General features: G+C 34.6%; 1 protein-coding gene and 1 long non-coding RNA gene across 2 annotated transcripts; both read right to left on the bottom strand.

Moving 5' to 3' along the window:
- Window positions 1-394: 394 nt before the first annotated feature.
- On the bottom strand, window positions 395-82,532 carry LOC127850871 (uncharacterized). Its single transcript, XM_052384239.1, has 12 exons — window positions 82,390-82,532; window positions 70,405-71,643; window positions 62,489-62,650; window positions 58,542-58,623; window positions 57,745-57,777; window positions 56,920-57,094; window positions 53,125-53,267; window positions 52,624-52,749; window positions 52,247-52,346; window positions 51,237-51,358; window positions 43,335-43,410; window positions 395-9,776 (listed from the first exon to the last, which is right to left on the bottom strand). Exons 2-12 carry the CDS (start codon window positions 71,094-71,096, stop codon window positions 7,570-7,572), a joined length of 3,918 nt encoding a protein of 1,305 aa, XP_052240199.1. The 5' UTR covers window positions 71,097-71,643; window positions 82,390-82,532; the 3' UTR covers window positions 395-7,569.
- An 11,748-nt stretch (window positions 82,533-94,280) lies between these two features.
- Window positions 94,281-98,340, bottom strand: LOC127850901 (uncharacterized). The gene is made up of 4 exons (XR_008035553.1): window positions 98,197-98,340; window positions 95,714-95,856; window positions 95,352-95,491; window positions 94,281-94,498 (listed from the first exon to the last, which is right to left on the bottom strand). It is a non-coding gene; the product is annotated as an uncharacterized LOC127850901 (long non-coding RNA).
- Between the last annotated feature and the right edge of the window lie 45,839 nt (window positions 98,341-144,179).

Below are 144,179 nucleotides of genomic sequence, written 5' to 3' on the forward strand. Positions count from 1 at the left end.
AACTTTCCACATGATGTAGTTGGTTAAAATGTAACAAATAGTTTCTAATTATTCATAATTAATGGATATGTTTTTATAGAGACTAATAATTATATAAGTTATATAAACACATAAAACACAGATACCAAGTTATACCCAGTATTGTCCATAAGACCATTAAATTGAATTTCATTTATGTAAAAATAAGAAAGTATTATTAGGATTCCAAACTTTCCACATGATGTAGTTGGTTAATATGTAACAAATAGTTTCTAATTATTAATAGTTAATGGATATGTTTTTATAGAGACTAATAATTATATAAGTTATATAATTGTGTAGGTTAAAGTTCATAAATGAGTATTTACAAAAATAAATTGGTCAAGAATGGCGCAGCTAGTAAGCTAAAACCAAGTTGGTGTTTTAAATTATTTATCAGTTACAAGACCATTTGATAACAACGGAAAATGCCCTAAGGTCCAAAATCGCATGATGTCATGGAGCTCAAATTATATAGATCTACAATGTTAATAATAGGAAGAAGAAAATGACTTACCGGTATCACCACATCTAATATGCTGCCATAATCCACAATTATCACATGTAACAGCAAAATCATAACTATTAACACACTTTTTTTTACAATTTGAATCAATTCACCAAAATATTTGTTTTGGGGGCATTTTGACAGAGTTTCAATGTATACCTATAGTATGATATTCTCTCAAATTGTTCTGGTATATATGGGGACAATGAGTAAAAACAATTTGCATTGAGTATTTTTCTTATTAACTTTGTTACCTTTGATGTTTTGATATTTTTTTGCCATGACATAAAGATGCAATATTCTTTAGAATTCATAAAATCAAACAACAACATCTTCAAATGAATTTTGATAATAATGGTGTGAACAAACTCCTTTAATTTTAGATGTTATTATTACACTTTGATAATTAACAAATTATTTGAAAAGATCAAAGAACAATGTTTTTCACACCAAAAAATTGTTATTTCCTAATTAACACTGCACATCAATAAGACAGACATACAGACAAACAAACAATAAAAAACACTTGGACAGACCCCCATTGGACACACATTAAAGCAGGAACATCATTAATCAAGTGAAGTGTGCCCCATGGTAGGTGTGATCACACCTTAGTAATCTAATCAATTATGTTTACATCTTGGTGGGTGTAATGTCCAGGCTTAGAGGGTGTAATGACTAGGGGTGTAACGTCCAGGGGGTGTAACAACTGGAAATCCCCACACATGCTGCATTGACACAGAATATTTTGCATACTGTCTTCACAAAGCAAGAGAAGCTAATTTATGGCGATTTTTTAAGAATTATTATGCCATTATCATTTGTGGACATTTTGACCTTTGAACTCTTGAATTCCTTCGCATGACACGCAGTCCAATGACTGTAAATAAAACTAATGTACATGGTCATTTTCAAATCTCACAATGAATGACATGGTTATTGCCCCCACAAGCTCATTGATGTCCATTTTTGACTTTTGAACTCCAGGTGTGACCTTGACCATGGAGATATCAACGTAATGCTTTTGCATGACACACCGTCCAATGATTGTGAACAAATGTAATTTGTAAACGAGTAATTTTAAAATCGCACAATGAATGGCATAGTTATGGCCCTGACAAGATCATTTACGGCCATTTTTGACCTTTGAACTCAAAGTGTGACCTTTACCTTGGTGGTATCGACGTAATTCTTTCGGATGACACGCTGTCCAATGATTTTGAACAAATGTACCGAGTAATTTTTAAATCACACAATGAATGACATAGTTATGGCCCGGACAATATCATTTATGGCCATTTTAGACCTTTGAACACAACGTGTGACCTTGACCTTGGAGATATATACTTAATTCTTTCGCATGACACACCGTCCAATGATGGTTAACAAATGTGCTTAATGATTTTAAAGTCTCACAATAAATGACAAAGTTATGGCCCGGACAAGATCATTATGTGCATTTTGATCTTTGAACTCCAAGTCAGACCTCGACCTTAGAGATATTGACGTACTTCTTTCGCATGACACACCGTCCTAGGATGGTGAACAATTGAACCAAGTAATTTGTTGTGTATGTGGGTTTAAGACAACGCTAGAACACCGGTAAGTTTGGTGGCTATTTTAATACTACACTGATACAATGATAGGCATGCAGCAATTCAACATTGTAGGCGGGGCTTATCATGACTGACGTGATCATTATACATAACATCATTTTAAAATCCATAACTAAATCAAATAAATGACATAGTTATGGTCCGGACAAACTTTTGGTTTAAAACGCACTAAGTGACCTCGTGACATAGTTTTTGACCCGGCATGACCCATATTCCAACTTGACCTAGACATCATCTAGATACAACTTCTGACCAAGCTTGGTGAAGATCGGCCGACCGACATATTGACCAACCGACAAAGTGACTCCTATATAGTCCCGAGTACCAATGGTAATAGGGGTATAATTAATGACACATGAAAATGAACATTGTGTAGTTCATATAACTGCTTTTAACTTAAATGCTTACACGCATGAAAAATAGATACAAAATAAAGCATACATCTACGAAATTATTAAAATTAATGTTATAACTGTGTTAATGTGTTAACTTTTTTTAAAAAGAAAATGATAAGTTATCAACGCAAGCTATCTCAAATTACTTTCGTACATGTACCTGCCGTATGACATGTTTAACATAAACTTAAACTTTTTACTAGTAAAGGTGTTTCGGTTAACCGGTAAATTACTGGTTACAGCAAAAGCTTAAATGGTTAATGTTTTTTTTGTAACCTTTTGCATCCTAGTTTGGACCTGAAAAGTACTTCACAATAATCATCTGCCAAATCTTCATTCATATAATATTAGGGCGAAACACTAACACTCTGTCTGATTATAATATTTGACTTGAAAACAAATATGGGTAATAATTATAGTTATTAAAATAAACAAAAGCTGTCACCATAGGATGACTTATGCCCCCTATAAACGCCTGATAGAAGTTATGAGCTTTTTCCGAAACCTATACGCAGATTTCAAAACCTAAACGCGGACCCTAAGTTCAAGGTCAAGGTCACAGGGGTCAAAATTTGTGTGCGTATGGAAAAGCCTTGTCCGTATACACATGCATACCAAATATGAAGGTTATATCTCAAGGGACATAGAAGTGAGGAGCATTTTTCAAAACCTTAACACAGATTTCGAATCCTAAACGCGGACCCTAACTTCAAGGTCAAGGTCACAGGGGTCAAAATTTTTGTGCGTATGGAAAGGCCTTGTCCATATACACATGCATACCAAGTATGAAGGTTATATCTCAAGGAACATAGAAGTTATGAGCATTTCTCGAAACCTAAACGCAGATTTTGAAACCTTAACGCGGACCCCAAGTTCAAGGTCAAGGTCACAGGGGTAAAAATTATATGCATACCAAATATGAAGGTTATATCTCAAGGGAGATATAAGTTATGAGCATATTTCGAAACCTAAACGCAAAGTGTGACGGAAAGACGGACCGACAGACAGATGAACAGACAGACAGACAGATCACTATACGCCCCCTTTACTTCGAAAGAGGGCATAAAAATATTTAACATTATAAATAAAAAATATATTTATTAAATATAGTAATGTTAAATAATAATACTTATTACACAAAAAGTATTTATCTATAAAAAAAAATATGTTGGAAAATAAGTAAACAGATTTTTCAACAAACAAATAAATAAAAAATATTGTCAAGGCTATCATTACGTTTTTTAAAACGTAATGTTAAAAATAACCTGTCATATTTTGCTTTTTTAGTGATTACAACAATATGCAATGTTCCCTTTTTGTATATCTTCCGCAAACTGAACCAAAATTTAGTTTGTACTTAGTGAAATGTGATGAATAACATTGCAACCTAAGAGGAGTAACTATATAAAATCTAAAATTCACTTTTAATGCAAGTATTTTTGAAAGTTCAATAGCTTAATTAAAACAAATGAAACAAGAGGGCATGAAAGGCCCACAGTCGCTCAACTGAGATTCAAAGTAACTGACATGTTATGTGCAGCCCAAGATGTCATTAAAAAAATGTTCTAACCAACTTTCATGAAAAGTGAACACCCTGGCGGCCACGTATTTCAACAGATTGGGACCATTTTCGTACACATTACAAAGTAAAATTTTGACCAAGTTTCATGAAGATTCGACACTAAATGCGCATTTTAAGAGTGTTAACAAGTTTTTACAAAAGCCAAATAAGGAAAAATGAACCGCCCCCTGGTGGCCATGTTTTTCAACCAACTAGAACATTTTTTGAACTCGGCCAAGATATCATTGGGACAAATCTTCTGACCAAGTTTCATGAAGATCGGACAATAAATGTGGCCTCTAGAGTGTAAACAAGGTTTTACTATAGCCATATAAGTAACAAGAGGGACTGAAAGGCCCAAAGTCGCTGACCTGAGATAAAAATAAATGACCTGTTCTTTGCAGCCCAAGATATCAATAAAACAAATGTTCTAACCAAGTTTCATGAAGAATGAACAACATATGGCCCCTTTGCGGCTATGTTTTTCAACAGACCTGAAGCATTTTTGAACTCGTCCAAGATATCATTGGGACAAATCATCTGACAAAGTTTCATGAAGATCTGACAATAAATGTGGCCTCTAGAGTGTTAACAAGGCAAATATTCATGACGCACAATGGAAGAAAGACAATTGACAAAACGTGATCTCATAAGTTCACCATGAGCAAAAAATATTATGCTCATTAAGATTGTCACCATGTTTAAAGATGATATTAATAAAACTAATGGAGTAAACTAAATCAAGATATGATAACAACAATTGTACTCAGCAAGTGTCATTCAGATTGAACTAAAATGTGACTTAAAGAATTCACAATATTTAACTATAAACAACTGTAGACATACAAAAAACTACCACCCCCTGAGAGCCTTGTTTTTAAAACAAAAAGAACTATTTTCAGACTCACCTTGCAATAATATTTCCAATTAAAAAATCAATAAATCCGTTTTAAAACACACATCTTTGATAATCACACACAAAAAATCAGACCTCATCAATAAACTGTATGCCTCAAACATGATATCTTCTCTTATCTATGGTACCACACATCAAAGAAATAGCACAACAAGGTTAAAAGTTGCTGATCTAAAAATAGAACAACAAGGTTCACTCCGAGATGTGTATTAATATGTGCTCAGCTGATAAGGGTCAGTTGGAGTAATTAAGAGTGCATTCATGATTGGAATTAAAACAATTCAAGCTATGAACAGTTTCTTCTCCCTTAAGTATTTTTTTGCGAAATAAATATTAGTACATTAAACTTTGAGAATATTTAACTAGAGTGTAAACAATATTTAACTATAGCCATATAAGGAAAAATGCCCCGCCCCCTGGTGAACATGTTTTTCAACCAATACAAACCATTTTCGAACTTGTCCAAGATATAATTAGGATGAATCTTTTGACAAAGTTTCAAGATGATCGAACAATAAATGTGGCCTCTAGAGTGTTAACAAGGTTTTACAAAAGCCATACATAGCCATATAAGGAAAAATGCCCCGCCCCCTGGTGGCCATGTTTTTCAAGCAACCGGATCCAATTTCAAACATGTCCAAGATATCACTCGGACATGGGACAAATCTTCCGACCAAGTTTCATCATGATCGGACAATAAATGTGGCCTCTAAAGTGTGAACAAGGTTTTATTAAAGCTATATAAGGAAAAATGCCCCGCCTCCTTGGCGGCCATGTGTTTCAACCAACCGGAACCATTTTAGAATCCATCCAATATATAATTGGGACTAATCTTCTGACCAAGATTCATGAAGATCAAACAATAAATGTGGCCTCTAGAGTGTTAACAAGGTTTAACTAAAAAGCCATATAAGAAAAATGTCCCGCCCCCTGGTGGCCATGTTTTTAAAGCAGCCAGTACTATTTTCTAACTCATCCAAGATATCATAAGGACAAATCTTAAGACCATGTTTCATGATGATTGGAAAATAAATGTGACCTCTAGATTGTTAACAATGTTTTACAATAGCCATATACGGAAAAATGCCCCGCCCCCCTGGCGGCCATGTTTTTCAACCAACTGGCATCATATTCGGACTAGTCCAATATATTATAAGGATGAATCTTCTGACCAAGTTTCATTACCATTGGACAATAAATATGGCCTCGAGAGTGCAAAACAAGGTTTTACTGTAGCCATATATAGCCATATTTGGAAAAATGCCCCGCCCCTTGGAAGCCATTTTTTTCAAGCAAACGTTACCATTTTCCAACTCATCCAAGATATCATTAAAACCAATCTTCTGACCAAATTTCATGAAGATTGGATAATAAATATGGCCTCTTGAGTGTTAACAAAGTTTGACTATAGCCATATAAGAAAAAATGTCCCGCCCCCTGGCGGCCATGTTTTTCTACCAAATGACATCATTTTCGAACTCGTCCAACATATTATTCAACTAAATTTTCTTACCAAGTTTCATGAAGATTGGAAAATAAATGTGGCCTCTAGAGTGTTAACAAGGTTTTGTATAGCCATTTATAGCCATATAAGGAAAAATGCCCCGCCCCTTGGCAGCCATGTTTTTCAAGCAAACGTAACCATTTTCAAACTCGTCCAAAATATCATTGAGACCAATCTTCTGACCAAATTTCATGAAGATTGGAAATAAATGTGGCCTCAAGAGTATTAACAATGCAAATGTTGACGCAGCACGACGCACGACAGACAACGGTCAAAAGGCGTTCATACAAGCTCACCATGAGCACATTGTGCTCAGGTGAGCTAAAAAGTGCAGATACAAAACAGAAATGTTGTAAATTTATATACATTGTAAACATATTTACCTCATGCACAAACAAAACATTTGATACAATACAAATATGGTTATCATATCATTTGAATGAAACACTCCCATAATGATATACATTTTTATTTTAATGAAACAGACACATGCAAATAGTTAAGGTGCCTTGTTCGATATAAGTAACACAATTTGTGTAACATATTTATAGTATATGAAACATATATGACAATGTATTGTTTTATTTGGAATTTTTATCATTTGTCCTTAAACAAAGTAGACATTGCTCTGTTAACATGTTAGCAAGGAACCCAACATAAAATTGTAACAGAGAAATTACAATTTATTTATTTAAGAACATAAAATTATTGTATATTCTGTATTTGTCTTGACAGTGTTTATTTGACCATGGTGACAAGCATGACGTTAATTTGTACTCAATGCAAAAATGTACAATGTCACAAATAGTGAATTTACAATTACAAACACATTTTTTAGCAAAACTGGAATGTGTGGGTTACTTGCAACCATATGATTTTGAATGAAGAAATATAGGTACATTAACCAAATTACTCTGCAACTTCAACAATTTTTTAATTGCATAAATGGTCTGGTGTTCGATATTTGGCGTACCCTCAAGCTGCAGCCATTCTCAGTAGGCAAGCAAAAATGTGACATTCTTACAATTTAGGATTGCAATCATCTATTCCACTAGTTTATTTCCACATCCGTTTCATTTTGATCCAACATCTCGTTGAACCAATGTTGCATAGCGTCTGATCGTTTCACAGTATGTGGAATACTACATACTGGACAAGATATCTCAGTTTCATAATTAAACTGTTTCACTCTGAACAATCCTTTATTATGCAAAGACACCTTCATTTCTGGGCACTGAATGTACTCATCAAATACGGGAGAAGATTGATGAACAAAGTCTTGTAAACTGTTCTCAAGTGTGTGCCGAACTTCTTGAATCCGCAAGACAAAATTGTCTAGCTTAGCATTTTCTGAACAACAAACTATCCTGGCATAAATTATGTAATCCATATACCATATTCTCAACGTATATATCGGATTGAGATCAAATATAGCCAAGCCGTTAAATAAACAATATTGGTCACGCTCCTGGCTGATAGGCCAAGCACGAATGCAAACAGCTACAAGCCTGTGGAAGAAAGAGGGGGGCATAAACTTTCCGCAAAACACAAAAGCTAGAACTGGTGTTCGTGGTTTATCAGGTGAAGTAAAGCTGTCTATTGGTGACGGTGCCCTGCTTAGGAGACAAGGGACGATGTGGCAATTAAACATTTTAGGATTGTAATCATATAAGCCACTGGTTTCTTCCCGTACCCTTACATGTTGATTTGGGATTCCAGTTATAGCATCTGCATTTGGCAAAGGCTGTGCTATAACATTTAGATATTCCATGTATCTTATAACAGCATCCTCGTATTCATGTATGTAGGGAGGACTGTTTTTCATAACTTCGCGGAGAACATTGGGTTTCAGAATTGCATGTTTTTTATATTCTTCCCAATCTTTCAAAACAGTGGCTTCTATTTTCTGATTATGAGGTATGAAACATTTGAAAGCTTCAATGATCCATTGAGGAGCAAGAACAACAAAATCCTTAAGTTTGCCTGAGTTGAAAAAAATGATATTGCCTTGTTTGTGCTGCAATTCCAGGAACAAGGTTAGTTCTTTTTTACCCAATTGGTGTACATTTTTAAGATCTTCTTCTTCCACATCTTTCATTTTAACTATCTGCAGCTTTTCAGCTCTCATTTTGTCCAACGTTTGTTCCATGTGAATCCATCGAACTGGATATTCTTCGTCCCAGTAATCTTGCTGCGCAGCCAAGCTTATAATTTCTTTTTGCAACTCTCGAAAAGCAGAATCATTTGGAGACAAATTATTTACAAGAAATCTGTTCCTATAAATATGTTCAAAGATTGGCGAATTATCATCAAAGCTACATAAAGCGTTGTCAAAATACGAATTCATATTCTTCTCTATTTCTTCAGCACTCCCCTTCATTTTGTCTTTCCGCGTGCCAACTAAAATAATAGTTGGCTTTATTGTCCTTTTTCCAGATTGATAATCACTGTTCATGTGAATTGCATTAAGCCAAAATTTAAATATATCCAAATAGGTGCAATCATGCACCAAACCACACCAAATTCCAATTCCATCCGATTTACTTACAACATCTTCCAAACTTTTTGTCATGTCCATCACCACTACGTATATCGACCTCTTATTCAAGAAGAACTGATGAGTTGAATAGTACAGTGTCTGACCGGCAAAATCCCAAACTGAAACAGTGATCTCACTTTTAGATTCATCAAGCAAAGCTTTGTCCTTTTCTAAATTATCGCTAGAAGTTTCAATCATCTTCTTGGCAAACTTAATTCCATGTTGCAAAATTTTATCATCTTTTTCCAAGGCTATTCTTTTTTTGAAAGTTTGTAATGGCTCAGTTTGTGTTTGAGTTTCATGATCCTCAGTAGATGTGATCCTTGCATAGAGCGTAACATGACTGTTAGTAGTTTTATCATTAGACGCAGTTGCTGAATGCGTGTCCTTTGACATCTGGTTGTTACAAACAAGTTTTTGAATGCGCCCTTCATATTTTACCTCTTTTAATTCTTTATCTAAACACCAATCACCATCTGTCATCAACTTACACCTATGTATATCGATACCTTCTGTGCTAAGAGTTTGTTTTGTGTGTGTTTTGTAACGACATTCCCAAATCAAATTGTTCACCAAAGATGTTTTTCCCACGCCATTCATGCCTACGACCATCAGGCGAATATTATTGACCTTTTCTTTTCCATCTTTAAGAGCTTTGTAAAAGAGTGAAATTGCTTTCGGATCCAATTGTTGAACATCTTCAGGGGTTTTGCTTGATTCTGAAAGCATAAACAGTGCATACTAATCACACTTACGAGTTTTCACGTTTGCAAAGAAAGGCATATTACAAATAAAACGTCAGACAGGCTAATTTAGTTGTGAGAGGGATAGAAAATATAAGGGAGGATCGCGTTTTCGGTATCCGGCCCGGCAACATAACTTGTATGGGCATTGGCCATACAATATTTTGTACAACATTCTTCCCTTACCCAGGATTCAAACAAGGAAGTTATTAGTTACTGACATACGTATATGTACTGAGTACTGGTAAATCAGCTTATCCAGGAAATATGTGAGTTGTTTAAAGCGAGTATGCACGATTTTTATATGTGTTAAATTGTGACATATTGATAAAAATATGTTACAATCATACAAAATAAGCAAGAAAAGATATACATTGAAGACGAAGTTCATAAAATGCAGCGAAGACAAATTAGCGCTCCGAGCCGATTGTGACGAAGATATTATGTACATATTAACCTACAATAACCGAAGCATTCGTCTTTTTATTAGGATCGACGTTAGAGTTCGTGTGTCGCATGAATAGATATCGTTGCAGGAAATTAAAATGATCCGTAAAACTAAATTTAAATTCACATCGTACATGCATGATATGCATGCTGGCGATTTTGACTGTACATACATTTTTAATAAAGGAATTAAATATCTGGCTTATTTCGCATTTTAGACACATGTTCTTCTTAACATTTATTTTAATTTATATTGAAATACATGTATAATAAGTGTTTTACAAATTTTATATACATTCATAAATATTTGACAAAATTGTGCATACTCGCTTTAACAGAACATTTCCTTAACATCCAAATAAAACACAATTGATTTAAAGGCTTGATACAAGCTGCATGGAAAACAGCACAATGCTTACTTGCGTACGAAGAACCTAAGGGTTATATTTTTTATGGTTAGTTAATAACTTGAACTGATTTCATGTGGGTTGGTGTATAAAAGATCTTTGAAGTTATTTTTCTATCCAGGCAGCATGATCCATAAAAAATGGCCATTTTTTACCCCTTGTATATATAATTGATTTGTTATCAAGGACCACTGTAGGTTGTTACAAATCCTTGTTCCTTCAGGTGAGTTGATTATGCACAATTCCCACTGGGTCAAAACGTTGTCGCCATTAAGTTTCGGCATTTTAAAAAAGTGTCGCCATTTTGTGTCGATCATATTACGCACAATTCATAGTCTATTTAGACAAAGTTGTCATAATCAAATGGCATACACTGCATTCATTTGATTGAAAATTATTATTACACTTATTCTAAATTAGGAACTACATGTATACATTTTATACCACTTAAATTTCAACATGTTGAATAATGTTTTAAACATCGATGATCGTTTTGCAGGGTTGCAAAAATGTATGACAATATCTAGATAACAATTTACTTGCATATTGCTAAATCCACCTTCCAATTTATTTATAGTGGGATTTTCTATTTAATACTACATGGATATGTTCCGATCGACATCATACATTTGTTTAAAGGGGCCTTTTCACAGATTTTGGCATGTTCTGAAGTTATTCATTAAATGCTTTCTATTGATAAATGTAAACATTTGATCGTAAAAGCTGCAGTAAAAAATAAAGAATACAATTTAAAAAAGGAAAAAAACTTTGCCTGGAGCAGGTTTCGAACCAGTGACCCCAGGAGTCATGCCGATGTCCTGAAGTAAAAAAGCTTCTACCCTCTCGGCTATTGTGCCAAGTATACTAAGTGACGTATTTTATACCTTATAAAAGCAATCTTCGTAGTGTCACAAAATTTAACGACAACAACAGAACTATCCAAATTTTTCAATCGTTTCGCGTTGCAACGCTTTATAATTTTTAGGTTTTAAAATCGTTAAAAGATGCATATAATGGCTATATTAGACCATAGTAAATGTTCAGTAATACTGTTTCCTCACAAATATCATAACTAAAACGAAAATTTGCGAATCTGAAACAACTTTTTTCAATTTTGTCAATTTACCAAAACGTGAAAAGATCCCTTTAACCTTTTATCACAGACGTTAACAAATAAAGAATGCTTTATACAATGACGCGGCATGTAGACTATGACATATACATATGCTGTGAAATAATTATTTGAAATTAAAAAATAACAACAGGTAACAGACTCTTGACCGTGGAATAATGTGTAGTGTTTATTTTGCCTTTTGTACAATTATTGGGAAACATAGACCATTTTCCAAGAATGTAAATTAAAAAAGAAACCCCTCAGGGGATGAAAATGCCTGTCCCCAGTATATTTTTTTAATTAAACTCTTCATTTGTATATAGATTAAGTTAATAACTATTGACATTGAAAAGGAGAAAAACAGCTGAAAGAAAAAAACACACACCTTCTTCCACAGCAGCGGGCACAGATTCAAACCCTAATAGAAGAAACATTTTGTCATTGCCTTTAATTGTCATTTCCCTACATTATAGTTTATTAGTTTTTAGAGTAATATGTGTCTCTAGTAAAGGTAAACTTCACGAAAAACGTCTGATAAGACCCTTTTTATCTAGGGGCCAACTTTATCTCGGAACAATTTGAATAAAAAACACTAATAGGATGTTACCATTCATAATTGAAAACAAACTTTGATCCCACAATTTCAGAGGAGTTACATATCATATAGCTTAATAGTGTAATACGGTTCATGTAAATAGTAATATTAAAGCGCTGAAGGCACTGAAGTTGTTAGCTATTGCATAATTTAAGACGCAACTCATTTGTCAAAATTAATCACCACAAGCCATTCAAATTAATAAAAAGTGTGTCTTTACGCACAGGTCGAGATCTGTGTGCACTTTTTATCATCCTATTTTTTTATAGAGATAACCTAGACAAAATAACAACAATATGGCCCTTTTTTGACGTTCAGAAAGTATAGTTAGTATGATGAAAATGGTAATGAAAACTTAATATTAAGACAATTTGCAATCACCATCATATTAAATGAATATTGTTTGAATATCGAATACCTATTATACTAAGAATATAAGTTCAGTATGGAAATTCCCTGAACAAAACTTTATATTTTTGACACCATCTACAAATTCAAAGTATACAATAAGATAATTGATGATAATAAATAAAAAAAAATCTGCGAGCAATACTTTTTACTCACGAATTAGGTAGTCATAAAGACAGCCTTGTTGACCCGTACTTTGTTGTTTATGCATTACTTGTTTCCCTAGCAGTTCACACGGTGTCAACAACTGTGACCTAAACCTGGCTAAAGAGCACATATTTTTCGGCACAGCTGTTTTACCCAGCTTTTCACATTAAATAACTTTAACATAACGCCAGCAGACACGCAGAATATATTCGAATATTTCAAAGGCTGATTCGAGATAAAAACCTCTGAATTTTGGCTACAGCACTGTGTCTGTACTCATCACTATTCATTGCTAAGAATATAGGACTACTATCTGTATGTTCAAATTACACAGATTGTGGCCCAGTTACAATTACGCGTTAAAATCCATCTCGCAGAATTTCTGGGTCAGTACTCGTTCACTAAATCGCCCGAGAATATATAATTAACTAGCGATAAACACAGTTTATCTTTCAAGATGAGAAAACAAACAAAGAGTATAGTGTTACGATAAGAGAAAAATCGTTTTATTATCTATAATTAACTATAAATATTTGCCGTACTCGGTCAGCACGTCTAGAAATCGTGCCTAAACGCCTGGATAGGCTGCCGTTATTTACAAGTTTGCTATTTTGAATACAATTTTATTTCGAAAAGCATTGTGCTAAAATGTGCCATTGAGAAATCGCAATGAACTTTTTAATGACCCTCGTCATGCGAAAATGGGTCTTATTCCATATGCGCCCATCATTTGTATAGCCCACTCAGCTTGCGCATCCCTCAGTCTGGTCAGGAGATACATAATGAGACCATAACACCGTGCGTGATTTTATAGCAAATAGCATTGCCTCTGACCAGACTGCGCAAATGCACAGGTTGGGCTTAAGATACACCGATCGAAACGCATAAGACCCATTTTCGCATGAGGCGGCTATGAAAGTGTGATTTAAATGCGTGGAAAGAAAACTGCGTGTAAATCAAATATTCACATACGATATATATCCATGGTGGAGAAATACACTCATAACTAGATTCAACTTCTGACCAAGTTTGGTGAAGATCGGATGAAAACTACTTTAATTAGAGAGCGGACACCATGCTCAATGTTTAAAACGCACTAAGTGACCCCCTTGGCCTAGTTGTTGACCTGCCATGACCCATGTTCGAACTTGGCCTAGACATTATCTAGATACAACTGTTGACTAAGTTTTGTGAAGCTATGATGAAAACTACTTGAATTAGAGAGCGGACAACATGCTGAATGTTTAAAACGCACTAAGTGACCCCGTGACCTAGTTTTTGACCCGGAGAGGCCCATGGTCCAATTTGGCCTAGACATCATGTAGATACAACTGCTGACCAAGATTGGTGAAGATCGGATCAAAACTACTCGAATTAGAGAGCGGATACGGACGGACCGACCGACCGACAGACCGACCGACCGACCGACAGACAAGCTCACTCGTCTATACCCCCCTAAACTTCGTTTAGTGGGGGTATAATAAGGCATTGGAGGACACATATGATGTGCACTCCCGTTGTATACTTTTTTTCTCTACTTGCACTTATACGTGGTACTCTCGTAGTATAATATGTATACTTACACTAATGTAAGGTTTGACAATGATAAGTTCATAACACACATTTCATGCGGTGAATATGTGATTAACAAGTTAACAAACACAATGGTTAAACTTTTGTTTTCAACTTATTTATTTAGAAACGTAAATTGCAAACTTTATTTCAAAGTCAGCATTTACGCCGACCAGCTTTTAACAAGATATTTCTTGTTATATTTAGTTGTTTTTTATATTCGGTTTTAGCGGTTATAAAGCATTTTTGTTGTTGTCTATAATATACCTGTAGTAATTGGTGAACTCATGTTCAACATTTTATAAATTGAGAACTGTGAATGTAAACAAACTTAACCTTCTACAATTGCGTTGTAAGCACCTGTGAATACAAAAGATCGCCGCTATCTGTTGAGAGCAAAAGAATGTTTCCCAGAAACAGCAAGAATAGCATGCACTATGAACGAGGTTACACAACATCCCACTATACTTGTTTATCAGCATCTATTAATAGCCTCTGATGCGGTGGTTATCGTTCTTAGAGTAGTTAAGTGCAGACCGACTTGCAACGCATTGAACTTACCATAGTTGTTCGCAAGCGAACAACAAATAAACCAATTTTGGTCAATAAAAAACTCCTTAGAAGTTATTGATAAAATTAAAAAGAAAAAATATAAGATGTCACAAGTAAGCCCTCACTTATGATTTTTCTACACTATATACAACACTTCCTCACACTTTAATAAAATCCAAACTTGGTTCTTTCATTGAAAAAAATATTTGCAATTGAGAAGTGGTCTTATCTTGCTTTTAACACTAAAACAGCTTTTTTACTAATCAGATATTAGATAAATACAACATTTGGACTTGTCTTGACTTTTGTGCAGCACTTACTTTTCTTCTGGATAACTTGTTTGTTGAATTTAATTGTAAAATATTTAAACAAATTATCTGGGTTCCTATGGGTTCTAATTGTGCGCCACTTATAGCAGATCTTTTGTATTGTTATGAAAGGGATTTTATGTTAGAATTATCGAAAACTGAACAACTAGATTTGATTGATTCAACGTTTTAACCTGACTAGTAGGTACATTGATGATGTAATAAATTTAGATAACCCATACTTCAAACAATATATTCACATTGCGCATGCGACAGCGCCAGTCGTCTCTATATCTCGCTCGTCAACATTTATAGTTTTGTAATTCGCAGCTTGGTCCAACTGCTCCGAACTTACCGGAAAACCGAAGCTAAGTGTTTTTGTATTGTTTACAACAAGCAAGGCTTAATTATCCACTATTTTTACGTAATTGTAGGTAGTTAGAGGTGCTGTTTACGAGGGAAACTTATAAAAAAAATACCAACAAAACCACAAGAGTGATGTCCCTTGATAGCATTGTTTTGATAAAGAAAGAAATCCCTGCTATAATCTTCTTAATATTTTCTTCTCTGTCCCCACATAAACAAATTAAATGGAAAGAATACTCAAAATTCTCGTTAAACTTTTTCTTCTCAACTAGTTAAAATCTCCCAACAAAGTTATCAAAAATGATTTCAACTCCCATCTTCTCATAAAATACACTCCCCTGATAAAAAGTCTACTGACATAAGTAAACAAGTAAGTAAACAAGTACTAATGACTCTTCCTTCATAAAAAGCTTTTCCTACAAACAAAATGCATCTTATCTCCAAACCAACAAAAACTCATCTTATCATTAAAATTTTACTCTCAAACCACGTAGAGCTCAACTCTGGTCCTCGAACTCCGAGATGGCCATGTGGTTCCTGTGGAAAAAGTGTCACATGGAAGAACAAAGCGCTGGAATGTGACACCTGCAAAACCTGGTACCCCCTTCCATGCCAGGGTGGCAAGTCGGACACAAAGTATATCATTATGGATAGTAGCAATATTTATTGGCACTGGCTTAAATGTGGTCTTCCAAATTTCTCTATTTCTTTCTCTAACCATAGTGACAGCCTCACACTCTCTGATTATTTCTCGGAACTAAGCCACCCAAATAGCCCTGGTAAACCCTTTTCACATCTGCACCTAAACCAAAAGCAAAACAACAAGAAAAACAACAGCATCAATCTAAAAACATTAACAATACTCTTAAAATTACTAGCCTAAATTTCCAATCACTTAAAATTAAAAATCGAACTAGACCTCATTATAGAATCTTCAATCTGATGTAGTTATAGGAACTGAAACCTGGCTTGATCCAACTGTCTCATCGTATGAATTATTAACCCCTTATAGATTCACAGTATACAGGAGAGACCGAGAGCAAAACAGGAAAGGCCATTGCCATGGTGGGTCCTTGTTTCTGTGAATAATCAGTTTCTGACTTCATAGGCGAGGGAACTGCAGACAGACAGTCTGGGATGAAATTACAATAAAAAACTCAAGGAAAATCATAATTGGCTCATTTTTAAGACCACAACCAAACGATGATACATCACTTAAACAACTAAACATATCCTTAAGCAAAATAATTGCAAACTAAAAATCTATTATTATCCTAAGTGGAGACTTCAACTTTAGTTACATCGACTGGAAATCTTCAAGCTGCCCCCGGGAAAACCAAATATGAAACAAAGCCAAAAACTTCTTAATTTAGTAGCTGACCATTCTCTCACTCAAATTGTAAACATACCATTATGTTGTGGTAAAATACTTCGGGGGCATAACAAAACTTAACACATATAATCGCAAATATCGCAACAGAACCGAAAAAGCAATAACATAAAAAAACAAAAAAACAAGTCCAAAAGCAGCGCCAGGCATATTGGCAATTCATCGAAAACCTTATCTTTGACATCCCAATCTCAGAACAAGATAACCCATCACACTCTAAAATTCCCCAAAAAATATTCTCATATATCAAAACTAAAAAAACCTGAAAGCCAGAGCAAACCTCCTCTTAGAGAAAATGGTGTCCTTAAATTTGGACCACAAAATAAAGCTAATATCCTCAACAGACAATTCCAAGATGCCTTCACACCTATTACCTGTGAAGCCACTCCTGACAAAGGTCACAGCCCTCATCCATCCATGCCAGACATAAACATCACAGAAAATGGACTAACTAAACATTTACAAAACCTTAAAATCCATAAAGCCTTAGGTCCAGAAATTTACTCTGCAGAGTACTAAAGGAATGAAGTACAGAAATATCCCCAATCCTGACTCTAATCTTTAAAAAGTCCCTGTTCCTTGGAAAAATACCATCTGATTGGAAGCAAGCAAATGTATTCCCAGTCTTTAAAAAGGAGAAAAACATAATGCTATAAATTACAGACCAATATCACTTACATTTGCTGTAAAATACTTGAACATGTCATCGCTAGCTCTATCATGTCCCTATTGGATAAAAAATATCTTATATGACCTCCAACACGGATTTAGACCTTCCTGTTCTTGTGAAACACAACTGATATCATTCCTCCAAAACCTAACACAAGCAATAATCAAGGTATACAAACTGACATCATTATTATGGATTTTGCTAAAGTATTTCATAAATTACCCCACCAGCACCTCTTATACAAACTAAAATACTATGGAATTAATTCAAATGCTTTCTTCTGGATATCTGACTTCCTAACAAATAGAGCCCATGCTGTTGTCCTGGAAGGAACCATGACAGACAAGGTACCTGTAACCTCCGGAGTCCCAAAGGGCACTGTCTTGGGGCCCATCTTATTTTTGATCTATATAAATGACTTTGCTGATTATATAAAACATAGCACCCTTAGAATTTTTGCAGACGAAAGCATCATCTCCAAAAATATCAACAACCTCTCCGACGCCCAGAACCTCCAACTAGATATCGACGCTGCTGGACGATGGGAGCAGGACTGTTTGATGAAATTCCACTGAGAAAAATGCTACATTCTGAGCATTACTCCAAAAAGAAACCCCATAATCTTCTCATATAAATTACATGATCACATCCTTGAACAATTTCGCCCACCTTTTTTTACAAGGCCATGTTCATTGCTTAGTTGAAAATTCAGTACTCTAGAGCACTGTTAGTGTGAACACATGATTAATTCTGATTGAGTACTGTCCATTTGCATGGATTTTTGGCAATGCAAACATCTGCAAGTAATGCTAATTCTACATGTGTTTACAAGGTTTTTGTAAGATTTTGACCTCGTGACCTAAATTTTGACCCCACATGACCCAATGTCAAACTTTGCCTAGATATGATTAGGAAAAGCATCCTGGTAAAGTATCATCATTAGTGGACCAAAACTATGGCCTCTAGTGTATTTACAAGGTTTTTGTAAGATTGGCCCCCATGACCTAGATTTTTTTCCCACATTACCAAACGTCAAACTTGACCTAGATGTTGTCCAGACAAACATCCTGGTCAAGTTTCACCAGTATTGAACCAAAACTCTGGTGTATGGAGTGTTTACGAGGTTTTTGTAAGATTTGACCTGGTGACCTATATTTTGACCCCTCATGACCAAACGTCAAACTTTGCTTACAAAAATAAATTTTATGATCAAGATTTATAAAATCTGAAACAAAATTGTGACCTGTAGAGTGTTTACAAGGGTTTTGCATAATATAATGAACATTTTGACAATCTTAGGGCAATAATTCTGGCATTTATTATGCGATTTTGTTCATTATCAAACTTGACTAAGATCTTGTGGCCATATAGCATCTCAGCAACTTAAATAGAGAATGCTTGATAAATGTTAATGCTAGTGTGTTTGCACACCAAATGTGGACGGACGGACGACGGACAAACCGATCTTAAAACCTCACCTGAGCAATCTGGTGAGCTAAAAAGTGTGTTTTTTTCACCGATCTGAGCCATTTTTCCACTTGTCCGAGATATCAATAAAAGCAATATTTTGACTAAGTTTCACAATGATTAGGCAAAAAGTGTGACTTCTAGAGTGTTCACAAGATTTCTTATTAGTTATATAAGGAAAACTGCTCTCCCCCCGCTGGCGCCCGTGTTTTTAGACCGATCGGGACCATTTTCAAACTCATCTGAGATATAAATAAAACCAATGTTTTCACTAAGTTTCATGATTTTTGGGCAAAACATGTGAATTTTTTTAAATAAATGAATATAAGAAAAATGCGCCACCCACCCCCTGGAAGCCATGTTTTTCAACGGACCGGAACCATTTTCGAACTTAACTCTCGTATCTAGGAAACAAACGTTCCGACCAAATTTAATGAAAATTGGGCCAAAAATGAGACTTCTTTTCACTATATTCCAATGGCGGCCATGTTTTTTCACCGATCTGGACCATTTTCGAACTGGTCCGAGATATCAATAAAACCAATATTTTTACAAAGTTGCATGATGATTTGGCAAAAAATGTAACTTCTTAACTGTTCACAAGCCTTTGTTTACTATATAAATATAAGGAAAACTGCCCCGTCCCACTGGCAGCCATGTTTTTCAACGGACCGGAACACTTTTCGAACTTAACTCACGTATTAAGATAACAAATGTTCTTACCGATTTTCATGAAGATTGGACCAAAAATGTGACTTCTAGAGTATTCATATGTTTTCACTATAAACATATAAAGAAAACTTCTCGCCCCCCTGGTGGCTATGTTTTTTAACCGATATGGACCATTTTCGAATCGTCTTAGATATCAATAAAACCAATGTTTTGACCAAGTTTCATGATGATTGGGCAAAAATTGTGACTTCTAGATTGTTCACAAGGTTTCTCTATAGCCAAATAAGGAAAAATGCCCCGCCCACTAGCGGCCATGTTTTTCAACGGAACGGAACCACTTTTGAACTCAACCAACATATCGTTATGACAAACATTTTAACAAAGTTACATGAAGATTGGGCATGAAATGTTACTTCTACAGTGTTTACAATGTTTTTCTTGTTTTTGACCTAGTGATCTAGTTTTTGACCCAGCATGACCCATTTTCGTACTCGATCGAGGTATTATTGGGACATATTTTCTGACCAAGTTTCATGATGATTAAACAATAAATGTAGCCTCTAGAATGTTTACAAGGATTCTCTATAGTTTAATAAGGAAAACTGCCCCGGCCACTGGCGGCCATGTTTTTCAACGGAACGGAACCAGTTTTGAACTCAACCAACACATAATTAAGGCAAACATTTCGACAAAGTTACTAGAAGTTTGGGCATGAAATGTGAATTCTACAGTGTTTACAAGTATTTTCTTTTTTTGACATAGTGACCAAGTTTTTGACCCAGCATGACCAAGTTTCGGACTTGATCTAGGTATCATTGGGACAAATCTTCTGACATAGTTTTATGAAGATCGGACAAGAAATGTGGCCTATATAGTGTTTACAAGGTTTCTCTATAGCCAAATAAGGAAAACTGCCCCGCCCACTGGTGGCCATGTTTTTCAACTGACCGGAACCACTTTTGAACTCAACCAATATATCATACAAAACATTTTGACAAAGTTACATGAAGATCTGATATGAAATGTGACTTCTACAGAGTTAACAAGGTTTTTCTTTTTTTGACCCAGGGACCTAGTTTTTGACCCAACGTGATCCAGTTTCGAACTAGATCGAGGTATTATTGGTGCAAATCTTCTGACCACGTGGCATGAAGATTCGACGAGAAATGTGGCCTCAAGAGTGTTTACAAAAAATGACGACGGACGAACGGACAGACGACGGACAAAGACCGATCACAAAAGCTCACCTGAGCAATCAGGTGAGCTAAAAAATAAATAATGCCAAAAATCTAGGTCTCACACTACAAAGTAACCTCAAATGGGATAACCATATTAACTCAATCACTAAAAATGCAAACCGATCACTAGGATTTCTTCGCCGCAACCTAAAGTAAGCTCATCAAAAGTCAACGATCATGCTTACAAAGCAACAGTTACGCCTAAACTAGAATATTCCTCCAGTGTCTGAGACCCACATACAAAAGCTCAAATCCCATCTGTAGGTTCGCCCCCGATTTCCACCAAATGCCACCGTTTTCCATGTAAAAGTTCGGCAAACGGTGAAAATAAGATGGAAAACGATGGAAAATGGCGGAAGTCCATCCTTATCGATGGAAATCAACAGTCGCATTCGATGTAAAACGGTGGAAATTTGATGGCAAACGGTGAAAATAGGACTTTGTCATTTTTGAAGTGGAAAATGTACATTTTGAATAGGAGACAATAGCTCTCAGAAAATTTAGCATGCAAATCTGAGTGGCAAACGGTGGAAAAAGACTTAGAACATTTTCAAACAAAATGCTCTCTGACAGAACAGAAAGTGAAAACAGTTCTTTATTCAAATTGAATGTTCATATAATAAAATGACATAAAAGTCGTTTATCGCTAATGCAGTGTCTCGTACCACCAAATAATTATCAGTGTATCTTACATTTGCATTGAGTGCTATTAGATATCATATAGCTAAATACTGTAATAAAGTTTATGAAAATAGTAATATTAACATATTTTGGTCAATAAAAAACTCCTGAGAAGTAATTGATAAAATTTAAAAATAAAAATATAAGGTGTCACAAGTAAGCACTTATGATTTTTCTACACTGTATACAACGCTTCTTCACGCTTAAATAAAATCCAAACTTGTTTCTTTGATTGAAAAAAACTTTTGCCTGAGAGAAGTATTCATATCTAGCTTTAAACACTAAAACAGCTTTTTTTTTACTAATCAGATATTTGATAATTACATCATTTGGACTTGTTTTGACTTTTGTGCAGCACTTACTTTTTTCTGGATAACGTGTTCGTTTGTAAAATATTTAAACAAAATTATCGGCGTTTCTATGGGTACTAATTGTGCGCCACTTATAGCTGATCTTTTTTTATATTGTTATGAAAGCGATTTTATGTTAGGATTATCTTAAACTAAACAATTAGATTTAATTCAATGTTTTAACCTGTCTAGTAGGGACATTGATGACATATTTAATTTAGATAACCCATTGTTTGAACAATATATTCACAAAATCTACCCGCACGAACTAGTCTTAAATAGATCGTGTCGATCCAATACAGACGCTGCGTATTTGGACTTACATCTTACTATTAATAATAATATGATTAAACAAGTTTATACGACAAACGGGACGACTTTAACTTTGAAATTGTGAATTTTCCGTTCCTAGATGGCAACATCCCTAACGGTCCATCTTATGGTATTTACATTTCGCAGTTGGTACGTTATTCCAGAGCATGTTCATGCATTAAAGACTTGAATGATCGTAATCGTATATTAACGAAAAAATTGATATACCAAGGATTTTTTTTATCATAACCTTAGAAGTAAATTCGCTAAATTTCTCTCAAAGTATGGTGATTTAATTTCTAAATATAATATCTCTTTAAAATGTCATTTTACTAATGGAATTTCCCACCCATCATTTAATGGAGATGTTTTGAAGCGTGTTCGCAAATTAAAATATCTTAAAGAAAATGTTTATATAAAACTTTTCAATTTAATAAACTCATTTTTATCAAAAGGATATGATGTTAACGCACTTAAAAACACGTGCTTGTTGGTTTCCGATTCACTATATCTTTCTTCTCTTAAAATTTGGAATCATTAATGGAATTACCATTTTATACGTTTGATTCTTAAATATTTAATCACCTAAGCTGGTTTTATTGGTAATTCAATTTTACAGTACCGCTCTTCTAATATTTTAAAGTACTGCCCCTGGATTTTGTTCACGTTATCGTGTCTTCGCTTATCTATAACGTCATACGATACTCTTTTCCTGTTCCTGGCTACATTGACTTTTGTGATGTAATCGCTTCTATATTGCTTCATACCACATTCTTTCACTGTTTTTATCTATGCCAAGGTCATTGGGTTTAAAGCATTCAATTTTTATCATATTTTCTCTCTGACAGGCGTTCCTTGTTTGATTTAATTTTTAGCAGTCACATAAACATCCAAGCTATGTAATATGGATCTTTTACACCCATAATTGCTGTTTCTTCCTGTATTTGCGCGATGATGATCTGAAATATTAACTTCGTGACGCTATATTCTTAATTTTTTTTCTATAAAGAAAGAATATAGTTGACACTTGTTCGTAGTTTTATTTCATCGTTCCTCAAAAAGTTGTAACTCTGATGCTCTGGTATCTTTCCTACCGTTGAGTAATTAAATGGTAAGTAAATTGAATGCGTTTTAATTCCCTTTTATTATTGTTTAATTTGAGTTACAATGCTATGAGGTTAATTTTTAATTACTCTTAAATGTATCATGAATATTGCTGGGCCAAGTGTGAGGTTGAGCGCTCTTTTACCGGTTTAAACCCCCAATGCTTTGCATTGACCGTTCCAAGGCGGTGACCAAAGCTTTGTTCTTATATGTAATTATGTTGTTTTGTATCGTGCTGTTTTGTGCTGTTTTTTTCTGTTTGGGCAATCGGTCACTCGCCTTAAATAAAGGACCAACTAATTGTATATAATAAGAATTCAATACTGCTCCAGCAGCTGGAGTTTCACTTCTTTATATTGAATATGTGAAATTGACAAATATACATTTTTGTATTTCTATTATGTAAAACATACATGATACATAAATTATATACATAATTGATTACAATGAAAAGATAGTAAAATAGGTTATGGCATAACATAATCAGCTCCCACAAGATGTCTTTTAATAGAGGTATACATTCACCACACAAGGTTCAGTTAAATAAGAATTATAATTATAACAACTCTCAATATAGACCAGATACAACTTATCCTCTGCCACTGAGTTTGGAAAGTCTGCAATTACTTTACTGCCTTCTACTTCAAAACTCACCAGTACTTGTTGAATGTAAATTGCCCTTTCCACTGTTTGTTCAGCACTGAAACAAATCAATTTGAAGACATTTATAGACAGAATATAATTTTTGTTTTTATATAAAATGTCCGCTTTAAGGTATTCTTACTGCTAAAGTACCTTTAAATGAAACATTTTGGTAAATTGTAATTGGGAAATTGTTTAACTAAAGTATTAACAAATCAAGCATTATCATATTTTTTCAATAAGCGTTCCTTACCTAGAGTATTCAACAATCTGCAGATGTGGAACGTTGTTTTGAAGAAGCTTTTTTTCACTTTGAGTTGTCTCCCTACTGCTAGAACATGAGACGTTTCAGTGTTTTGAAGAAAATAAATCAACTTCCAGAAACCGTTTGTTGGCCCTGGTTTTGCTAGCAAGGACAGTATGTGAATTTCTCTTCTTGACATTCGTACAACTTTTGCTTGACACTTTAATACCATTTACAACTATTTTCTTTACAAGTTTGTAGTGTGTCAATTCCATGCCCATCGCCATTGTATTGATTTGTATTTTCAAGTTTTCAGATAAATGTCCTTCAAGCTTGTATTGTCTTTTGACTATACATGGTTTGTTTGTGCCTTTTGTGTTCTCTTTAAATTGAAATTTAATGAAGTCTTGCACTTGGTGATTATGAATTGCTGGTGCAGTTTTCAACATGTTTTTGAGCCATGAGTATCCAATATAAAGAAAAGGAAACATTTCCAGTTCCATGTTTTGGCTTTTTTATTTCACCATTAAAAGATTTAAAACTTAAATATGACCACATTGGCCCCCAATTAGCAACACATTTACTAATGTGCAACAAATTGTGCATGTTTAGACCCATAATATTGTTAACATATAAAGAGTCTGAAGTTTTTTCAAATGTCCCCAACAACATTTCTGCCATTTAAATGTCTGCTGATGTCATTCCGTCGGTAAGAAGGATAGAATAAGTTCCTATCCATCCAAAACAGCAGCACACGTTGTGCCTGAAAACCATTGACAGTCGTGCAACTTTCTTGAGCCTGTTTACCACTCTTAACTTAACACATTTGTCAAATCAAAACACACACGGAAACTCTCCGTTAAATTGGATCATTTTGAGAACTGATGATCGGGCCTGAAGATCCATTGTTGCAATTATAAGCATTGCTCTGCTTTTAATTTCTTTCTTATCTATTGTTAATGTAAATCCTTCTGTCTGTAAATGTTCCAAATCGCTCACGAATTCTTTCAAATAAATTGTCATTGAAGGCTTGCCAGTACCCTGCCACATCCCCCAAAGAAACTAGGTATTTCATTTATTAATAGGTACACTGGCCACATTTACACCCTAGAACTTTTGAAGAGCGGTACACCATTTGAAAAAGTGTAAAGGTTATATTATTATTATTTCTAAGAAAATTGCCATATTGTTTAAGCAGATTTTAATTATCTCTGTCAGTCAAATCAGTAATATTTGGCGTACCCACACGATAGTATGTTTCTTGTATTGAGTCCCACACTCCAGGTTTGGTAAGACTGTCCTGTAACTCTCCAGTCATGAACAAGATGTTGTTCTTCACAGAAGTGTTTTTCCAGGGCAAGCAGGTGTTGTGCATGTTTCGCTGCCTTTAACTAGTGTATTCTTAGATACATAACAGAATGTAAATGATTTCAGGACATATTTGTTAAAGCCACATTTCTGTTTAAGCAAAGAAATTTTGCAATCGATAAGGCTACTATGTGGTAGATAAAGCTTCAAAAGAGATAGCAAATCTTGTAAAGCTGTGTTTGATAAATTGTGGCGACTAGCAAATGCTAGTACAACCAACTCATGTTCTAGTTTACTTATTTTAGAACTGTAATGACTCTGTGTGCAATCAGGGCATTGAACAACATAAAACGGTGCATCACACAGTGTACTGGTAAATGCATCTTTTGGCAAAACATCTTCATCGTCTGTGCCTGATTCAATGTCCATATCCGAATCGAAACTTGAGCAAGTAAATGTTGAATCATAATCTTGTGAATTTCCAGCTTCAGACATGTTGTCTATTATTGATTCCCCATCAATGTTACGGTGGGATTCTACATTTTTCTGATAGTCACAGGATTCGTCTTGAACCAGACTAGCGGTTTCGATTTCATATCTTCTTCTGAAACGTTACAACAAATTTAAATAGTCGCATCACATTACGCAAGTTTAATGCTAAGCTGGTCTGAGTAGTCAGTCAGAAAATAAACAATCACCATATTGTATAATCGGTCAAATGCATGTGTTCAAGTGCCTTTGCTACAGCGTTTGTTGCTCTGTCATCGCCCATATACAGTATTCCAACCGCCGCGCAAAGATTTGACTGGTTCCGAGCATAGCTCGATATCAAATCCCTGCCATCATAACCGAAGTGTGCCGATGATCAATTCAAATATTATATTTAAAAGTTATAGTTTAAATTGTTATTGTTAAGTATTGTTGCATTTTTTTAAAGACAAATCATATATAAAACGTCTATTCATGTATATTTTTTTTATTAAATTACAATAGATAAGAAAAAGTTCAAAATAAAAAATCCTTCCAGACATGCAAAAGGTGATAACAGCTGCGTAGATTTTGACAGTATTTGTATTTTCATAATTGAGCATCGTTTAACCATGCACAAATCAAAACAAGCCACATTTTTTAATGTATACAACCAACAAAATGAAAATTATTATAAAGGCGTTAGGTGGTTGGTAATTATTATCATTACTGTATTTTAATATCAAATGGCTTAATGATTAATTTAATGTCGTTAAGTGGTTGGTAATTATTATCATTACTGTATTTTAATATCAAAAGGCCTAATGATTAATTTAATACTTAGCAAACCCTGCTTACATTGGCAACAACATTGGCGCTTACTTTTTTAAACGCCAGGCAGTTATTCACAGTCTTTTTCATACTGCTTGTATTGTCGTTTCTGTAAATTTACTGAAATGTAATTAAATGCAACACTCAATGATAATTTTTAAATAAAATTGTATAATCTTGTTAATCAGAAAATAAACAAAATCAACAACAACAGAAATGAAAAGAACACCGTGTAAAAGTAATGATACTTCAAGAAACTAAACCGACTACTCTTTGTTCTGCATCTTAATCAGCGAGTATTATAAGTATTATAATGCCAGGATGCAAGAAAATCCGCAGTTGAGATAAACTTGAGATTTTTCGCCTTAGTGAAATTTAGAACACGCCTCATTTTGGCAAAATCATGCTGAGTTAAAAAATAATCTAAACGTTTGACCAGAATTGAGCAGGTAGTTTACATGTTACACCATACTGATGGAAATGTTTATTATAGTTTCAAAGTTGGATTGAACTGTACGCGTCTTTATTGTTTGTGCATGAAAAGCCCACGATATGAAACAGAGTATATGGAAATTGTTTATTGTTTTCATTTGACACGTTCTCGCATGAGAGGTTTGCGCCGTCTATTGAAATGCAAGTTAAAAATCACAATCACATAGCACGAGTATGTTGCATATAATTTTAAATATACAAGTAAACAACGGTGAAACGAGTGGGTATTTAGCCACATATAATATTAAAACAACTCCCAGGAACAAAAGGCCGTCATCATAGCGATTGTTATAAATTGTATTAGGTCTTTCCGGTACCGTAGAAACCATAACTTACATTCACTCACCTACGGAAACGTTGTGTATTGGGGCCAGGTGTGTAACGAGAGTTTGCTAATCTTCGCGCACTCTTCGATTGGACACGCCCATTGTTTTTCTGATAGCTGACAGTTTTGTATTGTTTCTTCTTCCAAACTAAAACAATCATGTTTATTTATGACGTGTATTGGCAATAATAAATTACTCATTAAAAAGATCAACATTAATAATAATGATGCAATTAAGGATATCTGTTATATTTACAGTCGTTTGTCATTTCAAATGGGGATGGTTTTATAACTGTGCATCAACATGGCGATTCGCCTTTTCCCCAGACATAGGTGACGAATGTTTGAGTCATACTAAACTGCATTTTTTAAGCTAACAGAGAACGTATGTTAATATAAGTTAAAAGTAACAACCTCTAAGCACATTGAATTTTCTTTATTATAAGTACTTATGCTGCTTACTTGTGAGTTTGCTCTGCATTGTTTCCAGAACCACTTGCCATTTTACATCAAAATCTAGGTGCAGTTAAATAGATACACATTTGCTTCTTTTTAAGTCAGCGTTAGTATTAATAATGTCAGTATTTTTTATTAATAATTATTAGGCTAGTTGACCTCGAATATCCGTCAGTCTCCGGTGATAAAGAGTCGATGCGGCTAATTCCGTACGGGCGTCTAATTTCGAAATGCTGTTCAAAGACAAACAAACGGATACACAAGACTTCTTGAGAAATTAAACATTTAGGCTTAACAACCTAATGATGGTGGTGACAGGAGCGAAGAGTCAGTCGACCATGCTGATAGTGATACAAATTCAAATGTAAGTTGTTCAGTGTAACGTGTGCTGCGAGTGATTTTCATAAATAACATGTTCGCAAAAAGCATTTAATGCATAAGTAGACCTATATTGTTCAAAGAGTTACAAATTTATGTCGATCATGATGACTGTATTTTGTAATCAACAACGGTCACGTCACAAGATCAGTCTTTTTTTAGATCCAAAGGTTGACAGTACGCTTTGGTTTAATTGGTTGATATTGTATGACTGACCAATCGGCGAATGTTTAACAGATTGATATTGATATCTTAAGCAGTATGGCGACTGTCTTTCATTTAGAATATGTTAACAAAGGTTTAAATAGTTAGTGTATCATATTATTTAAAGACAACATGAACAGTGTATTGTAAAATGTTGTTTAAATAGTTGGAGTAAAACAGAAAGTAATCATTCATACGTCGGCACGGTTAGAAAAAGATAAATTATTTCCTTGACACTTCAGAAAATTTGCGACCGCTTGTGTTTTGTTTTCAATTCTTCAACAAAATTTCGGTAATTATCGGACATAATTTGCTTCCAAATATCGAAGTTCTTGATTATTTTATTGTCAAGGACTATCAAGTAATGTATACATCGTGTGAAATTTGTTTGCGTGTAGTAAATGTTGCATTTTTATTGTATTTTGGTTGAGAATCGATGTCGATGTTTTGCAACTTTGGGGCAGGAAGTTTCGTTTCAAACTTTCAGATTTACGTTGTATTCATATACAAATTAAAACTCCTGACAAAATGTGTGAAAATATGTGTATTAGTACGATTATGACTTAAACCCTAGATCTGGTTATCTCTGTAATGTACGTAACATTTATGTAATTTATTTGTGTTTTTTCTATTTGTTCAAAACAAATCAAACAAAATGTATTTATTGTCGGTATGAGATTACATGGCAAAAACACATTGTAAAGCAACATGTTCTTAACTAATTAAAATTGTATGGACTAAAAAACTGGATTTAAACACTTGCCTCTAGCTAGGTTTAACAATTATTGGGACAATACGAAAACACCAATTAACCCAATTAACCCAATTAACAAGGGTCTTTTTAAGTGTGCGTTTTTTTGCTTGTTTTTCAGAATGCATCATGGAGGGTTTCCCTTCATGTTCGAAAGACTCGATCAACATCGTGTTGAGACACCTCCTGAAGCCACCGAGAAACATTTTCAATAATAATTAATATGTATATTTCTGTATTTTTATAGTTGCATTCATGTATACAAGAAACAAATATACACTTATTATGATAGACTTAACAATTGTTCTGTAAAAAGAATAAAGTCAGTGCATATATCTTAGTTTATAAAGCATAAGTCACATTTATATTATTCGATAGTACTACTCCTTCAACTAATAAAATGTTATACATTATTTCTTTACCTAATTTGTATTTTATTTATTCTTTTTTCATTTAGGTGACAGTCAAACTGAGGATGCAATGTGCCATCAGTATCCATAAAACAATGACTAATTGTAAATTATTTTCCACCATTTGCCATCGTCTGTGGCAAACGGTGTAAAATATGACACCGTTTTCCAATAGATGGCAAACGGTGGCATTTTGTCCAAATAATCCACCGTTTGCCATCGTCTGTTGCAAACGATGTAACATTTCACATCGTTTTCCACTGGATGGCTAACGATGGCATTTTGTTTCATTACTCCACCTTTTGCCATAAAATGGCACCAAATGCCAACGATGATGTAAATTCTTCCACTGTCCTCTTTTTTTCACTGTTTGCCATCGATTTTCATCGAATTTGATGTTCCAATACTCCACCGTTTGCCACTCTTTTTTCCATGTAAAACGATGAAAATCGGTGTTAAATCTACAGATGGGAAGTGACCTAGTTTTTGACCCAGCATGACCCAGTTTCGAACTCGACCAAGATATCATTGGGACAAATCTTCTTACCAAGTTTCATGCAGATCAGACAATAAATGTTTCCACTAGAGTGTTCACAGTGCAAAATGTTGACGACGAAAGACGGACGACGGACCAAAGGTGATCACAAAAGCTCACCATAAGCACGTTGTGCTCAGGTGAGTCAAAAATAGGTAAATATCTGAAAAAGTTAAGAAACAAAACTCCGGAAACGAACACCGGACGGACAGACGGACAGACAGTGCGACTGCTATATGCTACCCTATCGGGGGCATAAGAAAGAAAATGTAATAAGATCGATTAGACAGAATGAGATCAGTTGTGAAACGTTGTAAATGGATTGGTAATTTCCAGTTAAACAAGTGACCCCGTGACCTTGTTTTTTGCCCGGCATGGCCCATGTTCATACTTGGCCTTAAGATCATCTAGATACAACTTCTGACCAAGTTTGGTGAAGATCCGATGAAAACTACTTGCATTAGAGAGCGGACAACATGTTGAATGTTTAAATTGCACCAAGTGACCCCTTTACTTAGTTTTTGACCCGGCATATCCCATATTCAAACCTGATCTAGACATAATCTTGGTACAACTTCTGACCAAGTTTGGTGAAGATCGCATGAAAACTACTTGAATTAGAGAGCGGACACCATGCTCAAAGTTTAAAACGTACTAAGTGACCCCGTGACCTAGTTTTTGACCTACCATGACCCATATTTGAACTTGGCCTAGACATCATCTAGATACAACTTCTGACCAAGTTTGGATGAAGATCGGAGGAAAACTACTTGAATTAGAAAGCGGACACCATGCTCAATGTTTAAAATACACTAAGTGACCTAATTAACTAGTTTTTGACCCGGCATGACCCATATTCGAAATTTACCTAGACATCATCTAGATACAACATCTGACCAAGTTTGGTGAAGATCGGATGAAAACAACTTGAATTAGAGAGCGGACACTTAAAACGGACCGACAGACCGGCAGACCGACTGTCCGATCGACCGACCGACAGACAAGCTCACTCTTATAACCCCCCCCCTCAACTGTTCAATATTGTGATGAATGAGATGCAAACTAAACAAAATTGAGTTGCGAAATGTGTCAAATTGTGGAAGGCTGAGTTGCGAACATCTAAATGTTGTAAAACAAGTGGGTCATGGACCCTAAGGCGCTCACCTGAGACCCGAAGGAGTTCAAAATTATAAAAGTACTTCATGAAACATAAATATCATCATAAGGTTCACAAGAAGAAATTTGCTCGCCCCTGAAACCATTCTCTTCAGAGCACCGGAACCATTTTCAAACTAAATCAAGATATTATAGGAACATAGGTTCTCAGCATGTTTCATTAGGATTGAACTAAAATGTGAATAATAGAGAGTTCACAAAGTTTTACTATAGCAATAATAAGAAATCTGCCACCCACCTCAGGGACTTGCTTTTAAACCAACTTGAACTATTTTCAGACTCACCTTGCAAAGATATTTCCAATTAAAACAACAATCAACCCTAATTAAAACACAAATCTTTGATAATCACACCAAAACTACCGACTTCATCGATAAACTGTGTGCCATAACAATTTGTATTCCACTCTTATCAGTCTGAAGTTCTTTGATGTGAGTTCCCAGCTGGGGCCTATTTCTAGAGACTAAGGGCATTTAAGCTGCAAGCCTGTTAGACAGTCACCACATTACCATTTCAAAAGGCATCAATGAATACTACTGTACCCGAACGATTCAGGCAAAATCAATACAGAATTAATTATTTGCTGATAAGCAGGTGGCTGAATGGGATCAATTCGAGAGGTAAGATTGCATTCCTGACAAGCCATGCATTCATAATTGGAGGTCAAACACTATTCAAATTTATATACAGTAGTTTCTCCCCGAAGTAATTTTCTGTCAAATCAATATTAATACTTGACATTTTGTGAATATTTAATAAAGGGTTTTCCGACGGCATAAATATGTTTGTTGCACTTCATCCCTACCAATCATCATCATAATAATACTCTTCAGAAAGGAATTTGTATATGAAAACTGTATTACTAATAAGGTTTTACTGCGCTGAAAGCAGAAATGATATGTTTGTCAAACGTCTCCTTTATCGCATATTTCTCATGAACAACTGGGAATTTCTTGAATTACCATCACAACACAGGGCTCTCTTTTCTATTTTTGTAAAGTAAAAGTTAGACGCTCAATTTATTTGGAAAAAATTCCATAACTTTAAACATTGTGAGAAATTTAGTCACAAACTTCTCAACATTTTACAAACGATTATAGTCATATACTTGTAGAAATTATGAAATAATGTTTTTGTACGTATAAACATAGTAAAATGTCATCATATTTTCATTGGCTAACATCATACATCATCTGATCAACAAAATTCTGACAGGTTAGCTGTTTGTCAATCATAGCAAAGTCCATTGTCAATATCTTTGACAAACATTAAAAAGTTTGTATATGATTGTGTTGTCTGTTGTTTGGCTGGATACATTATTATGCATTGATTTGTTTTCTCTTGTAAGCCATATATTTTTACCAAGTTTGAAACCTTTGTCAATAACAATTGTGCCATGTCACATGCAAATAGGATTCCCTTTAAATAACAAATATTTACGATGTTTGAACTTGTAATGCATTTCATGCAATTCAACAAATCTGCAACTCCGCCCCATGCGGACTGTTTTAACAAAGGATCTCAAGTTTTTCTATACAATTTACTTATGTTTTAATGCACTGGTGTGGTTTATTAGCCGAGCTTAAGTTACAAAACTGTTTCATACGTTTAATTCCTTAACAAAGCCCTAAAAAAGTTTGTGACAGACAGACGGATGACTGGACTGATGGGCGGACTGATACAAAAGTATATCCGTCCGCCGTTAGCAGGGATAATTATAATCCATTACAACAAGTATTACCGTTACCTGAGTAGGAAACCAAATTTGCGAATCAGAAATAAAAACAAAACACAGCAACACAAATTGTACTTTTGAATATAAAATGTCTGTTCAATGTCAAACAGTTTGCAAATGCTGTTTTTGTAAAATATGTTGGATATATTAGATCTGTAAAATGCTTGCGTCGAAATTGTGAGATGGCTGACCCGGGCCACATGTAAAGAAGGAAAAAAGGCCTGCAACATTTACAGGTTTTGATTGCAGAATAACTCCAGGATTTACTGCAGATCATCACATGATTTATCCCCAAATAACCTTTAATTTTTATACTCTGTCTACAAAAAATAGGTAAGGGTGTTGGTAGAATGATAATTAATTAAAGCAAATTTGAACCAAAATGTTTGCTCAAGCCATTCTAATTAGGCACGGGGAAATTATTGCTTATATTGAGGTATGAAAATGATTGAAAAACAAATGATTACAATTTTATATGCAGTAATATGCAAGTACTTTACTGCTATATATGGTCTAGGAGATAACATAGCACATTGATTAATTCTAAGTGAATTAACAATGCATTTCAGTCATTTACAAATAGTTTGCAAAGTATCTTGTGGAGCTTGTTTAAAATTGCTTCATAAGTGTACGAATTGAATCTTCTGAAAATAAACCTCTTTAACCATTGATGGGTTTTCATACTCAAAATATTTTTTCCAATTCGTTCGAACAAAGAGTAAAACAAAGGCTCATTAGCGATAACTTAGAATAATAACATAAATCATGTCTATTTAATAATAAAGAATTATGTATAACATGTATAATTTGATTTAATTTCATAACTATTTTAACTAAATTAATGACCCTATCAACAAGAGAATTGTTGTTTACTCATGCATCTCGTTTATTCAGTAAATTGGACAGTTCGTTTTACCTTCACTGGACTGTATTTTTAAATAAAGATTGTCACGTATCATTGACGTCATGTCACAACAATTATAAACGCGTTTTCACTGTCAAATACCGAAAGTACGGTGTAATTGTACCCTTCTAATTCAAAGAAAATGACGCCAATATCTTGTTAACAAATATTTATATTGTTATTAAGGTTGCACGACCGCCTCGATAGCCTAGTGTTAGAACGTCCGCTTCGAGTGCGGGAGGTCGTTGGTTCGATCCCCGGCCGCGACATACCAAAGTCGTGAAAAATGGTACTAATGGCTTCCATGCTTGACGCTTAGCATTAAATGGATGGAACTAGGAAGATAAATCGAAGCAGCCAGGTAAGTATTCGTTAGTGGATACCTTGTTTGTCGCACAATAGCTGTATAGCTAATGTTACTTGTTGATTGTATGCGACGTTAAATAAAGCTTCTTTATCTGTATCTTTATAATGTTTATTTTTCCTGAATAGACGATCACTTATCCTTTTATCGTCTTCTTATAATAATACACGATTGCTAAGTATTGTTTTTAAAACCTTATCGGCAATAAAGATCTGTTGACTTTATCACGCACTCGTGTTTTGTCGCTGTGAATGTTTATTTTTCCTGAATAGACGATCACTTATCCTTTTATCGTCTTCTTATAATAATACACGATTGCTAAGTATTGTTTTTAAAACCTTATCGGCAATAAAGATCTGTTGACTTTATCACGCACTCGTGCTTTGCCGCTGTGAATGCAGCGGAATATTGCTACTTATAAATTTTTTTATTGTTACGTGCACCTGTTTCGTTTCAATCTCCACGCAGAGTTGTCTGTGAAGGCCTCAGCATGCCGTTTTGCCTAAAATTTGGGTAAAACTGAACAAACGCATTCAATGTATATTTGATTGGATATTTAAAATCGCATGCATTAAATTAAGAGATATGACTTTTAAATTTAAGATTCATCGGGCAAAAACTTGGTAGTATTAATGCATCTTCTTGGAACTATTTTTTTCTCATTTACGCAGATGGAATCATTCCGCGCACTTCACAAATGTAAAAAAAATGAACAAATTGAGTGACGTTAGGCAAAACTTCGACGGCAAACGTGTATTTACAGAGAGGAGACAGTCAGTTCTGTTGTATTTATCGAACAAATAAGGAGACCTAGTTGTACAGTATACGGGAAAATAATTTTTTTTAACATTTTACATTTTTAAATTCATGTTTAGAATGCGAATTTGTGATCAAATTTCATAGTAATTTTAGTATGGTCTAAGTTCTAACATTATGATTAGAAGTAGAAGGCTCTTGAACATTATTCATACGGACCAGTTGGTTTGTGTTAAAAATCAACATATTTCAGCATGTAGTCTTTATAATTATTACCGTATTACCCATGCATAGTTTTGTCCACCCTTTAAACTTAAAGATGACATCCATACACAGTTACACACCTGATTTTACCTCTTACAAAATAAATGTGAACCAAATGGACAAAAAGCAAATAGTGCTCTCAGGCTAGTGATTTAAATATATGACAGTTAAGACTGCCTGTGAAGAACGGCATATTTTAGATGATCAAATATCCTCCTTAGTACAATATGATCAGGCTCTGGTCGTTGTCGGTTCAGGTGCTACATGCACATGTACTTCACTTGAAAGTACCCAGGGTACTCTGAAGTATACTACAGTTTACCCGGCTTAGTAAAATACACTTAAATGCAACTTGCCATTCTCGGGGGTACTTTTTAGTATATTTTCCATACCCCGGGTACTTTGTAGTATACTTAAGTGTACACGGGGTACTAAAATGTTGTACCTGAGCCGACAATTACCAAATGGGCATTAAAAGTTACTGTCCTTTCTCAACACTCCAGTTTCAGATGAGCATAACTGAAATTACAAAGACGAGTTCAAACATTACCACCACCTGTAATTGTAGCGAACGGTCAACCTTTGACCCCTTAATTTATAGTCATCTGATCTACATGTATATACAGGAAATTCCACACTTCAACTATTTAATTATGTTGTACTTGTACTGAATGGTTTGATACTAGCAAATGTATATTTTTAAACATAACTGTTCGCAGACTTTGAGAAAAAAACTATTTCTTTTTCTATTAGATTCCTGTAATTATATTGGTGTTTTAGTACTTAGATATTTCAGTTGTGGTAGTAAAACAAAATTGGCATTCTTAAAAAAACAAAAACATGAGAACAAGTCCCTTAAAATGGTGGCATATTTCTGGTATATTAACAGAAAATAGCAAAACCATACTATCTTTTTTTTGGTGAACAGGTTATATCCACATAGGCGGTTCCAAGGGGATGGGGCGGACGCGGCGTGCGCCCCCTCCCATAAAATCGCCAAAGTAAAGTAAATTTATTTGATGTTTCATACTTAACTAGATCTAAATCACCTATTAAAACTCATTTTTCTTCTTTTTTGTAAGCAACATTTACCACTAATCACAATCGCTATGTATTTCGAAGGGAAATTTAGTAAATGAAAAAAGTATGTGGAGTTTATAGCAAAGTTTTTGTTTTATTGTGAAAAATCGACCGAAAATCGCCTTCATTCATTACTGACAGCTGGACGACCGGAATTACACACTTTGATTTTGGGGTCATATTTGTGAAACTTCAATCATTTGACTGCGGGAAATGAAAAACAGTAACCTATCAAATACGTTATTGATATATAATTTGGTTAACATATTGCTTTAAAATATGCTATTGCAGTCCTTTACTTTGCTAACAGATCACTTAAAATGCCTAGATGGCGGACATTTACAACATTTCGTAGACTTGAAAGATTTTCAGATCAGTTACCATTCATGTCCGTGCCAGCCGCATACTAATCAGAAATCCAAAAATAAAAGACGGGCAAAATCGGTACCGAAAGCAAACATCAGAATGTTTAGAAAGCTTTAACAATATCCATTCTCAAATGATTGTACATTCGAACGAACAAACGAATTTGTCCCCCCCTCAAACAACTCATTGGATTAACATTGATCTCAAAATCGAACCTGGAAGGAAAAATCCGGACAAGTGACACCTATGATAATTATGTCTATTGGACGCCTATTATAGAAATGTCAAAGTTAGCTGGTAGATTGTTTGGTAGTGAAATTATTCTGATGCAGGACTTTGTGAAGCATGGATATATTTTAAATGATTTTTTTAAGTTAACAACTTGATGAAACAGCATGCTTTGCACAAGAAACATCATTTAATATAAGATGCATTTTTCAGTAATGTAAAGTAAGAAATTGGTCACAAGCCTTAAATAAAAGACAAAAGGATGGTAACAAGAATTTCTCTTCTACTAATGTGGAGTTTCATTATACTTTTATTTTTGATACAATGTCTATTTTTAAATGTTGTGAGGAAAACTTGACATAGACCATGTGATCATACATATATATATATATATATATATATATATATATATATATATATATATATATATATATATATATATATATATATGATGTTGTTGTGTGTATTTTAATCATAAGTAGCAGACATGATAAGCGGTGATAGGCTGCTTTTGTAAAGGTAAATGCCAAGGCAAATTTAATTTACGACATACAAATCGTCATGTTTGAAAATTAGCCATGGGAAGTTGTGTTAAACTAAAAACCAGGCCTCGTTGTGGAAATGTTTTTCAACAAACACGAACCATATTTCAATCAGCCGAGAACTATGATATACCATCTTGATTATCTTACAACACTCTACTTCAGTTTTGAGTGTCACTGCAATCCTGGTGTTGGTGGTACTTTCAGTCCGGACTTAAAGTTAAAAATATTATACATAACGTTTGTGGGAATTTTTTAATACAATATTTGTGCAGCCATTTTTCCCATACCTCTTAGTCAAGAAGAACAGTTGTCACTTATTAGCTTAAGTATGCGCACTTGATAATGGCTTACAATGCATACTTGCTTGACAATTGTATGATTTCAAAAGAAAAAGAAAAAGTAAAACCTTTTAAAGGGCATATTATACGCTTCAATGCCACATAGAGCATATATTTAGTCCCTATATTATTTAAAACTCTTAATAAAAAAATGCATTTTTCCTTGTTTCACTGAGCCACCACAGGCATCTACAATAATTCCAGGGGAATTGTAATTAATATTATTATATTTGAACATTATTTCAGCAGTCAAATGGTAATATTACATTAAAAAATAGTTAAGAAGCCCCGTGTGTGTTTTTTGTCAAATTTGGGGCTGAAATTTCCCCCCATTCAACCTAAAAAAGTATATATTTTTCCCGCAAGACTGCCTAAACATCCCAATTAAAGGTTTCCCAAAAACGAATAAATACATAAATTTCAGCATTTAGTTTATTCCCCTATCAATGCTATAAGTTGAACTAAGAAAAAAGAAAAAAGAATACAAAACATTATTTATTCTCAATTTTTAAGTATTTGTAAGCAAGAAAAACAACATCAATTTCACAATTTTTGTCAAAACAACGTGTTTTTCCCCAGTCCAAAGCGACCATGCCCCATTACCAATGTTGAGAACACTGTCGGTATAGCAATGAAGTGTGTTGGATTTTAAAACATGGTATTGATTCGTTTTTGTAAAGCTCATTGTAATTAAATATAATTATTTCTATAAACATTAAATTTGTTTACATTTTTAGAGCAACTTGGTGTCGCTGATATGTATATTCGAACAGAGCATTTGAAACACTTTTGTCATTCTAAAGTATCTTGCCTGTGTGGACAATAAGTATTCTTCAAATAAGGATTACAGTTTTTACACTATATATGAGAACACATTTTGATTGAAAAACAGGTTGCTTTCTGGCTCATTTAATACAAATGCAATTTACGGATTTGGAATTTGCGCTCGGTTTTGGACAAAAATTATTTTTATACAAGTCTTTATAAAAATTCAAATACAAAACAACATCATATAACTTATAGTTAAATACTTTATTTGATATAATTGAAATTAAGTTGGGATATATAAATAATCATTAGATACGTCTTCCAAAAAAGAAAAAAAAAGAAAATTTTGAATGTTTTACCATTTCGCTTCGGGATGTGTTCATTTAACAGACTTGTAGATGGCCGTAAGTAGCAGTTTGCTTACCTCAGAAATGTGTTGAAAAATGGATTAAGAGCAGATCATTTATATTTTGCATATAAAGTTTAAATTCACCTTTGAGAATTGACCAGTTTTGGCGACTGGGGAACATAATTTGCTGAGGAACACTATCTGATGTCACATACCAAATATCAAAGCTCTGATCCATGTGCTTTAAGAGATTTTTGAAGTTATTTTGCTGTACTGATTGTTATTTTCGCTTTTTTAGTCCATATAGCCAAAGTGACTTTTCAGTGTGACCAGTATTGACCACAGGGCATGACTTGAATAAATCTGGTACAGGTCTATGATGTTGAATACCAAATATCAAGGCCCGAAACACATAAGGGCAACATGTAATGTTTTCTATGTATACCTATAACAAAAGTAGACCCGCCCCTTGACAGTCATGTTAATTGGTGAATCAAATAATTTGAACAAATTTGGTAGAGGATTTCTCAAGAAACATTTGTTCCAAATTAGAATATTGGTTTTTGACAAGATTGTACAAGTTTTTTCTATATATCAGGAAAACTATACCTTTCCAGTTTCCATTGCAACAACAGTTCTGCATGGAATAAAATAATTGCACAACTTTATGAAGGCTTCATACAAACACATATCGCTGCCAAGTTTCATACAGTCAATTTGGCCTGGCTGTCCTGGAGGAGATGTTGTTGGAATTGAAATTCTATGCAATAACGTAGGAATGATGACGGACATCATGGTATGCTAAAAGCCGGGTCTATTGAAGCAAACCTGGTTTGGTCTGAGGAAGATTGCTACACAGAACCTGACGCTTACAGTCCATATTTAGACAGTGAATCAATGAAAAACATTGATAAAGACTTAGTGAGAGATGCACTTTGATTGGCTTGATTATGCAGTAGTTAAAATCTGAAAATCTGTGCAAAATATACAAAATAACTATTTGCTACCTCAACAAGTTAAGAAACTCCTTTTATTTGTGGCACTTGTCTGGTGGAACACATTTGTACATGCTTTGTGAAGTTTTCTGCATGCGCGCCTCAGTCAGCCTATTGTTTTCCTGAACACTTGTTATTACTATGCACAAGTTATTTCCGACTAAAAAAATTAAACTACAGAATTCTTCCCAATATGTTTGCAATATAAACTTTCTTCCAATGTTTAACATTAATTAAGCAACTTATTACAATCAAAATGTAACAAAAGCTAGAGCTCATCACAATAATGATGAAGAATACCTCCTACAGACAACATATGTTGTAATATGTGAACTTGAATGAGAACTTTACCTAAAAATGTTATCCCCAGGTCATGATTGCCATTTTGACCAAAGGTGCATGATTAAACAAGATTTGTTTGTGAAACACTATGTCGTCCTTAAATTTGACCTTTGACCTTGAAGGATGACCTTAACCTTGACCTTTCACCACTCAAAATGTTCAACTCTATGAGATACGCATGCATGCCAAATATCAAGTTGCTATCTTCAATATTGCAAAAGTTATGACCAATCTTAAAGTTTGACGCAAACAAACCAACAACCAATAAACAGACAGGGCAAAAAAATGTCCTCCAGTATAGACTGGGGGACATAACAAAATATATACTGTGTAAAGGACTTCAATATAATGTTATTTTAAAATAATGATTATTCGGGTTCTTCGATGTGTACTGTGCAGGGTATTTTTTGGATCTTTAAATTTTCGGGTCGTATGTACAGCGTCTGACAGACATGCTCATGATACAAATAAAAGCCAAAAGTTTTACGTATATAAATAATAACCCTCCTCCGTCACAAACCCACATACATTGCAATTCTATAGTACATAAATACCCTAATGTTCACGAGCTGTTTGCATCTTGAAAATGTATTTCTTAGAAAAAGAGGCAGATGTTCCATGATTCAGATACACAGGTACAGGCTATTGCTTATGCTTATCTCCCGTATGTATTTCTTGTAGTAACATCACTGTTAGTAGTAGTAGAGTAAATCTTCACTGGAATGCTATTAAATATATAACCTCTAACTTGTGTTATTATTTGTCATTTGACTATATAGTTTACATTGTATAGCATTCCTTTCCACTACAACAATACAACACTAGAACAACTCAGCATCATTCAGGACTCTGATCCCAAAAGTTAAGTTCCAAAGTCAAAGGAAAACCATACAAGTGACTTATATTGTTTATATTTAGCCTTGTTCAGAGTTATCTGTCAGAAACGAAATCAGTTTCTTCACTTGACCTGTACTGTCACTAAGACCTTTTTATACTTGCTGTGTGTGTCATGAGAAGTTATCATCCCCTTAAAGGCCCATCATTGTATGACATCAGCCATATATGTTGGTCTTTGCCACATAGTGCATTAGATATATTACTCAGGATAGTATTAATTTATGTTTGTTTTGCATCAAGTTCAATATTGTTTCTACGTTAATGGATATACAAAGAGACACCATATGTTAACGTCAAACTGGACGAGGAGAACGCACAAAATAATTAACAATTGCTTGTTTCACTAATTAGTTATGTATAGGGTAAAATGCAGCCCATTAATTGTTGTATATTCACATGTAGATGAAAGAATAACGTCCATATAGGTTCGTTGCATGCGTTATATTAAGTTGTTACCTCTGGGCACGTGAGTTTGCACACGTATTTAAATATTTTGATATATTAACGAAGCAGATCTCTTAATTTGTTAGGTCTACAGACTATTGTATTGTTATACTAACTATATGAATTTAGTATATTAAGAATTGCTTACAAGTTTTTTAATATTTAGAAATCCAAGTTAATGCACTTAATGTTATGGCCTGACAGAATTACTCAACAAACTTTCTGGGCCGTTTTATACTCGAGTGATCAAAAACATCACTTTAAACGAGAATAATACAGAGTCTTTTTCGTGCTGTGTTGAGTCCGTGCCTGAAATAGCTTAAACTTGACCACAATGCAACGCAACAAAATGGCAGGGACTGGATCAGAAATGTTAGTGATCTGATGATAACATACGAAAAATGTACTGTTCTATGCATATTAAAACTGATATGCAGCGAACATTGAAAAGTACAGTCACTCAAATTAAGGCCCTTTAGTTTTCCTTTATGCAGGGCATATCAATACATGTAAAAGGAAAACTGCGCTGCCCTCTGGTAGCAATGTTATCCAAGGAACCGGAACCATTTTTGAACTCAGATATAATTAGAGCAAATGTTCTGTTTCAAATTTCATGAAGATTTGACAATATATTTGACTTATTGAGTGTTAAAAAGGTTTCACAATAACCAGCAACGGAAAACTGCCCCGCCCTCTTGCGGCCATGTTTTTCAACGAACTTAAATCCTTTTCGGACACAGCCGAGATATTTTTAGAAAAAATGTTCTGGCCAGGTTTCATGAAGATTGGACTATAAATAAGAATTCTAGAGTTTTGATAAGGATTAACGATAGCCATATATAAGGAAAACTGCCCCGACCTCTGGTGGCCATGTTTTTCAACGGACTGGAACCCTTTTCGAAATCAGTTGAGATATTATTGGAACAAATGTTCTGACAAATGTATTACGTTAGCTCCCAAATTGCCATTTTATGAACAGCCAGTTTATTTTAAAAATCTTCAGTACATTCTAACAAATTGCACGATTGATGGGCATATTAAAACGTAAAATTAACTAATAATTATTACAAAATATAGTATTATTTTCCACTATGACATAAAAGATATGTATTCAATATTAAAAATAATTGAATACTCACTCAATATGTCAGCATTGTTTTCGAAGTTCTCCGCCGTAGCAATGTTCGTTGTTGACACTATCTTCATTTCATTTTGCTGAAACACATTTCAAAAAATTATAATACGGTGAAGCTATCAGATGTATTTTTGATCACAAAAGTGTTATAATTGAATATATTATACACATATTTTAAGGTTTAATAAGGAATATTCTGTACATTCCTTATTTTTTAAGGCGCTACATGCGTTTGCTCTATAATAGGTGGCATTGAGGTTTGAAAATATGACAATTCACGCGTGATATTGGAGAACGATAACATGTTATCCTCATCAAGGCGCGAGAAGAAATATGATATTGACCGGAATTCGACAATGACTTAAGCTTAAATTCCGGCACTTTTCAAAAACTAGCGTTTAAAGTATTTTGTAATATCTGTGTATACTTTTAGTATAATAAGCTCTTTCCATTACTTTTTCAAAGTGATGGCATGTTTTGAAATTATGATTGCATTTGTAAACTTTGTTCATAAACACATTGACATGGTTCCTTTTGTAGAGGATTTAAAAAATCCAATTAATCACCCAGTGTTAGTGTTAAATCAATTCGTATATGCTAGTGTCTTTTTATGCCCCCGGATCGAATGATAGGGGGTATATTGTTTTTGGCCTGTCTGTCTGTCTGCCATTGTCTGTGTCTGTCTAAACACTTAACCTTGCTCATAACTTTTGCAATATTGAAGATAGCAACTTGATAGTAGTCATGCAATAGTATCACATGGAGCTGCACATTTTGAGTGGTGAAAGGTGAAGGTCATCCTTCAAGGTCAAATGTCAAATATATGGCTTCAAAGCGGCGCAGTAGGGGGCATTGTGTTTCACAAACACAGCTCATTTTACTTATAATTTGTCTAAATGTATATATAAACAAAGTAAAACAGCATATTACTAGTTTAAATTGTGGACAAGATTACTCCAAAATTTATGTCTCATAACATATTGTGGTTAATTTTACATGATATTTATCTGTATAGGTACCTATATTTCGAAGTTATACCAACACCAATACCAATAATATTATGCCAAATGCTCATAAATACCGGAAGGCATTGATATGCCTACAAAACTGTATTTAATGTGGTAATTAATTGTTTTGTACTTTTTTCTTTATTTTCTTCTTTTAAAAAGGGCATTAACGGTAATGATTTCGAAAAAATACTTAAAACACTTTTTAAATGGAACTAATCGTACTTGTTATCTGGTAATGTGCATTTTTCAACAGGTGAATACACTTTAAAGTATATCAGATATTGTAATACAATACTTTGGTTATACATAACCATACCCTTTTAAATAATGTCTTTTTTAACAAATAATACCCTTTTAAATAATCTTTTCATTCAACGGTGACACTTAAATAACATGAGCAACAAGAATATGACATATAATTTGTGCTCATGTGCTTTTAAGATTACAGTATTTTATTCATATGAATCATGAGTTCTGCTCAAAAAAGTGCATAAGCCACATATGTTTTCTGGTATAAAATTTACTGGTACAATTCAATGAAAGATCATGAGCAAATTAACTGGTTGCTTCACCCTGCTGCTTTTTAACTCCAACTTGATTTCGTTCTGGTCAACACACATATATGTTAATGTGACTTCACTTGCATTCATTATGACCAAAATATATATGGCCAAAGTCAGTTTTGCAGATGTGCCATTAAATCTGAACTGTGCCTAGTTTAAACCCTTATCTGATTTAATATTCCTGATTTGATTTACTCTTTGGTAAATCTTAGTTTGATACAGTAATCGTATGATATTCAAGTTGTGTTTAATTTTTTTAATAATTTATCTCTGTTAACAAGTGTTAATTGTTTCATGAATTCAGATACAAGACCATAAAAATAGAAAAAATGGCAGTAGAAATAAGATGATTATATGAGTTGATATGGTGGCGATCGGCAGAGAAACCCCAGCCCAGGTCGCGACGTAAACAAACCTTAACATATCTGTATATCGGGAGCTTTTATTTAAGTAAATTGTATTGATATTATTTTTGAATGATCATATACTAAAATGCAGAAGTTGTTTCATATTACAATTGAAAGTCTATATTTATTAATCAAATCAATAATCAATCTCATGGCTGTTTTTCTTGATTTGGGGAATGGGCATGGCCTTCCATTTGGAGGAAAAAAATATCGACAAAAATGAAACATGAGAAGACATTTTCAAAAGTAAGCTTGACATATTGGGAAAATTGCATCATTTTAACGAAATTCTCTTTGGGGTATTTCTGAAGGGGCTTTCTCTTGACGGAAGGGGTCTAAAGAAGGAAAAAAAATCCCCGAATCTTATTTTAAAAAAAGAGATCTTTTTGTGTTGGAAGGTTTGAATTAAACAAAGTTACTGTACTTTAATGACAGTTGTTGAGTAAGTTGGATTGGCATGGACTGGACATGCATATACATAATGTTTATGTAGCGGAGAGAATCAGACAAGTTACACATATTAATGTCGTATAAAAGATATTACCGGTAAGTTAATATAAAATAATTATTAATTATTACATTTATTGACTGTAAAAAAGGCTGTCAAATTTGATATGGAGTCTGCATTAAGCGATTAGAAGTCCCTTGACAATGAAGTGAGTTATCAGGATATTCTCTGAAGACACCTAGTATTGGTTCTACCCAGGAAATGGACTCAAGTTTCTCAATAGGCCTCACACTTTCAGTGCAATCAAGATAAAGAAAACGGTTTACAATTAAAAAATATGTGTGATAGAATGACAAACATGTCATTAAATCCAACATTCTGCACAATCTTGGTGGTTAGTCGACCGTAAGTGAACTGTCAATAGCACCAAAAAATGAAAATGAAACACTAGTCTTATGCATATAAATTATGCTGATGATAATTCAGCATGATGATACATAATTAGATATTTCTCAATTCCATTTTAAGCATTTTCTACCAAAAAATCTATTAATTATCGATAACAGCCACGTGTTAGTCGCTTCAGTCTTGACCACTCATGTATTAATGTATTCATACGCTAGTTTATAAAACAGCTGATTCGCGCGCTTTGGGTCACAGTATTGTTTGACACGATCGATCTTTCATTGATCAGAACATTTGAGATAATTTCCACTAACAATTCCACTTCCAGTTCAATGACTTCGAACGCTGTTGGAAATTACACTATTCCACAGTCGAACTGTAGCTAATAAAAGTAAAGTTACCTACTTTGTGTTATAAACATCTTATTCCGCTGTAATTAAAGAGCTTCATATTTTTTTTTACATTTTCTCCAGTATTTTAATTGTATTGCTCATGAGCGCGGCCATATTGGAAGTAGTTCATTTAAAATTGCGACCTCTACAGCAGAGACGGATCTATGTAATAAGTCTTCTACTGATCAAGAGTGTCATTCGATAAGCAGTTTTTTTGCCATTTTAGTTGTTCTCAAGAAAGACATAATGGACAATTGATTAACGTTGACAACACGGTATTGCTTGCAAATGAGGAAACAAACAACGAACTACTATAGTATCATGATAAGACGGAAATCGTTATCTTACCACAAATGTTTGCCTTCTCCGTAAGTTGGTATGGACATCGTTCTTGAAAGACTTAATAGGCTACCGAAATTCGCCAGTTTACTATAAATAACACAATTTGTCTTAACTTTAACATCGAAAAGTATTGTGCTTATATGTTTCATGTTTAAGAAACAATGAGATTTGTTAAGATCCGCGTCATGAGTAAATAAAGTGTGATTTGAATGTGTGGAAAGAAAACTGCGTGATAATCAAATTTTATAATACCATATTTTTCGATGGTGAAAAAATGAACTCATTATAAGCAATATCAGGACACATATGATGATCTCCCGTATTACAATTTTTGTTTACGAATATGTACGTGTGGTCTGAATATACGTGCTCATCATAATACTCATTTCATGCGGTGAATATGCGACTAAAATGTGACAAAAGCACAACAAAAATTTGATTTTTTTAAATTTAATTATTTTAAAAACATACTTTTTCTAACTTTATTTGAATGTCAGGATATTATATGATAGCGTTTCCGATCGTCAACATCTTTTAGCTGACGATTAAAGTTGTGAATGTAAACAAATCCAAGGTGTTTCTCTATAAAATTTAAAAGAGCTCGTTCAGCAGCTGTAGTGTGCACGTCGCGACTGGGGGAAGAATCAACCACAGAAGATTTTCTTGCAGAATTCTCCGAAGACTCGACAAGCAGAATGGTAATTGTTCGTAGGTGGATAGTGGTTTCACTGCATCGTCTGATGAGGGTCGGATAGGGGAACTTCTGCGGGCGGCTCTGCTAATCCAGAGAGTACCGTAATCACTCGAGCCGGACGTTTTACCCGGCTGAATTCGCTGACTCTCAGAACTTGGAAGGATCGCAAAGCGGACTGGTAATTTCCGTAGGTGGATAATGGTTTAATTACATCGCCGGAACAGGGACGGGAGCAGCGGCGCAGCGAAGGTGGCAGCGTAGAGGACGGACGGGGCGGACCTGGGGCAGAGATGCAAACCAGGACTTCGAAGGGTTGGCCCTATGCAAATAATGTAATTGTCCCAGGACGGCGGTACCAAGTACACTCAACGTGCTGGGGAAACCGTATTGGTGTTCGGGTCGAATTTGTTAAAGTCTAGAACGGCAATTACGGCGGCGCAGTGCGCGAGGTGCAGAAAGAAGGTCTTTTATAATTGTCAGCACTCCAGGCAACCAGGCATGAGTTACCTTTAAATGGGCTCACAGTGCACATTAAGGTCTCATTGGCCACCGTGCACTGGTCTATTTGGACCCAAATTATTTCTTTGGCGAATACACGGACAGCCGGGGTAAATTTCACCTAATTTGGCTCAACATGAAATATTTTCCCCTGAAAGATTACAGGGGCAGGTCTGCACAAGATGTAGTCGAGAAGACTCAGCGATGAACTATAAATGAACTCTGAATTAAAAACTCACTTTAAAGGATTACTATGTACATTCTTTAATGCGTAATCTTCATAAACATTCCATCGGGTAATAGATAAGAGATAGCATGACCTGCGTATAGAATATTCGAGTCACATTACACTGTCATGTGTGCTGACACAGATGCGTCACGAGAAATTCTCAGGTTACCGTCTAGTCGCTAACCTGTGATGTTCGCCGTCTAATCGTTAAGGAGAATGCATATGAGGAAGGGGTTAACTGGTGACTATTGACCTCGGCCAATGAAGTAAGTGTATACCGCAGATAGATAAACAAATAATTAGAGTTGTACCATTTTCGTAATTTAAAACGGTAATTAATACATTACATGTAAGGCAATGTCGGGCATCATCATCACAACTTTTAACTGTAAGCAATAAGTACTTGTTTAAAGTCAAAAGCAAATGGTGAGCACTTGAATCCTTATTGCGAGTAAGTTGTGAAAGCAATCATCTTTAAACAATTTACTAGGAAGCAATTTAAGTCCATTCGTACGCATCTTAAAGGTACACCATTCACTATACATGAAGACCATGTAAAACATGTGTTTTAATAAGAGCGACACATTGTTGTTGTTGTCTGTCAATGTTCCACGCATGAAATCGTGCGTATTGCAACAGACTAGATGCTGTTACTAAATGTTACGTGCAACTCAGTACATGAAGAATTTTATGATGCAAATTTTCAATCTGAATAAATGCACACTATTAGAAAGTACTGATCCAGTGAAACTATTGAACATATACGTCAATTAAAGGCTTGGGGGAGTAGAGGAGTTACAGGTTACTGCCAGTACACGAACATGAATTGAAATGAAATGGAAATAAATAAAATTGACCATTTAATTTCAGGTGACACATATTATATATATTTAATGTGGTATGCTTGAGAATTTAATACAATGCTCGCTGATACCGATACATTTAGTATTATAATCATGTTGTGGTTCATTCTTCGTTAAACTCACACCAAGCGACACATGTACACTCATGCATAGAGCAAATTAGCTTATGAACTGGGTCGTCATCGTAACGCTGAAAAATGGCTACTACTTTTTTTCTTAGCACCAACGTTGATATACGTTGAATATCTTTTTTTCATCTTTGTAATCAAAAGTGGATTTTCTTTGAATCCTGTATAAAATAATAAGAGATTGTTAATCGATATCATTTTCCATCATGATGGTTTTGTTAAATCTCACCACTGTAGACAATTAAAAGTAAATGACATTAGTGTTTGCATTTTTCTTGGCCTACTTTAAAAAGTTGAACTTCATGTCCCGTGACTGTAATTAATATTAAATACCTTCAAAGAGCGAATACCTGTAGTGCCTTCACCGATTTGATTAGTTTTGTAAACTTACTTTTGTATGTTTTTTTCTATAGTTGTGTACCCATTGTTTTTTTATAATACATTCTTAGGCTACTTGTAAAGCTTTTTAATCTTAAGTAATCAATCGATATACATTAGTGAATGTTTTTGGGAATGGTATATAATAATGTATACAATATATATGATAATTAATTGAAGCTTTAAGAATATGCTTTCTTAACTTCAAAGCAAATTTTAAGTTTTTCTCGTTATTCTGTATATCAAGACACAGCATAATACAGCGTTCACCGTGTTTTTACTGGATGAAATAAAGCCGTTAACTTTCGACCGGTCCATAGGACTGGAGTTGCGACAGTCTGCATGTTTGTATTGGAACAGCAGCAATGTTAGAGAAATTGTGAAGTCCGAGGACAGTAACATCGCCAAAAATGAATGGACCGGAACGAAATTCAAACTTTATCTGTCAGTCATGTAGGTTACAGACTTACACACCAGAAATAAGATATTTCAGTATCCGAAAGCGTTTCGAAAAAACAAAACATGGAAAAGTGTTATTTTTAAGAAAATATCTTATTCCAAGGCCCGTTACATCGCCAAAAAAAAAATTGAATGGAACAAAACTAAAACTTTATCCGTTAGTCATGCAGGTAGGCTAACACCAAAAAATAGGTAAATATCTGAAAAAGTTTAGAAAACAAACTCCAGAAACGAACATCGGACAGACAGACAGACGGACAGTGCGACTGCTATATGCTTCCCTATCGGGGGCATAAGAAAGAAAATGTAATACGATCGATTAGACAGAATGAGATCAGTTGTGATACGCTAGTGAATCATTTCATTATGCAGGATATTAGTAAATACGGCCAATTTCTTGCGTTCGTGCGCGTTCAACTGATCAGTGCCATACATTTGCAAATGGACTGATAATTTCCAGTTAAATAACCATGATACATGTATGATCTCGAGGCGTTTTCCCCATCTTTGTGAATCAGCCTTGGCCCCCTTATTTTGTTACAAAAATGAGTCGCGAACTATTCAGATTGTGAAAATAATAGTCATGAACTGTTCAAAATTGTGAAAAGGAATCGCGAACGTTTGAAAATTGAGTTGCGAAATGTTTTAAATTGTGAAAATTTAAGTCACGAACATCTAAAAGTTGTAAAACAAACGCCCATTTCTTAGACGGAAAAAAGCCCTGGATCATGTTTGGCAAACGTTTATGCTTCAAATAAGGAATCACATTATTTAATCTAGACATAATGCGTTGATTTTGATATGTTTGTTCATGGATAAAAACCATGCTATACAGTATTGGTCATTCTATAAGCAAGACAGTTTGGGAAGTTATATATGTGTTTCTTTTAATGCAAACTATTCCTAGTTCTGTTCTGTTTTGTCTTCGCTTAAATCTTGGTGATTCTGTCTGTATCGAAATGTTGTAGCAATCTTCAGTGTAGTTAACTTTAAAAGTCAATGACTGAGAAATTTAAAAAAATCAAATCCTATATCATGTGTACAGCAATGAAATTATTTAATTAAACAACAGTCTGATGTTCTTTTGTACCTCTAAAATAGCTTCTTTGAGATCTTCGACAAACTTCTGTCGATCAGCATCGTTGCGAGCGTTAAATGCGATGAGGACATTGTTATCCAGGTTGTTCACTAAGCGTATGCCAAACCTATAATCTGAAATGGACATTTGCAAACTGCTTTTACCTGATAAACACAATGTATCAAGCTTTGAAATGCTAACATCAATGTTCATATGGTTTCTTTCATTAGGGGAATTATTTGTGAAATGAATCACTTTTATTTTATAAATGCTCATTTGAAAACCTATTCAAGGGCTCTTAAAAGTAAACAAAGCTAAAAATGTTACTGAATATGACTGTAACAATTCGCCATAGGGAAATTAAAATAATGTGTGTATCTTTTGATCATAGCATATCACCTGTCAATAATATATTAATTATGATAATAGTACTTAAGTCTATAAGTGCCTCAAACATATTCTATATGCAAGTTCTTAGAAATGGTTTGAATATATCATAAAAACCACTTATGACTAGCATAATAGTTTTCTTGTGCAGATCATTCTTTATTGCATTACAGCCTCGCCGTTATATTATTCTAAGTTTTGCCTGATATATTACAAACATATCAGACAGTAACCTGTTATTCTCTATATATTAAGTACCTCCGCTTATAACCCTATTAAAACGCACTTCTATGACTCTCTTTCATGATATGAACACTCTATAACAATTAACAGTGTGCATTACAGGAAATAAATTGCCAAGTAGCCGTTGGCAATATAAACTGTTGTTATCCTTGAAAGAGTAGAATGCTTACTAAAGAAGACAAATTGGTAATTTTTCAGACACAAGTACTTATACCAACTGGTACTTGCCACATTTCCAATTAAAGTAATAACAATGTAAAGGTATTCATGATTTAATTTTCGAATAATTCTCACTGACGCCATGATCAATAGGTTCAATAACATTTTTTTTTTAATTTCAACAAAGTGTAACAAAATTGTATGTATGCAACAGCTGAGACAGCCATACTTACGACGTATTTCAAAGAGGTACACTTGCATATCACACAGAGAGTATGACTGCTTGAAGGAATACGTGATCCCACTCTTCTGTTTGCTGAATATCTTGGTCACCTGACAACACAACAATAACACTTGGTTAATATTTCATTTTACTAGCCACATATGTAACGTCAAAATAAATTTGTTAGCTTAGTAGATAATATCATTTTGATACCAAATGTTAAAGGCATCACTTGATTTCGTATCGCAATTATGCTACAGAATGAGATTTATGTAATTAAAGGGTTGTAATGACAACAATTGTTTTATCAAATACGTGTACAGTCTACATAACTGTACCTCTTATATCAATACAAATACCTTTTGCACAAAAAATCACGACCCTTACCATCAACAAATCGTTGAAGAGGAAGACCTCTCTCTGATGTAGGCCGATCTTCTCTTTCTTGTTTGGGTCGTGGACCTGGTACAGTCTACAGTAGCACACCAGCCGCCGGTGGGGTAGGGCAAGGGCCTTTAAGAAGATTACAGGACATTTTATGATATGCACATAAGCAATTATATGCATGCAACTACTAAGCTCTTATAATTTCCTTACCATCATGAGGTTAATTGGTTTGCAATATATAATTTGCAAAATCATTGCAAATGCATAGACTTGAAACTGACATCTATTTTTTTTTTTAATTTAAATTAATAAAAACTGAATTTAAGCATTACTTTCAGGTACTTTCGTCTTCAAATATCATCTTCTTCAAGTATAATTGTAAGTTTTGACACATCGCAAATATGGTTGTGCGCAATAATGTAGAACTTACAAGAATGCAGTAATTCTATGTGAACAGTTTCAGTATGTGCTGTTGGGGCTAGAAGATCCATGATAACTTACGGGTTTTCTTTTCCCAACAATAGTCTGTTCCACTTTCATGACTTGGGTCACATGATCCGCTCCTGGGCGGAATTCCTGGGCCTTCACGCGCTCATAAATCCCCACCAACAAGTCTCTGTCAACATCATCATCATCAGGAATACCTGAGACAGAGAGAGCGAAACTGAACAATACTAAAATACAATTTGTTTGGTATTTGCTAATTATTGGTCTACATACATAACTTTAAAAATCAATGTACTAGTATACCTGAAGTTTTAAGAATATAGTATGTGTAGAGGTTAATGCTCTAGTGCAACTTAATTATAAGAGCTTTTAATTTATTTTTGTGTACAAAAATACAAAACTAAAAATGATTTATTTGTATTGAGGACACTCATTTCATGCTTAAAAAAATCTGTGCTAAAAGACGATTGTTAACATTCATGTTTGGTTGCATCATCTTGCAAACTAAAAGGTCTATTTTGAGCATTAAAGCAGTTATCAGAAACCAAGCTCTAAATCAAGTGAGATGAATTCAACTGTTACAAGCCCTGCATTGATCCAGAATCATCCATGGAAACACCTGGCCGTCCCAAGGTAGCAGACATAGATGATGGATGTTTTATGCACTCCATTTGCTTACGAATCTCACAATATTAAGTATAATTAGCAGGTGTGCACTATGTACTGTTTTGTTTAGGATTTGGGCTTTTAACGTGAAACGCACGTATACCAGCAGACAAAAAAAAAGAATATTATGTTCTCGCTAGCTGTGTTATGTGATGCATCTAACAGCTGGTGTTGTGTTTAGAATAAGGCTACCGGTAGGGAAAAAACGTAAGAACTATAAACCTTATTATATTAAATAAAAATAAATATATATTAATAAAAAGAAAAATGACATGTCACTTAACACCAATTATTTTGTTTGCCAAGTTTGAAGTATCTTGACAAGGAAGGTTGTGTTCACAACTTCCTTGATCAGAGGTCAAGAGACTAGCAATCACAACCATACAATGTTTTTCTTTCCCAGTGCAGTGACAGTGTAAGGTTAAATTAAGGCTGTTGATGAGTGGTATACACATGTTAATTTTATCAAAATTTCCTTATCATTAGTTTCATCTGATAATAATCTGATTTAATTTAGAATATTGGTAAGAGTTTGATAATACATATCCTAAATGTGACCAGCTTGATTCTTTCAACTCTAGATAGCCACTGATATTTTGTTCACAGACTAAAAAAAAGTATAAAATCAGATAAAAAAGAGGTAACTTACATGTACACTTGATAACAGTATATATCTTCTTATGAGTTCACATCTTAAAGGTTATATACACATAACCGGATTACTCAAAAAAAATTCCCCTTAGCTTCATTTAGAACACCTAAACACCTTTTATCTACCAAGAATAACTTTTCCCTAGGTGAGATTCTGACTAATCTGGATTTACAACTGATCAACACCGTAATAGATTTAAATTGAAACTCACGCGCTGTGGGTTTTTACGATTTCTGAACGCGCGCGGGAGGTACAAACATTGTCATTAACAAAGTAATGACCAGTAACGTCGATATCCGATTTGCTTCCCATTCAGTAGTGAATAATAAGTATTTAAACGACAGTAGTGTTTCTTTTAGGAAATGTCAAAATTCAAGTCTTTTGTTGTTTTACTATAACTATCATTAAAGCTCGTTAGTGATGTGCCTTCTTATCTTAAATGAGCCTTTTCACAGATTTTGGCATTTTTTAACTTATTCATTAAATGCTTTATATCGATAAATGTAAACATTGGATCGTAAAAGCGCCAGTAAAAAATCAAGAATAAAATTAAAAAAAGGAAAAGAACATAGCCCGGACGAGGTTTCGAACCAGTGACCCCTGGAGTCCTGCCAGAGTCCTGAAGTAAAAACGCTTTAGCCTACTGAGCTATTCCGCCGAGTACACATATTGGACGTATTTTATACCTTATATAAGCAATCTTCGTAGTTTCACAAAATTTAACGACAAAAACAGAACTCTCCAAATTATTCAATCGTTTCGCGTTGCAACGCTTTATAATTTCTAAGTTTTAAAATCGTCAAAAGATGCATATAATGGCTATATTAGACCATGGTAAATGTTCAGTATTACTGTTTCCTCACAAATATCATAACTAAAACGAAAATTTGCGAATCTGAAACAACTTTTTTCAATTTTGTCAATTTACCAAAGCGTGAAAAGATCCCTTTAAGGTCTAAGTCTTAAGAGAATATTTTTCATAACTTTTCAGATAAGGTTAAAGAAAAGCATCACAATAGAGCTATATAAATAGACATATAAATATCGCACTGATATGGAACGATATATTAGTTTTAGTACTACGAATGGACTGAGGATAGTAAGGTTTTTGTTGTTTGGTACTTGTCTGTATGATTTTAAATATATTTGAATAGCATAATATATATACGATGGAGTCAATGTCTTTGTAGTTTCGTTGACAAACTATCATTTAAATTGTATGCCCAAGCCTAGCACAGTATATGCAATGACATAGTTTCGTGACCGAAGCTGTTTACATGTACATGCAGCATTATATCGTGTATTCTTACAAATTAAACACGGTCGAGATTAGTTCATCTAAAGAAAAAAAAGATTAAATCATGGTATTTTTATCAACTATAACGAACGTTTGAGCAGAAAAAGTGGTGTTTAATATTCAGCGATAAGAGAAATTATTGATTCCCTCTCTTTTAAAATATGCTAGTCAGCTTTTGTTTGTACCTACCGCACGTGCTCAAATATCGAAAAACCCTGACTGGAGAGTTCCGAATAACAACTGTTGTAAAATCATTAACCAAAACATAAGTGAATCCTTTAATACCTCTGTTGTACAGACATTTCAACAAGACCTATGCCAATGAAATAACCCAGTGTTCCTGCTAAGACAATTCTGAGGTAACACATACTGCTACCTAGATTCAGCCTGTCAAACAGCCAGCCATATGGTTTCCATATGCGAGATTGATTTTTTCACTTTACATAGTTTTGTAACATTTGTTCTCCTCCCTACTACTTTATCGTGAATCATCTTCCAATAACAATAGAACAAGCCTCTGCAGAACATTGGGACCAACACTTTTCTATCACATTACCTCACTCACTGAAGGCGATGTTCTTATGATATCTAACATGGTGCACATAATTATATTTGTCAATACATGAACATGTTTTCTATAAATTTGCATCATTGTTGTCAGAGATAAAGCAGTTAAGCAAATGCAGGAAAAAAATGTATACCATTAACAATGTATGCTTTGACAATGCTTCCAGCATTCAAAGCATACATTGAGAATTTTTGAAAGCTATTGCTCGGATTAAGTAACGATAGCTTTTATTTTTTTGCAGACCCAGGATCATTTTTTAAACTGCTTCAATTAAAAAAATTTATGGCCCTAAATTCTAAAAATCTTACAAAAACTGATATAATTTATGAATTGCAATATTTTGGAGCATTTAATCAACAACAGTCAAACCATCATTCTGTTTTGTTTTTAATACCACATAAGTTTGTTCCATTTGAGACGGGCGATGCATGTGTGTAAAAAAGTCGTCCACGATTAACATGTGCAGGTATAAACTTTTTGATTTTAAAGAATTTTCATTGAAAAGAAGTATCTTCTTAAAAAGAATCACTCCGGGCAGAAATTGTCGTCCCTTATTGCATATTGCATAAGCTAATCCTGGATGACATAAGCACATGCAATTAGCCCGTTTTTACAAGAGCTCGTCTCAGATGCATTGTTTATCTTAAAAAGGACGACAGAGCATACCTCGACAGATCTTCACAAAGTCCTCCTGTTTCATTTTGCGCACTGCTTTAACGCTGGCGTTGTGTAGATCAGTGTTCAACATGATTATGGCAAACGCTAGGCATTGCACTTTGTCGGGATTGGTGAAGTTTTTTACTCGATCTGGGTTGCACTGGGTATATCGCTCCGCAAACGCCTGAGAACAGAACTTACAGTGTCTATTTTGAAATAATATATATCTCCCTTTTTTTAATTTAAAAACAAATATATAATAGAAAAAATTCAATTTTTTAACATGATTTCCTACTTAGAATTGAAATTTTCATGTTTTACACTAATACAAACAATCATGATTTTGTAGTACGTATTGCAATGATGGCTTTTTTAACACTCGCATTCATGCAAATATCTGCCCAATTTCAAACATGCATTTTGGAACATATTTATAATGCAGAGATTTAAATTCAATCACACTGTTTCAGTCCTTGTCAAAATGGAAGGAGGTTATATGATAAAATAGACCAGTATGTTTCTTGCAAAGTTGTCTGCTGAAGAATTAGAATTGGCCTAAAGATTTATTACTGGCTATAAATTCTATTTTCAAGAAGCAATGTTATGTAAGCAATGACATAGAGGCGTTGAAATCGTATTGCATTCCAGTTAAATATAGCATTCTAGTATTTTTAAAACCAAGCATGAAGCAAAATTTTTGAAAAATAAACAGATATATCATGAGTTTGCTCATTAAAACTGTAATAACCCAGAGAAAGGTTGGACTGCTGATGTTTCAAGGATGTAAGGAGGTATAAAACAAGACTAGGGGGGATATGAACATGTTTGACATACCGTCATCAGTCTGTCTATCATCGAAACTTGACCCTGCAACAACAATACACTCACTGTTATGGAACTGCAACTTTGAAAGCTTATCTACATTTAGCGTGTGTGTGCGCGCCCTTTTGTTCTCCAAGAATTCCATGTAAGAGACAACAGTGCATTATCATGTGTGAACATGGCACAGCAGCATACATAATGTATACAATTTAAATGAAAGGTCTCAAACTTATTTTTGTTACTACTGGACAGTTTGCTTAGACAGAATTATCCAAAAATATGTATGAAATTAACATAAATCACATGAAATTATGCAGTTTATCTTTCTGAACCTTGCAGTCAAACCTTAGCTGTATAATGTTAAAGCATTTGCAAAGCAACCACATAAATATTTTTTACAAAGCCCACACAACTTAAGTAAATGCAGAACTATTTTTTAGTTAACTTAACAAAACATTTACTTCATCCCAAATTCAAGTTTATATCCCTCTCTTGTCAACTTGTTACTGCAATGATAATTAACAAGGAAACATACTTCTTGCAGGATATCATTTCTGCTTTATGCAAACAAAGTATACTTTGCTAGTCTGGAGTTCTGAGAACTTGTATCAGTCAAGTTTGTCGTAAGACATCCAGATGGCACGAGAGGCATAGAGATGTGAGATGCTACTAAAATGACACAACCGATTAGCCTGAACACCATGTCTTCACGAAATACTTGTCATAACATGTTGCATCCAGGATATGCTACACTGTATCATATCATATCAAAATCAAGGATAAGTTGCAGCAGAGTTCAAACCACTTACAGGCATCCTGAAATAGGACTGGAACTTCCTGAGCGCCATGTCAACCTGCATACCAGACAGATCTATTTCCTCTGCAAAGCAACTGAAAATACACAACAAATAGGAATCATGTGAATCTGTCCAGGTTTGTTAACAATGTGAGACACATTTCCAGCAATAGCTTATGTTTGAGTATTTCAAACACATTTAGTAAGTTGGGTCACACATTCACACGTTACGATAATGATCACAAGCTCTTTGAATGAAGCAGGATCTTAACACTTTACCACTTAGAATCATACTTTTACGCATTTGAAGTCCTTTAGAAAATCAAATTAAATTTAAGTCCTTTCTTAATAAATTCAAGTTTGAAAGGATTAATTTCCAACCCGACACTACTGATGAGTAGCAAACAACATAAAACCTGAACAGACTGCGAGTTTCTCAATGGCTGCTCTGCTTGTATGCTGTTTTCAAATAGCAAATTTCCCTTAGTTTCCGAGTGGGAAAGGGTTAAGAGTAGAAGATAGATGATTCATACTGTCCCTGTTAAAAGCATTGATCAAACTGCTGGAAGCATTGGAAACTCTTATTTATTCCTGAATGTTTCGGTCCAAACATTTTGGTAGTCTGTTCGATTTGTGTCGAGATTAAGAACAGGAGAAATATTTAGAACTAATGTTTATTCAACAACAGAGAGTTTATTTTGCATATCTTTATTTATGATAAGTATATGTACACATTGTATGTAAGCTGTTCCCATATTAATTTGTTGCCACATAAATGAACATATGATAAAACGGACAATCACAAAATAAAATAGGTTAACACAAACAAATGCAATAAAACTGAATGATGTCATCTCACATCTAGTGCTGTTGAAGAAAAGGAAAAGAAAAGGGTTTGACTTTAGTAATTAGGTCACTTTTGAATTACATTAAATTCAATGTAATGTTGACAGTTTTTGGACTGATTTTCATGCAGTCAAATGGTTTTTCAGATCAATATTAACTTTTGGTCTTTTGGTCTATATTATGAATTGGTCTTCATTGATGGCAGAACATAGAACAGCCCACTGATGATAGCAACAATATTAAAAAAATATAATTGGATTTTGAACTGTTTCTATCCCACTTACATAACATGAAACTGATCAAACAACGCCTTCATTTCCCATTCATCCGTACCCTGTGATTATGATAATAACCGTTGCTTTCATCATTTAATTAACTATACAGAATCCCAACAGACAATGAAACCTAAAATAAATGAAGTTTAAATGGATAATATAGATATACCCGTTATTGATCATTAATTCCTTTATTTATCTGGGAAAACGATGCATGGATTTTCTCGCGCCAACAAGAGTAACTGTTGCCAACGAAATTGCCAAGAATGTAGCATACCTTTATCTTATGTGAACATATTATTGCACGTTAAGAAACAATATCATTGCAGTTTAATAAATATCATTTTTTAATTCACCAAAGAAACCATTTCCATTTATCTGCAAATGTTAACATCAATGAAGCATGACATAAAATCAACCCTGCTGGTACAATATTCTAATAACATCAGGCCAAAACAGTCAAGTACAGCTTCTCCTAAACATCAAAGAATCAAGTACAGCACCCTGGACTGGTTTAGTTCACTCCACAGAAAATAAATTAACCTATAATCCTTACTCAAACATTAACCATTCAACAAAGGTGCCTTGAAAAATCATTTTCATTAACACGGATTTTTTATGGTATAACAGTCTGATGAAAACAAGAAGCCATTAGATAACATTGTTTTGGCCATAAATAGAGCTGGCAGTTGCAGGCCGCCAGGGAGCAGTGCCTCATTTATGTTGGATTTCGTTTTCAGGCACTGGCTCCAGCCTCCCTGGGATAATGATTGTTGGGAAGTTCTGAACAGAAGAAATTAAAGGAAATGATTGTCTCCTGTCATCTGACATTATGTGATTAGTGTCAGAAGACAGCGTACTGGCAAAATTTCAAGCCTTTCTTGGATTTAAATGACAAATCACTGGCTCATTTTAATGGGTGTAGGATTATGCAAGATTATTTTTTGGAAGACAATTATATTTTTATGCTTTTTTAAGCTTCTTCTATTTCTTATAATGAAGTATAAAATAAGTGCATAGGTTATAAAGTATTTCTTATTTCTTGTTTTTCATGGATGGCTTATGGGGGACCAAAATGAGGCATTCAACATGGTATGTTGGTGGGCTGGGCAGTAAGCGTTTTACCACTCATTCAGCGTAATGAAACCTCATTTGAATGCCTCACCTTGGCTACAGCTAATGATGTTATTATGGCTTGGAGGTAGGGAGTACACACAACCTGTGATCAAACCTTAGGGATAGTCATTCTCTTGTTTTCACTCTCCTTTGATAACCTTAGCACTTTATAATCAAAAGTTTACGAAATAATTATAGTCCAGCAATTTCTGCTAGAAATAAGACAGTTCAAATTACTTGAACGGAGTTAGAATGAAGGGATTTTTCTTAGCCTGTTGAACAGCCTCTGTAGCCAAAACTGCGTTGGTTTGATATTGACCCAATTTTCAACTCGCCCAGGCTTTCATAGATCAAATAGGATGGCAAATTCAAACAAGACTATTGCCAAACAATATAAGTCCCCTACCGGTAAAACTCCACCATTTTCAGCAATATTTCTAATCTATTTGTTGTCATAGCAACCAGAAATCTTCACGTAGAAACAAAATGAAATGACGTGCACAATCTCCATCGTGCCATCTATCCATGTTTCAAGTTTCATGAACAAATATGAAGAAATTTCTAAGTTATCACAAGATCCACTATTTTCAGCAATATTTCAAGTCTATTTGTTGTCATAGCAACCAAAATTCTTGACGCAGGAACAAAATGAAATGACGTGCATAATATCCATATTGCTATCTATTCATGTTTCAAGTTTCATGAAAAAAATGAAGAAGTTTTTAAGTTATCGCATGATCCAGAACAGTGTGACAGACTGACAGACGGACTGACTGACAGAGTGCAAACCATTAGTCCCCTCCGGTTTCACCGGTAGGGGACAATAATAATTTCAAACACTTAATGTTGGGTCAGCATCCATACATCTGAAGACGTTGATTGTTTTATCTATTCCATTGCCTTGCCAGATCAAAGAGAAGGCATCACCATTTACTTAGGGTAAGGTGATTGAGCACAACCACCTTATGTCCCACTGTGAATATCCACTATAGTAATTAAAATAGAGCTTTCTTCTAGTTGCATTTTACACTTAGTACTAAGATGAACTGTACATTAATTTTCATATTATTTCATGTAACATTGCATTATTTCAAATGTGTGCATTGCATCCAGCTGATCAGTGATCAATTTAAGCAAACGAAACATTTTTTTTAACAATCTAAATTTGAACATGGTATTTTATTTTAGAATAACATACAATGTTAAACTAAGTCCATAAAGTAGCTACCTCCAAATTAAAGAACTTAAAAAAGTGCAAAAAGATTGCAGGTTAAATGATTTATTTGGCCATTTTCCTGTTACCTCTGATGATAGGAGTTAAACAGTTGTCATCTTATAGCATAAGTACTTGCCTTGATTTTCATTGATCCGGTAAGATCCTCAAAGCATAAACATGAAAAGTGTGAATTGATTAACTGACTGCCATTTTATGAATGAAATACTGAAAATACATTTAAGCATCACTATTGCAAAAAGGGGGTTAATGCATGTGCGCGAAGTGTCTTACCAGGTTAGCTTGTACAGACTGAACCAGGGACAACACTTTCCGCCTTAACTGGATTTTCGCTAAAACGAAAACTACCATACAAGTGGAAAGTGTCGTCCTAGATTTGCCAGTGCAGACCTAACAGGTTCATTTGGGACGACACTTTATCCACATGAATTAAGCCCCATTTTGCCAGAGCCTGGCTCATTTTTTTAATTCCAGCGAGCAAGTTCTTACCAGAGCACGTCCATGTTGAATTGGTTCTGCCAGTTTCCCAGGTACTCTCCTATCTTCTGCTTGCTCACGCCTTTCCTGGTGATCAGGAACCGCGCCACCATGTCGGGCGACTCGTTGATGAAACCATGCTCACACAGAAATGTCAGGCCCTTCTCAGGGTTTCTGAAATTCAACAATAACAGAAGCTTATTAACCATAACTCAAAAACTGCGATAGGAGATTTGGCAAATTGTGATAGATCCCATCTTTTATCTAAGGTGCTAACAACACTGTTGATGAATATACACCTTATTTACAAAATGTTGATGCACTTTTAGAACAAATTTCACATGAGCTGGAAAAACCAAGCTTAATGCATGTGCATAATATATTGTCCAAGATCAGATTGTGCAATCTACACAGGCTAATCAGGGACAACACTTTCTGCTTTGATAGATTGTTTCATTCAAATAAAGTCACTCTTCTCTACAAAAATCGAGACTAGGCTGAAAGTGTCAGACTGCTTAGCCTGTGTGGATTGCACAGGCTACTCTGGGACATTACTTTACGCACATGCATCAAGCTCGGTTTTTCAAGAGACCAGCTCACATTTAATTATGTTTGTTATAGATTTCATCATGTTATGCAGTAAACTTTTACTAGATGAAAATCAAAACAATGTTCTGCAGATGTTTTCCCTTTACATTTTATTACTGCAACCCTATCCAAACAAAAGGTAAACCACAGAATGCTTTGGTATGGAAGCTAATGCTGCCTTCTGATGGCACTGATCTTTATGTTCTGTTTATTTACTAAGTTGTTTAATGTAAACTACATTTTGTCCTGTAGAAACATCATTTTGTTCTGTACATTATTCATTATGCTATGTGCATTTGCAATATTGTTTTGTACTAAAATTTTGTTAGGTAAATACTTTATTTCGTTCTGTGCAATCGTCATTAAAATGTTAGCATTTACTAACACGTTCTGTACAATAGACATTTCATGTTGTACATACATCATTTCGTTCTGTGCATTTGCCATTATGTTATGTGCATTAACTAACTCGTTCTGTATTAACGACATTTCGTTTTGTGCATACATCATTTCGTTCTGTGCATTTGTCAATATGTTATGCGTTATGTGCATTTACTAACTCGTTCTGTATTAGCGACATTATGTTGTGTGTATACGTCATTTCGTTCTGTGCAATTGTCATTATGTTACGTGCATTTAGTAACTTGCGCTGTACTTACGACATTTGATTCTGTGCATTTGTCATTATGTTTAATGTGCATTTAGCAACGCGTGCTGTGCTAGCGATATTTCGTTCTGTGCATTTGTCATTATATTATGTGAATTTACTAATTCGTTCTGTACATACGACATTATGTTGTGTGCATACGTCATTTTGTTCTGTGCATTCGCCATTTTGTTATGTGCATTAAGTAACTTGTGCTTTACTAATGGCATTTGATTCTGTGCATTTGTCATTATGTTATGTGCATTTATTAATTCGTTCTGTACAAGCGACATTATGTTTTGTGCATACATCATTTCGTTCTGTGCATGCGTCATTATGTTATGTGCGTTTGCTAACCCATTCTGTACTAGAAACATTGTATTAGGTGCATACATCATTTTGTTCTGTTCATGCATCATTATGTTATGTGCTTTTACTTACTCGTTCTGTACTAAAAACATGTTTTTAGGTGCATCATTTCGTTCTGTGCATGCGTCATTATGTTACGTACATTTAGTAACTGTTCTGTACTAACAACATTATGTTGTGTGCATGCATCATTTTGTTCTGTGCATTTTTCATTATGTTATGTGCGTTTACTAATTCGTTCTGTACTAACGACATTATGTTTTGTGCATACATCATTTCGTTCTGTACATGCGTCATTATTGTATGTGCATTTAATTATCTGTTCTGTACTAACGACATTGCTTTCTGTACATTTGTCAGTATGTTATGTGCATTTACTTAATCGTTTTGTGTTAACGACCGTTTGTCGTGTGCGTACGTCGTTTTTTTTCTGTGTATTTGCCATTATGTTAATTGCATTTGTCAGGTTGTTCTGGACATACAACAGTTTGCTCTGTGCACATATCATATCCCTGTGTATACACTATTGCGTTAAGTGAATATGCCAATGTGTTCTTTGCATTTTCCATGCCGTTCTGTTATCGGAGTTGACACCTAACATGACGGAAAAAGGAGTTTTTTTCAAGTCGAGGTATTCCATTATAAACACGTATCAAGATGATTTAATGCTTTTTATTTCTTTTGCTTTCTTGCAAAGTATAAGAATAAGCTTTGCTTCTTTTATTTTTTATATTAAAAGTTCCGAAATATAACGAAGGCTAATGGTTCTCCAGGTAGAAACGTAGTGGAAGGGGTAAATATAGTTTTACATCTATAAACGGCCGAATTGTTTGCATATCAGTTCCTTTGTACTAGTTTCAAGGAATAATGCCGTGACTTCTAGATGAATGTCGGATGAATTGTTTTCTTCAGTTTTTCTCCAAAATGTGTCTGTATCTGAGTGTAGGAGGAGTGAAAAATATATATCTGACCATATATATATATATATATATATATATATATATATATATATATATATATATATATATATATATATATATATATATATATATATATATATCCAATTAAATATTTAAAGAAGCAAAATTTAGGGTAAGAACGTCCAAAATGCTACAATCAAACAACTCTGGCCTAAACTACCTTTCAGACGTGTACTACTCTGCCCAACGGTTCTAAATATTGTCAATGTTTACAGTGAAGCTTTTTTATTCGGGGTATAATTGTCCAAGCTAGACATAGATTTCTTGCAAATGAAATCGCGCGAATGGTTAATTATGCAGCGGTACAATAAAATACCATTGTTCTTTTTTTGCGCGAGAGGATTTTATCAAATTGAAATTAAAACTTACTACACTGTTTTAATGTCAACCAATCTCACAAAGTCCTGATTTAAGAATCATTAAAAATCTGATTCCCCATAAAGTAACATAAAATAATATAACGATAATACAGGGTTTAGTCTTATTAAGTATGGGTGTAGTATGTGCTTTACTGATCTAGTCTTACAAGTGATAAATGAGTACATTTTAAGAAAAAAACTTCAATTACACCTACATTCGAACACCGTTGTTTCGAAGTCGTCGGTACCGGCGAGAAAACTTGAATATAATTCGAAATATCGCTGACCTCGAGTGAACTGAGTTCCAAAGAACGATGTTCAAATGTATATCAGTTTTGAATATTTACGTAGCAAAGCCAATTGACACTCATTATTGCCAAACTTTCCATATACGCCGAATATCTGTTTAAAATATGTTTCTTGTTGTTTCAGAATCTGAATTGAATGCAAGAAACTGATTGCGGTATGAATGTATTCACAAGCAGCTGTCGTCTCAAAGAGGTGGAAAACATTCTTAATAGATACGGTCTTAGATAAAATATTTCATCATTTGAACAAGAGAAGATAATTCCAGATATTTTGTGGGGATTAACTATAGCAGCGATAGGATGCGACTTGAGTGCATGAAATATGGTCAAGGGTATAGTAATATTTCTAGGGATTTGGATGAGCCAAAATACGATATTACTAAAGTGAAACTCGTTACCTGAATAGAATAAGAACTTAAAATTACAGAAATTTCGAAACTTTTGTCTGTATCTGAGAGGGCAATTTACAGGCGGATGAACGAATTCAACATCACCTGTTATGATTTCACTGACATAGATGATTTAAACCTTGAGACAGAAGTCAGGCATGTGATAGCATAGTTCCCAAGAGTAGGCGAAACACAAATTCGACATATTCGTAAAAAAGCAATAAAGGTATATAAGTACTATGTTTCAATAATATGATATAATAATAAAATAAAAATAACAAAAAGTTGGTGATACATGCACGTAGCTATTGTATACAGGCCGGCAGGCACACACACACACACACACACACACGCACACGCACACGCACACGCACACGCACACGCACGCACGCACGCACGCACGCACGCACGCACGCACGCACGCACGCACGCACACACACACACACACACACACACACACACACACACACACACACACACTACATGAATCCCAAGCGAGGCTCGAAACAAGGTACCTATGTATGAAGTTTCATAAAAATATCTCGATTCTTTCTCATGTTATTGAGAAGAAACTATTTTTCTATTTTTAATAACAGTAACATTGACCCCCACCCAACCCATATCCAATCCCAAGTAAAGTCTTGGTATAAGATACTAGATAGTAAGTTTTATTAAAATATTTTTTCCATATTTTTTCCCAAGCCGTTTTTCGTTTTTTTAAACGGTGACCTTGAACCCACCCACCCTAAATGCAATCACAAGCAAGGTTTCGATAAATAGTACCTATGTTTTAAGTTTCATTAAAATATCTCGATGCTTTATCAAGTTATTTAGCAGAATATATTTTTCTATTTCTAGCAACGGTTACCTAGACCCCACCAGCCCATATGTAATCCCAAGCGAGGTCTCGATATAAGGTATCTGTGTATGCATTTTCAATAAAATATCTCACTCTATTCTGAAGATAGAGGGTGGAAACCAAAAGGTGGCTGCCACATCACAACATTCCCCAATCTAATAACCGAAATTTTTGTTTACACAATAAAACACAAATACCAACTATGTTACACACCAGTTTCTTTAGCTGTAAGAACATATGACGACTAGAACATTCAGTATATACATTTTAAAGGGTTAAATACACTAAACTCACAATCGTCCAATTGTCAAACAAGAGGGTCATGGGCGCTAAGGCGCTCACCTGAGACCCGAAGGAACTAAACTATTTTAAGAAGGTGGAGTTCAAAATAATGAAAGTACTTTATGAAACAAAAATATTGAATTTTCTAAGTTCATGGAGATTGGGTAAAAAAAGTGTCTTCTAGATTGTTAAAATGCTTTTTTATTTGATCTAGTGACCTAAATTTAAGCTCACATGACCCAGTTTCAAACTCGGCTGCAATATCATTGGGACAAATGTTCTGACAACGTTTCACAAAAATTGGCCAATAAATGTGGCCAACAGAGCGTTAACAAGGTTTCACTATGGCCATATAAGGAAAACAAACTGCCCCGCCCCCTGGCGGCCATGTTTTTTTTAACGAATCGGAACCATTTTCAAACTCAGCAAAGAATAAATTAGACAAGTGTTTCGACCAAAGTTCATTAAGATTGGACTATAAATGTGACTTCTAGAGTGTAAACAAGGTTTTCACTATAGCCATATAAGGAAAACTACCCCGCCACTTGGCGGTCATGTTTTTCAACGGACCGGAACCTGAATTATCTTAAACAAAAGCAATGCAGAACGGACAACATTGGTCATCCCAATTTAATGTGACATAAAAAGAAAATTATGAACACAAATCATTTATAGAAGAAAATGGACACAAAGAGGATGCTTTTGTTGATGTTTAGCAAGACCTAAATTTGAAACTGTATGTTGGCTGTTCTTACCTGCTGCTTCTCTGAGATACTTGTTAAATTGTTGATAAGCAGTTTTCTCTGCTGATTATGTGGTTAGACCCTTCAACACTGAAGTGTGGCTTCAATAGAGTTGACAGCATTCTGAATGTTAGTGCACTGTTTGTGGAGTGAACAGGTGCACAAACACAGGAAGACGGTAGCCAGGAATATTTCCACACATTTTATATCATGCTTCTTGTTCATAGTGACAATTTCTTTTGCTAATATTTGCCTTCCAACGTGCTTAAATTTTCCGCCATTTTTTTCGCACTGGTGTTATCTCTTGTATTGCCCAGTGTAATGTATCCGAACATGATAACGACGTTGGCACATAAGGAAATGCTTTTTGCACAAAACATAATGTCGTTAATACAGAACGATTTAGTAAATGCACAGAACATAATGAAAATGCACAGAACAAAATGATGTATGCACAAAACATAATGTCGTTTGTACAGAACGAATGAGTAAATGCACATAACAAAATAACAAATTCACAGAACGAAATGTCGTAAGTACAGAACAAGTTACTAAATGCACATAACATAATGACACATGCATAGAACGAAATGATGTAGGCTTCTAACAAAATGTTTTAGTATAGAACAAGTTAGTAAACGCACATAAAATAATGACGCATGCACAGAACGAAATGATGTATGCACAAAAGTTAAATGTCGTCAGTACAGAACGAGTAAATGAATGCATATAACATAATGGCAAATGCACAGAACGAAATGCCGTATACACACAGCATAATGTTGTTAGTAAAGAACGAATTAGAAATGCACATAACATAATGACAAATGAACAGAACGAATTGATGTATGCACACAACGAAATGTCGTTAATACAGAATGAGTAAGTAAATGCAAATAACATAATGGCAAATTTACTGAACGAAATGATGTATGCACAAAATGAATTGTCGTATGTACAGAACGAGTTAGTAAATGCACATTACATAATGACAAATGCACAGAACGGAATGAAGTATGCACCTAACAAAATGTCGTTAGTATAAAACGGGTTAGTAAATGAACACAACATAATGACAAATGCACCGAACGAAATGATGAATGAACCTAAAAAACTGTCGTTAGTACAAAACGATATTGCAAATGCACAGAACACAATGATGTTTCTACAGGACAAAATGAGGTTTACACAAAACAACTTAGTAAATGCACAGAACATAAAGACCAGTGCCATCAGAAGGCAGCATTGGCGTTTCATACTTTGGTATGCAAGTGGTTCACAACATGCCGCCTTGCTGGCTTGCAACAATGGGGATCAGATGCTGTAGAACCAGATATCAAACAGATGCAAGCTTACTTTGGATCACTTGCAACATTAACTCATTTGGACGTTGTTGTTCGGTTCAAAAATAACTCATTAGGATGTTGCTATTTGGTTCAATTTTACAATTTTAATCTTAATTGGTACAAATTAAATTTGCCAGCAAGTGTGCTAATATTTTTGAGGAAACATTTAATTTTTTGTTAAGGTATTATTTGATGAATTTCCTTACAAAAGTTCTAATTCAGTTAAACAACAAAATAAATTAAAATATAGTGCTTTGTATACACATTTATCATTTTTTGTCGTAACTTAAGTTATGGCCATCTATTTATATCTGTTCTCCAAAAGAATTATGCATACTCAACACCAAAAGTTGTAAAATTTGAACTGCATGGCAATGATGTTTATATAAATTATATTAATAAATAATAAATAATATGCTGAAAATTTCAACTAGAAGGTCTTGGAACAAAAGGGACCAAATGCAAAAATCAATTTGTTTACATTTACCGGCATGTTAAAAAAAAAACATTTAAACTTAAACGACTTTGCTCAACTGTATCTGTCTCAGCAGCATGTTAAATATGGTTTTCATTACAAATTTGCATTCATTTCTATATAATTAGGAAAACATGCACAAGTTATTATGTAAAACATTTCCGCATGGGTCCAACTATTTTGTAGCGTAAAAACTCTGGTCCACCTGGTCAATTACACCTGTATAATATTTGTCAATATAATGCTTTTGTCCTTTCGGAAAGAATGATTCATAAAGACTTTTTCAAACTTCTCTCTGTTATTGGTTAAGTAAAGGTAGAAAATACAAAGTGAAGCAGAACTATCCATTTGTGCTTGGAATATTTGTACTAAGATTTGTGTTATGATTTTTTGAAATGGGCAATTATGCCCAGGTTATTTCCAGGTTATTTCTTTGTTGGATTAAATTTGTAGTGGATGAACTGAAGTCTCAATATAGTCCCTTTTATGTATTGTTGTTTCTATAATTCCCAGTATAACTAATCAAACTGAGTTAATTCATATATTGTTATTAAAGAGGTTTATTGACATCTAAATATACTTACGTATTAAAGAGGTTTAATCCTATTCTATAGACACGCTTTCTTTGCTTGTCTGACTTTGGAACTGCCTGAGGGTGGTCCGGCGTAACGCTAAGTTCTTGCATACATTGCTGATAAGTTTTACTATCACTTCCAATACTGTTATTATCCGCACTCGCGTTTTCTGAACTAGGAGAGCTCGAGTAATGATTTTCACTCTCTGGTTCACTGGTTGCAGAAATGCTACTCATGCGCCTAGCATTCAATGGGCTAATAGATCCAGCGGACCCATTTAACTTTCCATTTTTACCTTTCCTTATAGTGAATATCTCAGGTGCATGACTAGAAACAGTTGACAGATCCTTGGGCACGTCCGTCTGACTGCTGGTAATCGACGAACTGTCGCTTGACTCCAACTGTCGGAAGTTCTCGTGTGATGAATTAATGCTCCTGTTGCTACGGAGATTGCCCGAAATTATGTTCGAGATCAAGGATGCCCCAGACTCTCTTCGGAACTCAAAATCTAAACTAGGTATATATGTAGCACTCACAAATGGGGTTACTTGCGGTGAATCACTAGCACTACTATCGTTCATCTCTTGACAAGAGTTTATGTTGTTATTCTTCTTCCCTGTTTTACGTCTCGCTTCCAAATGATGACCATTGTCTGTTAGGTCTACATCTTCAAAATGTCTGTCCCCTTGATCGAGACTCATTTTTGTAGAACACGTGGTTGATCAGAAGTTCCAGTCAAACGTTTTCTAAGGTCATTGGAATACAAGTCACCGTTACGTTTGTTTGTTAGAACTCCATTGGGAATGACAGTGGCACCTATTGTGAATTGAGCATCAGTGACAACCCTTTCTGACCATACCGTGTTGCTCCGACCTAACTTTGAATGTCTTAGCTCTGCGACAGAATTTCTCAGCCCTTGCAAGTTTTTGTTCATAGACTACTGCCTGTAGGCTGGTTAAATAATTTTGGCAGCTCGGCGAGATTTAATGGATCCACCATAGCGCCTCTCTAGCATCTCAACCTGCTTTTCTTATAGATCCTGTGACAACTAATACGAATTCGAATGGGCACGGGAACTCTTCTTCATTTCGTCGAAGTGATCTTTGGCGACGAACAATAATTTCCCCCGCTGATTGTTGGGTGGTTACCTTAACCGGTCCTCCTGAGTGGTCATTGGCTGTTCCCCCAATAGATCTATACCTTGCTACCTGGCGTAAAAGTTCTTCGTTAGCCCTTGCACTCGTCGCGCTGAAGGTAAAGAAATTTCCTCAATTATTTGTAGCCATATTTATATTGCAATTTAATTATTAATAATATCATTGTTACTTCCTGATTTGTACTTAACACGTTGGTATACATAAATGTATGTGTAACTAGAGTGTAACTATGTGAAAGCCTTTCTATTTCGACTGTATAAAACAAACAACTCACATATCTTACAATTAAATCTCTTATGTTTAAATTCGTCTTAAAAAACCAAGACTTTGTGTTTTCTCTAATGTCAATAGACGATTGTCCGGAAAGACAACGATGCCGGCGCCACAACTGCTCTTGAATGACTACTAGCATTATCACTGTCCAGAGTGTAATCACTTTCATCAAATTCATCAAAATACCACGGCTTTTTGGAACGTTTCCGCCTTGGTCTCATTTTAATTTAATTATCTGCAATTCATGCAATGATTCAAACTTATTCCAATCATATATTTACATCAATAAGAATATAATATACTAGTCAGAAAAGGAAAGGTTGTTGCACAAGCAATGAAGACAACACAATTTTCACATCCTTTTACTCCATTTAAAACTCTTAAAATTTTAATCATGTTTCAGTAAGCAAGACCACAGCCGACTGCCTCAAGATCTGGTGTGGAAGCCCTTTGAGTTGGTCCAGTGACACCGCACACTGTCTGGAAGAGTTCCGAGAGAAGACTACCCAGCCCTCATGAAGAAAAGCTACCACAATAATCATCCAAATTTCTGAATGCCAAAGTAAAAGCTCTGTTACATTCTATTCTCCATGGGGTTTGCAAAGAACAGAGTAACCTTTAATTTTACTAAGCTCTAAATCTGAGCATCCCGATGAAAACATTAACCATATGTTAGCATTAAAATCATAAACCCCATACCTGTACTACCACTGTAGTATTTGATGTTCCATGAAACATGAGTATTGCTTAACTAATATTGATACAGATAGGTATCAGTGATGTTTTTTTTATTCATATTTAACGAATTTTGTGTAACATTTTTTTACTATTAGCTTGTTGTTCAGTTGTCATTATTATACATTAAGATATGATACTCTTAATACAGAAAATGTGTGTTTTTTTCACACATATTACAGTATTTTTAACAATTGATATTTTAAAGCAATTGGTTAAAACAGTTCAACACTAAAACGTCTCGTTCACAAAGCACAAACTTACTTCAAGCCAAACAAAATTGTACCTTTAATTTAAAAACAAGTTGTTCAAATCAAAGCGCTGAAGGCATTGAAGTTGTTCCCTATTACATAATCTTAGGCGCAACTCAGTTTTCAAAATTATGATATCGCATGTTTGAAATTAACACAACCCATTCAAGTTTTTGAAGATCACAGGTCGAGATGTGAGTGCACAGTTAATCCTCATATAAATTATGTTATAGCGATAACTTGGACAAAATAACAAGATTATATCTCTTTTTTCGCAATTGGTTGCTGCACTGGCAACCATCTTTAGAATTTTGGTTACCTAGCTAAAGAATACTGTTGTGTTATGTGTATCTAATACTTTATTTATTAACAATTTTGCCGACATGACAGACTTTTAATGCATCATGTCTTGTTGTGAGCCGGAATTGAATCATTTCCTAGGCCTAATTGATCCACAGTCGCCAATATGTATTCTATGTTTAATTGGATTGAGTTGTTTCAAGCTTCAAAAAAGCTAGTTGCCCTGCCTTTTAGCTCAATTGTAACCAACTTTTGAAATTGCGTTTCCTGGGCTTAAATCTACTAGCCCCAGGCTAACAGGCAACCACTTAACCTGTAAGTTATTGATGATGTAAGATTTGACAGTGTATGGAACTCATTTAATTTGCAAGCCTGAAGACATTAAAGGGTCTTTTCACGTTTTGGTAAATTGACAAAATTAAACGATTTAATAATTTGGAGAGTTCTGTCGTTATCGTTATATTTTTCATACTACGAGGAGTGGTTCGAGCCCAGTTGAGGTTAATTTTTTTTGTTTCTATAATTTTTTTTAATGGAGGTTTTACTATCCAATGTTTACATTTATCAATATTAAGCATTTAATGACAAACTGTGAAAAGGTCCTTTTTAGATGTTTACTAAAAAAATGACACAAGGTAAACATTTAGCACTCATTGGTTGTTTATTTGATTTTAAAGTGATTTTCTTTATTTGCCTTGTCAGCGAGGTTACTTTGAAGTTACAATCACTTATATATATTTTTTTTCAAATCATTAAAAGAAAAGATAATTTAAGCTTCATTTTGGGAAAACAGGGCTTAATGCATATGCATTAATTGTCATCCCAGTACCAGAGACTCTCTTTAAACGAAACACACCATACCATCAGAAAGTATCGTCCTTGATGAGCTTGTGCGCGCTGCACAGGCTTATCAATGTGCACAGGACATCACTTATTCCCTGAACGCAGCAAATACGTACAGGATTCAATGACAAACTGGCCAATGTCGTCGCACAAGCTGTTAAACACTATTGATTGCATACGTACACTCACTGTTTGCAGTGTACCAGTGGTGAAGTTTAAACAGGCTAATTACACAGTGTTTACAGGCAGAGGCGGTGGGTATCGTTCTAAGCATAGTTAATAGCATATCGACTTGCAAAACTTGCTTTTAACCTTAGTTATTCGCAAGCGAACAACTAAAACACCACGTACGTATGCAATTACTGCAGTTCACAGAACATTGTTGTATTTCAGGTAATGGAACTACATATATCTAAGAGACATGAAGTATCATATGAAAATGATGACGACGACGACGACGATGGTGATGATGATGATGACGATGATGATGATGATGATGATGATGATGATGATGATGATGATGATGATGATGATGATGATGATACTGATGATGATACTGATGATGATGATGATGATGCTGTGCTGCTGCTGCTGATAATGATGATGGCGGTGGAGATGATGATGATGATGATGATGATGATGATTATGATGATGAAAATGATGATGATGATTATGATGAAGATGATTATGATGATGATGATGATTATGATGATGACGATGATGATGACGATGATAATGATGATGATGATGATGATGATGATGATGATGATAATGATGATGATGTTCAATATCACGACCACAATTGAAGATAGTTGGAGAAGTGGACCGCTAAACATTAGAACTAACGTGTATACATGTACAACGAACAAGCATAAAAGGCTTCAAATTAAACGAGTGTTCTGGTTAAAAATAAGTAGCTTTTCTTCACATGGACTGGGTTAGATAAAGACCGCACGAGCACATCGACAATCGAAATAGCACGAATTCTGTACCCCGCAAATTTATGTGTTGAACATTACCTTAAAAAAATAAGAACAGAGTCATATAAACGTTATTCTTACATTTTTTTACGTGTCATGAATTACCAAAAGGTTGAAGTCGTAACACCATTATACGTTTGCCTTACTTATACGTATCGAAGGCAATGATATGTGAAGTTTTCAGTGGTAAACCTAATTCATGATTTTGGGCCAAATATGCTTTGAAAATTTGGCATTTATACCTGCTCTAACTGCCACACTTAAACTGATCGCATTACCTAAAAGCTTTAAAATGACGACGAAAATGATCACCTGAGCACTTTTATAGACTTAAATTATCTTTTGTTGAAATAATCGCGCCTGTAACTTAAGAAGCCTCTCCAAACAAATATTCAGCAATGAATACAACCATGACCTACTTGAATACAATGGCTGTTTATACAAGTTAACATGTATATAATGTGATTCACATAGCTACTGAAAAACACACTATGACGCATAGGCGCTTACAAGTAACAGGATACAAGATCTCAATTACAACGTAAAGCCTGTTGTTCACGAATGTTCCTTATTCTTGATCATACAAATAGTTTTCCGAAAAGGCTTGATGTATAATACAATGCATATTGCAAAACATTTACAATGGCAACAAAATAACATGATCGGAAGAAATACGTATTAAAGTGAAATCATGGGCATTTTTCACTGTTGAATTGAGCTGAAAAGAATAAACAGGTCAAAAGAGTTAGTTAAAATATGGTTACTGACCAATATCTGCAACTCATCTTGCTTCAAGTTGTTTATAAAATATTTATATTATATTCCATATTTTACATAACTGTCCCAGTCCTCTGATCCCAGCGGAACAAAGGATCGGAGTTAGTGTTCGTGTGCCGTATGAATAGATATCGTTGCAGGAAAACGGATCATTTCTGTCGTCAATTGTCAAACGAAAGTACGGTTGATATTCAAATGCATTATTTTTCTCTACGCGGGATATTATTTGAGTATGTTGATGCTGCGTTAACAAATATAAGTGTATATAAAATGAAAACACAAAAAATAAACAACGATTGCGATAGACACCTATAAACATAGCATATACTGTAAGATGCGTCTAATGTCACATTAAATATCCTTGTATAATGACACATCAAACCACAATGGCATGCAACTGTTTGTCCTTAACTTCAACGTAAAAATGAAATAAGATAACGAATGAGGTTTATTGCCAATATATGAAGGTGTGTTCCCACTTTTACATGTGGTACTACATGTTTGTGCTTTATTATTCACATATCCATAATACTTATAATGAGTATATGGAAAAGACGATCATATAAAGTACAACATGTTAGATAATAAGACGAGACTTAATGTCATTTGCAATACATAGGATCAACACTTTTTTTATGAAATAAAAAAACATAATAAAATGCAACATGAATTCAAAACCATCAATAAATAAGATAAAAAAGGTTATGTTTTTTATTATACAATTATTCGATTTTATTAAGCTTGTTTCAAACAGAAAATGATAACTCATCGCACTTAATAAAAGAACTCACCCTGTTACGTGTACATACCAATAAACCATGTCTTGTAGAAACATAATTTAAATACACATCTAAAAACCTTTAAGTGTATTATCAATAACGTAAATAATGGCCAGCTTGTAGGGAAATTTTCTTGTCTTTTTTATTTTACAGTGTGCAATTCTAGTATCAGTTTAACGATCGGTATGTCTAGTTCCGAAAATTGGAATAACAAATATATATCAGGCATTTGTGTAACACACGGAAGTTTTAAACATGAAAGTAGTTTATATGATATCAGCTTAGTCTGCCTGACTTAAGTTATTCATTGAAAATAATTGGCATTGCCAATATGTTCTTCCTATTGCACAACATATAAAAACAGCAAGCCCAAAATCAAAAGGAAGTTTTTGCAAACCTATTTTATCATATACAAAAACAAGCTTTGCAGGGGTATCGATTGCAATAGACCGGGATTTTCCAAAGCCGTATCAGATTTCACAAGTACAATGTAAAGTTATGATGTGTTCGCCATTGTTCTTATAAATATTGGGTGTATTAACATAAACGAAAAATCACGCGCACAAGCCATCCCGTTCATCATGTTAAAGGTACACGATCTTCAACAATAGACAAATACATGATATTTATACATGCCATGGCCAATGCGTCCCAACGATATATACCAGAGTTCAAAATTCATTTTTATATTATAACGGGTATTTGAACATTATATACATACTTTGGAATGTTAACAAGTTTAAGATTTAGAAAAATATGTTATGTTAAAGGTTTAATAATAGAACGGTCAAATATAACATTATATCAAAGCACTGAAGGCCCTGAATTTGTTCCCTTTTGCATAATCTTAGACGCAACTCAGTTTTCAAAATTATGTTATAGCTTTTATATCGCAAGTTTAAAATGAACACAACCCATTCAAATTTGAAAAGAGTGTGTCTTAAAGCACAGGTCGAGATGTGGTTGCACTGTTGATCATTATATATATGTTAAAGAGATAACTTATATTTATGTAATAGAGATAACATAGACACAATAACAACAATTTGTCTCTTATTTTTCGCAATTTGTTGCTGCACTGGCAACCATCTTTAGAATTTTGGTTGCCTTGCTTAAGAATATCAAGCCTAGAATCATGTACATGTTGTGTTATGTGTATCTAATACTTTATTTCTTTAAATTATTGAGCAACAATTTTGCAGACATGACAGACTTCTAATGCACCCTGTCTTGTCGTGAGCCGGAATTGAATCATTTCCTAGGCCTAATTGATCCACAGTCGCCAATTTGTATTCAATGTTTAATTGGATTGAGTTGTTTCAACCTTTGAACAAGAGTGCCAAACTGTCACAAGATACGCCCGTTTGAAGGTTTTTGACATCTTGATAACTTTACCAAGATCAATATTTGAACTTGACCTACATATCATTTAGACACAACTTCTGACCAAATTTGGTGAAGATCAGATGTAAACTACTTCAATTAGAGAGCAGACACCATGCTAAATGCTTGAAATGCACTAAGTGACCTCGTGATCTAGTTTTTGACCCGGCATGACCCATATTTAAAATTGACCTAGATATTGTCTAGACACAACTTCTGACCAAATTTGGTGAAGATTGGATGAAAACTACTTCAATTAGAGAGCGGACACCATGCTAAATGCTTGAAATGAACTAAGTGACCTTGTGGCTTAGTTTTTGACCTTGCATGACCCATATTCAAACTTGACCTAAATGCTGTCTAGATACAACTTCTGACCAAGTATGGTGATTATCGGATCAAAACTACTTCTATTTCAGAGCGGACACAATGCTAAATGCTTGAAATGCACTTAGTGACCCCGTGACCTAGTTTTTGATCCGGCATGATCCATATTCAGACTTGACCTAGATATTGTCTATATAATACTTCTGACCAAGTTTGGTGAAGATCGGATGAAAACTATTTGAATTAGAGAGCGGAAACTGCTGTTGACGCCGCCCTCTCATGGTATGAGCACGGATGGCCTAGTGGTCTAAACGATATACTTTTATTCCAGGGTACAGTGGTTCGAGCCCAGATGAGGGTAACTTTTTTGTTTCTTTAATTTTATTCTTGTTTTTTTTTATTGGAGCTTTTAAGATCCAATGCTTACATTAATCAATATTAAGCATTTAATGACACACTGTGAAAAGGTCCCTTTTAGATGTTTACTAAAATATGCCACAAGGTAAAAAGTTAGCACTCATTGGTTGTGTATTTGATTTAAAAGTGATTTTGTTTATTTGCCTAAAACATTAATAGAAAAGATAATTTAAACTTAATTTTGGGGAAACAGTGCTTTATGCATATGCATAAATTGTCATCCCAGTACCAGAGACTCTCTTTAAACTAGGGATGGGACCTATTATCCGAATATTCGAAAAGCGGCCGAAAATTCGAATCAAAAATTCATATTCGAATATTCTATTTCTATGCAAAGATACATCCAAAAATGTTGTAAGTACATGTATAAAGTCGCAGTTTTGGTTTCTATTATGAGTCATTGCTTTGATAACAACTTCCATTAATGAACGCGATGATGATTGGCAGACGGAATGGTATAAGGAGAGGACCAATCTTCGATTTACTATCAATTCATAGATATGCAATATGTACACACTATTTTCTGAAAATCAATCGAAAATGAAAGTTAATTTGTGTAAAACATTTACGTATATTGATAAACAGCAAAAACATTGTGTTTTGACAGGTTTTTTAACTTCAGCAGTCAATCGTATGAACAGTGGTTAATATTAACTTTAGTAACTTGATTAACGCAGTTATTTACATTGTTATGTTACCGCAAGATAATTGTATTTGTATAAACGATGGTTACTTCGTTGTAACCTAACCATTGAAATTTGTTAACTTACCACAGTAAAATTACCAACAATGCAACCCTGAAAATGACGACGTTTTCGCGCAATTTGTCAGACGAAACTTGTCCAATATTGCCTCTGACTCTGTCACAAAAGAAAAACGGGCTAAAACCTTTAGTGGCCGAGAGGTGGACGTTTTTAAGAACTTAATGAAAAAAAAATTCATAAACTCAAAGCAAACCAAAGCGGCCACTCGTTACCTAATAACAAATGGGAACCATGCTCGTTGTTGGTACAAGACATTATTTAAAGCCCCATTAACACTTAAAATCAACGAATATTTCGTAAAATAAAGTTAATCCATACAAAATCATTGTTCCTTAAAGCAATAGCCAAAATGTGAACGCTAGATATTGTCTGGTAACATAGATTTAACAAGATACATTGTTACCAGACCACATCTAGCGTTGAAATTATGGCTATAATATACGGAACGCTGGTTTTGTATGGGTTAACTTTATTTTACGAAATAATGAACGAAATATTCGTTGATTTTGAGTGTAAATGGGGCTTTAAAAAGATCTGTCTGGTTATGATGTTTACGCATTGAATCGCAAAACTTATTCATTTATCGGGATGATGTAACTATTGTGGTTAGTCTACATTAGCGACACGGTAATTCACATGGACCGAAGTAGGGTGCAACGAAGCAATACAACAAAATGAACACATTATTTTTAAAGTATGTTGTAACAAGATTTATTATCGTGTCCCTGGTGAATACAGTTTCATGCTTTTGTACATAATTCCACGAAATTTATGATCGAATCCCGGCTGTTTAAAGTTTGAAGCAATGCAACACTGCGTTTTGCAATTTAGAATCTATGTTTGAAATATAAAATGAGTAAAATAGACATAAAATAATTCTTTGGAACAAAATCACTTGCATTGAGTATCAAATTAACTGAAATTTGTATTTAAATAGCTAATATGTATTTAATGTTCATGTCATTAAGCATTAAATATTGGGGACTTAAAATGATAACTTCATTCGTTTCAAGTTTCCGAATTAATATACGTAACATCACTAAAATTATGTTTTAATTAAGCTTTATTTTATTTAATTCTTACATAGTTGATAAGTCTACTTATTGCTTTGTTCACCTAGCTTACTGTACCTTATACATATATACCAACGTTGTTTAAGCTTGGAAAATGCTGTTTTTTTCTCGCGATTGGTTAAGCTTTAATCTTAAATGCAGTCTAACAGAGCTGTCTACGCGTAACATACCGGTAATGTTGCACTCGAGAAGTAGAAGTTGGTTGTCAATAGGGGACAATAAAGGGATTAGCGATGGTAACTTTTAGCCAGACAGAGCTTAAATATTATTGTGAATTTATAGAACGTTTTAACGAATATCTGGACAAAACGTCTCATATCGGGACGCCGGAACAATTACCAAACTGGCGGGACTGTCCGGTCGTGATCTTGCATGTATGTTTTAATTCCGTTATCCATATATCAAATCAATATATCAAATCAATGATTATCTAATCAGAATTTAGTTTCTCAATTCTAAACCAATTAAATCGTTCTAAAACGGTTCTTTATTCTTGAAAAATAGCGAAACCAAAAGCATAAATATTATCAATGGAAAGTAATCCAGATCAATTATAAGTATTGAAATGAATTAGAATTACGGTAATGTGTTTTCCTGAAATATCTTACATCTAATGAAACTAAACAGTATTTTTTTAAAGAGCATAATAATCAATGATCTTTAAAAAAAATATTACTCTATCCTGTTTTTCAAAGCTGCACATAAGAAACGATTTATAGTGGCATTTGTGGCAATCAGGAATTATACAGTTTACTGAAACAGCATGGAAGTTAAATGGACATTGCAAGGTAAATATATTAATATTAATTAAAATAGTAATTTCCCCCGGACGGTCATAAATTCGGACATTTTCAGGTAAGGTTTAAAAATCGAATATTCGAATATATTCGAATAATGACAAACGAATATTCGAATATCGTTTCCAGTATTCGTTCCCATCCCTACTTTAAACGAAAAACACCATAAAATCAGAAAGTGTCGTCCTTGATTAGCTTGTGCGCACTGCACAGGCTAATCAGTGTGACACCATTTATTTGACAAGCATCAGGCCCCGTTTTCCCTGAACGCAGCCAATATGTACATATTTCAATGACAAATGGCCAATGTCGTCGCACAAGTTTTTAAACACTATCGATTACATACACACGCTCACTGTCTGCAGTGTACCAGTGATGAAGTATAAACAGGCTAACCAGTTTGCACAGACAGATGCGGTGGTTATCGTTCTAAGCGTAGCTAAGAGCAAAACGACTTGCAAAAAGCTTGCTCTTAACCTTTGTTCTTCGCAAGCGAACAACTAAAAACTAAGCCCGATATTATTCAACTTGATTATGGTACATGCCACTAATCCAATTGCAACGATAACAATGTCACAATCATGTGTTCTGCTTCAATCAACACGCTTTCAATTCACTATAAACTTTCAACTGTCAGCAGAAAATTATGGGAAAACAATTAGTGCAGTGCACCATTTAACGTTCTTTTTTCACAATCGCCAATAGACAACTTTCGCTTTCAACGGTGTGTTTTCAAGTTATCAAGTATTTGTTTTGAACATACCTTAACAAAATTAACGCAATTTAATGTCGATCGTAACAGGTTTTGTGCTTATAACGATATATATTAGGTTGGTTGAACTCGAGTTTATAGACATACGTGGGTCATATGTTTTTAATGATTTTAAACTTTACCAGGAAGAACTTTTTCTGTGCGTATGCACTCATTAAAGTTCATTCAGAAAAACTTGTATTGTTTAACGTTGTAAATCTTTTGCTATATCGTAATTCATGGAACGACTGTTTTCAAATAAGAAATTATGATCAAGTCATACGCGACCATGAATGAAATCAAACTGTCCGTTTCAAGTAAAGACTAATCATAATACCATAGTTATGATGACATTAAACGCATACAAGATGTATACCCCACACCTACCTTTATTAAACAAGTTCCTTTGCAAACTTCCAGTCCCCGCACGTGGTTAAATTGAGTTTTGCACAGCCGTTCTGGACCACTCTGTACTTCGATTATTTTATTATTCAGAGTTTATTTACATGTCGTCGCTGGGTATTCACGACTACATTATCATAGACGTAGATAACATTAAGTTGTGTCGTGTGAACCATTTATAAACCTAATCGTAAAGTTGTGCCGTGTGCACTATATACTGAGACATTTAAATATCGTATAGTATTCGGGCTGTCTATTAAGCGCGCTTCTCATCTAGGCGACTCGGGCTCAATTCCCACTTCCGGCACACATGAGTTTGGTTTGTGGTCACCATGCCGGACAGGTGGGCTTATATCCGGGTATTCCGACTCCGAGCACACCCACAGAAACTTGAATACCTTTCCTTAAACAAATTTAAAGCTCGAAATTACATTTATAATTCAAAATTCGTTCCATCATTCGTGAGCCTAGTAGCAAAATTAGGTAGGAAAGCTGGCAAACACTCCGTGCCCTCATATTGTTCAGCCTTAGGCTCGGAAGGGCCTTATAAAAGTCGGAATACACGCTCCCGCGGCCTGTGAGTTTGCTTTATAGCAACAATGTCGGTCGAGTGGAGTTTCTCCCGGGTACTCCGGCTTTCCCCACATCACAAGACAACACCAACAATGAATATTTGTCAGTACTGTCTAAAGAGCTGAACATTGCAGCTCAATTTTCAAAATAATTTCATTATCGTAAGTCTTATAAGAAAGTTAATTAGGTATGAGCGCTTGCATACTCAATATCCTCAGGCAAAATATTTTCGGGCGCGGATGGACCTCATAAACTACGAAATAAACACAATGTGTAGTAATTGTTACCTGACAACTATTACAGTGTCAAACGCACATATATAACCCGCTTTGACTAAGGAATAAGCAGACATGTGATCCTCACTCAAACCATAACAATTTTAACTTGTAGTCACTCTCGCTCAACTTCTGAACTAGTATGGAGTAGAAATTGTGACTCAGGTTGAGTTTTAAAACTGCGTTCATTGACATGGTGGCCGGTGGCCGATGCAGGGCATCGGACCTAACCCTAATCAAGGTTGTCTTTTGAACAATTTATCAGGATGCTTTAGTCCACTATCTTTACAGATTTGTTCAAAAGGGCATCGGGGCCGGTTCATCGTACTTCGTAGTCATGAAACGAATTTTCATTATTTTCTTTCCATACACTCTCCAAATGAGTATATAATGCATCTTAATTTCAAATTAATTCCGAGATTACGATAATCGATGTTCAACATTAATAATCCCCGAGTTTTTCGTTATTCAATAAAGCATACAGGGAAGATTTCTTTCTCTTCTAGGAAAAAATCGTTTGGCTATTTGTGGTTATTTCCCTTAATTTCGTATATGCTTTCAAAACATAAGCCTCTGTATTTAAGTTGAAACCGAATTTTATTTAGTTTATCTGCATCGTATTATTTAAAAATAGTATTAAATTAAACCGCATGTCATACTAGTAATTTATCGTATAGAGGCATTGAAGTGTGGTTTATGCATCCCCCATTAAATTGTCATGTGGTAACACAAGCAAAGAGAAATTAGATATTGTTATTAGTTATATTATGGATTGAAATTAAAATAATTTTGCTTTGAGAAAACGTGTGAGCCTCGCTATGAGAAAATGGGTCTTTATGCATGTAATTTGAGTTTGGCCCTATACAAGCATTTGCAGTACGCACAGCTAACCAGGGATGACACTTTTCACTTTGTTATTGTTTGTTTCAATTAAGTCTTTTTTAAGCGAACATTAAGTTTAGGCTGAAGTGTCGATCCTGATAAGCCTGGCCCGACTGAACAAGCTAATCTTGGACGACACTTAACGCTCATACCTTAAGCACCGTTTCACGAGTGCGAAGCTTAGATATGTTCACGGGAAAAAAGCTAGTCGTGTTTTTAAGGTATTGCTTAAACAGCAGGGTTTTTAAGCCAATTAACACTCTAAATCAACGAATATTTCATACAATAACCTTTGTATAGTGTTAAATCTATGTTACCAAACCACATCTAGCGTTGCAATTTTGGCTATGGCTAAAAGGAACATCGAGTTTTATGTGTTGAGTTTATTTTCCAGGTTTTTTTATGTGATTTTGGGTCTTTTTTTAGGGGAAAAAATCACGCGAAACGCCGGATTTTGGTGAAAAAAGTCGTTCACTGGATCAGGTTAACTTATATAATTAAAAGTTTAAAATTATTTAAATTTATTTTTTTTATTTAGATATCATTGTTTTGGGGAAATCTCTGTAAGAGGGGAAAAATTCGTCTACAGGAAAGGGCCGAAATTCGGCAGGTCTCAGGAAAAAAACCTGGTTTGGATGAAGGTATGCAATGACATTGTATGTGTAGGTTGTTGTCTTTTAGAATGAATATATCTTGATGAAGTACCCTGTAGAGATCGATAAGTGTGAGTAATATAGCAAGGCCAACAAACTGCCAAACAAATACTAAAATAATCAATCGTTTATGACATGACAGCGCGCTCGACTAATCGAGTGCTTGACAGTATATGGAGAGGGGGTATAATGTGGGTTTGTGGTCATTTAATGGATGATATTTAAAACAAAAAAAAATGGGGGGGGAATTTTTGGGTGGGGCGTGGGGGATGGTTTGGGTGGAGTCCATTGTGGTATGTCAGGCAAGTTTTGTTTTGTCAAAGTATGAATCAAATGTGATCGTAAATAAAGAAGTTATGGCAATTTAAGCAAATTTTATTAATTTGACCTTGAGAGTAAAGTCATTCAAAGGTCAAGGTCAAATTCAACTTGCCAGGTACAGTAACATCATGATAGTAAGAAAGTATTTGAAGTTTGAAAGCAATAGCATTTGGGTTCTTTTAGAAGTAAAGTGGATCTAAACACAAAATTGAACAAAATATTCAAAGTTACAAAGACAAAAAAGGGCCATAATTCCGTTAAAAAGCCAACCAGAGTTATGCAACCTGCCCTGTACAGTCCCCTTACGATAGTTAGCGAATTTTTCAAGTCTAAAAAGCAATAGCTATGATACTTTAGGAGTAAAATGGACTAAAACACAAAACTTAACCAAATGTTCAATTATCTAAGTATAAAAGGGGCCATAATTCTGTCAAAATGCTTGATACAGTTGTCTGCTCTTGTTTATAGATTGAGGTAATGTTGGTAAAGAAGTATGCAAAATATTAAAGCAATATGTCAAAGGACATAGGAAATATTTGAGGTGGTACGCAAACTTTTACATAGATTTATCAATAATATGCATATTCTAAGTGAAAAAGGGCCATAATTCTTACAAAATGCTTGATACAGTTGTCTGCTCTTGTTTATAGTTTGGGGTCATGTTGGTAAAGAAGTTTGAAAGATATGAAAGCAATATGTCAAGGGACATAGGAAATATTTGGGGAGGTACGCAAACTTTAACATGTGCACGCTCACGCTAACGCTAACGCAAACGCCGACGCCGGGGTGAGTAGGATAGCTGCACTATATATATTTCATATATAATAGTCGAGCTAAAAATGAGAGTTCAAAAATTTACTTAATTGTGCAGCAGTGTACTCTTGATCAAAATTCACAATATAAGTTAAGAAAAACCGTTTTAAGAGACCGCTTCTAAGATTAACCATTCATGGTCTTGTTAGGTTTGAAGCTCCTTATAACCGCTTTTAAATGTCAGTATTAAGGCAAACTGCATAGGTATATGTCATCGTATGGAATTTTACTAATTATTGGCGGTGGGTTGCAGCCTATTCCCAATACGTGAAAACCAGAGTGGTGACAAAAACAACCCTGCAAAAAACAAAACAAATATAGTTTAAATATATGTTTATTTACGTTCTCCGTCAAATAGCTGATCACAGAATGATCAACATTATGAATAACAAGGGTAACCAATATAATAAACGGTTTGCACACATATATGGTGAGCTAAGGAACAACATTATATTATTATTATATATAATATATATTATATATATTATAATTTAGAATATTTATACATTATTATATTATATTATTAGAATATCAATACATTATCATATAAAATGAACAATACATTACCATATCAAACAAACAATACATTATCCTATCAAATAAAACACACACATACATTAGCATCATAAAATACAAAATATGAAACCGTTACTTGTTAAAAGTCATTTTAGATATAACGATAAAGATATAAAATATGTAATTGTTACCTCAAAATAACCAAATATAGTTTAAATATATATTTATTTACGTTCTCCGTCGAATAGCTGATCACAGAATGATCTAAAATGCTCCTTTTTGTCACCTCCATGTCGCAACGACACATTTCATTGGCTAAGACATTTAAATATCAGCTATTTGATAGGTTAACTATAAAATAAACTCAGAGCTGGTGTATGTGATAATGCACGAGTAAATTTTAATCATAAGTTAACTAGTACAAATGGGGATTTGTACTAGTTTCTAATTGTAATCCACTAAATTAACTTTAGTTAACTGCTACAGGTCTAGTAATACGAGCATTATACTTAATTTAAAATGCCTTTACCTTAACAAAGAATCTTAAAATAAATGATATACATCTACAAATAAATCTACGATACATTATACAAATGTATTTCCGGTGACACATTTCCCTCCTGCGGTAAATGTCGCCCTCGACGTTTCCTGCAAAAATCCTTTATAAAACAATTGTTGTAGTAGCTCATTATTGGGTTATAAAAGTATTCATCCCGTTATGTGATTGTATACACCACTTAAAATTATTCGAGTCACTACATACATGTAAATGCATGCATTTAATATTAATAAAGCATCGTTTATAACAAAACAAATCAATAAACGCCACAATATGTGAAAACTTTATGTAGCATACAAAATTAAAACAAATAATAATTAAATCTTCATAATGCTAAAAACAGTTGTTAATTGTATTAATAAAATCACAATGACATGTCTATGTTATAAAAGCACCGGAAACATGCCACGCTGGCGGTTTTCGTGAACGATCAGTTCGTCTCGGCAGTATACCAATTTCGCCAGGTGCACGCCTGTGCGGTGGTTTATATATGCCCGATTTCTCAGATTTAGATGATATACTGCTATTCGTGTCAGATTCTGAAGAGATGACACTTGTTATAGGTAGGTTTTTTAATGGTAGTATATTGTTTCGGTGTAGCGTTTTGATTTTCCCGGACTTGTCTTCTCTTTGCACCTTAAAAACAGGGATAAGGAGATCAGGCTGATCAATTATCCGATACACCTGTTCACTCCAGATATCCGAAAGCTTATGTTTTCCTTTGAACCCCAAATTTTAAGGAGGACTCTGTATCCTATAACAATTTTCATTTCCAGCACTTAACGGTCGTAATAATATTTAGCTTTGTCTTCACCGCGAGAAGCTATCTTGTTAGCAATTGTATAGGATTCCTACAGATTTGTTTCAATCTGCCGCAAATAGTCTGTTGGACAAGAGCCACTTACAGATTGTCCCTGCAGGCCTAATACCGCATCTTAGGCTAGACGTGGCGTTCTACCGAACATGAGCCTTTACGGGGAAAGCTCGTGAATTCGTGCGCTGTTCAATTATACGCATGCACTAATGAAAGAATGGCTGATTTCCAGTCACTCTTCCTTTCATTGGGCAGCGTTCTAAGCATTTGACATGTATGACCTTTGACAGGAAATTTTGACCACGATCACTGTGAAAATTTTCTGGGAATCCATAATTCACAAAATAGTTATGGAAAGGTGCATGTGCCGTGGTTCGGGCGGTTTGGTTTTTCGTCGGCATTGCATGTGCGTACCGAGAAAAATGGTCGGTAATAACCAAAAAGTACTCAAATCCTCCCTTAGACATTTCTAAGGAAAGATAATCAATGCATACCAATTCCATTTGGGAAAAACGAGCAAATGTTTATCAAACCTGTTGCGCGTTGTGGTACAGTTTTACGCCGGATGCAGTAGTGGAATCTATCACCCTTTGTGTGACATCTTTGACCATTCCTAACCAATAAAATCTATCAAGAAAGAGACTTTATGATCGGTCACGACCTTGATGACCAAGGTCTTCATGTAAGACCTTGAACATTGTAAATTGCGCTGACTTAGGTAAGTTTATCTTTAGCTTCACCATTAACTTAACATGAATGATACAAAATACCATCCTGAAGTTTAAGTTTAGTGAATATTTTGACAAATTTCTAAACCTCAGGGTCAAGAGATCGTTTCTTAGCTGGATCAGGTAGATATTCCCAAGCCACAAACTGCCGCACTTTTGATAACACGGGGTCCGATTCTTGACCGTTAACCCAATCTTCAGTCTTTATGACTGCAGTTGGGTAATTATCATTAGTGTTGTCATGTTGTACGAGTTCTGGCTGGGACTCGGTATGGATTGTCAAAACAGCCTGAACAACATCCTGCTATACAGAATGCGGCTCCGGTTGGGTTTCAGTGTTGACTGTTAAAACGGCCTGAAAAACATCTGGTTCTACAGAGTGATGTTCTGTTTTGGTATCAGTGTCGCCTGCTAAGACTGTCTGCTCAACGTCCCGTCGTGCAGAACATTGTTCAGGGATCTGTGTATTTTCACCTGTATGAAGCCGTGATAGGGCGTTGGCTTCGACATTCAACTTGCCAGACCTATAATGGATCTTAAAGTTGTAGTTTGCCAGCGCAGCTACCCACCTATGTCCACAAGCGTCAAGTTTCGCAGTTGTCAAGACATCGGTAAGTGGGTTATTGTCTATGAGGGCCTCAAACGGCATACCATACAAGTAATCATGAAATTACTCAGTAACTGCCCATTTTAGAGCCAAAAATTCCAGTTTACTTGAGTGGTAATTACGTTCGGATGCCCTCAGACAACGGCTCGCAAATGCAACTACTCTGTCAACGCCATCCTGGTTTCGTTACAAAACTGCACCAAGGCCAGCGGCGGAGGCATCAGTGTGTACCTTGAATGGTGTAATCAGCATAGGCTTACACAAGTGTCGTGCTCAACTTCTCGATGAGAGTATTTAATGCAAGTTGCTGCGGTTCTCCCCACAGAAACTTGGAAGTGACCACTTTCTTGGATTTTGATACAGAACTGCCAATCAGAAGACCGTTTAATGGGCGTGCAACCTGTGCGAAATGTTCTATGAACTTCCTGTAGTACCCAGCAAAACCCAAGAAGCTACGAATGCTTTAACTGATTTCGGGACAGGCCACTTTTTAATAACTTTGGTTTTGGCGGGGTCAGTTTTGATACCATCTTTGGACACAATGTGGCAAAGATAGCTCACCTCTTCTAACAGAAACTCACACATAGAAGCTTTAAGCTTCTGGTTATGAGCATCTTATCGTTAAAAAACAGCTTCTAGTCTTTCTATATGCGTTTCAAACGTAAGAGAAAAAACAATTATGTCATCTAAATAGATGAGGCACCCCTTAAGGAGGTTCAATTCCCCCATGCAAAGTTCCATCAACCTTCGAAAGGTTGCTGGGGCGTTACAAAGGCCAAATGGCTTCCGGATGCACTGATAGAAACCCAAGTTTCCAACTTGAAAAGCCGTTTTCTCTATGTCATTTTTGGCCATCTCCACCTGCCAGTATCCGGATTTCAGGTCAAGTTTGGTGAAGTACTTAGACCCGGAAAGCAGGTGGAGAATGTCGTCAAATCTGGGTAAGGGGTATGCATCTTTGTGAGTTCGTGCATTTAACTTTCTATAGTCGATACAGAAGCGTATTGATCCGTCCTTTTTACGCACAATTACTTCATTGGACGAAAAAGGACTCTGAGAATGTGTGATGACACCCATCGACAACATTTCATGTTCACGAACTTCATCAATAAGGCCAGGATAGGGGGGCACGTCGATATGGCTCTTTAAATTGCTCTGAATTGTCGAGTTTTATTTCATGTTTGACAATGTTGGTCTTGCCTTTATCGAGTGGACCCTGCGAAAAAACGTTTCGCCACTTCCAAAAGAAGTTCTCTAGAGAAACCTTTTTATCAGTTTCCAAATTATCAAGATTTACTTTTATATTTTTAAGAAATTGTTCCTTTAAATGATTTTCAGTATGATCTGATAGACTAAGCTTTGTGGTAGTCTGAGATTTTTCATGCGTCTATGATCTTAATACTGTGACGTCATGTAAATCAAATACAACCGAATTTGGAGGTAAGCAAATTGTTTTCGCAGACATGTTAAAAATGCGGACAGGAACCCTCACAGTTGTATCGGGGATGTTCAAATTGACTACCCTAGGACATATTCCAAGCCTAGTCGATGCCAGCGGTGACTCTTCTGTGACAGCGCTATTACAGTCAGAGGTCTTTCATATTATACCTGAAACAGTAACAGTTTCGAAAGGCAGGATACTAACAGATTTCCCGGTAGTTTTTACCGTACCAACAGATTCCTGAGTTGATATTGTCAGAAGAGCGGCTTTCCACTCTTCCGACGAATAGGATTTGTCAAGATCTGACATGTATCTAATAACATTCGTCCCAATGATGACGGGTACGTCTGAATTTAATAAATCTTAAGCTTACAACTCTGAAATTTCATAACTGTAAATAACAAGAGTGCCAAACTGTCACAAGATACGCCCATTAAAAGATTTTGGACAAATGGATAACTTTACCATGACCCATATTTGAACTTGACCTACATATCATCTAGACACCAATTCTGACAAAATTTGGTGAAGATCGGATGAAAACTACTTCAATTAGATAGTGGACACCATGCTACATGCTTGAACTGCACTAAGTGACCTTGTGACCTAGTTTTTGACATGACATGAACCATATTGGAACTTGACCTAGATGTCATGTAGATACAACTTCTGACCAAATTTGTTGGAGATGGGATTTATACTACTTCAAGTAGATAATGGACACCATGCTACATGCTTGAAATGCACTAAGTGACCTCGTGACCTAGTTTTTGACCCGGCATGAACCATATTGGAACTTGACCTAGATATCATATAGACACAACTTCTGACCAAATCTGGTGGGGATCAGATTAAAACTACTTCAATTAGAGAGCAGAGACACCATGCTAAATCCTTAAAATGCACTAACTGACCATGTGACCTAGTTTTTGACCCAGCATGACCCATATTCCAACTTGACCTAGATATTGTCTAGTGAAACTTCTGACCAAGTTCGGTAAAGAGAGCGGATACTGCTTTGGACGCCGCCGCAACGGTTGATTTTATAATACGTCCCGTTTGGAAAAACGGGCGTATAATAATTACGTTGTTCTATTCAAGAACAAACCAATTAATTGTGTTACAAGTAAGAATGTCAAGCTCAGTCATTGCATCCGTAACCAATTCGTCACATTGTAGCAAAAGAATAACTTGCTTAAAGAAAGTACATTCAAATACAGTGAAAATGCTTTATGTTCAACTTCAAAATACAGAACTTCTTTATTTTAGAGCACACACAATTACTAGAGCAAAAGTAGAAAGGGGCATAGGGCAACTGAAAAGGAGATTTGGTATTTTGCATGGAGAAATCCCTATGAAACCAGAAAAAGCTTGCAGGTAGTTTCCTTATAATTTACCTAAAACTTATGTGTACCTTTATAAAAAACAATTATTTTTGTAAACAAAATCTCCTTGTACAATGCAACTTTCTGACATATTGACTAATAATAAAACTACAATCAGGCCCTATGAAATTCACAATATGTAATTATAACCATACATCATATCATTGATGTAGATAAAAAGTGTCAGCTTATAAGGCTGCATTTTTCTCGATTGAAACCAAAAACTGTTACCCTGATCGATTAGTAATAATAAGGCTAATAATTAGATTTGTCTAAATTTTGTCTTGTTTGGTAATAGGTTAACATATTCCAATATTTCATGATCAGGGTTATAACAGCGTGTGCTGTATTGCACAATATTTGCAAAAGGCAAAATATTCCTCTACCCGATGTTGAAATGGAGGAAAATGATGATAACCAGCCTGAACCCAACCAGCCAGACCCCATGGAAAATGGCCCACAAATGGGACTAAGATACAGGGACTTCTTTGTTAATACTTATTTTTGAAAAAAAAGGTAAATTGCATTAAATTTCCCATATCCCTTTGAAAATTAATTTCAAAATTCAGAACATCATGGAACTATATTAAAACTTACTAGAGGATAAAGCTAAATTGCTCATTTTGAACAACTTCTCTTCATTCCACAATGATTTTTAGAGTAGTTTGCAAAAATAATAAAATCTCATTTTGGTACTGGCTTTATTTTGATATAAGCAAAAAGGTGTAAACTAGAGTAAACAAAACTTGACAGACAGATATACACCAGGACATGTAGACTGACATACTATGGCAACTTCAGTATCACAAAAGCACACCTTCAACACAATACAGACAATATTGTTTTAAACTTTAAACAACGTCTCTAAACCATGGCATGAATGCCTGTAAAACTAGGTGACATCTTAACACAGGATGCTAAACATGCGGTAAGCTCTTATAGGAGCTTTCTACATGACTAGCATCCTGTATTAAGCTGCCATCTGTCTTATACAACACCTTTTAGAGGTCTTGAATATGGTCGTTTAATACAAGATTGTCTGTATGCTTCTTGCGAGCTGAAAGCATATTTTAATGACAGATAACATTCATATGACAAGTCAGTAGCTATCACAAGTCAGTAGCGTTATATTCTCTATATATCTCATGGCAAACAAACACATATTCTCTATTTATTTTATGCTTTCCGGTTGTTTATAGAGAAATATATTAGTGAAATAAAACTGATATTTCATTGTTTTAAACATTGAAAAATAAAGTGAAAAATAACGATATTTTTCACTGTTGTACTGTGAATTGACGTTATCTTTTCTACCAAATTACGGTATAAATCCAGCGAAACTATCAAGTTAAACTTTTGCAATGTAAAAAAAAACAGATATCTAAAAAAGCATAAATAAAAAGAAAATTTGTTGGATTGTATGAAATATTGATTTTATTTCACTCGTGATCATAAAAAATACATATTTTCACTTCTGGCTGTGCCACTCGTGAAAAGATCATTTTATATGATCACTCGTGAAATAAAATCGATACTCCACCGAATCCAACAAATATCTTCCATTTACTCTTCAACAAGCTTCCTTTTGTAGTATTTTATTTGAAGTTTTAGTTTTTCTTCCTTTTAATGCTTCAAGTTTCCTGTGACATTTGCATGCACAGCATATGACATCTATTGTGCTGAAAAAAGAAGAGAGTAATGATTTCCACTGTAAGAAAATGAGTTAACCCTCTCTATTACATGTATAAATGCTGTCTAACAATTTTGCACCCCATGGGAAAATAGTAGAATTTGCTAATCATGAGCAAATTATCTTTTTGTCATTAAGTTTTCAACTTTGATTTAATATCATTACAAGTAATCACAAAGTGTTTGTTTCTTTTGTCTCAATGCTTCCAAAGGGATCTGCTGCAAACCGCATTAAACTGGGAAAGGTTAAAAAACAAGGAATCTCATCAAAGTAAATCAAAATAATAATTATACCAAATAATGATGAAAATAAAGAGTGGTTTTAAAGAAAGTTCATTTTTTAGATTCTAAGTTATATGAAGGGAAAATAAGCGAACATTTGTTTTAACTAAATATTGCATTACATATTGTTTTTATTGATAATATGTTCACATGTATAACATGTATAAAATAAATTTTATGATTCATGTGTATTTAAACTCATTACCCAGCAACAAATTATGAACTGTCCCAAATTGATAGAGAATTTAGACAACAGTTACAGTTAATTTGATTTGTTAAGGTAGAAATCATCGTTAGATAAGGAGAAATTGCTCATTTTTTCAACAATCTTCTTTTTCAACAATTATGTCTAGAGTTTTGCAAGAACTTTTAAAATCTTGATATTGTTAGGTAATGGTTTAAGGCATAATTCTAGAAAATAAATTGAATTTACACATGTTTCCATCATTTTAGGATGGCAATACCTTTCACTCCCTCCTGGTGAATCTCCCAGACTCTCTTTTCCCGGTGGCTGAGGACTGCACTCTTTTCCCGGTTGCTGAGGACTGCACACACTCTATGGAAGGAAAGAAAATTACATCATTATTATTTGATCAAAGCTTCATTTAGAAACTTTTATCTCTAATGGTTATAAATCACCTATGTCACTTATGTCAAGGCATTGTTCTCCTTTTCTGCCTTTATTTATAGTTGGTTGGGAAATGAGGTGTTTTTTATTGTTATGGGAAAAAGAAAAACTTATTGTTCATTTGAGGAATACTTGTTTTGTTCTAAAGTTATCATTTGTGGTCTGTTTCCTTTTCATTTGCATCTAATGTAGATCTGTATTGCTATCATTATGAGAAAAGTATACCCTCATTCTCAGTAGTAATGAATCAATTTTTTACCAAACAACACATTTTAAACTGTTCCGAAATGAACAGTGTGACTGATGATAGTTTAAATTGTAAAACAATATATAGAAAGTATTTTGGTAGGGTAGACACTTTTTGGATAAGGAGAAATGGCTCACTTTGTGTAATTTCTCATCCCCACAATAATTTATATAGTTATCTGCAATAAACTCATACAATTTTGTCATTATTTATTGCTATTGCAACAAATAGACTAGAAATAGTGCTGAAAATGGTGTTTTTATCTGGATCCTGCGATAACTTTAAAAGTTCTTAATATTTGTTCATGAAACTTGGAACATAGATAGATGGCAATATGGACATTATGCACATCATATTATTTTGTTCCTACGTCAAAAATTGTGGTTGCCCTGGAAACAAATAATACAAATATTCTGACAATGGTGAAATTTCTGACAATGGTGGAGCCGGTAGGGGACATTTATTGCTTGGCAATAGTCTTGTTGTATTTGTATTCTAACCCTTTGAGCATAAATATGTTTAAAGAATAATTACCTTTGTTGTTTTAACAAGAGAATGGATGAATCCATGTCTTCAGACAGGGCAATTCCTGATAATGTTTGGGATTTTCTTCCCCCAAATATCAACTACTGCTTCAGTAAAAATTGATAGTTGTGCAGGTTTTGGTCCACCTCCTAAAAGTAAATACACGCATGTGAGTATACGTAGGAAAAGTGATAGTGAAATTGTTTGGTCCAAGATATCTCTTAAATAGTTGTTTTCAAACAGTCCTAAAAGCATTGTGAGAAAAGGAGAAATGGCTCAAGATAAGCAATTTCTTCTTATCTCACAATGATTTCTAACCTTCCAAAGACTTTGTTTCATATTTTATTATAATTTTAATTATGGTCTACAACCTCTTTCAATTAAGGAAGACCAGTTGGGTATGGTGTACGAATTCTGGCTGGGACTCGGTATGGATTGTCAAAACAGCCTGAACAACATCCTGCTTTACATAATGCGGCTCCGGTTGGGTTTCAGTGTTGACTGTTAAAACGGCCTGAAAAACATCTGGTTCTACAGAGTGATGTTCTGTTTTGGTATCAGTGTCGCCTGCTAAGACTGTCTGCTCAACGTCCTGTCGTGCAGAACATTGTTCAGGGATCTATGTATTTTCACCTGTATGAAGCCGTGATAGGGCGTTGGCTTCGACATTCAACTTGCCAGACCTATAATGGATTTTAAAGTTGTAGTTTTCCAGCGCAGCTATCCACCTATGTCCACATGCGTCAAGTTTCGCAGTTGTCTAGACATAGGTAAGTAGGTTATTGTCTATGAGGGCCTCAAACGGCACACCATACAAGTAATCATGAATTTTCTCAGTAACTGCCCATTTAAGAGCCAAAAATTCCAGTTCACTTGAGGGGTAATTCCGTTCGGATGCCCTCAGACAATGGCTCTCAAATGCAATTACTCTGTCAACGCCATCCTGGTTTCGTTACAAAACTGCACCAAGACCAGCGGCGGAGGCATCAGTGTGTACCTTGAATGGTGTAGTCAGCATAGGCTAACACAATTGTCGTGCTCAACTTCTCGATGAGAGTATTTAATGCAAGTTGCTGTGGTTCTCCCCACAGAAACTTGGAAGTTACCACTTTCTTGGATTTTGATACAGAACTGCCGATTAGAAGACCGTTTCATGGGCGTGCAACCTGTGCAAAATGTTCTATGAACTTTATGTAGTACCCAGCAAAACCCAAAAAGCAACGAATGCTTTAACTGATTTCGGGACAGGCCACTTTTTAATAACTTTGGTTTTGGCGGGGTCAGTTTTGATACCATCTTTGGACACAATGTGGCAAAGATAGCTCACCTCTTCTAACAAAAACTCACATTAAGAAGCTTCAAGCTTCTGGTTATGAGCATCTTATCGTTCAAAAACAGCTTCTAGTCTTTCTATATGCGTTTCAAACGTGGGAGAAAAAACAATTATGTCATCTAAATAGATGAGACACCCCTTAAGGAGGTTCAATTCCACATGCAAAGTTCCATCAACCTTTGAAAGGTTGCTGGGGCGTTACAGAGGCCAAATGGCTTCCGGATGCACTGATAGAAACCCAAGTTTCCAACTTGAAAAGCCGTTTTCTCTATGTCATTTTTGGCCATCTCCACCTGCCAGAATCCGGATTTCAGGTCAAGTTTGGTGAAGTACTTAGACCCGGAAAGCAGGTGGAGAATGTCGTCAATTCTGGGTTTTGGGTATGCATCTTTGTGAGTTCGTGCATTTAACTTTCCATAGTCGATACAGAAGCGTATTGATCCGTCCTTTTTACGCACAATGACTACATTGGACGAAAAATGACTCTGAGAATGTGTGATGACACCCATCAACATTTCATGTAAATGTTCACGAACTTCATCAATAAGGCCAGGGGGAGGGCACGTCGATATGGCACTTTAAATTGCTCTGGATTGTCGAGTTTTATTTCATGTTTGACAATGTTGGTCTTGCCTATAACAGTATCCAGATTAAGTTTGCAAATCCAGATTATTTGCAAACTTATTTTTTTTATTTATTGAACAATTGTTATGAAATTTTGGATATTTGTAGGGGGCATTGAGTACATACATATAATTGAAAAAAAAAGAGTTAAAATGTTTTTAGAAAGTAGAGTTATTTGATGATAAAGTTGCCATCCCCCGTGGGATCCCAACGGGGTTTTGGTTCCCCCGTTAAGAATTGCAATTTTCCAACGGGAGTTTATTCCAGACGGGAGAATTTTACCTATATTTTACAAAAAATGTAATTTAAATGTTATGCTTTGTTTTCTGTTTAAATGTTTACAAATACACATGCTGAAGTCATAATTGTAAGAAATAAGTACTTAAATAAGAAAATAAAGTGTTTGTAGATTTTCTTCCCCCGTTGGAGTTTTACGGGTGCTCCCGTGAAACTCCCATTTCCATTAAACATCCGTGGGAGGTTTGACGGGGGACCCCGTCAATCCCCCATTTTCAATAAACTCCAACGGGCGTTTGACGGCGGATCCCCGTCTAAGTCCCATTTAAAAAGAACTCCAATGGGACTTTTACGGGGGGGAGTAGGAATCACAATTCATTCAACAGTTAATACACATAGCAATATATTACATTGTATAAAGACACCAAACTTTATTAAATAATTGATGTTTTCTTTTTTGAGGTGTCGGAATCCAATAATATTTTTTGAGTTTTCTTAAATCAGTACCAAAATTTACGTTGAATATAATGTCTTTTTGGTAAAAGATTAGAACCACATATCGATATTTCTGTAAAGATGAATATAAAACGTTCCGACAATAATTTTGCAACACTCACTGTATATATAAAGTGACTTGTCTCGAAAATATATTGCATTTACCTTTTGATAATCCAAACGTTGCTTTTATCCATTACTGTGATGATAAATGCAATCCAGAAAGACAATAACATTGGAAGCATACACTCATATACAGTCATTCGGAATTGTATTTCTTTTGCTGTTTATTCCCGTGTAACAGTTTTGGAGGTTTTTTTCCTAGAAATTTAGTTTGCAAACATTTTCGGTGCAATGTCGTACCTTAGTGTACCGGTTACATTCCACAAGTTGTTTTTTTTTTACACAAAATGCCTGAATAGGGCAGTGTGTTAGGTTCATTGTTTTGTTATTGTAGTTGTTTGTTTTTTTATCTCTAACAACACCGTGCACTGGTAGCGTTATTAGCAGAGACATGCGGGAGTCTTCTTGAAACATACTGTACTGGCTAGTTTCAATTATGGGACACACCACTTCTCCAATAGAATCGATGATGTTTAAATACATTTAAGTTATATTTGCAGTTTCAGTTATTAACTGTTTTGTTTTCTGATAAGGATATGATATCCCAGACGTTAGTTCCTGTGCTGTCTTTTTCCCTCTAAACAAACAGACATATAACACCAAGGGCTTATATCACTTTTCATTATTGTGTATAAAATACAAAATACCACACACAACTGAAATATTTGATATAACCCATATAAGCAGTATGATTTCCTTTCTAAATGTAATAAAAACTTAATTTTCAATCATGAACTAGTAGTTTCAGGAAAACAGGAAACCAAGAAAAAATGTGAAACCAACAAAGGCATAGAATTGTGAAATATGCAAGCCAGAGTTCTCGACTTATGATTGTTGAACGCTGCACTTCTATACACCACAACCTACCTTTGTTTGAAGTTTGATGTAAATGGGTCTTATTGTAATTACGTTATGACCCGGACAATAAAAAAGTGAGATAAATAATAAGTAATGAAGGGGCTATAGCTATAGTTCTTGTGCACTGAACTTCTCATCAGTGAGATCTATCCATATATGCATATATGAAGTTTCATGTGAATAGGTGATATAGTTAAAAGACTAATACTCCGGACAAAGTACTGGAAGCTGCCAGACCCCAGGCATGACATAATTAATCCCTTAATATGGACTCCATTGGTCATTGTCGACTCGGGTGCTACTTACCTGTACCCTGGGTACTCTTAAGTATACTTACATGTACCCCGGGTAAGGTAAATATACTAAATCGTACCCGGTCGATATTAGACTGTACTCGAGTTGTATTCCCGCCTAAAATCCTACCGCGCTACCGATTATCTTAAACAAACTTCTATTTAAAAAAAAACTGCCTCAACATGCTTTGTGACTATGAGTTTCGATTATATAGATGCCATTTTACAGAAAATTGACATAAATGTGAATATATTTAATTAAAAACAAGATGTGTTTGTGAAACACAATGTCGCCCTATATGACGTTTGACCTTGAAGGATGACCTTGACCTTGTAAAGGATGACCTTGACCTTTCACCACTCAAAATGTGCAGCTCCATGAGATACACAAGCATGCCAAATATGAAGTTGCTATCTTCAATATAGCAAAAGTTATTGCAAAATGTTAAAATTGGCGCAAACAGACAGACCAACAGACAGGGCAAAAACAATATGTCCCCCACTACTATAGTGGGGGACATAAAAATAGCCGACAACGACCGATTAAGCTTTAAATTTCCCGGGTACGTTTTAGTATATTTACCGTACCCGGGGTACATGTAAGTATACTTAAGAGTACCCGGGGTACATGTAAGTAGTACCCGAGCAGACAATGACCAATCGAGCCTTAATATGCCCTGTATTTGACAGACATATAAAAGAGACAAATGGAAAGGATGAAAAAAACAACACAGCAGTAATAAGTTTTATCAGAGACATAGATAACAGAGATAGGCAGCTCGCCAAATATCGGCAAACTCTCGCGCATCCAGTGGTTTTGGCGAGATAGGTTTAAACGCGCAACTGTTTGACGGTTGCAACGGTAGTAAACACGCTTATCAACATTTCTAAAACTCGCTTTCGCATTCCAGTTTTTGCAATTTGAAACAAATATGTTATGTATTATTAAAATGAGAATGTATGCGGTATTATCACTCAACGGTAATGTGTCAATTAAAATAAATCACATGCCGCATTGTTTTATTAAGCGATTTTATCTGGCTCCAGTTTGAAAAAAAAACACAATTCTTACCGGTATATAAAGATGGCCTTTGTAATGAGATAAAGGAGCGATAAGAATCTTACGACAAACAACTAATAATAGGTTGTTTTTATTAGATTTTTGTTTTTCATTTTAATTGCATTTTTCAAATTTGAATAATCCGAATGCCATTTACCTGTAGTATAATTTGAATAAAGCTCTGAACAAGTTTTTCTTCTTATGGAGAGAATCTGTTCTTGGTCTGCTCTAATCTGCTGTTTGTGTTCTTTGCTCTCTTAAATTACCGCTCAATTCAATGCACAATTTTACCAATAATAAATAACATTACAACCTAGAGTATATGTATAGAAATCTTCAGACCCGTATACTGTGCCATTCTCCGATATTTAGCATATCAATCAAGTTATTAAGTGACTTTTCTGTTTTTCTTCAACATGTCTTAGGCGGATTTTGTGTCATGGGATGACGAGGATGAACATTGTGGTAGTGAATTTGTTGAGGACATTAATCAGTCCGTTGTGTATGAGTGCCCAGAATGCAAAAAGTTAATGAAAAGAACATATGGATTCCATGTGTTGTTAAAAAGCACAATCAAAACTTTAAAAGTATGTCCCCTTATGTACATAATGATAACTAAATGAAATGTGTTCCGGCTTCTACAGAGGAGCTTATGCAACCATTTATGTGATACAGTCTCTAAGTAAACCTGAGACTGTAGTAACAATGTTAGTCTGTGCAATAAAAGAATGCATGAACATAGTTTTTACAATTTAATGATATTTCATCAAAACTTCATCATTCATAAACACATATCAATACAACTGGCATAAAAAATAAGCAATTTATTACACGTATTAAGCAAGTTGTTGATATTACAAAATTAATAACATATCGGGAGAAAACAGCTAATATTCTGCAGTGATGCAGGCAACAAACATGTAAGCATAAGAGCCATTATCGTATGGGGCAGGGTATTAATGTTGCTGAAGAAAATTCATAATCACATAAGAATTTTTCATCATGGAGATTGGACTATAAATACGACTGAGAGTGTTAACATGTTTTTACCAATAGTCATGTAAGGAAAAAGCCCCGCCCCTTGGTGGCCATGTTTTTCATGATATCATTGGGACACTCTATAGAGTGTTAAAAAGGTTTTTCGAATCCCGGACAATCGCTCCTACGGACAATCGCTCCTACGCTTAATTTGACAAGGCGGACAGTCGCTCCTATGATGTTTTGACAGGGCGGATAGTCGCTCCTACGATGTTTTTGACAGGGCGAAAAGTCGCTCCTACGATGTTTTGACAGGGCGGACAGTCGGTCCTACATTATTTTGCCAACCCGGACAATCACTCCTACATTATTTTGTCAACCCGGACAATCGCTCCTACATTATTTTTGACTCCACGGCAAAACATATTATTCGCTGATCAAAGGCTTACACCTATAATTAACCAACAATTAAAATTGCCAACCTGTTAACAGAAAGCCAATTTAACATGAGGCGATCAATTTGATTTTAATTAATTAATTTACTTACTGACAAACTATGTTACAGTTTGTCGATTCTGTAAATATAAGGTAGTTATAAGGGCACTTTGGACAATGGTTCCTACATTATTCCTATCAGGGACATTCGTTCCTATATTACATTTATTGGAATAAGTGCCATTTTGCGAATGGAATAAACATAAAAACCGCATTAAATCAATAATTGCTATAACAACAATGGTAGAATCAATCGATAATGACCACTTTGACACCTATGATGTGCGAACCGTGCATAAAGATTACAGAATGGCGTCACATTAAAGGGGCCTTTTCACAGATTTTGGCATGTTTTGAAGTTTGCTATTAAATGCTTTATATTGATAAATGTAAACATAAAATTTTAAAAGCTCCAGTAAAAAATAAAAAATAAAATTTAAAAAAGGAAAACAAAAGTAGCCCGCAGCAGGACTCGAAGTAAAAAACGCATTAGCCAACTGAGCTATCCTGCCAAGGATACATAAGATGCGTATTTTATACCTTATATCATCGTAGTTTCACAAATTTAAACGACATCACTAGAACTTTCCAAATTATTCAATCGCTTCGCGTTGCAACGCTTTATAATTTTTAGGTTTTTAAATCGTCAAAAGATGCATATAATGGCTATATTAGACCATGGCAAATGTTCAGTAATACTGTTTCCTCACAAATATCATAACTAAACCGAAAATTTGCGAATCTGAAACAACTTTTCTCAATTTTGTCAATTTACCAAACCGTCAAAAGATCCCTTTAAAGTGAATTAAGGTTAGTAAACAATTGGCTAGGTCATTGTTTTCACATTTGACCCATTGATTGATATGACACTGAACAATTTCTTAATCGGCATTTCTATGATTATTAAAATAGTGTGTTAAAGTGATACTGAACAATTTTTGTATGTGTTGAATTGTAATATATTGATAAAATGTTATATGTATATGTTACAATAACACAAAATAGACAAGAACAATTAAACATTGAATACAAAATTCATGAAATGCAACATGCTGGCAAATTCAAATGTACAGACATTTTCGATTTCAAATTTAAATATCTGGCTTATTTCGCATTTTTCGACACAAGTTGGCAATTTTAATTGTCGGTTAATCATAGGTGTTAGCCTTTGATCGGCGTACACTACATTTTGCCGTGGAGTCCAAATAATGTAGGAGCGACTGTCCGGGTTGACAAAATAATGTAGGAGCGATTGTCCGGGTTGGCAAAATAATGTAGGAGCGACTGTCCGCCCTGTCAAAACATCGTAGGAGCGACTGTCCGCCCTGTCAAAACATCGTAGGAGCGACTGTCCGCCCTGTCAAAACATTGTAGGAGCGACCGTCCGCCCTGTCAAATTTGTCTGAAGGAGCGATTGTCCGGATACCAGGTTTTTCTATAGCTATATATAGACATATAAGGAAAAATGCCCCACCCCCTGGTGCCCATGTTTTTGAACCAACTGGAACCATTTTTGAACTTGCCCAAGATATCATTTTGACAAATCCTCTGACCAAGTTTCATGATGACGGACAATAAACCGGAACAATTTTTTAACTTGTCCAAGATTTCATTTGGAAAAATGTTCTGACCAAATTTCATGAAGTTTGGACAATTAATGTGGCCTCAAGATTGTTTACAAGGCAAATGTTGACGCCACGCACTCCACGACTGCCAAAAGGCGATCAAAAAAGCTCACCATTAGCAGATTGTGCTCAGGTGAGCTAAAGGGCAAAAAGATAATCACTACAAATTTGTTCCCACAAAAAATGGTTCTGGGCAACTTCCTAACCATGAACATATTCAGTAGTGTGTCCTGCTTCATTAACACATACTTTCATCCTTAAATATGTTTTGCCATGCTTTGATCTGAATGTAAAAAGCAAATGTCCAGGTCTCTAGCGTGCGTATTGACAATAAATTGCTTTGGATCACTTCGTTCAGTATGTAACACTCAACCCTGATAGGCACAGTGATCTCAACTTGGCAGACTCCAACGGCAGCTGAGTCTGGTTCTGTTGTTGACGATGACTAACCACACTGAGTTGCTTTGTCTTCATACAATGCAGTGTTGAGAGAAGTATCATCCTCAGTTCTCAGTTATGGATTCATCCTCATCGAGCAGGAAACCATCCTCAAGCGCTGTTGGGGATGATTCATCATGTCGAGATGGCTTGTGCTTCTTCTGCACCCCATAACTCAGTCACTCCCTCCTGGGCATGGCCAAACTGAAAATACAAATGAGCATATCAGATGAACACCAAATAATATGAAATGTATTATTTGCTATTCTAAATTTAGATAAAACAAGAGATGTGTTCATCAGAAACACAATGCCCCCTACTGCGCCGCAATTTGACCTTTGACCTTGAAGAATGACCTTGACCTTGAACTTCCACCACTCAAAATGTGCGGATTCATGAGATACACATGCATGCCAAATATCAAGTTGCTATCTTCAATATTGCAAAAGTTATGGCCAACGTTAATTTTTTTTCGGACGGACGGACAGACTGACATACTGACAGTTCAACAGCTATATGCCACCCTACCGGGGGCATAAAATATAAAGGCCTCATGGAATTTATAAAGAAGGCACATAAGCATGCAATTTATAATGTTTCATATGTGAATTCTTTTTCTTTCTATCAGCATTTTAACCATTTTAACCCAACAACATTCAGGCTGTTTAGTTGACTTGTTACTGCATAATGTAATAATGGCAATTTCTCCATAAGATATAACAGACTACTGCAGTTGACGGCCAGTTACCTTTAAAATAGGATTTATGTGTGTTACATGAATATTGTAACTTAAAAACTCTTCCATTATACAAAATTCCTTTTCTTGTAATAGAATGAGCTTCATTTTTATAAATTCATTGTCATATTTCAGCAAATGAACACAGAAAGACAATAAACAACCAATCCACCATTTACACCACACAATAACTGGTAATAAGACAAAATGCTGTCTTATTTCCAGGTATTGTGTGGTATTTAATATTACCTGAGCTAAGACACCTTATTAAATTATCTTCCTATATTATAAATTGATCAACAAGCACCTGTTTTAAATTAAATTTGATTTAATATTCCTTGATCAATGGATTAAAATTAAATTATTAATTTATGACTCTTGTTTCAAAACTAAATTTATAAATTAAATCATATATTAAATGATCAATTTATTAAAACTTTCCTTAACTTATAAAACTGAAGCACTTTTTTAATTAAGCACATTCTTCGATAATTTTAACTACACAAAATAAACAAACCATTATTTATACTAATTTACACAAAGTAAGATTGTGAATGAGAATGAAGTAAAATTATAAATGTTTAAAATAAATTATTATAAAAAGTTGATTTAATTGGGGAGGGCTAATCTCTTATCTGGCACAATACTGTGTCTGCCATTATAACTTTGATATACATCAAATGATATACATCACCATTCGGTGGACGGACGGACTGACCGACATGTACAAAAAATCTACCCCCTCTTCTTTGAAGGGGGCATAAATATGGGAAACCATAAAACTATTGAAATCAGAAATTTGCTTATATATAAATGCATTATATATTATAGATTGATTATTAAATGAGGCATGTATTGATACGTCTTGCTAATTACAGCATTTAAACTTAGAGCAGATAATATAAAGATTTTTTAGAGAGTAAATTTTCCCCCCACAACTAAAATTTTGTACATAACATCTAACTGTATTTTTTTCTTTATCAATTGCGGATTTTAAAAATTCACTTAACTTTGTTAAAACAGAAAGAGCTTTCTCTTACATCATACATTCTCACAAGTCATATATTTGTACAAAATGCATAAACATATTTTTGGTGTTATTTTGATGCATGTGTATTGTGTATTTATTATTATGGTAGTTTGATGTTTAGCTGTATATGCTTATGTCGCAAATAAACTCGCTGTTCTGTTCTGTTAATTTTATAATATTGGGATTTATTGTGCTCGAATCAAAGTCAGGGGAAGTCTACACTGTGTATTAGCAACCTGCTGTGTTGATCACTATCTTATTAGCTCAATACACAGGCACCTGGCTACTGTACTGGAAAAATTGGATTTACTGCCAAAATAACTGATTTCATTTATTGCTAAATTGTTGTGTACCTTAAAAAAACTTCAATAAATAGTAAACGCTCTACCATTGTCTTATATTTATACCGTTTGAAAAAGTTAATGACAATTATTGCAAGCGTCCGTTTTATTTACCATTATTATTTTAAATAAGCGTTCAATGGCAAATAATACAGGTAAAATCATTATTTGATGTGGATATCAGTACAGTTAATAAATGTTAATAAATGTCTATATATTCTAAGCATAGCATACGCAATTGTATAATTCCGAACTAATATAATTTACTTAAATATGATCTAGCTAGAATCAACATCAACATGGATCAACATCACAGTTGTACTTTTTATTTAGTTTTCAGTAATCTGTCCTTGAAATAGCGGTAGCCTTATTAAAGACAGCGCTAAGTGTAAAGTGGAGATTAAGAAATAAGATCTATTGCATCGCACTGGCGGTATAGCATGTAGTCTTAAATAAGACACATTTAAGACATGGATAAAATACAAATATGACACATATGAATCTTTCATTTCTTCAAAAAATAAGCACGTAGTCACATATAAATAAAACACATTTAAGACACAGAAACAATATGAATAAGACACATTTGAATCTTTTCAATACTCAATATCCTTAAAAAATATTGCTCAAAAATCTGTTTTACTATATAACGTCTTGCATTTTTACCTATGGCATTTTTACTACTTTACCTCTGGCATTTTTACCGCTGGCATTTTTACCTCTGGCATTTTTACCTATGGCATTTTTACGGCACACCATATAAATGGGTCAAAAAGTAAATTTCAGTAGCGTTAAAGATATAATAGCAAATTCAATAAGAAAACTGTATTGATATGACAGAAATTAAAATTCAAGTATGAAATGTGTCCACTTTATCAAATTCTAGTATTTGAATGGGTCCAGTTTATAAAACTTCTTGTATTAAAATGGGTCCACATTCTCAATGGTATCGTATACAAATGGGTATGCTTTAAAAAAAAATCTTGTATCAAAATGGGTCTACTTTATCAGAGTTCCAGTATAAAAATGGGTCACATTTCGCAAGTCTCAGCTGAACACCCCACCCCCCGGGTTTAATGTCCAGGTGTTTGTTACCCCTCACAGCAATTGCTAGGGAGGGGGGGCTACATCTTGTTCGGATTACAATAATTTTAATGTTTAAGTGGTCATTATTTTATGTTATTTTCTATTGATGCAAAGAAATACTTAAATTACTTCCCAAAATGTATAATATATTATAACATCATTATTTTTTTGCAAGCATTCCCCACACATTTGGCAACGTCAATATGGTGAAATAATCAAAAATAATATTTTCATGATATTGTTGAAAACACAATAAGAATCTTTTATTGACATACCATATATATATATATCGCTCAAATCAGCCAATGGAAAAAATGAAGTGTCTTTATTTGTGTCTAGCCGCAGGAAATTTTATTGGACAGTCTGTCTTACAAAGGTCAGGTTAGGTGAAAAGCTGGCTTAGACAGCTTCCACGAGAAAGTACAATTGAAACATATACATGTAACTGTTAAGCATGTGTTAATTATAGCAAACAACAAAACCTGCATATTTAATTGGCTCTGGAGATAATCTGTCTACTGGGGTCAGTGATGTCCCCCAATAGCTTATCTTATCAGTTAATTTATAAACTGCAGTGTGATGGCTCTTATAGTGAAGTGAAGCAAAATGTCTATGTCACAAAAGAATGTTACTCTCAGTTGCAACTGGGCAGACATGTCAATTACTCGAAAAAAAAATCAATGAAATTACTGATTTTAACTTATTTTTTAACATGATTAATGTTTTTTTCATTGATATATTATTAATTGGAAATCTCAACCAAAGTGATCAAATTGATTACAAATGTATTAATTCATGCATTTAATAATATTTGGGCTTCTAGACCCTTTATCAACCACTGTTCATCTATAAAAAAAAATCCTATTCTTATTAAGGGTGTCACGATACGCTCCCCTTCATTACTATACGTATCGCGGTACAGTGTGTACGATACAATACGTACCGGGATACGTATTGTCAGATGGAAACAACATACAAACCATTTTAAACCATTTTTTCAATTTTATTTAAAGACCTCTACATACATTAATTTCTTTAATTTGTAAAAAATGTAATTTTATTTTAAATTCATATTCATGATTACAAAATTTGTCATTTAAAATGTGATATGAGATGATATTGGGAGAATTTCCGTTAACATTGATCCAATTACTGTGCCACATATTTTATTGATTGCGCCAATGGAATCTTTCTTGCCGCGTATTGTTACAACATCCAAACATTAAAAGTTTACTTGGCCCGTTGGTGCATATGAAAAATGCTGTACCGTACCATACGCACTCGAAGGCGTATCATGCACCGTACTGAGAGGAGACTATTACGATATACCGTCCCACAAAGTACCGTGACACCCTTTATTCTTATCCTATTAACTTGCACAAAAAAAAAGGTTGCATGGTACTGCACGATTATTGCATTTAATGTTCATGGGCATTTGAAAAGTGCGGTCACTCATTCAACTTCTATGAGAAAGGAAAGAAAATGCCAGAGTCTCTCCACTGGTGCAGAAGTTGCATGAATTGCTTTTTCAAAATGTAACTTGTATACATGGGTTAACATGGTTCACTAAAATTCTCATGAAATCAATTATTTGACTGATTACTTAACTGTCCCCACACCGAATTAAGCTCCAACACTTATTTTTTGCATAAATGCAGATCATCAATGCAATAGACTGTATTCGGAACTCCACTAATCGTTAGGTACAATAAACTTTTTACCATTATGACCCTAGTGTCACATGAATATTCTGGTACCGTACTTACTTAGTTTGAACAAGACTATTTCCAAGCAATATGAGTCCAATACCGATGAAACTCCACCATTTTCAGCAATATTTCTAGTCTATTTGTTGCCATACCAATCAGAATTATTGACATTGGAACACAATGAATTGACATGCATAATCTCCATGTTGCCTTCTATCCATGTTTCAAGTTTCATGAAAAAATATGTAGAACTTTTAAAACTATCGCAGGATCCACTATTTTCAGCAATATTTCTAATCTATTTGTTGCCATAGCAACCAGAATTCTTGACGTAGGAACAAAATGAAATGACGTGCATAATCTCCATATTGCCATCTATCCATATTTTCAAGTTTCATGAAAAAAATATGAAGAACTTTTAAAGTTATCACAGGATCCAGAAAAGTGTGACTGACTGACAGACAGAGCAAAAACCATAAGTCCCCTCCATTTTCACCTGTAGGGGGAATAACAATACGCATTCCCGTGGATCTAGGTCAATTTTATTTGTACCTCATGTAAATTAGCGGAAAAACCAGTTGTAGGCAAGTTCCAAATAAGAACTATTGTTCAGACTTAATCCCTTGAAATACCCCTCGGACCGAGAGCTATCAGAGATCTACACCACTTGAGTAATTAACTACATGATAAGTTGGCAAGTATCTGATGCTGTTAATGTGTCATTTGTCTTCATGAATTGAAATTGAATCTGCTTTTTGGTCAAAAATAATCATAAAATAATAATGAGTAATGACCTCTTGTAGAGGTAATCTATAAAATTATTATTTAAGTAATACAAAAGCTATAATTAATGATCAATCCATGATTAATGAAAAAAGTATTCAATTAATAATCATGATGATAACAGATTAACAATTATGATTACCCCATGTCTGCTACTGGCAACTTATTGAAAATATAACCCCATTTCTCTGGTAAAAAGTTTTATCAACTCATCAAATAATTATGAAATGGTATTTGTACTAAATACTTCAGGTAAAAATGAAAGTTAGATTTAAAATTTGACATTTGCACAACAGTAGATAGCAGCTTGTGCTTCAGTGATGTGAGACACAAAGAAACTATTATCAAGCACGTGCAATACCCTTAATGTTTTGAAGCATATTTAATTTGCATGAAATGTACAACTCTTTTATCTTGAAATAATTAATGAGAAAATCAGAGCTTCCCTTGGCATACTTTTTTGTATCTTCATCACACCCTATGGTGAATTAAAAAGAGACAAAACAAAAACACAATTTCTGATAGAATATTGGAAATAGTGTCACAAAGCATTTGGAGAGAATGTTCAAAAGAAATTGTAAATACATTTTAAATGTTTATTTATGGATTATGATGAACAATTTAATGATCAATATAAAAAGTGCTTATGAAATGCTGGGAACAAATTAAAATGAATGTTGCCTGATTGAAATCCCATTGTGTTTTTTCCAGAGACTGTTTATCATCTTTGATGTGAGGTGTGAGCATTTAGAAGCCCTTAAATCAATTGAAAGTCTGTCACATTGAATCTTAAATTATGAGACTGAATATTGAATTGTGTAAAAGGTCCCTTTTTTGGGCTGGACTAAATGACTGCCAACTTATGACATTGAACAACAAGTTTTACTGTAAAGTGTCAAATGAGCAGTACAACAATTGGCCCAGTGACACCCCATTTGCACAAATATTTGTTTGGTACTTTTTCAATCATTTTTAACCCTAGCATTATAACTCCTTAGTCTGAAACTCCTAACAACAAGTATCGTTGAAAACGATGGATGCTCGCGATGATGCCCTTTGTCAATCTATGTGTTAATAACCACCTAAGAAAAATCTATTATTAGCCTCGGTGACCTTGACCCCAAATGACATCAAGCGTCATCAAAAGGTAGAGGTCTATATATGTAAGGTACCTACATGCCAAATATGTAAGAGATCAGTAAAGTATTGAAGGCGCTTTGAAAAACTGTAACAAAAGTGTGACGGAAAAATATATAATTAGCCTCGGTGACCTTGACCTTTAACCCAGTGACCTAAAAACTCATCAAAAGGTAGAGGTCCATGCAAGGTACCTACATGCCAAATATGAAAGAGATCGGTAAAGTAGTGAAGGCGGATGGCCCTATGAGAAACTGTAACAAAAGCGTGACGGAAAATCTGTTATTAGCCTCGGTGACCTTGACCTTGAACCCAGTGACCTCAAACCTCATCAAAAGGTAGAGGTCCATGCAAGGTACCTACATGCCAAATATGAAAGAGATCAGTAAAGTAGTGAAGGCCCTATAAGAAACTGTAACAAAAGCGTGACAGAAAATCTATTATTAGGCCTCTGTGACCTTGACCTTGAACCCAGTGACCTCAAACCTCATCAAAAGGTAGAGGTCCATGCAAGGTACCTTAGACATGCCAAATATGAAAGAGATCCGTAAAGTAGTGAAGGCCCTATGAGAAACTGTAACAAAAGCGTGACAGAAAATCTATTATTAGCCTCGGTGACCTTGACCTTGAACCCAGTTACCTCAAACCTCATCAAAAGGTAGAGGTCCATGCAAGGTACCTACATGCCAAATATGAAAGAGATTGGTAAAGTGTTGAAGGCGCTATGAGAAACCGTAACAAAAGTGTGACGGAAAGAAGTATTAGGAAGGAAGGAAGGACAAACTGGCCACTATATGCTCCGCCAACATTTTATTTCGGGAAGCATAAAAATATAACACTTGTTTAACCCTTTCCCACACAAAAGCAAAGTGGAAGTGGCTTTGTGCAAACAGCATAACTTCAGAACAGCCTGTGAATAAAATGCAGGCTGTTCAGGTTTTATGCTGTTTGCTGCTCATCAGTATCTAAGGGTTGGAAATGAAGCCTTTAAAACTTGGATCTAGTAAGAAAGTTCTTGAATTAAATATAACTTTCTAAGTGACTACGAATGCGTCAAAATACGTATCTAAGGGGTAAAGGGATAAACAAAAAGTAAGGATTTGTAGTAAAAAACTAAGAAGATTGCCAGTAGTATTACAAACAAATAAAACTATGTATTTAAAACTGATAATATTGTCTTTGTGAAATTAATCTGCAGATTCATTAGCCAATTGTTCTCAATAATTAAATCAAACACAACTGATAGATTTACCATGCCAACACATTGTTTAAAACAATAATTATAATACTTGTTTTCCTCAATAAAAAAACAACTTATTTCGTATTCATTTAAAATTAATAAAAAAAACTCAAATCTCAAGATTGTTTGACCTGGAGATAATAAGATATTCAATGTGTGGAGTGTGTCCTTCAGCTTATCAGTTACTGTGTTACTGATTGTAATCTAATAAACCGTGGGTGACTGTGCTCTCTAGGGGTCTAAGGTGACAAAATAAGATAAGACTGGATGCATGTATTTAAGAGGGCATAAGGCACTATTTGGATTTTTTATATTAATAAATGACATTAAATAAAAATGGAAACTAACAAACTAACAGCTCATAGATTATGGGCATTCAATAGTGGTGATATTATATTGTTAGTAAAAAACAACTGCATTAATTTATCAAAAAGAAACTTAACACATAAAATTGTCTATTTGGTATCTGAAAAATCTTTTCTTGCTGAAATTGTGATGTACACACCATCAATGCATTTGGTTACGTAATATCCCATATTTCTACGAATTCACTGATGGTATTGACACAACTTACATGTAACTGTAACAATAATAAATATTAATAATAATTATAATGCGAAAAAGTTTCCACCGTAGATTTTCATTTACAAGTAATTGATCGCCTGATAATAAAGGCCAATTTGGTGCAGTCACACCAGCAACCAGTATTCGATTTCCATTCTGGGACCAGGGTCCATGTAAATTGTTTCGGTGGTGACAATACAATATAGGTGGAGCTTAAATTAGGTACTCTGGTTGATCCACATGGCACATGACCATGTCAACTTTAAAATATGTTTTTCAGTGAGTCAGAGATTAATGCATAGAATTAAGCTCTTAATATTGAAAATTCTTTCCACATTTTGAGTCTTAACTGCAGGAGCTCCAGGTCAACACATTGTCATAAGCATGATAATACATATTCATCATCACACACTGTCATGTAATTATTCAGGTGAGGAAGGAACTAAGAAATAAAATATATGCACACATGCACACATTTGTTCACAACCTGTGGCTTCAAGCCTAAAAGATGCAGCAGACGTAAACATCCTCAGGTGTGAAAAAATGATGTTCAATAAATTAAAAATAATCTACAGTAGATACACTTGATTAACCACACAGACGAAATCTACAGTACTGTAACGACACTGAATTGCACTTAAGTATGTGAATAATTTCATCATTGTTCAATTAATGGATTTTTTTCAACATTTGACCAACAAAATTTTTGTTGTAGTAAATATATTCAATATCAACAACAAAAAAATGGGATCCAGACATAAGCCCCCCAGGACAAAACCCCCCCAATGAAAAAATGAACATTTGGACAATTGCCCCCCAGAAGAAATGACAGATAGGATATAACCCCCCCAGTGCTTATTTTGCATCTGGACATTTGCCCCCCAGTGCTTATTTTAAAAGTGGACATTTGCCCCCCAGTGCCTAATTTTAAACGACATTACTCGATTGAGCAGATAATCATGTCCAATTATCACCACCTTTTAATCCTTTTGATTTATTAAAATCAGAAGCCTTTAATTTTCATTAGCAAGTATATGATCAAAGCCACATGTAACACCTTTAACAAGCTGATAATCCTTTTGATTGATTAATTAAAAAACAATTCAAATTCTTTAAGATGTTTGTTTTACCTAAGATTAGGCAATTAAAGTGAGTTTCTGGACCTTTTTTATTTCGAATTATAATGATCCAAGTTTCTATGATTATATATTTATGAGATATGAAATAATACTGAATCCAAATACAGAGATATACTAGTCTAATGGAAACAACATATGATATTAGCACTGGGAGGCAAATGTCCACTCCTAAACTAAGCACTGGGGGGCAAATATCCAGATGCAAAATAAGCACTGGGGGGCTTTATGGCACGCCTGAACCACAAAAATGAGAAAAACTAAGTTTAAGTTACTTAAACTAGGTTTTTCTCTACTTAAATTCAATTTAAGTTACTTAATTCGAATTAACGCTGCTTAAAATGAATTTAAGTAGTTTTTGTGGTTCCCGCGGCGTTAACGCTAATTAAAACACCGAAAATGCATTAACGGTGCTTAATGGTAATTTTCTTACTTAAGTTGAATTAATTCAACTTAACAAGGATTTTCTCTATCAATTGTACTATTTTCAATTAAGTTGCGTTAAAATAGGTTTTTCTACTTAAAATATGTTTTTAGTTACACGAATTCAACTTTAGTAAGGAATTTTACTTAAGTTGTAAAGTCGAATTGTTTTGATTGGTCAGTTAATGATCCGGAAGACCTAAGCCAATCAGAAACGTCGTAACAAACGTAAACAGGAAAGGATTTTCTTCTACCGCCATTTACAATTTTGCAATGGATCGGTTACAACGCACGCATTTACCTACAGCTGACAGTGTTCTTGAAAGAGTTTCAATAACACTCAGAGATGTACAGAGAGGCAAACAGAACGGCAACCTTGACGTTTCTGCAGCTCGCACCCAGATCGCCAGTCTTCTTACAAACTTGCAGAGACTTGAGAATGACCACACCGTCCCAGATGATTTACTGAAGAGCACCATCCAGTCAGTAGTGTTAGTCAGAGATAGTCTCCCTGATTTGACTCAACATGCTCAACACAGCAGTCATTCAGTTGATCGTTATGGTGAGTAGAATGCTAAATATAACAAACTTTTTGGCCTGTCATGCATAAAGGGGGTAAGGAGGGAGTCCCATCCCGAAATCCTGTACCTATTATTTTGCTCCTTTGAGTCCTTTCCCGATTTCCTGGATTAAATTAAATTCATTCCCAAATTCCAGATAAAGGTATAAAAAAATGTTAGGCAAATTGTTTTAAATAGATCTAAACCGCAATGCATATCTAACAGTCCCAGCCAAACTCACAGGACCTCAGGACATGACTGGTAAAAAAATTGGAGGTCCAGTAAGGTGACCACACTTACAGGACCTCCTGACCAGTATAATATTTTCTGATGCAAAACATAAATAAAGGACCGTCCAGTAAAAATTTTTAAGGTCCTGTAAAAGTTTTGATATTACAGGACCTCCTGTCCAGTAAAAATAAATTGAGTTTGGCTGGGACTGATCTTAAGTTTTTATTCACATCAAATTTTCTGTTTTTAAATTCTCACAAGAAACTTGTGTGTTTATTTTATAATTCTGATGTAAAATTTGAAAAAATTTCCAAATTCTGGATAGGAATCCAGATTCTTGATAACATTTTTCCTTAATTCCTTAAGAAATTTAACGACATTCCCAATATCCCGGAGTTAAAATTGCTTCATCCTTGAGTCCCCATGAAAAGCCTTCCCCTCACCATGGATATACTGTTTATGATATTTTCGTGCATGTTCATGTATAGTCTGTTTTCAAAGGCTGTCCAGGTAGGAATACATGGGGTCCTCTTGTATTATATATTAAAGCTGGAAAAAAACAATTTTTAACCAGGTGTTTCTCAGAAACCCCGTATTTTAATCAGTACAAACAGGTTGATCCACTCCCATTCACGTGTGGCCCGTCACAGATGAAGCCTGACTTGAAATGTTATTCTGGCACCACTATATTTCACAATATTATACCTCCCCATTTCCTGTCTTATCTAAGGCCAAAGAAAAATGATTGTTGGTTTCCCCTAACATGGACAAAAAAATCAGACCCGGCAGGCAGGATTTTTTTTTTTTTTTTTTTTTATTCTTAAATGGAATGTGTAATGCTTTATTTTTTTCTAAAGATGCAAATTAAACATGTGAAAGATATTGAATTGAAGTGTCAGTTTGCCCTTAAAGCTTAGTTTAAAACTAATATGACACAATTTTGTTTATGAAAACAACATAAATTACAACCTCAATGTGTAGAAAAGACCAGGCAGGTAAACTTTTATTTTTATTTTTTTCAAATAGCAAAAAAAAAGTTATGACCAGGCACCTAAAAATTGACCCGTCCGGGTTAGGGGAAACCAAACAATCATTTTTTTTGGCCTAATAAAATATCTACTATATTATCATTTATGTAAAAAAAATTGACATGAATTTTATTTTCTGTTAATGTTTAACACAACAATCACATCTCAATATAATTATGATCATGTAAGTTTTGTTTTCACAACAACAAGCAAAGAGTATCAAATGTTTAATCAGTGACAATTAACAAATTTATAAAGAGTTCCATTCAAGGTGTTGATTATTGTTTAAAAACAATTGGGATTCATTCCTTAATTGTATAATCTTTTGATGTTAATAAATTTTCTTTGTCAATTGAAATATGATTGACTAATCAGGAGTTTGTTTGTTAAACAAAATGTCAAATGGAAATTTGTTTTCAAATTAGAGAGTTGGCCAAAGGTATCATTTCTTATTTCATTTACCACTTCTGTTTGTTTATTGAAAACAAATTAAGTGCCAAATGTATCATTTAACTATTTTTTTTATTGTAAAAAAAATGTTTCTATAAAATAGTCTAGATTAGTCTACATATAACATCCTACATTTTATGGAAACTTTACATATAAAGCATATAAATGTAACACGATACCATTGAGTCCCACTTTTGCAAAACAAACTTATCTACAAAGAGTATCTGTCCTAATCCTATGACATAAGGGCACCTAAACTTGTGAAACCAGATGAAATCAGGCCAATTAGAGTTTCTTCAAAGCAGGTTAAGTTATTAATAACCTGATAACCTAATAACATTGTTGGCAACTATTAAAGGTCATGAAACTCACTGTATAAAAGCAATTTTGATCAAGGTTCTATTTTCATTCAAAGGATTCCTTTAGGATTCCATTACAAAAAAAACAACAACATGTGACTATGATTATCAAAAGCTCTCATGCAGGAAAATTACAAGCAGTGTAAACCCATAACCATATTACAGCATCTTTTAGCTGTTTTTTTCACACAAGGACTTGTTGGATGACTTGTGGAGACCACTATTTTTTGAAATTCCCTGTTTTTCTCTTGGATGGAGTGTGGTCTCTATGTAACTGATCCCATATAATATCTTTCCACTTGCATACTAACATAATATATATCTGTTTAATCATTTTATCGAAGCGTTATGGCTTAAGTGATGTTATTGACTAAATTTTGACAAAACTAAAACACCAAAAAAATAAAATTGCTACTTTAATATACCAACTGACATCTTGAATTCAGGATAATTATGATCAAGCAATTGAGTGGTGGTTTATTTATAAGAAAAAGATGAAGCCATACTATGACTTAGCTTGTGGAATGTCATATGGCCTTCTTTTTAAGAAAACAACCCATGTGTAATCAAGGGGTACCCTTCAATTAACTAGACAATTACCAATACTGTTAAAACAACAACAAAATGTTGGTTGTTTTTAAAAAGGGAACTGAAATAACAAATACAGGATATGAAAGACAATTAACGAGCAATCACTGATCCTCATGACATTTTTAATACTGTATTATGGATTCGTTTGTTACCATTGCAATATTTACACACTCATAAAAAAATATAAATTGTTAACTGCTGCACTAAAACAACAATTAAATTCTTAATTAGGTTTATTTTGAATCTCATCAAACAATATAGGATAATATTTCGGAAGAACGAATGACATTTAACAAATGCATACATTAGTTCTTTTAATTAATATCTAAACTGGGAATATATACTGAATATATGTCTCTGTCTAAACTATTTATTTCTAAAGGGGAAAAATCAGAACACTTAAGTTAGATATGTTTCTAAATAATATGTTAACAGTACATTTTTTTCTTTTTTTACATTTAAAATTATTTTAAAAGACAATAGTGCACTCAGACTTAAAATATCACCTGGGTAATTTCTGATATGTGTACTTTTTGGGATTGTTTACTTATAAGTTCACTGCCAATACTGAGATACTGGAGACTGTTTTTTTTCCATTTAAATACTAAAATCAAAGCCAAAATTTACATGTATAGAATATAATTAAGTTGGATTCGGTGACACGATATAATCTTTAATTTCTACCTGGGACATATAATATAGTCCCAGTTTCTACATACAAGCTGGTATGACTACTCGTATACAAGACAAGTTATTACTACAGGTAAATGCGATATGACCCGGAAATATATAGACGGGCGGATCGTTTTTGATGTTTATTGCATAGTTACTTACTGTCAGCAAAATTTGATGATGAAAGGGTGTTTTGAATGTTATTCCAGACTAAAACAAATTTTAGCTGACTTAAGATTCTAATCCAAATTTATAATATCTGTATTTTTTGCTCGTACCACATGGCAATCTTTTTCTTCCGACCTCAGGCATGAATTTATTAACAAACCTGACAACCAATCAAAACGCTTCTTTCATATGCTTATTTTCGGACGCGAGTTTTGACTTAACGATAATTAATAATTCAACTTAAGTAAAAATTTTATTACTTAAGTAATAATTAAATACAATTAACGATGCGAAAGCACTTAAATTAATTTTAAGCAGCGTTAAATGCAATTTAAGTAACTTAACGGTAATAAAAATCAATTTTTGTTGTTCGGGCGCACTTAACGAGTTAAACTAAGTTTTTCTCTGCTTAATTCATTTTTCTCACATAAATAGAAAATAACTCTTCTTAACTACTTAATGCATTTAGTAGCGTTAATTCGAATTAAGTTACTTAAATTGAGTTTAAGTAGTGAAAAACTAAGTTTAAGTTACTTAAACTTAGTTTTTCTCTTTTTTGTGGTTCAGGCGTGCCATAGGGCTTATATCCTACCTGTTATTACTACTGGGGGGCAATTGTCCAAATGTTCATTTTTTCATTGGGGGGGTTTTGTCCTGGGGGGCTTATGTCCTACAATCCAAAAAAATCAATTATAAAAGTGGATAACATTCATTAACCCTTTCAGTGCAGGAACCGAATTTTAAAGGCCTATGCAAAACGTGGCGTCTCATCAGGATCCAAACTGTTTGCTATTCTGATAGTATTCTTTGAAAAAAATCAAAGAAAATGCTAATTTTAGAAATTCAGCAGACAACATTTGAGCAGACGACAAATTTCCCAGCATGCAAAGGGTTAAGGGGGCAGGGGATATATTTTTGCCCAAATTTCAAGTTCCGAAAGGCAGCAAACAGTCAAATCCATTTCATCAAAACAGAAAGTGACACAAGAACGCCTATTTGTGTCAGTGTCATAACATAGCGCAAAGGCAACATGCATTGAAAATAAAACCAAAGACAAGGCCAGCTTCTTCACTTGTGAAACTATTGCCCTTGATCTTCCCCCCGGCAGCGAGACAATTCACCCCCAAGACAATTCACCCCGAGGAGACAATTCACCCCTGCTCCCTGGACAATTTTTTTTAATCTTTTGCTGTTTGTTTAGGATTTAGTAATTACAAATATCTGTTTTCTAAGGATAGTTATTTGTATTCTTTTTTATTTTTATGAAGTTCTAATAAAAGCATATTAAGATGTTCTAAGAATTTCTTTCTTTTTTCATAAAATTACTTGCAATTGAAACATAACTGTGCTTTTTATCTATTGATGTTTGATTTTGTTATAAACAATATCTTATTATTAACAATATCTTATTATTGTTTTTATGTCATTAAATAATTTATTATGTGTTTATGTTTTATTTAAGATTGATTTTATTCATTAAAACAGTTTATATTTGTAAAAAGTGTATAAATAAATAATAATGGTATTGGATACATTATTTGGAAATAATCTAATTGTTTTATTTGATAAGTTATGCAAGATTTCGAAATTTTTATAAAATTACTATATTTATTTTTAAATGGGAAATATAATAATAAAATATTTGTCACATAATCAGTCAACAAAGTAACAACACCTAAAAACAACCTTTTTCCAACCCATAAAGGTATCAATAAACAGATAATCTGTCAGGCATTTAGAGCTGATGAGGGTACTGATTATCTAATGGTAGATTAGGCTATTACTGATTGGGGTTGCTAGAGATAAGGCTGTAGTATGGAATGAGTTAACATACTGTGTGATTGAAGTGGACTTGAATTGAGTACAATTTTTGTAAAAAGTACGTTACATTTCAAAACATTTTTAAGAGGAGCATACTAGCGGTATTATAGTAGATTTAATAAATCATGAGGTATTCCTGTATAAGTAGCATTAAAAAAAATTGTAACATAAAATGGTGTGAATTTGATACTGGCTTTGAAATGAATACTGATAATTGCAAATAAGTAATTGTCATAATGTAAAATTCTAAGAATTAAATGAAACTAATTAATTAACTTCAATATTTGACAAAGTTCTCAAATAATAAAATAGCAGTTAACCTAATAATATTATTTCAGTCTTCATGATAGTTCATTTTATCCACTAGCCATTCGGGCTTCTGGAATGGTAAAGACAAGTAGCCCAGCAGCAAAATTACTAGCCCAAAGTAAATTTGTTAAAATATATACCCTGTTAAAGGGTTTCATCTTTCAATAGCAGTTAATCTATTAAAAATAAAATTGTATCCAGGGTATGTTAACTGTAAAGCCTATTGCAAAAACAATTGCAACACAATATAACAAGTCAATGTAATTATGTCCTTTATTAATTATAAGTATTTAACATGTGATAAACAACTTCTTCGTTCATCTAATCATCACTGCAATCCTGGAGATCCTCTTAGTCAGAAACCATATCCTGTAAAACAAGCAACCTGATAGTTATTTTCCAGAAGTTTACTTGACAAGTGAAGGCATAGATGGCATACTTTTATCATACCTGTTGACTTTTTTATTATGCTGTGTTTTAAAGCGTATGTTTAGCAAAATATTCGCGCCTTAAGACACAGAAAAGTGTTTGAGTAACACTTTCATTTAAAGGTTAAATGAAGAGCTGCAACGATTCACCAACAGCTTGATTCGATTTCGATTTCAGACATTCCGATACCGATTTTTTTGATTCGATTGATCTTAAAACCTAGTTTTATCATATATTCACTCTTATGCCTCAAAATTAACATTTCTGTTCAAATGTGATTTTAATAAAACACATAAAAAATAATAGCAAATTAGGAATTTTAATATAAAAACTTCTCACTAGAAGATTGTGTTGATAACACAATAATATAAAAAGTAAAAAATAATCATAAGAACGTATCTGGAATCAGTGGAATGGTAGTACTATCACTATTATACTTTTACCCAAAACCGCTACAAGCATGTCTACCATTGTGCCATGACAGCATCACCTTTTACCTGTAGGACAAATCACATTCTCTAATAAACTTAACAAAATTCAAACAGAAATAGAATTACTTTTCTGGCTCGCGACTTCAGTAGTTGCACTTGTGCGACCTCTTAGTCTTGCTAAATCAACGTTATGTTTGCGTTTGACATGTTGCATTAGATTAGTGGTTGAGCCGGACTCAGCGTACGCCACATCCGTGAAGCACAGTTTGCACTTTGCTTTATCGGTAGGGCTACCATCCCGAAACCCAAAATACTGCCACACTTTTGATTTTAGCTTCTTAGGCGCATCTGATAATTTCAATTTGTCGGCAACAACTTGTTCAGCCATTTTGACGCATTTCCAAAAGTAGACCGTAACGCGCTTATTGATTGGATGACTAAAGTAATTAGCAACCAATCGTGCGGGTCGTAATTACAGGTAAAGAAAAAACCTTCACCTTCCCGTATCAATAGTCGGAATACAGCGTGCTTTACGTATCTATGTATATATATATATATATATATATATATATTATATGTGTATATATGTTAAAGAATCGAATCGAATTTGGTAGGTTTGGTATCATAATCGAATCGCAGCATTTCGAATCGATTTTCGATGAATCGGATCGAATCGTTGCAGCTCTAGTTAAATGTCATCGGTAGATTACGTGTAATTATTTGGACTAAATTATGCTATACTTTCTGTTTCAGGCTTTAATGCGGATAACTCGTGTTACTCACGTTACTATCTGAGCGTTATACATACATTCACAATGCTTGATAAGCCGGAAATCGGATTATTATGACATCGTGTTATATAATATGTTGTTATTACATCATTGCCTATATATTAAAGCAATTAAACATTGTATTTGTTTTGCTGAAAAAAAAACGAGTATATTAACGTAGAACTTAGTGTTCGCAGAGTTCAATAAATTTGATGATGATGTATAATGTACATGTATTTCTCTGGGTTTTCACGCCCAAAACAAAAACAAGAGGGCCATGATGGCCTTGTATCGCTCCACTGCTGAAAAAAGGCTGAAACAAATATTATCTGCATGTGCAAATACTTAAATAATTATAGGCCCTATTTAAGCACATGTACACTATTGTGACCCCCTGGGCTTGGTCAAATATAACCCCAGGGGCATAATTTGAGCAAACTTTGTAGAGAACTACTATATCTCACACCATGTACATTCAAAATATGCAAGCCCTAGGTCCTAGAGTTAAGGACAAGAATATTTTTTAAGTTTTCACAAATAAGCAAGATAAAAGCTTATATAATGTTCAATTTTGTGACCCGCAGATCAGGGTCAAATTTGACCCAAAGGGCATAATTTGAACAAAATTGGTAGAGGACTATAAGATGTTACTGCATACCAAATTGGGTAGCCATTGTCTGAATGTTTTTTGACAAGAAGATTTGTAAAGATTTCACAAAATAGGCGCTTTATAAGCGTTTATTCAATTTTGTGACCCCCAGGGCAGGGTCAAAGAGGCATTATTTGAACAAATATAGTAGAGGTTTCTAAGATGTCACTACATACCAAATTTGGTAGCCCTAGGCCCAATGGTTATGGACAAGAAAATTTTAAAGTTTTCACAAAATAGGCCCCATATAAGGGTATGTTCAGTTTTGTGACCCCCGGGCAGAGTCCTAATTTGAACAAACTTGGTTGAGAACTATTAGATGTCACTACATACCAAATTTGGTAGTCCAATGCCTTATGGTTAGGACAGAAAGATCTTTAAAGTTTTTACAAAATAGACACTATACAAGCATATACTTGATTTTGTGGCCCCCAGGACAGGGTCAAATTTGAATCCCGGGGCATTATTTGAACCAAATTGTGTAGCCCTAGGCCCAATGGTTATGGACAAGAAATTCTTTAAAGTTTTCACAAAATAGGCATTATCTAAGCATATGTTCAATTTTGTGACCCCCGGGACAGGTTCAAATTTGACCCCAGGGATAAAATGTGAACAAATTTGGTAGAGGACTATAAGATGTCACTACATACCAATTTGATAGCCCTAGGCCCAATGGTTATGGACAAAATATTTTTAAAGTTTTCACAAAACAGGCCTTATATAAGCATATGTTCAATTTTGTGATCCTCGGGGCAGGGTCAAATTTGACCCCAGGAGCATAATTGAACGAACAAAGTAGAGAACTATAAGATTTCACTACATACCAAATTTGATAGCCCTAGGCCCAATGTTTATGGACAAGAGATTTTAAAACCTTTACAAAATAGGCCTTATATGAGCGTATGTTCAACTTTGTGACCCCAAGGGCAGGGTCAAATTTGACCCCAGGGGCATAATTTGAACAAACTTGTTAGAGGACTATAAGATGTCACGACATACCAAATTTGGTAGCCCTAGACCCAATGGTTATGGACAAGTAGATTTTAAAGTTTTCACAAAATAAGCCCTTTATAAGCATGTATTCAATATTGTGACCCCCGGGGCAGTTTCAAATTTGACCCCAGGAGCATAATTTGAACAAACTAAGAAGAGAAATATTACATGTCACTACATACCTAATTTGATAGCCCTATGCCATACCATTATGGAGAAAAAGATTTTTTTTAAGTTTTCCCACAATAGGCCTTATATAAGCATATGTTCAATGTTGTGACCCTCGGGGCAGGGACAAATTTGACCCCAGGGGCATAATTTGAACAAACTAAGAAGAGAATTATTACATGTCACTACAGACTTAATTTGGTAGCCCTAGGCCCAATGGTTATGGACAAGAATTTGTAAAGTTTTCACAAAATAGACCCTTTAAAAGCATATGTTCAATTTTGTGACCACCAGGGCAGGATCAAATTTGACCCCAGGGGCATAAGTTGAAAAAATTTGGTACAGGACTATTAGATGTCTCTACATACCAAATTTATTAGCCCTAGGCCCAATGGTATTGGACGAAAAGATTTTGAAAGTTTTCACAAAATAGGCCTTATATAAGCATATGTACAATTTTGTGACCAACGGGCAGGGTCAAATTTGACCCCAGAGTCATAATTTGAAGAAATTTGGTAGAGGACTATAAGATGTCTCTACATACCAATTTTGATAGCCCTAGGCCCCTTGGTTATGGACGAATGATTTTGAAAGTTTAAAAGATAGGCCTTATATAAGCATTTGTTCAATTTTGTGACCCCCGGGGCAGGGTCAAATTCGACCCCAAGGGCACAATTTGAAGAAATTTGGTAGATGACTCTAAGATGTCTCGACATACCAAATTTGATAGCCCTAGGCCCAATGGTTATGGACGAATGATTTTGAAAGTTTTCACAAAATAGGCCTTATATAAGCATATGTTCAATTGTGTGAACCCCGGAGCAGGGTCAAATTTGACCCCAGGTGCATAATTTGAAGAAATGTGGTAGATGACTATTAGATATCTCTACATACCAAATTTGATAGACAAAGCCAAATGGTTATGGACGAGAAAATATTAAAAATTTTCACAAAATAGGCCTTATATAAACATATGTTCAATTTTGTGACCCCCGGGGCAGGGTCAAATTTGACCCCAGGGGCATAATTTGAAGAAATTTGGAAGCGAACTATTAGACGTCTCTACATACCAAATTTGATAGCCCTAGGCCCAATGGTTATGACCGGGAGATTTTGAAAGTTTTCAGAAAATAGGCCTTATATAAGCATTTGTTCAATTTTGTGACCCCCGGGGCAGGATCAAATTTGACCCCAGGGGCATAATTTGAAGAAATTTGGTAGAGTACTCTAAGATGTCTTTACATACCAAATTTGATAGCCCTAGGCCTAATGGTTATGGACGAGAAGTTTTGAAAGTTTTCACAAAATAGGCCTTATTAAGGCAAATTTTCATTTTTTGACCATTGGGGCAGGGTCAAATTTGACCCCAGGGGCATAATTTGAACAAATATAGTAGAGGACTATTAGATGTCTCTACATACCAAATTTGATAGCCCAGGGCCCAATGGTTACGGACGAGAATTTTTTTTTTTTATTTTCACGAAGTAGGCCTTATATAAGCAAAATTTTATTTTTGTGTCCCCAGAGGCACGGTCAAATTTGACCCCAGGGGCATAATTTCAACACATTTGAAAGAGGTTCAGCCCAGGAAAATTACTGAGAAATTTCATCAGAATTGGACCAGTAGGTTAGGAGAAGATGTTGTTAGGAAAAGTTAACGCACGCACGCACGCACGACGGACATAGGACCATGACATAAGTCCCGCTGGCCCTTGGCCAGTGGAGCTCAAAACCTCAACATATGATTATTTATTATGTATTGTCCAGCGGGTGATAGTGTTTTATCTAGTGTCTAAGTGGCACTCTTTGTACGTGTTCAAACTGTGAAAAGATGTGACAATCACAGAAACATCAGGATGGCGCTGCCAATTAAGTGCGGTAATGGATCAAAGGGCATTTACAAAAAAAAGTTTGTATATATTTTTCGGCGTTTACTCAGATGGTCTCTCACAACAAAAAAAACTATACAAGTCAAGGTATTATGTTTTACTTCTATCAGTAACGATACGGATACGGTGTGTTTGATTTGAAATGACTTTAAAAGAAATATCAAATTGTTGGCGATATAACTGTTTTTAAAATACCAAAGAAATATTTAACCGAAATCAACAGAATTCAATGTTCCCTGCGCTACACAGTTTGTATAAACAAGAGGGCCATGATGGCCCTGTATCACTCCACTGTTTTTTCTTTGCGAAAAAAACGTGCAATGCGCATGGGTTGAAATGTACTCAAGCATGTGACTTTTTCTTTCTATCCCTCGTCCCACTTGGGGTTTAAAGTTGGAAGGGTGAGCATTTTTATATATGGAAAAAGTTACTACGGTGTTAACTGAACAGACTTAAAAGACCGGGGATTGTTGCACAGGTCCTTTGCTTATAACGTAGGTTCATTTATCTCTCCAGAAGATATTGTCGTTTTTTCTATTTCACATATTTTAAGATGCTGAAGATCAAATCTACGCATTTGATATAAAACAAATTCACAAGACCCATAGGAATCAAAATGCCTTAACCCTTTACCAAACGACACATTTTGGACTTTCCCAATTTGAAAGAGGATGCAGACGTCAATTAAATTAAAATGGAATATGAAGGAAATGATCAGGTAGGGTAGAAATAATTGTGATAAAAGGAGAAATTGCTCATCAACCCACACATCCCTAAGACCAACAGGCCTGATAATATTATGATAATGTAAATATTATTTCTTTTTTTATAAATGTATTTAATTAAGTAATACATTTGACTTCTAAGATCAATTCATAATTTATATTAAGAAAATTATAAAATGGTCAGAAATATATATGGATTGTTGAGCAATTGACAATCATATTCACAATTCATGAGTCACGATTCACACATGGAACAATGAATCATTAGTTATTAAAAAGCAGCATATACGATAGTTAAGAACATTGCACTTCATTAATTTCAACACCTTCTCTTGGATATAAAGTTTGAGTTTACCGTGCAGTATCATATATTGACTTTTCTTTAAATAATTATGTTCATGAAAGTTGTGTTTTTAAAGTCAATAATATATTATTTAACTGGTTTAAACACTACAAAAAAAACATGAAATTAACATGTCATCCAAAATATTTTCATCCGGATATATGGTCACTTTCGACATATTTAAATAAAACCCGACTTTCTTCAGTTTGTAAGAAAACCTTTCATAACAAATGTTCTTACTTCAATGCCTTTGTAAGCAGTCACCATCTGACCTAAAATGGCACTAAATGACAGGGTTTTATATCATGTTTACAAGATGTTGGTGTAGTTGTTGGTCACAGCCAAACGGCCGCAGTAATCTCCACTGGTGAACGTCATATGTTCAGTTTTGTGACCCCCGGGGCCGGGTCAAATTTGAGCCCAGGGAATAATTTGAACAAATTAGGTAGAGGACTATTAGATATCACTACATACCAAATTGAGTAGCCCCAGGCTCTATAATTAAGAACAAGAAGATTTATAAAGTTTGCACGCAATAGGCCTTATTTAAGCATATGTTCAATTTTGTGACCCCTGGGGCAAGGTCAAATTTGTTCCCAGGGGCATAATTTGAACAAACTAAGTAGAGAACTATTATATGTCACTACCTACCGAATTTGGTAGAAATAGGCCCAATGGTTATGGACAAGAAGATTTTCATAGTTTGCACAAAATGGGCCCAATATAAGCATATGTTCAATTTTGTGACCCCTGGGGAACGGTCAAATTTGATCCTAGGAGCTTAATTTGAACATACTTGGTAGAAGACTAAAGATGTCATTACATACCAAATTTGGTAGCTCTATGACATACGGTTATGGACCAGAAGATTTTTAAATTTGCACAAAATAGGCTTTATATAAGCAAATTTTCGATTTTTTGACCCCCCATTGCAGGGTCAAATTTGACCCGAGGGAAATAATTTGAACAAACTTGGTAGAGGATTATAAGATGTCACTACATACCAAATTTGGTAGCCCAAGGCTCAATTGTTATGGACGTAAACATTTTTAAAGTTTTCACAAATAGGCATTATATAAGCAAATTTTCAATTTTTTGACCCCCGATGCAGGGTCACATTTGACCCAAGGGGCATAATTTGTACAAACTTGGTAGAGGACTATAAGATGGCACTACATACCAAATTTGGTAGCCCTTAGCTCAATGATTATGGACAGTTAGATTTTTAAAGTTTTCACAAAATATGCCTTATATAAGCAAATGTTCAATTTTTTACCCCCGGGACAGGGGCAAATTTGACCCCAGGGGCATAATTTGAACAAAGTTGGAAGAGGACTTTAAGAAATCACTATATAGCTAATTGTTAGCCCTAGGCCCAATGGTTATGGACAAGAAGATATTTAAAGTTTGCACAAAATGGGCCTTTTCTAAGTAAATTTTCATTTTTTAACCCCCTGGGGCAGTGTCAAATTTGACCCCAGGAGCATTATTTGAATAAACTTGGTAGAGGTCTATAAGATGTCACTACATAGCGAATTTCGTAGCCCTAGGCCCAATGGTTATGGATAAGAATATTTTTAAAGTATGCACAAAATAGGCCTTATATTAGCAATTTTTTAACCCCCCGGGGCAGTTTCAAATTTGACCCCAGGGGCATAATTTGAACAAACGTGGTAGAGGACTATAAGATGTCACTACAAAGCAAATATGGTAGCCCTAGGTCCAATGGTTATGGACTAGAAGATTTTTAAAGTTTGCACAAAATAGGCCTTATATAAGCAAATTTTCAATTTTTTAACCCCACGGAGCATTGGTCAAATTTGACTCCAGGGGCATAATTTGAACAATCTTGGTAGAGGTCTATAAGATGTCACTACATAGCAAATTTGGTAGCCCTAGGCCCAATGGTTATGGACAAGAAGATTTTTAAAGTATGCACAAAATAGGCCTTATATAAGCAAATTTTCAATTTTTTAACCCCCCGGGGCAGGGTCAAATTTGACCTCAGGGGCGTAATTTGAACATACGTGGTAGAGGACTATAAGATGTCACTACATAGCAAAGACGGTAGCCCAAGACTTATTGGTTATGGACAAGAAGATTTTTAAAGTTTGCACAAAATAGGCCATATATAAGCAAATGTTCAATGTTTTGACTTCCCGGGGCAGGGTCAAATTTAACCCCAGGGGCATAATTTGAATACACTTTGTAGAGGACTATAAGATGTCACTACATACTAAATTTGGTAGCCCTATGCCCAATGGTTATGGACAAGAAGATTTATAAAGTTTGCACAAAATAGGCCTTATATAAGCAAATTTTCATTTTTTTTACCCCGGGGCAGGGTCAAATTTGCCCCAGGGGCATAATTTGAACAAATTTGAAAGAGGTTCACCACATGAACATTCCTGAGAAATTTCATCAGAATTGGACCAGTAGTTTAGGAGAAGAAGATGTTTAAAGAAAAAGGTAACTCACGGACGGACGGACGCACTGACACACACACGATAGACACAGGACCATGACATAAGCCCCGCTGGCATTTGGCCAGTGGAGCCAAAAATGAATGTGGTTTAATACTCTGAAGTAGAGCAGACGTTGATAAAGATCATGCAGACGGTTGTTTTGTTCAACTCACAAAAGGGTTATCACCTTTAGCACGAACCCCCTTTCGCGGTGTTGTGAAGCTGTGCCTGGAAACAGTTCCTTTGGTGAAGTCTGACATCTATTATTCATTTGAATGCTATGCCACACTGGAAAACATAGATTGGGAACGTCCGACGTATTGCTGTAGGACTTGATTAGGCACGTCAGACTTTAACGTTATATAGGACTTTGTTCTTCAATCTCGGGAGATATATACTGGTTTAATACATTTTAAGTTAGAAAATAACATAAATATTTACTTGCCTAACAATTGCATTTACAACAATTCTTCATCAACTTTAAACTTTAATATTTTCCTTATACTGAAAAAAGCAATCTTCCATCAGAAATCACGCAAAATAGGGATTTGTTGTTAATCTTTGGTCTGCTTAATTAAGGATTTTCACAAAATATAATCAAGAACATGTGACACTATAAGTCACGTTTAATGAAGAGTAATGCAGGAGATTGTTTCGTTAAATTACTACATCCGTTTATCGTTGGGTACATTTAAATTATCTAGCCAAGAGAATTATATTGGCATTCGAGACATCAGTTTATCAAACACGAATATTATAACCTTGAACATTTGAATTTAATAATATATTACAAGCACTTCATGTGACTAAAATAAAACTTTTACAACCTGCCACATGTCTGATAAAAGGGAGTTTCACATAACATCACACACACACAATAAATCAATGCTATAAGTGAACACATTAATGTCTTTGAGGCATCCTGAAAACACTCAAAATATCTCCAAAATGTTTGCCTTAGACACTTGAAACATCAATAAACTGGCCTCCAGAGCCCAAACAAACATACAAGAGCATATAAATCTCGACACAAATAAACACAATATACTTGGCAATATTTACATAAACTTCTTTTAAGAAGATGATTATAAATGTTGCTCTGTTTTGCTGTTTTCATAGTCAACATCAATGTAAACTCTAGTTCCCTCACGTAGAAAGATCATAAATATGGAATCATTCAGTACTTAACAGCTGATTTGGAGGAATGAGGACTGATTTTAGAATTTGAAGTTTTTGATCTGATCCCAACGAAAATGGTTTCAAACCTGTAATTGACTTGTCCCGTATCTCATTAATAGCATTGTTTTCTATGAATGAAGAAAACACTCATTCACTCTTATAGTCTTGTTTCACATGTATATATATATATATATATATACCATATTACAATTCATATTGAAAGTTACAAACTCATCAATACAGTTGATTTATAAAGAAGCACATTAAATAACCAAACAAATTGTAATAAAACTCATACATGTGTATTGCCGTACGTCTTAAACAATAAATTTTAGATATATTATTAATTTAATTCTCTCAACCATGCATCTACTAAGTTCCAATGAAAAATGTTTTATTCGCATGTTTTCAAAACTGTGCCCTTCGCTCCCATGGTGTGTACAGTCAAACCAAATGTAGGCATGCTCCTGGATGTGTCCAATCACATTAATCAGTGGACATTTCTGTTGTAAAATGATCGTTGGTAAAAAAAATAATTAAGTATTTATGTCGTTGTTAATGCATAAAATGGTCTTTTGGCAAAAGACATACTTCATACTGCCTGAGCGATACATTGTTAAATGAATAATAAAACAATTGCTTGCAGGATGCAAACACAAAATTAAAATAAATGTGTCAATAATTGGTGATACACATTTTCAATTTAGACAATTAAAATATCTCCAAATGGCCAGACAAAACACATCTTATATCATGTGATTGTTCTAGTTCAAAATATAATTATAGTCGAGTCGGTCATGTTATTACTGGGGATCTTAATTTTGTTGAAATGCAAAACCTAAGAAATTTACTGCGACCAGGCCCTAAGTATAGACTTGCTATTCCAATCGATTTTCAAAGAAAGATAACAATAAAAAATAGAAGAAAAATTGCGAGGGGGGATTATGAGGTGGGGCGTGGGGGATTGTTTGGGTAGAGTCCGTTTTGGTATATCAGGTAAGTGTTGGTTTGTCATAGTGTCAATCAAATCTGATAATAAATAAAAAAAAGTAATGGCAAAATTAGCAAAATTTAATAATTTGATCTTACTAGTCAATGTCGTTCAAAGGTGAAGGTCAAATTTCACTTGCCAGGTACAGTACACAATGATATTAAGAAATAATTAAAAGTTAAAAGCAATAGCCATGATACTTCATAAATACAGTGTATCTAGACAAAGCAAGAGGGCCATGATGGCCCTGTATCGCTCCACTGCTGAAAAAAGGCTACAATATATATTTTCTGCATGTGCAAATACTTAAATAAATATAGGCCCTATTTAAGCACATGTACACTTTTGTGACCCCCTGGGCTTGGTCAAATTTAACCCAAGGGGCATAATTTGAGCAAACTTTGTACAGGACTACTATATCTCACTACATGTACATACACAATATGGTAGCCCTAGGTCCTAAAGTTAAGGGCAAGAATATTTTAAAAGTTTTCACAAAAAGCGTATTTAATGTTCAATTTTGTGACCCGCGGGTCAGGGTCAAATTTGACCCAAAGGGCATAATTTGAACAAACTTGGTAGAGGACTATAAGATGTTACTGCATACCAAATTTGGTAGCCATAGTCTGAATGGTTTTCAACAAGAATTTGGTAGCCATAGTCTGAATGGTTTTCAACAAGAAGATTTTTTAAGATTTCACAAAATAGGCGCTTTATAAGCGTTTATTCAATTTTGTGACCCCCAGGGCAGGGTCAAAGTTGACCGCAGAGGCATTATTTGAACAAATTTGGTAGAGATTTATTAGAGGTCACTACATACCAAATTTGGTAGCCCTATGCCCAGTGGTTATGGACAAGAAGATTTTAAAAATTTTCACAAAATATTAGCGTATGTTCAGTTTTGTGACCCCCCGGGCAGGGTCAAATTTGATCCCAGGGGTATTATTTGAACAAACTTGGTAAAAACTGTTAGATGTCACAACATACCAAATTTGGTAGCCCAATGCCTTTTGGTTAAGGACAAGAGATTTTTAAAGTTTTCACAAAATAGGCACTATATAAGCATATAATCGATTTTGTGGCCCCCAGGGCAGGGTCAAATTTGACTCCTAGGGCATAATTTGAACAAACTAAGTGGAGGACTATACAACGTCACAATAAACCAAATTGTGTAGCCCTAGACCTAATGGTTATGGACAAGAAGATTTTAAAAGTTTTCACAAAATAGGCAATATATAAGCATATGTTCAATTTTGTGACCCCCGGGGCAGGTTCAAATTTAACCCCAGGGATAAAATTTGAACAAATTTGGTAGAGGACTATAAGATGTCACTACATACCAAATTTCATAGCCCTAAGCTGGATGGTTATGGCCAGAAAGATTTTTGAAGTTTTCGCAAAATAGGCCTTATATAAGCATATGTTCCATTATTTGATCCCCTGGGGCAGGGTCAAATTTGATCCCAGGGGCATAATTTGAACAATCTTGGTAGATAACTATACGATTTCACTACATACCAAATTTGGTAGCCCTTGGCCCAATATTTATGGACAAGATGATTTCTAAAATTTTCACAAAATAGGCCTTATATAAGCATATGTTCAATTTTGTGACCCTCGGGGCAGGGTCAAATTTGACCCCAGGGGCATAATTTGAACAAACTTGGTAGAAAACTATAAGATGTCACTACATACCAAATTTGGTAGCCCTAGACCCAATGGTTATGGAAAATAAGTTTTTAAAGTTTTCACAAAATAAGCCCTTTGTAAGCATATATTCAATTTTGTGACCCCCGGGGCAGTTTCAAAGTTGACCCCAGGGGCATAATTTGAACAAACTAAGAAGAGAACTATTACATGTCACTACATACCAAACTTGGTAGCCCTATGCCATACGGTTATAAACTAGAAGATTTTGGCAAGTTTTCCCACAATTGGCCTTATATAAGCATATGTTCAATTTTGTGACCCTCAGGGCAGGGTCAAATTTAACCGAAGGAGCATAATTTTAACAAACTTGGTAGAGGTCTATAATACTACATACCAAATTTGGTAGCCCTACCCCCAATGTTAATGGACAAGAAGATTGTGAAAGTTTTCAAAAAATAAGACCTTTATAAGTATATGTTCAATTTTGTGACCCCCGGGGCAGTTTAAAAATTGACCCAAGGGCATAATTTGAACAAACTAAGAAGAGAACTATGGACAAGATGATTTCTAAAAGTTTTCACAAAATAGGCCTTATATAAGCATATGTTCAATATTGTGACCCTCGGGGCAGGGTCAATCTTGACCACAGGGGCATAATTTGAAAAAAACTTGGTAGAGGTCTATAAGATGTCACTACATGCCAAGTTTGGTAGCCCTAGGCTATATGGTATATGGACAAGAAGTTTTTGAAAGATTTCAAAAAATAGGCCTTATATAAGCATATGTTCAATTTTGTGACCCCCGGGGCAGGGTCAAATTTGACCCTAGGGGCATAATTTGAAAAAATTTGGTAGAGGACTATTAGATGTCTCTACATAATGAATTTGATAGCCCTAGGCCTAATGGTTATGGATAAGGAGATTTTGAAAGTTTTCACAAAATAGGCCTTTTAGAAGCATATGTTCAATTTTGTGACCCACGGAGCAGGGTCAAATTTGACCCCAGCGGCATAATTTGAATAAATTTGGTAGAGGACTATTAGATGTCTCTACATACCAAATTTGATAGCCCTAGGCCCAATGGTTATGGACAAAGTATATGTTCAATTTTGTGACCCCCGGGGCAGGGTCAAATTTGACCCCAGGGGCATAATTTAAAGACAGTTGGTAGAGGATTATTAGATGTTTCTACATACAAAATTTGATAGACCTCGGCCCAATGATTATGGACAAGAAGATTTTGAAAGTTTTCACAAAATAGGCCTTATATAAGCATATGTTCAATTTTGTGACCCCAGGGGCAGGGTCATGTTTGACCCCAGGGGCATAATTTGAAGAAATTTGGTAGAATACTATAATATGTCTCTACATAACATATTTGATAGCCCTAGGCCCAATGGTTATGGGCGAGAAGATTTTGAAAGTTTTCACAAAATAGGCCTTATATAAGCATATGTTAAATTTTGTGACCCCCGGGGCAGGGTCAAATTAGACCCCAGGGGCATAATTTGAAGAAATTCGGTAGAGGACTATTAGATGTCTCTACATACCAAATTTGATAGCCCTAGGCCCAATGATTATGGAAGAGAAGATTTTGAAAATTTTCACAAAATAGGCCTTATATAAGCAAATTTTCATTTTTGTGACCCCCAGGGCAGGGTCAAATTTGACACCATGGGGCATAATTTGAACAAATTTGAAAGAGGTTCACCTCAGGAACACTCCTGTGAAATTTCATCAGAATTGGACCAGTAGTTTAGGAGAAGATATTTTAAGGAAAAGTTAACGCACTCACGCACGGACGCACGCACGACGGACACAGGACCATGACATAAACCCCGCTGGCCTCTGGCCAGTGGAGCTAAAAATCAAGACTTGCCCACTCGTATACCTTGACCTTGTACATTGCCGCATAATTGTCGCGCTCTTTTGTCGGGACATATACATGATGACTATATTGGAAGCATTTGTAAACATTGTGTTAACATTAAAACATCGGAAATGTGTCTCCGATTATAAATTATTATTCTCTTTTGGGAATTTAACGGAACATTTATACTTATGGTTTATTTGTTGTGTATTGTATATTAATTTGTTACAACGCTTTACGTGTCGAAAAAATGTTTTGATATCGAAAAAATGTTTTGATAATATTATGCATTAATAGCACAATTTCCAGGAGGAAAACGTTTTTTACATGAAGGCGTATGACGCAATAAAACGTTTTTTTGTAAGATCGTATTGCATTCAATCTAAATTTAAATAGGCTCGTTTAATGAAAGCTGTGTTCCACATAATGCACTGTACTCTTTCCACTTCTGAAAAATGGTGTAGTCATATGGTCGTGTTAATGAAATTCTCAAACATATTTACCGACATAAATGTTTAAGATTATTTTTTCGTAAGTGATGATGCAATCATATTGGATTATTTGATAATTGTGAACATTAAAAAAGCGTTATGTACATGTATGTATACAGTTATCGATACTATTCGGTTTATATGCATGAATTGGCGAATCATCGATTTCACCGATATCCACTGCAATCACGGCGAATCACCGCAAAATTGAGGGGAACCAGCGCGGAGATTATCTTGCTCTCGTGCGACGAGGAAGTGACGAATAACGTGAAATCGCGGTGATTTTCCACTAAAAAAGCAAACTGTCCGCCTTGACTCCGTGAATAAGGCAAAAATCACAGGTCGCGTAGTGTATAAACTCACGCTGTTCGGTCAGGTGATTTTTTGTCCGGACAGGCTTACTTTTCCATCAGCCTGTCCGGTTGACAGGCACTGTTTGGAACTTTTCAGGAAGCCTGCGACGGGCGTTCAATATGGCAATTTTAATAGGCCCGAGCTATAATTTACACGCCCAGGCCAACGGGCGTGCGCTTATTTCGCAGACTGTTATTTAAATCCAATGCACAAATATTATAAATACAAAATACTTAATTTGTTTCAATTTTATATGTTGTAACAGTTTATAAAAAAAAAACATTGGTTGGATTGCATTTGACAAAAAACACTATTTCATCTTTCATTTACATACTACATTTATTATCTTCACATCAAAATTGTGCTACAAAAAGTCAAAATTATAACCCCAAACATCTGTTCACAACTTATTTTAAAATATGACAAAAGCAAATGACAATACAATATCATATAAAAAATATGGCAGTGAATTGTCTTGTGGGTGTATTGTCCAAGGAAATCAAATTCTGGAGTGAATTGTCCAGGGGATGAATTGTCTTGGGGGTGAATTGTCTGACACCCTTTCCCCCACCCACCTACTTTTTAATGAAAAATTGAGAAATTTTACCCATTTCATGGCATGCAAAGTACATTCAAACAGAATGCAATTCTAGTTTTGGCTACATTACTCATTAATTTCAACCATGTGCTGTGCTTATTTACCTAGAAGTCTTTAGATTTTTTACAATTTACCTTCAAAGTTCTGTTCTGTTTCTGCAGTGAGCAACATTCATATGCTAAATAGAAAACAATGCATGCAGTGCAGCTCTCCAAAAAATTGGACTGTCCTGCTTCTATCATTCTGAAGGAAGTGTTGATATTCACCCCTGAAAAGGTTGGATGTGTTGTTTTTCTTTTATTTAATTTACCCACAAGCAGGACAATTACTGTACATTACATTGTTTTATTGCAATCATAACACTTAAGAAACCTTACTATTGCACCAATGCTCAAAATCCACTGGTTATATCATCAATTTCTTCTGATTCCTACAAAATGTACATTTGTATTGTGTTTGCCTCATTTTTATTGTTTTTACCTCTGTAAAAGTGTGATAAGCAAAATATGATGACAATTTAATTAAACATCTTCATCCAATCATTTTTTTCTATTGTTGGTTTTAAGCACTGTTTAGGTTGTCAACATTATGTCATTTAATACAAGGGTTCATCAAGCGAGCTGGACAAAAAAATGGCTGCTTCTAATGTGAGGAGTGATCTGAGTAAAGGCATCAAGAAGATAATGGTGGTGTTTCCTAACATCGAACACAAGTACCATACAAGTGGAGAGGTACTGATATGTAAAGTAACACTCTGTAAATTTAAATTTCTGTTGATTTATTTGCTGTAACATGTGATCAAAATTGTCAACAGTTGCCCCATCATGGGGATTTCTTGTTTACCTGGCACGTAATAATTTTAAAAAATGTAAAAATCTTTTGAATTTGACTTTTTGAAAGATGAATAGGATTACGCAGAATATTTAAAAATGTCATCAGACTGCTCCAGCTTTAAACCTGATTTGTTTGGCAGCACTCTGTACCTTTACATTATCCTAGATCTTTCCTTAAAAGATGATGTGTATAATAAATAACTTACAATTAATTTTCTCTTAATGCTTGAGTTTTGATAGTTGTTATTTGACATCAAATAATAAAACTAAAGATTGTTAAAAGCATGCTCCTGGAATCGAAGGTAGCCACACGCCAGTGGTCGAATGATTTATATGGACTTTTATTAAAAATGACTGTTTAAAGACTTTCTTAAGAAGTCAAAGTTTTGCAATAATTAAGATAATAATAACGAAATAATGAGGAGAAGAAGGACATAAAGATTATGCCCTGGTTTCCATTATAATTTCTTTATTATTCCCTGCCGAAAGGCATAGGTATATTGAACTTGCAGTTGTCATTCCGTTTGTGTGTGTGTATGTCCATCTTCGCAATCAGCATATTGCAATATGTCAACTAGTAAATTACCTAGGTTGATGAAATTTGGTATGTTAAAAGAGGGACAAAAAGTTGAATGTACAATTTCCTTCATTTTTTTTTGCCTCATGCGCAAATTATTGTTGCTGAGTTTAAAGAAATGAGTGGAAACTAAAAGCGTGCTGACTCAAAAAGTACGTAAGCAGAGTTGATAAAGTGTGGAGGGCATAAATGGCCGTATTGGGAATATGCACTTCGTGTCAGTTTCTTTAATATGGTTCAAATTGCTGATTGCTATGGTTATATAAATACAATGCAGCAAATATCCACTAGGGGGCTGCTGTTTTGTCTGTTAACAAGCTCTTGTTAATGTAAGATTCAAATTTTACTGATTATCTTAACTAATCAACAACAACGCACTCTGGGGTCACACTGTCTGTCAGACACTGAGACATCTACATCTTTTCATTTGACACCTCTTTATAATAATGTATTTATATTAGCTTGAAGATCTGTATTAAAATGCAGATGATCGTACATTGGGGTGATAATGTTTGCAAAGTGCATGTTTATATTAATTGCTGCTATTTAAATTTCTTATTGAATCTTCAACAGAACGCTGGGCTGTTGCAACGTATCGACAGTGATGTTACCTCAAAAATTAAAAAACTTGTGGTGGAAGAGGGCGTTGCAAATGTTGAAGAAATGCAATGCCATCTGACCTCATTTGTTATGAAGAATGTAACACCTGCTCCATCAAGAACTAAAAGGAGATTTTCCCCTACAAAAAAGTGATCAGATATCACATGAATAAGGCAGCAAAGAAGGGTTGTGATAGCAATGATGACCAACACAACTTAGTTCAACTTGTGAGTGTGCTTAGTGTGTAATTAACAGTTACTTCAATACAGATATATATTTATCACATGCCATACCCTGCTTCCCCTTGTAATATAATCATTACGAATATTTTTATCTTACACATGTGTAATATACTTTTTAAGGATTTTCATTGGCTTATTTTCGTTTGATTGACCAATCGCATTTTGTTATGTTGCTGAAATAACATTGCAACGTCAAATGACGTCACGAAATGTAAACAACATTTCGGATTTATCATTAAGTTTGCGAAAATATTTTAATAATTTTTTGTGTCCGGAGCCATATCTTGGAAGTGCTTTGGCGGATTTCATTGAAACTTGGTATGAGTATAAATATGGATAAGAGGATGATACATAACATTTGACAGAGTTATACATCTCATTAGGCGAAATTTAAGAAATTGTGTTATTATATTTTCATATATTACTTTTCGGCCTAAGATGCTAAGGTCATACATTGTTTTGTAAACGAAACATGCGACATAATTTTCCTTTATCATTTACATTTGTTGTAAATAGTGAACATATTAAAATTCTGATGTCTGATATTAATTTGCCTCTTGTGAATAGATTTGTACCATTGTTTTGTTAAATGGACCTTTTCACGTTTTGGTAAATTGACGAAATTGATTTTTTTTTCAGATTTCAAAATTTTCGTTGTAGTTTTTTTTTTGCGAGGAATCGGTAATACTGAACATTTACTAAGCTCTACAATATTACAGTATTTGCATATTTTGATGATTTAAACACATTAAAAATTTAAAGCATTACGAAGGAATAATTTGGCGAGTTCTGTTGTTATCATTATATTTTGTGACAGTACGATGATTGCTGATATAAATTATAACATAAACATATAACTTACTACACGATCACAGATGGGCGAGTTGTTTAAGTTCTAGTCTTTTACTCAAATGGTCAGTTGTTTAAGACTAGTTAAGGATAACTTTTTTATCTTTGATTTTATTCTTGTTTAATTATTGAGCTATTTAATTCCGATGTAAACATTTATTTTTTTACATTATTTTATTTATTTCATCATTTTTATTTTTAAAACTTCAACACATGCCAAAATCCGTGAAAATATCTATATACAGGTATGTGTTTATAATTGTTGGCATCATTTACGTCAATTTCTTTAAACTATGACTTTTTCCCTTCGCACCAAGACAAGAATATTAATTGATTAAACCAATGGTTATTGTTTGCTTTTGAATGTCTTACTATTGAACATTTGATAATCTCATCCGGAGGTTGTTGCTTTCCCGGGATTTTATTATTGTTTTGTTAATTTATTAATTTTCCAACGTTTAGAAATGTCGTGTTTTGCTAACATTTATAAATGTATTTATACTTTTATTCGCACTTTGATCGTAGTACTTTCATGTTTGGCTTTCTTTCACATCGAACAAGTGTTTATTTTTTTTATAAATATCATCTAAGGTTGAGTGGTTCCATTTAACTTCTTTAATTTAAGACGCATTCTGCAGAATACACCAAAAATATCGGGTTTGATGAACCTTATATATTTAATGTTGTGCCTTTCTTTTATTAATACGCTCTCCTTTTCTATATTTTGTAATTCGTCTGCAAAACAAAAGCGTTCATATTTGAGTTCTTTTATTGCTAGTTAATATTTTTTCTTGATTAAAAATCAATGCATTTCTTAGCATTTGCGTATATTCATAGTTTATTCGATGTTATGGTATGATTTTCTTGAAACAAGATGGTTTGCCACAGACGTGAATGGCAGCAATGTATAGATTGTGTGTAAACCATTTCTCCCATTTCACCTTGAATCGGTAAATATTAAAGATGAAGTTCGTGTAAATAATGCGTTGTTAAAACGTCAATTTTATCTGCATTTTAGGAGATGTATGATGTTAACTGTGTATAGTTGTGAAATTAACCATATTCGTCGTTATCGCATTAGTTATGGCGACACTCTTCAAAGATGATCTTAAAATACTTAAAGTTGTAATTATTGTTTATTTGTAACATTTTAAGTCTAATCCGGGTTTTCGCAACAAATAAATTTCACCAAACATAGGACTGCACTCAACGGCACTTATGTGGCCAAGGATGGTTAAATCTCATAGATGTGTGTTCATATTGAAATACCATATAAAGTTGTATATATTTATGTATGCATGCATGTATGCATGTATGTATGTATGTAATGATATACATATTAGATATATTTAGTCTTAAAGCCTAACAATTGATCCATATGCATCACGCACATTTACCAATAAGGTGTACTCCTTTTTATCATGTTAATGTCATTAATTAAAAAAGTTGCAATATTATATGAAATCATGTATTCCCTTCAAAAACATACCATGTTAACCAGTTCATAACAATATCGTCCATTCTTTATCTTCTACCATCACTTATAAATAAAATGTATAATCCATATATAATGTAAGCTATGAGCTTGTATAAGCTTTGTTGCTGAATAAATGTTGTTCTTGTTCTAAGCATTTTTGTTTGTAACAATTTTTGTCTTAAAACGGAAGATATGACATTATCAGAGAACATAAAGTCATTGACAATAACAATCCATTAATTATAAGGTAATTACAGTGTATAACTTCTAAATTGTAATATAGACCGTATAACCCTTTCTCCCATAAGAAGCAAAGTGAAAATTGATTTTGCAACCAGCATAAACCCAGAACAGCAACTCGCAGTCTGTTAAGGTTTTATGCTGTTTGTTACTCATCAGTACATAAAGATTGGAAATGAAGCATTTAAAACTTGAATATGTTAAGAAAGGACTTATTTAATTTAATTTTCTAAAGGACTTTAAATGCATCAAAGTGCATTTGTGAGAGGTAAAGGGATAAGCACATGAGATTTTTGTTGTCCTTCATTTATAAAACCCGATGTATAAGCACGATGTGATCGTTGTCTAGACGCATACCAATATGGGTTCATGTGTTCCTCAACGCTATTAAATCCGTAAAATAACATGTGCATATTCTATGGACAAAGATAAACAGAAGTGGATCAGTTTCTTCATGCAATTGAAACCGTATAAAGAAACTCAATTTATTCACTCGATGCTGATTGATTGGGTTTTATTAGGCCATACGATGCAGATTTATTGGGTTTTATTACACTATAATGCAATTAAGACCATATATTCGCATGTGAACGTTAACTGGGCGCAGATAAATAGGCATCCATCCCTGGTTTCACCCGAATTGTACCGTATAAGCACGAAGTGGACGTTGTCTGGATGCTTTTTTGGAGGGGGTGGGTGTATTAATTATACAATGGTAAAAAAAATATAAAAAATAAAACACGCGGAGATTTCATGCACGTACATCAATCTAATTAACTTAGTTATTTGATGCAATTAATAGCATTAAAGCACACTCAACAGGAGCCCCCCCCCCTCCAGGAAGCCCCACGATTAAAGTGATTTTGAAGGCTTTGTCAACCACTTTCCGGACATGTCACGCCTTATTTACTTTCATCAAAGTACCTTCTTATAATGCCAAAAATATGCATAGTTTATACGCCGGGCGACACAGAGTATAAAGTTAAAACATTTTAGCGATTGTCTGTGATTAGTGGGCAATTTTGAGTTCGAAGAAGAAGATAAAAATGAGTTTACATAGGTGATTTAGATCTAGCTAAGTGTGAAACATCAAATGATTTGATCTTTACTTTGAAGATTTTATGGGGGGGGGGGGCGTACGCCGCGTCCGCTACCCTCCATTGGAGCCGCCTATGCTTAATGTGTTGACTCTCGACTCGGGTTGATAGGGCTCTAAATGCTCTATAATGCACGTACGACCGTATGTAAATGTTACTGGGCCCAGATTACCGTTAAACCATCATTTTTAAACACGAATATAACCGTTCACGCGGGATATAAAAAACGTCTGGACGCAGAATAATCGGCGCTCATTAGTTCCCAAACGCTATTACACTCGAATTCGCGCAGATAGTCCATAGATATCTATCAATGAGTTATCCCATGCATATCCCAATCTCACTCAATTTTATGGACGCATATATTTAAAGGGTTCAACTATGGGATAATGGACGTATATAAGCGCATGTAATGTAAACTGAGCACAGATCATTAGGGACCAATAATTTATAAACCCGATTTTAACGTACATTATAAGCACGATGCGAACGTTATCTGGATAAAGGTTACAATACACTAAATGATCGCTTCATGAAGGGTTGTACTCTCTAAAAAAATATCATAGTTGACAGGAAGGCATGTTTTACACGTTTTACCATTATTCGGGTGTTATCTTGCGGAGATAATGGTAGGGAATGAATAGGTGTTCACTACTGAATCCCTGAAATATGATACACGTGAAGACTATAGTAAACTATTGCACTAGAAAAGGTTACATTCCACTAAGAAACGGCCGAAAAAAAAAGTTGCAAAAACAGTCGATTTTGATTTGTGTCAAGTTCTTTCTTGCATTGTACATGACATATATTTTTTATTGCATAAATCGATTCCGCTTAGAATGGCCTTTAAGAAAAGGTATGGTTATGGGGGTCTCTATGTGCAAAATGTTGCATTTATTTTCGCTCAAAGTTGTCGCTTTTACATTGAATTATATAGGGAAACTATTTAGTGTATTATGACCTAAAGATTTATAGGCGCCCATTACTTCACCAACGCTATAACACCCGTATAAAAACTTGCGAAGAGACGCAGAGACGCTGGTAAATAGAAGATACAGGATCTTCACTATAAATCTGTATTCTGAACTCCTAATAGTGTGCCTGTCTGTATCTAATGATGTTTGCAGAACTCCACATGATGTGCAAGTGTGCATCTAAAGCATCAAATTTGTTCACGCAGACAAATAGGGCTTTATAACACTCGTAATTCATACTAGCCGATCCGCAAAATAAACACCTCGCTCACGTAGTGCACAATCAGCACTATAAATCTGTATTCCAAATTTAATATGTTTATTCACAATATTCTCACTATAAATAGAGATATAACTACTTATCATTATCAAAGTAACAAATTTTATTTAATACTTTTAAAATCCAATGAAAATAGAAGGAAAAAATCATTGTCGTAAATGTTGCTGCAAAGGCGTTGTATTTCCATATTTTTTTGCCAAATAGTTTTCCTTCCAAAACTGACACGACCGAAATATTGACTTTCGCAAAAACCTCCTTTTTGGAGATCCAAAATAGGTAATGTAACGACTCGCCCCCTTAACGACTCGCCCCATAACGACTCGCCCCACTCCAAAATATCCTTGCAAGGGAGCTGTCGCTAGTTTCAATGTTTTTTTTTTTTACAATATTTTGAGACATTCTTTCTTAAACCTAACACAAGAAATACCTTTTATAAATTCCTAATCGATTTTTAAAGACCATAGGTTACCCATACCCTAAAGATATGTAATTTTTCCCCCTTTCACTGATATGTGCTCGGTACGACTAAAGAGCGTATATTACTATATTCGCGAAAGGGGCGAATATCAACAGATATCGGCTGTTTTAAAATGGTTTTCTAACATTTTTGATATGGAAATTCGTCTATGAATATAATTCTTCCTGGTGTATTTATTCTGTTAAGATCGAGTGAACATTTAAGTGGTTTTTCGTGACATTTGTGAAATGTCTATGTAGTCTTTGTAGAGCTCTTTTTCAGCG

This window comes from Dreissena polymorpha, chromosome 1 (genome assembly GCF_020536995.1).
Source record: "Dreissena polymorpha isolate Duluth1 chromosome 1, UMN_Dpol_1.0, whole genome shotgun sequence".
NCBI classification, from domain to species: Eukaryota; Metazoa; Mollusca; class Bivalvia; order Myida; family Dreissenidae; genus Dreissena; species Dreissena polymorpha.

Bases quoted from the DNA above. Each gene is read 5' to 3' on its own strand.
- LOC127850871 (XM_052384239.1), bottom strand. From the start codon at position 71,096: ATGAGTCTCGATCAAGGGGACAGACATTTTGAAGATGTAGACCTAACA. The intron at 62,651-70,404 runs GTAAGTATATTT...GTTGAATTTCAG, and splicing joins GGATTAAACCTCTTTAATAC to AAACCCTGAGAAGGGCCTGA. The intron at 52,347-52,623 runs GTAAGGGTCGTG...TTGTGTTGTCAG, and splicing joins TCTTCAACGATTTGTTGATG to GTGACCAAGATATTCAGCAA.